At 36.8% G+C, this 141119-nt stretch overlaps 16 protein-coding genes, 1 non-coding gene and 1 pseudogene across 19 annotated transcripts; 7 read left to right on the top strand and 11 right to left on the bottom strand.

The window, feature by feature from the left end:
• Positions 1-1222: 1222 nt before the first annotated feature.
• Positions 1223-3855, top strand: LOC109006707 (DEAD-box ATP-dependent RNA helicase 21). The gene has a single exon (XM_018986075.2). It carries the CDS (start codon positions 1432-1434, stop codon positions 3580-3582), a length of 2151 nt encoding a protein of 716 aa, XP_018841620.1. The 5' UTR covers positions 1223-1431; the 3' UTR covers positions 3583-3855.
• Positions 3856-6522: 2667 nt separating this feature from the next.
• LOC109006708 (ethylene-responsive transcription factor LEP-like) lies at positions 6523-7857 on the bottom strand. The gene has a single exon (XM_018986076.2). The coding sequence runs from the start codon at positions 7706-7708 to the stop codon at positions 6818-6820; it is 891 nt and encodes a 296-aa protein (XP_018841621.1). The 5' UTR covers positions 7709-7857; the 3' UTR covers positions 6523-6817.
• Positions 7858-14865: 7008 nt separating this feature from the next.
• Positions 14866-17703, bottom strand: LOC109006709 (nudix hydrolase 13, mitochondrial-like). 2 transcript variants are annotated; one of them, XM_018986078.2, is made up of 6 exons: positions 17297-17625; positions 17123-17216; positions 16495-16609; positions 16282-16365; positions 15597-15746; positions 14866-15426 (listed from the first exon to the last, which is right to left on the bottom strand). In XM_018986078.2, the coding sequence occupies exons 2-6, from the start codon at positions 17191-17193 to the stop codon at positions 15178-15180; spliced, it is 669 nt and encodes a 222-aa protein (XP_018841623.1). In that variant the 5' UTR covers positions 17194-17216; positions 17297-17625; the 3' UTR covers positions 14866-15177. The 2 variants fall into 2 exon arrangements, with proteins under 2 accessions (XP_018841623.1, XP_018841622.1); XM_018986077.2 differs by having other exon boundaries at positions 14867-15426; positions 17123-17201; positions 17297-17703.
• A 6605-nt stretch (positions 17704-24308) lies between these two features.
• On the bottom strand, positions 24309-25291 carry LOC109006710 (40S ribosomal protein S27-2-like). Its single transcript, XM_018986079.2, has 4 exons — positions 25159-25291; positions 24934-25035; positions 24826-24854; positions 24309-24648 (listed from the first exon to the last, which is right to left on the bottom strand). The coding sequence occupies exons 1-4, from the start codon at positions 25159-25161 to the stop codon at positions 24522-24524; spliced, it is 261 nt and encodes an 86-aa protein (XP_018841624.1). The 5' UTR covers positions 25162-25291; the 3' UTR covers positions 24309-24521.
• Positions 25292-25517: 226 nt separating this feature from the next.
• TRNAL-AAG lies at positions 25518-25598 on the bottom strand. The gene has a single exon. It is a non-coding gene; the product is annotated as a tRNA-Leu (tRNA).
• A 9779-nt stretch (positions 25599-35377) lies between these two features.
• On the top strand, positions 35378-37690 carry LOC109006711 (indole-3-acetic acid-amido synthetase GH3.17-like). Its single transcript, XM_018986080.2, has 4 exons — positions 35378-35667; positions 35760-35861; positions 35972-36822; positions 37007-37690. Exons 1-4 carry the CDS (start codon positions 35378-35380, stop codon positions 37582-37584), a joined length of 1821 nt encoding a protein of 606 aa, XP_018841625.1. The 3' UTR covers positions 37585-37690.
• Positions 37691-44752: 7062 nt separating this feature from the next.
• Positions 44753-51718, top strand: LOC109006713. Its single transcript, XM_018986081.2, has 4 exons — positions 44753-46078; positions 48593-49164; positions 49266-49485; positions 50111-51718. The coding sequence occupies exons 1-4, from the start codon at positions 44825-44827 to the stop codon at positions 51458-51460; spliced, it is 3396 nt and encodes a 1131-aa protein (XP_018841626.1). The 5' UTR covers positions 44753-44824; the 3' UTR covers positions 51461-51718.
• A 771-nt stretch (positions 51719-52489) lies between these two features.
• LOC109006714 (uncharacterized protein At4g14100-like) lies at positions 52490-54005 on the top strand. Of its 2 annotated transcripts, XM_018986082.2 has the most exons (3): positions 52490-53077; positions 53200-53388; positions 53708-54005. In XM_018986082.2, exons 1-2 carry the CDS (start codon positions 52603-52605, stop codon positions 53385-53387), a joined length of 663 nt encoding a protein of 220 aa, XP_018841627.1. In that variant the 5' UTR covers positions 52490-52602; the 3' UTR covers position 53388; positions 53708-54005. The 2 variants fall into 2 exon arrangements, with proteins under 2 accessions (XP_018841627.1, XP_018841628.1); XM_018986083.2 differs by lacking the exon at positions 53708-54005 and having other exon boundaries at positions 53200-53634.
• A 230-nt stretch (positions 54006-54235) lies between these two features.
• LOC118344826 lies at positions 54236-60722 on the bottom strand (annotated as a pseudogene).
• A 4286-nt stretch (positions 60723-65008) lies between these two features.
• Positions 65009-67990, top strand: LOC109006716 (sterol 14-demethylase-like). Its single transcript, XM_018986085.2, has 3 exons — positions 65009-65142; positions 65418-65919; positions 66754-67990. The coding sequence occupies exons 2-3, from the start codon at positions 65446-65448 to the stop codon at positions 67750-67752; spliced, it is 1473 nt and encodes a 490-aa protein (XP_018841630.1). The 5' UTR covers positions 65009-65142; positions 65418-65445; the 3' UTR covers positions 67753-67990.
• A 2648-nt stretch (positions 67991-70638) lies between these two features.
• LOC109006717 (transaldolase) lies at positions 70639-74348 on the bottom strand. Its single transcript, XM_018986087.2, has 7 exons — positions 73908-74348; positions 73086-73254; positions 72855-72904; positions 72076-72376; positions 71492-71680; positions 71215-71397; positions 70639-71057 (listed from the first exon to the last, which is right to left on the bottom strand). The coding sequence occupies exons 1-7, from the start codon at positions 74087-74089 to the stop codon at positions 70812-70814; spliced, it is 1320 nt and encodes a 439-aa protein (XP_018841632.2). The 5' UTR covers positions 74090-74348; the 3' UTR covers positions 70639-70811.
• A 1522-nt stretch (positions 74349-75870) lies between these two features.
• LOC109006718 (probable beta-1,4-xylosyltransferase IRX10) lies at positions 75871-80671 on the bottom strand. Its single transcript, XM_018986088.2, has 4 exons — positions 80175-80671; positions 78690-79078; positions 77650-77891; positions 75871-76609 (listed from the first exon to the last, which is right to left on the bottom strand). Exons 1-4 carry the CDS (start codon positions 80269-80271, stop codon positions 76096-76098), a joined length of 1242 nt encoding a protein of 413 aa, XP_018841633.1. The 5' UTR covers positions 80272-80671; the 3' UTR covers positions 75871-76095.
• Positions 80672-86511: 5840 nt separating this feature from the next.
• On the top strand, positions 86512-90167 carry LOC109006719 (phosphatidylinositol transfer protein 3). Its single transcript, XM_018986089.2, has 6 exons — positions 86512-87052; positions 87654-87906; positions 88002-88038; positions 88930-89035; positions 89327-89437; positions 89768-90167. The coding sequence occupies exons 1-6, from the start codon at positions 86918-86920 to the stop codon at positions 89882-89884; spliced, it is 759 nt and encodes a 252-aa protein (XP_018841634.1). The 5' UTR covers positions 86512-86917; the 3' UTR covers positions 89885-90167.
• Positions 90168-109746: 19579 nt separating this feature from the next.
• Positions 109747-112342, bottom strand: LOC109006496 (geraniol 8-hydroxylase-like). The gene is made up of 4 exons (XM_035686236.1): positions 112300-112342; positions 110745-111637; positions 109950-110621; positions 109747-109755 (listed from the first exon to the last, which is right to left on the bottom strand). Exons 1-4 carry the CDS (start codon positions 112331-112333, stop codon positions 109747-109749), a joined length of 1608 nt encoding a protein of 535 aa, XP_035542129.1. The 5' UTR covers positions 112334-112342.
• LOC109006497 (cytochrome b-c1 complex subunit Rieske-4, mitochondrial-like) lies at positions 112174-114713 on the bottom strand. Its single transcript, XM_035686235.1, has 4 exons — positions 114460-114713; positions 114188-114290; positions 113686-113807; positions 112174-112996 (listed from the first exon to the last, which is right to left on the bottom strand). The coding sequence occupies exons 1-4, from the start codon at positions 114711-114713 to the stop codon at positions 112399-112401; spliced, it is 1077 nt and encodes a 358-aa protein (XP_035542128.1). The 3' UTR covers positions 112174-112398.
• Positions 114714-114950: 237 nt separating this feature from the next.
• On the bottom strand, positions 114951-120530 carry LOC109006720 (glycine--tRNA ligase, mitochondrial 1-like). Its single transcript, XM_018986091.2, has 9 exons — positions 119868-120530; positions 118004-118386; positions 117662-117779; positions 117365-117559; positions 117007-117231; positions 116634-116693; positions 116407-116487; positions 115906-116311; positions 114951-115621 (listed from the first exon to the last, which is right to left on the bottom strand). Exons 1-9 carry the CDS (start codon positions 120234-120236, stop codon positions 115383-115385), a joined length of 2076 nt encoding a protein of 691 aa, XP_018841636.1. The 5' UTR covers positions 120237-120530; the 3' UTR covers positions 114951-115382.
• Positions 120531-123667: 3137 nt separating this feature from the next.
• LOC109006723 (E3 ubiquitin-protein ligase ORTHRUS 2-like) lies at positions 123668-129357 on the top strand. The gene is made up of 9 exons (XM_018986094.2): positions 123668-124259; positions 124913-125445; positions 125823-125948; positions 126669-126768; positions 126905-126966; positions 127037-127139; positions 127392-127536; positions 127659-127876; positions 128490-129357. Exons 1-9 carry the CDS (start codon positions 123783-123785, stop codon positions 128991-128993), a joined length of 2268 nt encoding a protein of 755 aa, XP_018841639.2. The 5' UTR covers positions 123668-123782; the 3' UTR covers positions 128994-129357.
• A 6106-nt stretch (positions 129358-135463) lies between these two features.
• Positions 135464-138707, bottom strand: LOC109006724 (ethylene-responsive transcription factor ERF113-like). The gene is made up of 2 exons (XM_018986097.2): positions 138342-138707; positions 135464-136282 (listed from the first exon to the last, which is right to left on the bottom strand). The coding sequence occupies exons 1-2, from the start codon at positions 138490-138492 to the stop codon at positions 135753-135755; spliced, it is 681 nt and encodes a 226-aa protein (XP_018841642.1). The 5' UTR covers positions 138493-138707; the 3' UTR covers positions 135464-135752.
• Positions 138708-141119: the final 2412 nt, after the last annotated feature.

Below are 141119 nucleotides of genomic sequence, written 5' to 3'. Positions count from 1 at the left end.
TATAACTTGATCATTATCAACTTGTGGAGGAGCTTCCCTGCTACTGCATACATTTTCTTTTATGTCTTTACCACTTTTACTCATCTGAACATCAGTAGTAAGCCCACCCATAATTAGTGCCTCTTCTGGTCCAACCTGCAACCTTGATTGAGCTTGCTTCATTCCTTTTGGTCCCAACCTTTTTTCTCCCTCCCCATTAAAGTTGGTATTTGAGGCCCTCAACCATTAAACATATTGGATTGAACCTTTGCTTGTAAGATTTTTTCTACTTTTTTCCATATCACAATTTTTGTCAACATGTTTTATAGCACCACATAGAAAACAAAATAATGGTAATCTCTCATATTTACATTCTATCCACTTTTGTTTTCCTTCAATTCTAATCATTATATCTCTAGGCAAAGGTTTTGAGCTGTTCAACTTTACTCTAACTCATAGGTATTTTCCCCATCCCACTCATTCTTCATCAAAATCCATTGTTATCACCTCTCCAATTGATTTTCCAAATTTTCCCCCTTCTTAAGTCATAGCAGCAAAAGGCAGCCCATGAAGTTGAATCCAAAAAGTTTTTGAGTTAAAATTCATTTCATTTAGGGAGGCATAACTGTCAAATTCTTGAATACACATTAGGCTTCTATCAAAAGTCCAAGGTCTACCATTTAGTACCCTTTCCATATCTATGACTCTCTGAAATTCCACTATATATTTGTTATTCCCTACCTCTTTAAAACCTATCCATCCTTTTGGATTCCACAACTTGGTCATGGTTGCTTTGAATGCTCCATTGTTAATGTTTTTCTCCAATAGAACTAGCATAACTAAGCAATTATGACCTCGAGCTTCAGTTCTTTTTGTTTCTTCCTTTATCAAACTCACCTCATGTTGTTCTGTTTCTACCAATCTTAATCCTGCCCACATGATTTCCAGTTCATCTGTCATCTTGTTAAAACTTTAGAGAAACGCTTTATCTATATCCCAGATTGTCCTAACCCATCACCTCACATTTCATAGGAAAATAAAGGACGTTATCTCAACCTTCTAGAGAAGGAAAAGACAGTAAAAAGTATTGAAGTTAATTTGGATGGAAATGTCTATGCAACTTTCAAATTAATTTTAAAGACCAAATTTATATCTAAATAATGTAACTTATCTAAATAAAGTAAAATTAATGCTTGAAAATTATAGATATTTATCATATTATAGATATTTAGGGCTCCAAATAGCGTTGGGCCACGGATCACTCCGCCGTTGTGTTCCTAATCCAATCTCCAATGGCTTTATACAAGAACACAGGGTCTGCATCCAAGTTCCTCCACACCGCCTTCTAGGGACCAGGAACTAGGAAGTATATGATCTTTCTTTCCCCTCCTGCTCCGAACCAAGCGAGTTTAGTTTCCTCTACCTTCAAGAAGTTCAGTCTGGGGGATTACCATGAGCATGAAACGCCCGATCGAAGACGTTTCAGCCGTCAGTGTCGTCGCTAAGAAACCAGTCTTCTTGACTAAAGCCCAGCGCGAGGAATTAGCCCTCAAGCGTCGTCAGCAAGAAGCCGATCAACTCCAGAACCGACGTCAAGAGCTACTCTCCTCTCTCGGCCGTCCAGCTGACGCGTCCGGTAGCGACGTCAAGCCGTCCGATTCGGACCGCCATCGGGACCGGGACCGGGACCGTGACCGAGAACGAGACCGGGACCGTGATCGCGACCGCGATCGACGAGATCGAGAGCGTGACCGTGACCGTGACCGGGAACGTGATTCTGAGAGGCGGAACCACCGCGAGAGGGAGCGCGAAGAGGAGGCTAGGGCTCGTGAGCGTGCGCGCGAGGAGAAATTAGCTGAGCGAGAGCGTGGGAAAGAGCTCGAAGCCATCAAAGAGCAGTATCTCGGGTCCAAGAAGCCTAAGAAGCGGGTCATCAAACCCAGTGAGAAATTCAGATTTTCTTTCGATTGGGAGAACACCGAGGATACCTCTCGGGACATGAACTCTCTCTACCAGAACCCTCACGAGGCCCAGCTCTTGTTCGGACGAGGCTTCCGCGCCGGCGTGGACCGTCGCGAGCAGAAGAAGCTCGCCGCCAAGAACGAGAAGGAGATGAGGGAGGAGATTCGCCGGAAGGAGGGGATCGAGGAGAAGCCCGAGGAGGCCGCGGCGCAGAAGCTCAAGGAACAAGCTGCCGATTTGTACGACACCTTCGATATGAGGGTCGATCGCCATTGGAGCGAAAAGAAGCTCGAGGAAATGACTGAGAGAGATTGGAGGATTTTCAGGGAGGACTTCAACATTTCGTACAAGGGCTCTAAGATCCCTCGGCCGATGAGGGCTTGGGCCGAGAGTAAACTGAGTTCGGAGCTGTTGAAGGCGGTGGAGAAAGTAGGGTACAAGAAACCCTCGCCTATTCAAATGGCGGCCATTCCGCTCGGTATGCAACAGCGCGATGTGATCGGGATCGCTGAGACTGGTTCTGGCAAAACTGCTGCTTTTGTTCTTCCTATGTTGACTTACATTACGAGGCTCCCTCCAATAAGTGAAGAGAACGAGGCCGAAGGCCCTTACGCCGTTGTAATGGCTCCAACCCGTGAGCTTGCGCAGCAGATTGAGGAAGAAACTAATAAGTTTGCCAAGCATTTGGGGATCAAAGTGGTCTCCATTGTTGGTGGCCAGTCCATCGAGGAGCAAGGATTCAAGATTAGGCAAGGGTGTGAAGTTGTCATTGCTACGCCAGGACGTTTGATTGATTGCTTGGAGAGGCGCTATGCGGTTCTCAATCAGTGCAATTATGTTGTTCTCGATGAGGCCGATCGCATGATTGATATGGGATTCGAGCCTCAGGTTATGGGTGTCTTGGATGCAATGCCTTCAAGCAATTTAAAACCCGAGAATGAAGACGAAGAACTTGATGAGAAGAAGATTTACAGAACCACTTATATGTTTAGTGCCACCATGCCCCCTGCTGTGGAGCGCCTTGCCAGAAAGTATTTGAGAAATCCTGTCGTGGTAACTATAGGTACTGCTGGAAAGGCCACCGAGTTGATATCCCAGCATGTAACCATGGTGAAGGAATCAGAAAAGTTTTACAGGTTACAGAGATTGCTTGACGAACTTGGTGATAGGACTGCTATTGTGTTTGTGAACACTAAGAAGAATGCAGATACCGTTGCCAAGAACTTGGATAAGGCAGGGTACCGTGTGACAACTTTGCATGGTGGGAAGTCTCAGGAGCAAAGGGAGATCAGCCTTGAGGGTTTTAGGACCAAGAGATACAACGTTCTTGTTGCCACCGATGTTGCAGGGCGTGGTATTGACATTCCCGATGTGGCCCATGTGATCAATTACGATATGCCTGGGAATATTGAAATGTACACACACCGTATTGGACGAACAGGCCGGGCAGGCAAGACGGGTGTGGCCACTACATTCCTGACTTTTCACGACTCTGACGTCTTTTACGATCTCAAGCAGATGCTTATCCAGAATAATAGTCCTGTTCCTCCTGAACTTGCAAGACACGAGGCGTCCAAGTTCAAGCCCGGTTCAGTTCCTGATAGACCTCCAAGACGCAATGAAACTCTTTTTACTCACTGAGAAGTTGAAGTATTTGGAGGTTTCAAAGAAGTGGAGGCGCCATCTGTGTTGTATACCACAGTTTTTGGTAGCTTAAACTTAGTGCTCCAGGCAAGGAACTGTAATTGCTCTTTTTTTTATGAGAATAGGATCATTGGGACTCCAATTTTTAAAACCTCTGCTGCCGCCAAAGTGGTAATTGATGTTATTTGTATTTTCTGATGCACTATGGTTGCTCGCTTGCTGATTATTGATATTATGAATAGTTTCACGATGATCAGTTTAGAATGTCCATATTTAATCTCTAATTTTGATAATGTCTGCAGATCTTTAATTGGTTGGTTAATATTCATTGACTGGATTGAAGTTCGAATCTTATTTATTTGTCGTCATACTTTGCTTGCTGCTTGCTTGTTTGTGCGTATCTTTTGGTTTGTAAAATAATATGGTAAAGTGCGGGTTCTGTGACAAATGGATGGGTGATAGGTCTATCAATAAAACAGTGCCATACGTCGTGAAGGATATGTTTCATATTCCTGCTGGAGGGCTGCAAATACTTAATGATGTCAAATGGTTGAAGGTTGGTCAGAGAGGACAAGTGATGATATTGATTGGGAAAGATGCTGTTTCAGTTTGAACCAGTGATGGGGAGGGGAGGAAAAGGAAGTAAAAAAAAGTATGCTTCTTGAGTTTTGAAATGAATATTGAGTCTTAAGACTGAAGTTGAAGAAAGACAGGTTATGCCAAAATAAGTGGGAAAAATGAAATAGAATGAAACCATTGTTCTATTGGGTTCTTGAATTGACAAGCATGTATTGACAGCCATTTGTATTGTTTTGGCGACCTGGTATGTCTATACAACCACGTCTTTATAATTAGCTTGTTGGTACCATCCAAATATTATGATGAGAATATTTTCCAAACTATAATTTGAGAGTTACTTGGAATCTTATATTGGTAATGAACGAATATCTAGTACTGATTTCCAAACTCTAACCATGCCTTTCACTATTTAGCTTTGCTTCTCAGAGTATACGTAGACCCTTACCTACTGTGGAATATAGGGTCTTCTCTCTCTCTCTCTCTCTCTCTCTCCAAACTCTAGTCCCTTTGCTTACTGTTTGTAGTTTTAATGGACATTTTGCGATGTTGTGGTTTATTTTTAGGAGATTGTGGGGTTATCAAACCACTTTTGATTTGAAGGTGTGTGAACTTTGGGTGGAGTATGGTGTCTCTGTGTTACAAATCATTGAGAGAAGTGTAGGAGGGTTAGTAGAGAAATATCTCTGGGCAGAATCAGTGTGGGGTGGCTGCGGTGGCGGAGTGTGTTAAATAAGAGGGAAGGTCAGACTTTGTTAGAACCATCTTGCTGGAAACGATGTTTTGGGAATAACATGAGAAATCTGTGAATATGATTTGTGAATAGTAGTAATATAGTTTGAGTTAAGATGTTTTATTAGATTTGAGAAATGAGATATAAAATGTTGAATAAAAATATTATTAGAATATTATTTTTTAATATTATTTTTGTTTTGAGATTTGAAAAAATTGAATTGTTTTGTGTTTTGTTTGAAAGTTTGAAAAAATTATAATGATTAGGTAATGATTAGATGAAAAATTTGAATATTTGAAATTGAAAAGTGTTTGTGTTTAAATGATGCTTGGAAAAGTAATTATGAGAAATTTTGAGATGAAATGATTTGTATTCCCAAACAAACCTAGTCTATCTTGTACAATCATGCTCAATTGCACACAGTGGTTACCTAGTGTTGGTGAGTATGGTGGTCGTGGGTGACGCCATTTCATATAAAATATCGGAAGGATTAGAGGTGTCCAAGGTCTTTGTTTTGTTAACACTTTGACTGGCAATGGGCCCGAATAGTTAATCAAGGAAACTCAAAGAGAGTTTTGGCTGGGGTGGTCCTCGGTTGGAGCAATTGCCTATAACCAGGAAAGCAAGTCATATGCAGAGGTGGTTGTCTTTTTGGGAGGAGCTCCGCCGACAAAGCACTCATAACAATAAGTACAGGGGTATTTTGTGAAATAATGGGGAAGGAATTTGAAATGAAAATGCATAAAGGTGAGAAGAGTACAAATTCTGTGAGTTGCCTAGCTCCTAATGCCATGGCAGAGACCTCTGGCATTTGCCACTGGGAATGAGGTGGAAAGAAGGGACATATGCAGGGCTCTTTGTACGTTGAAGACCCAACTAGATATTTTGTCCAAGGACATGGCAAGTCAGTCTTGGGTTAGTCTGGGACACTTGTAGCATAGGGTCTCTACCCAAAATAGAAGCCTTGTGTCGTGAAAGGGAACTTTCTGGTGGGTAGAATCACTTGTATCTCTATCAGGATTAAATCTTATGTCCAGATTTCCTCTTTGCTTTTGTAATTGGTTTAAGTTACAGATGATGGCTTGTTCTGTAGAATGACGATAGGTCTCGAACCTTATTCATTCTATATGCTGCTTTTTTGTTTTAAGATAAATTCCCATTTGTAATTGGAAGGCATATATTGACTTCCCTTATTTATTATACAAGATACGATTAAATAGGTTGAGGTCCCTATGAGGTGCCCCACTTCTCATAGTACCCTCCCAAGAGGAAAAAGATACATCTACCCACTTTAGTTGGACTAGCCAGGTTTAACCAGAAATGCTATGTTTACACACTAAAGAGTTCTATATTGTGCGGAGTTGAGCATACGACAAATGTCTTGAGATTTTAACTCATCTTTCGGTAGAAAGATGACAAGTGGTCAAAGATTTTCCGAATATTCGGACAATGCAACTATAGGGAATAGGCCATAAGCATTAAGAAGCCTGGCTAATTAATGACTGCGTTTAACATGGCAACCTCGGGTACTGCTTCAAAAATTGATGCCATTTCAAGCAGTGAATGTGAATGCCTTGCTCCCGGAATATGACTCCTCCGGCCATATCTCACAATCGTACAAGTACCAAAAGAGTTCAACCTTGTCATTGACACCAGAGGGAGTAATATTTTGGTGGAAAGTGGGATGGTTGTGGACTCTAGCAAGATATTACAGGATTGCTTTACAGACTCTAGCAATCCGACCATTGCTCATCTATGGTCCAAAAAGGTTAAAATCTCGCATAAGCTTAACAAAAACCATACAATACACTATTCAGCATCTGCACATGTTCGCCCCCCAAAAGAAAACAAACAACCAAACAAGGAAAACATACCTCAATGTTGAACAGACGGTTTGAAAAATGGGTGGGGGGAGAGGCTTATTTAATGGTAGTAGGGAGATGAAGAACCCAAACCAAATGCATCGCTACCCGAGTCTGGAACAGGCGGCATCCTCCCAAACAGTGGGCTGTGCTGCACAAACTCATTGGAGTAAAAATCCATATACGGCCCACTAACAGCTGAGTCTAGCCCATTCTTCGTTTGTTCAGTGAGCTCGAAACAGTTGGTGTCACTCCAAACTTCTTGACCCATATTGGAGCCCATCACTCCAGCCCCGTAACAAGTAGATGCGTCAGGCGGCAAAGGCGGGAGCTCAGTAGTGTCATGGGACGAGCATGAGCTTGGGTGCGCGCGCGCCTGCCCACCATCCGTAATAGCTGTAATGGGCTGGTAACTGGACCCAAAATCCGTAGTTCCCTGAGCCCAGCCGTCCCCGCTGGAAAATGGACACGTAGTAGCATTGATGAAAGGGTCCTGACCGAAGAAGAGCTGGGTAGAGGAGTGAGTAGTATTCGCATCGTTTTTTTGTTGGTCGGGAGCGAAGAGGGCAGAGATATCGTGCTGCGATGACTCGTCGGGTGAGATAATAGAGGTTATGGATGAACCGCTCGGCATATCAGAGTATACGAAGTTGGTGCGGGCCTTGGAACCGCGCATGGAGCGAGCGGCGCGGTCGTAGGCCAAGGCGGCCTCCTCGGCAGTGTTGAAGGTGCCGAGCCAATGCCTCTCTTTGGTGGAAGGGTCTCTTATCTCCGCTGCGTATCTACCCCACGGCCTTCTTCTTACCCCGAGAAACCTCGCTTCTCCTTCTTGTTTCTGTTGCTGCTGGTTTTCTAGTAGTACTAGTTGTGGTTGTTGCTGTTGCTGTTGCTTCCTTTTGGACTTTGATGAGGAGGAGGAGGAGGAGGAGGAGGGCGAGTTGTTAAAGTTCATGATGTCTGATTCTATGAATTAAAGATAAGTCTTAGATTTCAACTGGCTAGGCTAGCTGAAAGTGAAAGACAAATTAGCTTGAATGTTTTTTTCAGCGACCTTAAAAATAACGAACAAAACACAAAGCGATTTTCTGCGGAGAGAGAGAGAGAGAGTCTTTAATTTCTCTTGTAGTTTGTTTATATAGATCACAAAGTGAAGTTTAGATCAGAGAGAATGATTGTAGGCCTTGTTTTCCGGCAGTTGCATGTAGGCTGGCTGTTTAAATAAAAACATTTTTGTGTCCATTTTTTTATACCTGCCTTGCCCTTCATAAAATCCCCCCCACATGGAACGATGATCATGATGAGTTTGATCAAGCTCTCACACTTGCCACTACGTACCCAATCATGTGATTGAGCCCATCAATCTATCTATCCATGGGTGGGTGCATGGTACCATTATCTCTGGCCTATATATATATTTATTAGTTTTAACTTTTCGCATATATATGCCCCATTAATCTTCCCTTGAATTTGTGAAGTATAGGGCAATTTTCCTCAAAAGGAGGATTACCTTAGTTTATACATCAAAATTTGTATATATCATTACTCGTTATTTCTTAGTTTTCTTGTTTCAAAGATGGTTGTTTTAGTTAATAAGAAACTGCATGGAACCCTTGTCTAGAGTACCTTACATTCTGATGATCATTATATTGGAAGATGAGATGATCATATCACTGTATTTGTTAATGTTGTGTTTCGCAATTCAAACAGTTTCGCAAAGTCCAAGCTTCCAAGTACCTGCAATTAAGAAGAAAATGAGGCTCCTGTAACCTCCGAGATCACTCCGATGCCTAAGTCAGTTGATTGCTCTTTGGATAAGAGAAAACACAGTACATAATAAGAGTTATCTAAATTGAATGAACCCCCTCCCGTAAGGAGGTCATCTCCTATTTATACATGAGTCAGGTATTTTCATTGAGGGAGATCGTAGCGTGTCAGATGCCAGGCTTGCCACCACCCCTTCTTTGTCGCCCCTAGTGGGGGCTAGTCTAGGACCTAACGAGGGATTACGCCATGTCTGCTTTCCTACGTTTGCGCGGCCACCACTTTTCCGTCATGCCAGGAGATGTCAGATTGCGGGCAAGCCGTCCTTGACTCGTGGGATGCTCTACTACTGTGCGCCGGATTTCCTGGCACCGATTCGGGTTGACTCGTGCCTGGGATTCAGGACTCTGGGGTCAGGAGCATGATGATGTGTTGCCCACCTGACCGGGTAATTCGATTTTGCAGACCTTGATCCTCCCGGGCCCTGAATGGACAGGCCCGAATAGTCCGGTCCCGTGTTGACCTGACTTCCCGACCCTCTCGTCCCAAACCCTTGGCTTCCCTACTCGAGATCGGGCTTCATGGTTCAACCTTCCTAGGCTTGGACCCTTCGGAGATGGGCCTTGATTTGCATGGGCCTTATGGGAGTGGGCCTTCCCTCACAATATTAATGTACTGGTATTAATTTGATATATTTTTGCTTGTCTGTATCCACCCTCCGATCGAATTAACTATAGGAAGGATAATCTCGTCCTTCAATTCCCAGCTGGGAAGAAACAAAATACCCCCGTTAATTAAATATAAAGAAGGCCGGGTGTTTGAATTTTTCCAGGCATGCAGCGAAGGATGATCTAACTAAGAAGCAGGGGCATGCCAAGCAATTTAATTAACAATAATCATGATATGACTCGCATGTTCTCTGCTCCACTTTTGATTGAATTCATGCAATTAAATTATATAAAGTTCTCACATCTGAATATATAGAAAGAGAATCGATCCCTTGAATCGGGTACCAATCACGGATTGTTCTAAATAATCCAATCATCATGAACAGTGCAGCAGGCCTTTGAACAACTTTTATCCATATTCCCAGAAAGGTTAGCAATCTGCACCATATCATTGCCAAATATACTTCACCACATATTCAATTATCATCCATACCCATGGAAGGGCTGTAATGATAAATTCGTTTGTTTTTATAGTAGAAATAAGATGAATATAGATTAAAATTAAAAATTAAATAAAATATTATTAAAATATATATTTTTAATATTAATTTTGTTTTAAAATTTAAAAAATTTGAATTATTTATTTTATTTGTGCAAGAATTTGAAAAATTGTAATGATTATTATATAAGATGAGTTGAAAATTTTTGTAAAAACAAACGAGGCCATACTGTTTTAAAGTATGCGAGGATCGTTTATTTCTTTTGAAAAAGTGAATAAGTTTGAAATCTACTTAAACAAATATATATTTTTTAATAGTAATTTTATTTTTTTTAAATAAAGTGCGCAAAACTTATACATTAAAATTGTATTTAGTATTAGTCATAATTATAATAGTATATCATTTTTTTGGAACACTTACTGATAGATCACAACAAGAAAAGTGTATTTTTACGGCAGCCTAAACTCGCCTCAACAAGCATGAAAATCGTCGCATATTAAGTTTTACCGCAACAAATCAATCGCAGGGATGCTGCTGGCAGTACAGCCTGACATATACGCTTTCTATTGCCGCTTGCATTCTTCGCAAATAATAGAGGCCAATAACGTCGATTTCGATGTCGGTAAAACCAGACAAATTTGCTACTGCAAATCCCATTCTTCCAATTGATTTTCTCGTCGCAAGACTAGCAAAGTTACCTGCGGGATTGGGTCGTCGCACAACTAGATCTTTATCGTTGGGAATGGTAGCTCCGATTTTTCAAATGCCAGGAAAAGCATAGGCCACTACCGTCGATTTCGACGCCGGGAACAGAAATGGAAAACCCATTGACCAATATCATCGATGCCGTTCTGCTGAGTTTATTTGCAAATCGCTGCTGGAAACCCAACTTATTCACAGCGATTTACTCTTCGCAAGCGGGCACATTTTGGGTTCATGTGGGATTGGTTCGTCGCATAGCTAGATTTAAATCAAAGGGATATTAACCTGTGATCCTTCAGATGCCGGGAAAAGATCAATTAAAGCTTCAGCTGCAAAACCCCATTTACGGCGTGGAAGACTTCGCCCCCAATTACGATTTCCCAAGGTTTTTCGGCGCAATAGGGGAAATCTCTTTCGACGGATTAGACGACAGAAATACAAAATTACCAATCATGTTCAATGCTTCTAGGCAGTAAAATTGGGGGTTGGTGCCGAATTTTTTTCCCAGAAATTGGTATAAGATATTTAGACACTCTCCAATCGACCCTGAAATTGGCAAATTTCAGCACTCTCCAAGTTGTCTCCATAAACTTTCAAGGTTTGACACTTAACAATTTCTGTTGTTCCCTTTTTTTCACTTCTAGATCTCCATTGGGTTTGCACATGATAGGGTTTTCACATAATCTTTATGTTATTAATTTGGTCTATAGATAGATTAATAGACCAACCATGCTGGACTGCAAATTAATACACATAATCTGTAGCTAGCAAATTATATATATAAACCAATCATGCTGGCCAGCATGATTTGGTCTAGCAAATTTGTTAAGTCCATGGACTTAATCTGTAGCTATCTGGCATGATTTGGCCAGCATCATTTGTAGCTAGAAAATTTGCAATCCATGGACTGCAAATTTGGTCCAGCAAGAATTATATACACACTCATCTTGTAATCATTATATTGGTATCATACACACAATCATTCAATGATCCATCCCTTCATCTTGTAATCATTATATTGGTATCAACATATATTTTAAAGAATTTAGTCTATATAAGATATAATACATAAGTTTTTGGCCTAATTAAAAAACTAATCGCCCAAAATTTATAATTTAAATTAACTCTTTTTTTCATCTCATTCTTATATATATAATTTATAATTTATAATTTATATATATATATATATATATAAATATATTATATACCTGCCTGCCTGCCTCTTTCATGCAGTACAAAGTATATATGCAAGATTGCAGCTAGCAGCTTGATTCATGTGTCCAAATATATATAGCAGGATCGAACACGATCACTTTCATTTTCTTTTTTCTGATCCACACGCGACATGTTTTCTTTTCTCACATGGTTCCATGCCTACATCTCTTACTTTTGACCTAATCCTTTATTAAAAAAAAAATTATATATCTGGTACGTACTGGGTTCGATTAAACTAATTTAGATTTCAACAACTAAATTGAGAGGCCAATTAAGTATATAGAAAAACGAGTGCATAAAGGTACTCATGTTACCCTAATATTATACGAATTGCCTAAGCCATCATGTGCATCCAATTTGAGCTAAATACAATGATATGTCCCACCAACCCTTCTCACCTTTTCAATCCCATGCAAATGGCCTTTTCTCTTTTATATAATATTTCATAGAGTTTGGACTGAGCATCCTTGGTTGCAACTTTAGCATGAACAACCAATATATATATATATATATATATATATATATATATATATATATATAAGCTCCAAATTATAAGGGAGAAATTAAAGGCGTTTTGGGGTGCATGTGATAATTAAGGACACAAAGGCATGCATGTTGTTTCGAAGAAAATAATCACTAGGAAGCCCTAGATCATTAATACGGCCAACTGATAATTAAGAGAAATTCTTAGAAGATGGATATATAATTAATTTTAACGTACTGATCATGAAGCGGACCTTGACTCAATGCATGGACCCCATGCATCATGCAGTATATATATGACCTTTGGTCATGAGTACAAAAGAGTATTAGTTATTGTTTACTAAAATAAATAATGGACAACCCTCTCGGTGATCGAATGGTCGTTTTAATTATTATTCTTCCTAGCTAGACGCGGGTGATATTATTATATAATTGTTTGAATCTGATGATTTTTTTTTTTTTTTTTGGCTTTTTGATGATGATGAAGAACTTGTAAAATTTATATTTAAGTTGCAATGACTTGACCTACACGTACTGGTGTGGTGTCTCTATTGACTGGGTGAAAATGTATATTTGTAATAAATAATTTTTTTTTTTGTCATTTATAAGGGATGATAAATGATAAAAAAAATTGTTTATTACAAGAGTAATACTGCATATAGTTATTAAATACGCAAGTGTTATGTAGTCACTTTGAAAAAGAGTAATATATTATTATAAAATTAATTTTTTTATATATATCTCATATTTATTTATTTTTTTAAAAGTGATTATACGACGTTTGTACATTCGTAACTATAATTTTTCTTTTCACTTTTAAAAATACTCAGTTCGACTCATTAATTAGTTTGTCTTGAGAGAGCGACTCATGTGACTCCCCATCGATCGTCAAGGCTCCTCTTGAAGGACTCCCCAAGAAGCATAACACACACATATATACACTATATACGATAGCTTGGATTTTATAGGTGTTTGAAAAGAGTCTACGACATACTGGATAAGTTGTGAACTTTGGTTCCAAGCGAGGTCTCTGAAGTCAAGAAAAGTATGCTACAAATTATTTAGGGGAGAAACAAAAGAATTCTTTGAGTAGAACGGTCAACGGGCAAGCAAGTTGATCAGAAAGTTGATAGAGGATTGATACATTATCTCCTTATCTAAACTTTATATTTGATCAGTTTTTGTCTTCAACAATTATTTGAGGCTTGATACACATGGCTTGGTTTGAATATACAAAACTTTTCATTTTATTTTATTTTATTTTATTATTATAATTTTTTATATAAAATGTAATAAATACTTTAATTTTTTTAAATTTTAAATTAAAAATATTATTAAAAAATTCTTATAATTCCGTAACAAAGTTACTCTGTATAATGGGAATTTTTTTTGCACCTGTGGAAATAATTTATGCCAATTTATGCAATATTGTGTAGGGTAAGGATTGACTTGTAACTTGGTAATAAAGCTACCCAAAAAAGAAGATGAAGGAGAGAGAGAGAGAGATGGGTAATAAAGACAAAAGTAACAAGTGTGAAAACTGAAATGGGGCATGCAAGTCTCTGTAATTTGTAAATCCCAAAGATCCCCATTTTTCAAAGAGCGGATAAAGACAGAGATTAGGTGTATAGGGTATAGTGTCGAATGGAGAAAGGTCTAAGTATCTTCTGCAAATCCCATGAATATCCAATCCCAAAGATACAAAATGAGAGAAGAGATGCCCGAGAAAAGGAAAGGGGAAAGAAAGTCAAAGGAAACATCCCCGCGCGTGTCACTGGAAAGCATGCAAAAGATTGTTATAATCAGCACACAAATTCATATTGCAGTGCCAAACTCCAAATGGGTAAAGAAAAAGTCAGAAAGTTCAAACCCACAATTCACAAACTTCAAAAGATTGACCCAATATTTGTCGTTTTATGTTAGTAGAACTGTGCAATGCTACTTTTTTATTTCACATTTTTACTGATCATGAAAGGATCAAGTTCTCGAGGAGGAAGGTCTGATCTGCACTTTTTAAAATGAAGGTTGGAGTTCGATATTCCTCTCTCAAATTAAAAAAATAAAAAAAATTCTCAAGGGAGAGGGAGGGAAAGCGTTCAGTTTGATGTTTTGTTGCGTTTGAAAATCATGCCCCCCGGAAACCAAGGCTGTCTTTGATCTTTTGCTTCGCATGCATTTTACTCACGGTGACAAAATGGTGGATGCAAGACGATCGTGGTGCCCTTACATCATTGTTAGTTCAGCCGATCATTGCGAGCAACATATACCCGTGGAAGGCATATGCTCGCCACATGCTCAAGCTGGGATACGTAATAACTTTTTATATATAGGTTGGAGGAAGTTTCTGTCCTATTTCGGTCACGATTTGAGACTGCATGAGATGAATAGTGATTTGACATGAGATTAGAGTAGAGGTCTTGAAATTGAATTATGACTACACACACCCACACAATGCATATAATGATGTACCACACTCAGCTCTACGTACGCCTGCACAGGAAAATCAAACCTCCTTCCACATTCCATTTTAGATGTTCAATCCACATCACATGATTACCGTCCAACACTAAAGACTGATTCAGATTAGGGCAGTTTTGGAGCTGCTGAAATAAAATGCCCAAAGTTTTAGAGGTTTTGTGGGCTTGGAACCACTCTGACTCTGCCATTCCTAATGCATGTTCGACCCTCTTCTAAGCTAGAAATGATGCATAAATTATGACTGTCAAACGACATCAATGGATTGAAGGTCAGTCACAAGTCAGGAGCCTAGAATTGGATCTTAATCAGTCATTCCAAACCAATTTAACACCACATGGCAGAGTGACAAAATGGTCGTTGAGGGAAACATCAACCAGAAAAAAATCAAACAGAAGACTGGTAGTTTCTTTGAGTCTAATTTAATTGAATTATGTACAAGATTTACCCTAGAGGGAAACAGTTTGAAAGTTATTTAGAATTGCAGAATCAAGGACATGGACAAATTCTACAAAATACAGTTGCTTGCTTCCGCTACAAAGATGTATTTGAGTCGTCAACCCCACTTTTTGTCTTTTTACACAAAAGAGGACGATACCCGAATTTTATTGAAGTTGTCAGCCCTGCACTTCACAATTGCAGCAAGAATTCTCGAGGTGTTGGACACCAGAAGGGTTACCAAAGTAGCCAGGTGATGATATCTGACGCACTTCACCTGCATCTGCAACTGGCCTTATAACAGGGGTTTCCTTTGATTCTCCAGCCATCTTGAGTGAACTTTCCTCTGAGAGAGTATTCAAAAATCTTCTAAGAGCATCCCGCATCCAATCATAACGGCAGAATTTGAATGCTTCCTCTGTGGTAAGCTGTGGAGGGTAACAAAAACCCAAGTCTTCAACTGAAGCCAAACTAGAATTTGTTGACATAGGATTTCTTAATTTGAGGCAACAGTCGTCAAGCCAAATCAATTACCAGTTGTCTTTCAATGAAACATTAGATATTATATAATTTTAATTAATTTTTATGGAATACTGACCCATTTCCTGTCATGGCTAGCCTGCTCTGGCCAAGAGTCGAGCTCCTCAGTCACATTTAATGCAAACATATAACCTCTACAACCTCCTTCCAGGCTGCTGCTGTTCTGTTTGCTCTTGCTTCTAAACTCCCAAACTCCTAGGGGATTTTCCTGAAAATATATGAGAAATCAGCTTGAATTCGATGAATCGATTGAATGATAATCATGTTCATGATTTCTTTGACTATAACAAGTTCCTACGCATACCCGAAAAGCAATCAAACCATAATTCAGCATAGTAAATGAAAGGAAAAAGACTCGAAGCAAGAGATTATGTCCTAATATTTCTGAACATTGTTTGAGATTATACACACATGATGTGCAATTATAGAACCCCACCTTCTTCTCCCCACAAAGAAAAAATCATCTAGATGTAGTCCTTAATAAACAGCTTTGACTAAGTTAATGGGGGAAGAAAAAGAAAGTTGTGTGTGTGAATAGTTCATACAATTCAAGGACAAAAACGAAATCAGATAGAAAATTCCCTCAGATATTACAAGAGTACAAGAGAAGTGCTAGTCTGGGGTTGGTTAAACCCTATGTTTTTGGCTGCATTCATGATTCATCATTGGTTGCGAACTTCCAATTATAAAGATAAATAGCAATAGCAAACGTGCCAATACAAAACAAGGAAAAAAAAACCTACACTGAGTATTCCTCTAACTCCTGCTTCCTCCAAGGCCTCACGTCGTGCGGCTTCATCTATAGTCTCATCATTCTCCCATCCACCCTGGCATTCCAATGAAGTCATTGACATTAATTCTCAACTTCTAATTATTATAGAAGGTAACATGACTAATTAAACGAAAAGAGTAGAGCATGATCATGTGCCCAACAAACAAAGGAGGATCATTAGTACCTTCGGAAACACAAGATCATCCCTATCTGGTGAAGAAATCATAAGAACAAGCAATTTTTTCTCTGGATTGTTATAGCAACAATTGAAATTCTTTCCAAGCCGGTAAGGAATACACCTAATCATGTTTGCACCAAAAAAGGTAAGCATATGTAGATCATGTGGTCTGCAGAAGAAATAAAAGCATTCCAATCTATGCAAGGGTAGAGCATTGGTAGTATATAGACAGGAAAGGAAAGAGGACAAAGTGGGGAATAGATGAAATTACTGTAAACCAGGTGGATTAACATTAACATTGCAAATTTTTTTTTTTTATCGTTTGGGGTTGATTGCCAAAATTAATAATTTGGGACAGATAATTACAAACTAAATTATAAAAATAACATTATTTGAGTTAAAGCAAAAGGATAGTTGTATAGCCTCAGAGTCATTTATCATGTAGAAGCACGAGGATACACTGCTATTATCAAAGAAAAAGGCACAATTTCCTCGAATGCGATACGTCGATATAACATGAAAAGCACGACAGATTTGAGTTAAAGCAAAAGGACTAGGAAAACTAAGATGAAAATTGACACGTGAATGAAAAAGAAAATAAATTTTGGATTTTTCAGTAGAAAAAGTGACTGACCCTGAGACAAGCCTAAGATGATCCTTGTAGCGTTGTCTGTATCTCCCAGTTCTCGCTGGCAAAGACGACATGACAAAATCTGCATTTACGTGGACTTAAACCCAAACTATTAGAAGATAAAGCGTAAAAAGGGACATGAAAAAGGAGAAGAAAATAAATGATAAGCAAAGCAACCTGGATAAAAAGCTAGCTTGGGACGTAGGAAGCTTCAACTGTAATACCCAGTACCAGATACTAGTTGCAGAGTGTTTCGCCGAAGTCGATTGAGAAGGGTCTCATCCCGACATGCTTTTGAAGAGGGACTCGGTTGATACAAAGCAAGAAAGAGTCAACAACGGCAACGACAAAGGCAAAGTCGGCAACACGGTTGAGCGAGTCTGTCGGTATTGGTACGGTGTGGTCGGCCGTGCTTGTCAGGACTTTGTACAGATTTTTACAGCAGAGTTTAAGCAAGTTGCAAGGCTCCTTCCACCAAAGTTCGAAACTGCAAATTGGTATCTTCTCTCTCTCTCTCTCTCTATAAATATATATATATATATATATATCCTCCAATAGCAAGAGACGATAGGGACTATAGCAGCGGGAGTAAACTAATCAGTGGCTTCGTTATATTTGAGGAAATTGACGGCATGTATAGATAAATCTAAACTGACGTGACTCATATAACTATTTTTATTAAAAGTAGTTTTACAACGTAAGGCACCATATAAAATACGTCAATTTATAAAGTTAGGACATTTATGTTGAGATAAATCAATCCCAACCACAGGTTTGGTAACTAAAATAAAACATAAAATTTTCATCTCATTTCATTTCATCATTACATTTTTTTAAATTTTTATATAAAATATAATAAATAATTCAACTTTTTCAAATCACAATGCACATTTTTCAAATTCTAAAATAATAATAATATTAAAACATAATATTTTAAACTTTAAAACAAAATACAAAATTCTCATCTCATTTCTCAAACCAGCCCTAACACTAACAAACCAAGTGAAAAAAGGGTTAATATTTGGTCCCATCTGACTTGATCCTGAAATTAACAGACCAGACATGACTCCATTTGGTCCCATCTTAAACAGTTTTTCAGTGTCTACCTGTATTGGCGTTACTATTGTGTGGTCATTAGATATGGTTGGTAATTACTTTGAAAAAGAAGAGTTAATATATTAATGGTGAATGAATAATAAGACATCAACACATGAGTACGATGAGAGTAGTAAATAGTATAACTTACGATCGAGCGATAAACTCTCTGCAAGTTAAGCTGTGATCTTTGTTGTGCAAATTAAAAGAGCGGCTAAAAGTGTTTTGACGGATAAGACACATATATACTTCATCGGTGACATTTACAAGAAAATTCAACAGAAAATCATACGTATCCAACTTTATCCTTACTAAGCATTGGAGATATGAATGAAATATTCTCATTTGATGGGTCAGCCAATGCTTAGCTTAATGTTCATATCCCTCGCCGAAAATGAAGAATAAGCGACATCTCTTGAGTTTCAATGGGACACTCAATGGCCACGACGGACAAGAACATAAGAAGACGAGAGAGAGATAGAGAGAGATGCAGGGTGCCATGTAATTCCGAATCTGAACTAATAGGCCCCACCATATTTAACAAAAGATGATCATAACTCTCTCATTTATATAAAAGACAAAAGCGTTGACTCTGAGTCAACGGTCCCTCCATGAGATTATAATTGTATTTGTACAACTTGTAACTCATGACTTGGATGGGTAAGATAAATAAAGCCATGTCCTGCGTGCCCTGGCCCAGTTACGAAAGCTTGATAAATTTTACTTATCGTCTTAACATTAATACGTGATTGAAAAATATTAATCTTTCTATTGGGGGCTACTATTGATTTTTTTTAAAAAAATTGATACTTAATAATTAAGAAAATATTTTTTTAATGATATGATTTTTTAAAAATATTTAAGTTTTAAAAAATACATGTGAAAAAAAATATAGATGAAATGTACTAATGTGTAAACACATACATATTAATGTGTAAATATGTGTTTATATAAAAAAAGAAAAATGACAAATTATATATTAGTGTGTGGTATAAAGATGATAAATAATATATTCTTATGAAGCTTATCCTTCTACGTGGAAGACTGATGTAGAATAATATCGATCTTTTATTTATTAAAAATAACGCACAACATTAAAGATTTTTTATCATATTTATGTTAGAAAAATGATATGCATAGTCTTTAAAATGTGCCAAATTTGCTTACTTTTTTTAAAAAAAAAAAAATAGATAAATCTTAGATCCAGATGAAAAAATATTTTTTCTTTTATAATTCATCAGATTTTCTTATAGAAAGAGTACGCAGAACTTGAAGATATACCTAATATTACTCTTATTTCAATTATTTTCATAATAATTGAAGAAATATTAAATAAAGAAAATAAGAGATAACTGATCATTTAAGGATGGTGAAACCATCTCAAGAGAAGTGGTTGGGATAGTGGACCACCCAGCCAAGCCAATGTCATGGGTGGTTGATCACTTTATTTCAACTTTGGGGTGATCTCGACTGTCCCAAGGATGAGAGCTATGATCTGTAGGCGTAGATCTCGTCACCTTGTTTGGATAGGTGAGAATCACCACCCCTAGGGGATTGATTGAGCCAATTTAGCCATCCTCGCTCAAGAGATGATCAACCACCTCTTTCCCCTATGTTTTCTAGTTACTCTCTTTTTTACTTTTATTAAATGTTGAAAAGATCCTTATCTATACCAGATCCTGATTCGAGATAGATGAAGATATGGGAGTACCTTAGCTTAGTATTATTCCTTGGGCTATCTGGACTGACCAGTGAACAAGGCTAAGATTAGCCTATGGCTTTTTGACTGAATGCCACCGCCCATGGTCCTTAAAAACAATTGGGTCTTATGGTCGGGTGTTGAAACCCCAAAACTACTAGGATGTCCCTCAAAAAAACTCCTAGCAGAATAAAATATGGGCCAACGTTAAGACCCCTTAACAAAACCGAGTGGTTGATAAACTATACAAATTACTCCTTTTTAATGTAATTGAACTAGCATAAATACGTGTTCCATTGTTGACATCCACAGACCAAAGTTAACGCTGAGATTTCTTTTTAAAAAAGAAATGGTAGCCACTAGAATGTAGTCCTGATAGGTAAGAAGCTGAGACGAATCTTTCTGGCCTCGAGGACCCGAAGAGGCTGGGTTTATTATTTATATTTTGTAGCCCAAGATGAGTTTGGGGCTTTTCTATCCGTCCCAGTCCCATTGGTCTGTTTATTTCTATTTTTGATCATATTAAATAACATATAATATATTTATCACAATTAAATAATAAAAAAATATGTAATAAATAATTATTTAATGATAATAAATATACATCTTATTTAATGGAATAAAAGTGAAATAATAATATGACGTATAAATTTTTTCTTATTTCTCTAATCTAATACATTCATGTCAATCAAGCCCAAACATCTCAATCAAAACCGAACCGAACCCACTTTCGTCTCTCCATTCGCATAAAAAGGATTGGAGTTTCGGATATGTTTGAAGACTGAAAAAGTAATTCCCAAAGTTCTTAATTTTTTTTTATAATTTCATTCTAAAAAATGGCTCAAAACCAAACTAGCTTCTCGATTTTTAGTTTTTTAACTTTTTTTTTATCTAATTATTATACAAACACAAAAATTAATATAACTTCTACAAACTTCAAAATAAAAATTATATTAAATAATGCGGAAAACTCTGGACAAGAACTTCCAACGAGTCGTCATAGCTTGAATTAGAAAGGAAACTAGTAACATACACGAAAATAAAATAGTAGTGTTCCAAAATCAAAATGCTCTCAAGCACCATGGAACAATACGAAAGCACCCCCACAAACCAATGGCACTAGTTTCTCTATTATTTCTCAACAACGGCGTCCTAAAGGATATAAGATGTGTTGGTAAATGAGAACCATGCAGATCCTGATCCAGTAACCGATGGCTCCCAATTCAATTTTACAATAACCCACCCCAAACTAAATGCCAGTAAGGAAAAAAAGGAGCAAAATCCAATTCCACGCATAAGGTTGTCACCCGTATCGAGTATGCAGCCAAAAAGTAATATTATCATGTCAGCCTAGAGTGTTATTTCTTCTACTCAAACAATTCATTAGGTTACAACATCAAGAAAACCACATAATGACACTGAAGGAACAACTCAGCAACAAGAGACTAAGGAAGCTCAGAGAGCATCCAACTCAACGACAGTCAATAAACTTCAAAGTTAGGTTATTATATATATTTGATAACCAACACACCCCACTAAGTTGAAGCTACGATCTTCCTTAGGAGAAGCGATGCATTAATAAATAAACGCAGGAATCACAAGCAACAATTGAATCAAAATCCAAAAGGTCACCCAAAATAAAGAGACAGGAAGAATGAAATCACTTAAAGGTCTAGTTGGTTGGCAAGCTTGGAATGAACTGCACACTCAACTATCTTGAACTCAATTTCTCACTATCCTTTATATGGTTTTGCCACGTGGAGTTTCTGTATCCAGGATTTACTTCCAATCGTGGGTCTGAAGGGCCTGCCTGATGAGGTCCCTCGTTGTCAAGAAAAACTTACTCCCTCGTGGTAAAACTACAAAATTGAACTGACAGACCCTATGGTTTCGGATATTAACCAATAATTAATTTCAAAGAACTATAACATGAACAGAAATAACTCAATTATTATCAAATGAGTCTAAGACCTTACAATGTAGAAAAATTGTGGTTTACAACAAACATTACTACAGTTGTTCTAGTCATTTTAACAAATACTCAATTTCTACTTGGACAAAAACACGTTTTTGATACGTCGCTTGAGCTAATGTTCAAGACAACTTAAAATTCAGGGTTTTGAGCGCCGTGATCAACAGGGACTATATACAAAACAACTTATTTCTATTCTTTAGTGTGGAGAAACAGAGCAAAAACCCTAGTTGCTTCAGAACCATAGAGAGAAACTTTTCCCTACATTGTGCATCTCTCTTGGAAAAACACATCTCCACTACACCACACCACACCATACTCAAGATCAAATCTTATTTAGAATCCATTGAAGTGGACGTGTTGATTGGCTGGAAGAGTCTGGAGCTGCTGCTGATGCAGAAATCAAGAGATTCTCGTAGGAAGCTATAGAAAGGTTAGAGTTTCGGCACTACATGCTTGTAGAGATTGAGTGGGTCACTCGTGGTGTTGCAAGCCAAGTTTAGAAACTACAAAAGTTGTGAGTGTCTCTGTATTGGTTGTAACAAACATTTTCTATAGTGGATTTTAGGTGGTGTCTTACACCTGAAGTGGTTTTAGAATTTGAAAGACGTTTTTCAAATAAGTTTCCACTTCGTGATCAAATCTCTGTGTTGATTATTTGTGTGATTTGTTTAATCTTTTAATTGCTTACATATCAATATATTTTATTAGATCAGAAAATTCGAACTGCACCTATTCACCCCCCCTAGTTGTTGTATTGGATGGAACCACTGTTTTTTCAATTGGTATCAGAGAGGGTTTACTCGATTAGGATTTAGTTCATGAGTGTGATCCTGCTGTAGTGCTTAAAATGGATAAGTCTCAATCACTCACATTACCACCATATTTTGATGGTAGCAATTATGCCTACTGGAAAGTTTGAATGAGTGTTCCTGAAATCCACAGATGAACGAGTGTAAGTTTCCATGGTAAGAGGTTGAAACAACCCGTTACAGTCGTTGAACCTAGTGTTGATGTGGATTGTGCTGAGCTAGGAGGCTTTGAGCTGGATGGCCAAGAGCTCGATAGCTGAGAGGAGAGTGCAGGAGGATGCTTAACACTCATAGGGTGAGAGGTAATGTGAACACGACTAGGCTGCATGGTCCTAATACCAATAGGAGCTTTAAGAGGAATTCTAAGCTCACGGGAAAGAAACACAACTAACTGAGAGAGGGATAACCGAGTGATGAGGCAAGCAAATGGCAATCCGGTCTGTACTTTGGGAGAATTAAAGACCTCAAGTAAGATCCAGAAAAGATGACTCCCTAGATCAATGTAGACATCATTGATCAGTGCATTAAGAAGAGTGGCGCGGTCAAGACCCACATCACTCTGATGACCAGTAGGATATAGATTTGTAAAGACAATCCTGCTAAAAATGAAATATTTATGTGAAAATCTTACCGTTAGAAGGGGTGATTTACCATCCCAACTACTAGACGTACCATACAAACATTCAACAATATGACTGGTGGACTAGGAGGAAATGTCCGTATAAAGGGATACACTGGATTGGACACATGCGGGGCGTTTAGCAAGTCTGCTAACATGCCCAGAGTCACCCGAAAGATGTTCGACATAGTACTCGAGCAGAACTCTTCCAGAGAAGTTTGCTCGATTTGCACTCGACGTGTCGCTCGAGCAGTTTTTGAAAGACAACATGCGCTCGACTTGTGCTCGACACGTCGCTCGAGCCAATGTTCAAGATAACTTAAAATTTAAGGTTTTGAGCGCCATGATCAACAGAGACTATATATAGAACAACTTATTGGTGTGGAAAAACAGAGCAAAAACCCTATTTGCTTCAGAGCCATAGAGAAAAACGTTTCTCATCATTGTGAATCTCTTTGGACAAACACATCTCCACCACACCACACCACACCACATTCAAGATCAAATCTTATTTAAAATCCATTGAAGTGGACGTGTTGATTGACCGGAAGAGTCTGGAGCTGCTGTTGATGCAGAAATCGAGAGGTTCTCGAGGGAAGCTATAGAAAGATCAGAGTTCCAACACTACATGCTTGTAGAGATCGAGTGGATGACTCGTGGTGTTGCAAGACAAGTTTAGGAACTACAAAAGTTTTGTAAATATCTCTATATTGGTTGTAACAAACATTTTCTATAGTGGATTTTAGGTGGTGTCTTACACCCGGAGTGGTTTTAGAATTTGAAGACGTTTTTCAAATAAGTTTCCACTTCGTAATCAAATCTCTGTGTTGATTATTTGTGTAATTTGTTTTATCTTTTAATTGCTTAATTGTCAATATATTTTATTAGACCAGAAAATTCAAACTGCACCTATTCACCCCCCTCTAGGTGTTATATTGGATAGAATCACTGCTTTTTCACCTTCAAACCCAAACAAGACAGGGCAACCTTCATGAGCAATAAAGATAATATAAGATTGATATATAATCAATAATGTCAAAGCCAATTCCATCGCACAGAACAAGATTAAAAGATAACAAAACTAATGTAGCAACAGATGTCGAAAACTTCTTCCTAAGAAATTCCATATTTTGGAAACCAAAACCACAAAAAAGGAAACCATGAGCGCTTCACTTGAACTCGATTATAAAATAACCAACATGGAATTAATCCCCCTTCCTCCTGAAAGAGCAACCTTCAGTTAGCCTAGCGCGCCCACCAGTCGGCTGGCACAGCACCGTCTGGCAGTTCCCACAAACTACCACTGTTTGCGAGTGACTGAATACCGTAGTTCTGCATATATTTGATTTGCGTTTTCAATTTTGGTTTAGTTTATAAAGATAAACATCAAGCAGGATTTTATTTATATATTGATAAAAAAAAAACCATAAAATCACAGCAAGGTCTGGCACCCCGAGTTTTATGACAGATAATTAATAGCGGTACTTAATAATTGATCGCAGAACTTACATGTTGAAACATCCTTGGCACTTCACGTCCTGAATAAATTTAAAAGAAATATCAATACCAGAATTCAAAAACAGATTCAAAAAATTCAAACAAGATACGGATAATTACCATGAAGAAGGAGTTCGGCGATTGAACGAGACGCTTGAGCTTATGCTTCTTCTTCTCCAGCTCGGCCGGAGGGTTGAGCAGATCGATGTCATTTTGAAGTACCTGAACAATCCAATATACAATGACGACATCAACGCAAGATCAAAGACAGCGAAAGAGTGAGAGAAGCGATTCGGATTAGAACACAGATATAAAGAAAAACTGGCTAAGAGGTATCGGCCTCACCATCTTGAACAGAGAGGGACTAACACTGAGAATCCGCAAACCCTAGAAGAAACCTGCCGAGAGCGCGAGAAAGCTAGTTTCTATTAAATGGCAAGAGGAGCTAGTGTGGCGGACTATAGGACGCATATAAATGGTAATCTAAAAGATGAGGACCGTTGGATCAGTAGATAATTATATCTGAGTGCTTGATTTGTGCTTTCTCGAGGTGTCTAGGGCAACACCGAGTTCCGGGGTATAAACGTCCATTAATATGTCATTCCAACGCTTGTCGTTTTGTCTCCTATATAAGAACTTCATATCCGCGTTTCATCCCGAGGCCGCAAAGAGGGAAAAGAAATAAAAAAGAATAAAAAGAACAATGTTGAGAGTGGGATTTGAACCCACGCCCTTTCGGACCAGAACCTTAATCTGGCGCCTTAGACCAACTCGGCCATCTCAACATTCATGCCAGGTGATCTATCTTACTGTTATTTATACTCATTTTTGAGTTCTGTTCACCTTCGTTCCGCTCTAGCTGGATGTTGACTGTTAAGGGCCTTAAGGCTTGGTTTATGTGTGCGTTGTAATGCTGCAAGGAAATCTCAGCGAGGTCCGTATGGACAAACTGACACCACATATTACAAGAAAAATTTTTATTTATATTTTATTAAAATGAGTTTATTCTCGTCACAAATAGTCATTTTCGTTACAAACAACTCATAATAAATATTTATTTTTATTTTATTGACACTAAAAAGAAATTTGTAACGATCCAACCTATCCCTTCATTAAGTACGTGTTCCATTTTTCATAGGAAGAAATCATGCCTTCGGAATGAAATGCAACCAATCACTTTAGAAGGTCTTTAGCAAATAGCTAACTGTCTCTACAGCTCTCTCCTAAATAAAGTATTGAATAATGCTACTTCTCCCAACGACAGTTATGATAAATTTTTTATTTTTTTTATTTAGTGATTAAAGAAATATTTTTTAATAATATTGTAATTTTTTTTATAATTTTTTAAGAATATAACAAAAATGTATGGAAAAAAAAAACATTTAACCTTCTCGGGACAATGTATGAAAAAAAATGTATGAATAAGTGTGCGGCACTTATTCGCTTGGGGAAGATCATGACACTGCATTATAATTTCTATATGCTTTCGAGGCTTGTCCTTGCGATGGTGTTCTTGCTAACATGGTCCGCGCAACACGGGTCAACAGCCAGAATGCGCCAGGCCCATGGCAGCGCTTCCATAAATGTGAACAAGCAGAAGTATCATGCATGAACAAATGTGCCGCAAGAGTGACATCTAATCCTGAAGCTTGTTTCAAACAATGTGAAAACAAACATGTTAAGTGCATCCCAATCATGCGGTGGCTCCTCAATACCCCATGTAGAGATGATGCCATAAATGATCCAAAATAACTCGTAACCCGAAGTTTAAGGTACGTTTAGGTAGTAAGAAGTGTTGAGAATGTTTGTGAATAGTAGTAAAAAAATAATGAAAAAGTAATAATAAAATATTGAATAGTAATAAAAAGTAAGTAAAAAGTAATTAATAATCAAAAAATAGGTAAAAAGTAATAATAAAGTAAAAAATAGTAGTGAGAGTACCTCAAGTACTTTCACTTGCCAAACATACCACACAGCTTAATATGTATGTTAATCTAGTACTAATAAATGGGTGTTCGTGCACTAGCTTTCATGGGAAAATAAATGAAGGTTGGTTACAAAACAAGCTGTCGATCTACTTTTACTTATAAGAATCAAATGGATTGATGTCTAAATGGGGGGTTTTTTAAGGGAGGAAATGGAACTCGCATGGAAGGTTGAACGTAGGAATCAGAGATTGATTTTCTCGAGTAAAATATTTTATGCCAATTGCGAATTGCGATAGCACAATCCGACATTTTCTTGGGGCTTTCGCGTAGACATGGTTTCAACTTGCAAAGCAATTTCAAACGTTCGGTGCTGTATACAGCCCAAAGACATAATCGTGGGCTTGGAATGTGAACTTTCAAAATGGAATCTTTCGGCCATTTTAATTGGTTTTCTCAGGCCATAGACCTTGCGTTCCTTCTTAGTCCTGTGATTATTACGGTAAATATTAAATGTGTATACCACCAATCACCCTCGCTCCCACCCCTGATCCACAACCCCACCTCCCTGCCTCAGTTACCCCCAATAGCTCTCCTTCTGCTCCACTTCCATGCACTTCGTCTACACTAAAGGCAGGTTTGGAAGGTGGAATGAGACACAAAATTCTCATATCATTATTACACTTTTTTTAAATCTCTATACAAAATATAATAAATAATTCATCTTTTTCAAATCTCAAGACAATAATAATATTAAAACACAATATTTTAAACTCTAAAACAAAATATAAAATTCTCATCTCACCCCCCAAACCTACCCTAACTCCAACTCCACCTCCTCAGCTAGCATACAATGATTACCTGATCACGTGCTGGTATTCATAAACCCAACCCTAAATATGCAAATCTTCACGATCTTAGCATCATACCCAAAGAACCCAAAACTATACGCTTGACCCTCAATCACTTACATGTTCATCTGATTAATATGGCAGCACTCTAGCTAATCAATAAGATTTAGACAGTTGACATACATGATTAAATTTGTGATTCAGCAAAAGTTTACCTAGATGGTGTATTGTGTAAAGTCTTTCCTGTTGTTTCTTAATAGATGGATGATAAGGCTTGGTTTATGTGTGCGTTGTAATGCTGCAAGGAAATCTCAGCGAGCTGGTACTAGTCCGTATGGACAAACTACCACCACACTAAAATTAGAAAATTAAGAAATTGTAACAGCCCAGCCAATCTCATCATTTTTTTTTTTTTTTTTTTTTTTTATAAAGAGGACGGTACCCCAATTTTATTAAAGAACCCTCACTTGTGGCGGAGGAAAACCGTGGTTACAAGCAAGAAGTCTGGGGGTTATACATAAGCAAAAAGCCCAGCCAATCTCATCGTTGAGTGTTACTTTTTTCATAAGAAATCATGCCTCCGGAATGAAATGCAACCAATCACTTCAAAATGTCTTTAGCAAACAGCTAACTGTACGTCTCTACAACTCTCTCTTATATAAAGTACTTCAAATTTGTTGGCACAATGTCGTAGATAGAGGCACGCGCGTACTCGTATCACATGGTATTGTGCGGCATTTAATTATGCTCTCAGGGAAGATGACTCTGCATTATAATTTCTCTATGCTTTTGAGGCTTGTCCTTGCGATGGTGTTCTTGCTAACATGGTCCGCAACACATGTCAACAGCCAGAATGCGCCAGGCCCATGGGAGTGCTTCTATAAATGTGGCGAATCAGAAGTATCATGCATGAACAATTGCGCCGCAAGAGCACTGGCGCTGGCACCGGATCCTGAAGCTTGTTTCGCACAATGCGAAGACTCATTCATGACGTGCATTCAACCATGCATGGGCGCCTCCTCGATACCCCATCGATCCGGAGATGATGATGCCATAAATGATCTAGAATAACTCGTAACCCGAAGTTTAGAAGTCCAGCTCAATATAATGTATGTTCTAGTACTAATAAATGCGTGTATCGTGCACTGGCTTTCATGGGAAAATAAATGAAGGTTGGTTAACAAAACAAAGCTGTCGATCTACTTTTACTTATTAGAATCAAATGGATTGATGTCTAAATGGGGATTTTTTATACGGGAGGAAATGGAAATCGCATGCACGGTACTTGAACTTAGGAATTAGAGATTGATTTTCACGATCGAGTAAAATATTCTAACGAATCACGTAAAATCATATCATTTATAGACTTATTTTTATGTAATCTTTTGTATATATAGTACTTCCCAAATATTTTATGCCAATTGCGATAGCACCGTGCGGCTAAATCCAACATTTTCTTTGAATGGTTGCAACTTGCAAAGCAATTTCAAACGTTTGGTGCTACATATATATACAGCCCAAAGACATAATCGTGGGCTTGGAATGTGAAAAAGTGGAATCTTTGGGCCATTTTAATTGTTCTTCTCAGGTCTTAGAACTTGTGTTCCTTCTTAGTTCTGCGATTATTGGGGTAATATTAAATGGTGGGAAAGCTCCATACTTTATTAATCGATGACCCTTCCCTTTAATGAAAGGTCTTTAAAGCAGCGCACGCATATATATATATATATATATATATATATATATATATATATATATATATATATATGAGAAATGATACTTACAGTCGTGAGCGTGCAGTCGCCGTGCAGTCGCTTTGAAAAAAGTGAATAAATAAAGGACCCACCTGAAAAGAAATTAATTTTTTAATAGTGGACCCCACTCTTTTTCAAAGCGACTGCACGGCGTTTGCGCATTCCACGACTGTATGTAGCATTACTCTATATATATATATATATATGTATCTTCAAAATGCTGTTTCTTAATATCTCGGGGATGCGACAGTTTCCATGTGCATCCCTCCACGTTCTTGGTTAATAAATTACGAAGAATACAATATGTTCCTTAATCTGATCTTTTGTTGTTTATGGATTACATATTGAATGTATGCAATATTTTTGTTCAATTAATTGTGGGTAAATTAATTTTATTTCAATCGATTAAGTACTCGACTGACTGTGCAAGAGAACATGCACAGTGCTAGCTTTTTTTAAATAGCTAGCCGGCCTATTGGCAAGACTTATCCATATATAGGGCCATGATTAAACGAACATCTTATTAATTTTTGGTCAATAGTCAATAGTAGTACTACTGTTAGGCTGTTTCACGATCCCAAACCATATGCCTCTTGCATATCACACTCCTCCTGTTTCTAGTCATTAATTAGCAAATTAAAAGAACATAAACTGTCCATATTTTATCTATTTTTAAGTGAAATAAAAAATATTTTATCGTTATATATCTAAGATACTGCGCATGGAGTACTCAACCCACTACCAGTCTACCATATATTAATCAAGTGTGTGTATATATATTTAGTTGATACAGTTATTATATTTACGTACTGGTGTTTTTCGCTAAATATTATAAGAAAAATGTTTATTTCTAATCGGATATTTACGACAAAAACGACAATTTATTACAAGGATGTGGAAGTGGATATATAGTTTAAGAGGCAGTGTACATGCATGGTACTTTCTTATCCAATGGTGCCATTTGGATAATGAGTTTAAATGAGATGAGTTTAAATAAAAGTTAAAAGTTGAATAATATATTGTTAGAAGAATAATGCTAGAGAGAAGCCACTATAGCAGTTCACACTTTGCACTCACTGCGTAGCTGTTTCTAGTTGATTGTTTCTAATACTCACTTGGGGAGATGTGTGGTCTACATGATATCACATCATGTGTGCAAAATAGATGCTCCCAATAGTGACTTCTATATATATTTATTCTTGTTAGAATATTATTTTTTAATATTATTATTATCTTTTAGATTTTAAAAAATTGAATTGTTTATTATATTTTATGTGAGGATTTGAGAAAATTGTAATAATGAGATGAGATGAAACATTTTTTATATCAAAACGGGGCTCTAGCTATATCTCAGTATATACTTAGTCTCGTTTAGATACTTAGAATATCTTAATATATTTGTGAAAATAGTAATGCTAGTTATAAGTCCCAAATAAGCAAGCCTTGCACATGTCTTTTGTAAAAAAGTGAGTTCCACTAAAAAAGAATAAGATTTTTTTTTTACAATTTTTTAATGTGGAGTCTACTTTTTTACAAAGAGATTGTGCAGGGTTTGTCTATTGGGATTTGTACGTACAAATAATTTTTCTTGTAGATGATAGTGAAATAGTTTAAGTTAATATATTTTATTTGGTTATGAAAAATGAGAGAGAAAAATTAAATAAAAAAATAATAAAGTTAAAAAATTATTTAAATATGATTTTTTAATATTACTTTTGTTTTAAAATTTGAAAAAATTATATTGTTTTTTATGTTTTGTTTAAGAGTTTGGATAAGTTGTACTTATTAGACGAAAAAGTTAAAAATTTAAAATTTAAAATTGTTTATATTTAAATAATATTTGAAAAGAAAATATATGAAAATTTTACTTGTGATTCCAAACGAGCCATAAGTCATGTACTTGCAATAAAGAAGTTTCCTATATATCTTTATCTGTATCACCGTCCATTCCCATTAGATAATATATGATAAACATGCAATGGGCCAACCGAACGCCATGTGATCCATATTTTTTAAGGATTGATTTGATTTTTTAAAGTACAGATGTTGCATGGCGCCATACATTTATACACATAAATCTACTTCCCAACCCGAAACTTCTAAATTTTGGGGCACTACAAGTACAAGTTGTTCTTGGATCTGGTGATCATGATCACTCTCGATCGTCAACCTCTTGTGCTCAAGATATTCAAAGTAAAAGTACGTATGTCAACCAATATATATATATATTCATTGATGCTAACAATGAAAAAAACAAAAAATAACGTTTGTAGTGTAGGAGGAACTTGCATGAGGCCGGCTCTCTAGCATGCCATGCACCTTCCGGCATAGGTTTGTGTGAAATTAGTGATAATATATATAAAGTAAAAACATGGATTAGATTTATATGTTCATAGATCTGATTAATATGGTAGTGTTCTAACTAATCAATAAGATTTAGACAGTCGACATACATGATTAAATTTGTAATTCAGCACCTTTACCATATGTTGCCAATGATCTTATTAATTTATGGAGTAATGCTACATACAGTCGTAGAGTGCGCAAGTGTCGTGCAGTATTTTTAAAAAAGAGTAAAGTTTATTATTAAAAAATTAATTTTCTTTTCATATGAATCTCGTATTTATTTACTTTTTTCAAAGTGATTATGTAGTATTCGTACACTCGCGACTACAACTATCATTTTTTTAATTTATAGTGCTTGCCAAATCACAATGCCTGTATCCGTTTCGACCCAATTAGTAGCTTTGCGGTAAATAATAGTTGCTCACTTTGAAAAATAAGTAGACTTCTACATTAATTTTGTATCCGTATCCATATCGACCAGCATCTGGCGGACGGGGTCCGCCCCTCCTATGGGGTGCGGCCCTGCTGCCCACCCCTAATTGTTTTTATTGGTGGGTTTAGAACGTGCAATATGCAGCAGAGACCCTTGATTTGAACTTCCATGGCATAAAATTTCTTCTAGGTCAACAAGATATAATATTATTGGCGCCCATAGCGAGCGGGAGATCCCACGTAACCTTCCTCATGAATCTTTCCCTCCCTTGTTTTGCTCCTCTTCCCCTGCCCATTTCAAGGGCGGTCTGTACCCTCCATTATAAGACTCCTCCTTTTGTCTTTTCCTTGAACATGAAAAACCTTCCAAACCAAATCTAGCAAATCCCGTTTTCTCCGTCCTAACATGCTGATTAATTATTATATATATATATATATATATATATCTTCCTCTTCAATGTGTTTTACAAATTAATAATAATAATAATAATAGAGAGCTGCATGCGCTTAGACGATGCATTATAAGAAAATTGATTATTTGTGATCAATTATTTCTAATAAAAATTATTATTTCTTATCAAAATTAGTCTATTTTTATCGTAAATAGTTATTATCGTTACAAATAATCTATCACAAATATTTGTTTTTCTTATAGTGACGGCCAGGACTTCTTCTTGAAGTTGCTGAGATATATCGCAGAAACAGCTCAAAGTCCATGCTTGACGTACACATTCATCGAGCACCTTCTACAGTGCACTTGACCCGATGAGATCTGATGCCACAGATCGAGTACCGTTTACATATATATAATGCAGCAAGCAAAATTGGCACTTTTCCATCAACTCTGGATGATCCAAACCCCATCTTGCTTACCATGCATTCTACTTCCTTTTACGATTCTACTCTTCCTTTTATGATAGTAGAGACGTGCAATGTTGTTAGACGATATTCTAAACGAAGGCCTTTAATAATAATGGAGCACTCGGGTGGACTGATTCACACGCTAGCTAGTTATCGTATTTTGTTACCAATTGAGGACTCATTGCCATTTCTGGTTCGACTTTTTTTTCTAACAATTAACAAGCTGACTTATGCTGCGTGCATGCCTCTTTTTTTGGCCTTGGACATTGCAGCATGAGTTCATTCACTGCTGGGGCCTCTTTGCAATCGGTATAAATAGAATCATTTCTTACAAAGCTGTTATATTTTCAACCCTTACAGATCATATTTTCCTTTGAATGAAAGTTTTTCTCCTGGTGTGAAGAACAAACCAAACAAAGACTATGCGTCTGCTGTTTATAAAATATACACAGCTTTCTTAACTATTAGGGTTCCTCTTTTTTTTCTTTTAGAAAATGATTCACAAGATCATCAGGAAAACTAAAAATAAAAAGAGCTTTGGGTTTTGGCTCTTCTTGGGAGACGAGTTTGAGCCTAGAAACTCGAGCTTTTAGCACGCGGCATAAGTTTGTATAATTGGTTGATAAGTTTCTCAGAATAGTGCTTTCTTTGTCCCCAGGTCGATCTTCCGATGACCAGGTGGTTCGGATGCATGCAAACAAACACTATCTTGACTCTTTAGGCCTGAGATGCATAATCTAGCATGGCTCTACTATAATCGATCCCGACAAATTTTGGTTGCATTGGCCGGTCTCCAATCATAATTTTGATGATTCCAGTACTGTAGGGCCCTTGAGATGACACATGATTCACCAGCATGGCAAGTTGACAACCCTTGTCTGGAAACTACTTTCTTTGTTAAAATATTTGTACTGGATTATAATTCTTTTTTCTTTTCATATTGTGTCATGTGTTAGCTCATATGATCAAATCCATGTCCTCAGTGCAAAAGCAGAACTAATCCTGTGAAATAGTACTGAGCTGAAAGTTGCCATTGTTATGTCCTTGAATATTGCATTAATGTAAGATGGCACTCTTAACTTGAATTAATCTGATTAAATACACATTCCTTCTAACTTGAGTAAGATATATTTTTTTATCAGGATTGCATAATACAGTTAAAATTTCTTAAAGTTGCTTTGGGAGTTCAAACGAGTAGGAAACAAGAAAGTGTTATTAGATAAAAAAAAAATATTCCATTTTCTTAGAGCCACAGAAATCTCTCTGTGCGTCTACACTCCTGGTGGTGGAAACTTCGATCTCAGATCAGAAGACAGTCTTTTGTCTTGAAATTAGCAAGACTGTCAGCCAAGCAGAACCCCTATTTTTGGAGATAGTTTGGCCGAAAATGTGACAAGCAGCTGCTTAATGAGTTCATGGGATCAGCTGCATCCTACTGTGGTGTCATGCATATCCCCATGTGCAATGCCACCTAGAACATCGACTAAAAACTAGCAAACCTTACCTAAATTTATCGTCTATCTTAGAAAAAAAAAGTTTAGAGGCCCCCCCACCCTTTTTGAACTGATGTTCTCTGCTTACATATTTTATTGGTTCAGCACTAAAGCTGTAGAGCGAGCCTCTCTTTGATTGGCAGTTTGATATCATTCTCCTGTTCTGTCATGGATACTTGAATTTCTTGCATGACTTTGTTGTTCTTAAGTTATTTTCCCTCAGTCTAAATATTTGGTAGTGTTCTAAGAGCTTGAGTCTGAGCAACACCAACATTTATTGTTGAATACTTAATTGATTGCCAAGCTTATCTTAAGCAAAGAGAGCTATTGATTGGGTTTGGAATCCTACACGATTTTTTTATTTGATTCTAAAGTGGCTGATTTGGAATGGAAGAATGGGTACTCGTAGGTACCTTTGACCAATAATTTATAATTGATTCACAGCTTACAGGACAAGGCCACGTGTGTAGGACCTCCATAGCCTCTACTTCCATTGCATTTCCTTGTTTTTAATTTCTAGTTTTTGGAATATACATCATTAACTAAAATCCCCTACAGAAGCTGTTATTTAAACATTTCCCATCCTCCCCTCATTAGCAGTTGCACAAAAACAAATTTACTATTCAGAAAGAGAGGCCTTTTTAAATATGAGAGTTATGTAACAGTTTCTGTTGAACATCCTCATTGTTCTGACTTCTGCTGATGCAGGATTGTGAAATTCAGTTCAGCAGGAAGAGAAGCTGCAGATTTGACTGCTTTTGGGGTCTTTTCTGATCCATCACCTACACAATTCAATTATATGATCAAATAAACCCACAATACAATTCATTCTTTCCAAGTTATTCATGTCATCAGCAGTTGGTATCAAGTTTTAGTGCTACCAAAAGCACTCATTGCTAAGGATGTTGCCCGCGTATGATCCAAATGATTGGGAAGCTGGCATGAAGCTTTTAGAGGACCTGACCACAAATGCGTATAAAGTGCAACAACAGGTATTAGAGGAGATTCTAACACAAAATGTTCACACAGAATATCTTAGGAGCTTTCTCAGTGGCCATTCTGACAAGAAACCTTTCAAGGAGAAAGTTCCTGTTGTGAATTATGAAGACGTTAAGCCTTACATCGAGCGGATAGCCAATGGAGAGCCATCAGAGATAATTTCGGCTCAACCAATCACTGAGCTCCTCACAAGGCATTGACATTGTTCAGTCTTTCTTTCTCTTTTTCCTTCTAACTTACTTTACATCTTTCCGTTCGCTCTAAAAGGTTTGGCATCTCATGCAGCTCGGGAACTTCAGAAGGGCAGCCAAAGTTGATGCCTTCAACTGCTGAAGACTTGGATAGAAAGACATTCTTCTATAACCTCCTTGTGCCAGTGATGAACAAGTGAGAAACCTTTCTCCTAAAATTATTCTTTTACGTTTCGGTAATTGATAAAAAAAAAAAAAAAAAAGGAAAGGAAAGGACACTAAAGAAGCGTGTAAATACAAATTCAGGTATGTGGATGGCTTGGATCAAGGAAAAGGAATGTACCTTTTGTTTATCAAATCCGAAATTATTACTCCTTCAGGTTTGATAGCAAGACCTGTCCTAACAAGCTATTACAAGAGTAAAAACTTTAGAAATCGGCCTTTAAATCGGTTCAACGTTTACACAAGCCCGGACGAGGCTATCTTGTGTCCAGACAGCAAGCAGAGCATGTACTGCCAATTACTTTGTGGCTTAGTACACAGGGACCATGTTCTAAGGGTTGGTGCTGTTTTCGCATCTGCCTTTCTTCGGGCTATCAAATTCTTGGAGGATTACTGGAGAGAGCTGTGTTCTAACATTAGAACTGGTCGTGTCAGTGACTGGATCACAGAACCCAGTTGCAGAAAGGCTGTATCTTTAATTATTAGCAAACCCAATTCAGATTTGGCTGATTTGATTGAGTATGAGTGTGGCAGTAAATCATGGGAAGGGATAATTAAAAAGCTTTGGCCTAGAACAAAGTATATTGAAGTAATTGTTACAGGTTCTATGGCCCAATACATCCCTACACTGGAATTTTACAGCGGTGGACTCCCTCTAGTTTCAACTATGTATGCTTCTTCTGAATGCTACCTTGGTATCAATCTCAAACCGCTAAGCAAGCCTTCTGATGTTTCTTACACTCTCCTCCCTAACATGGCCTACTTTGAGTTCATACCGGTGGAGAAAAACCATGAAGAGTCTGAGGAGATCCAATGCAACAGTGTTTCTGATGAGAATTGCACACAGGAGACTAGAAAGGCAAGAATGGAAACAGTCGACCTAGTGGACGTGAAGCTTGGTCACTATTACGAACTTGTTGTCACTACTTTTACAGGTGAGCTTTTAGTTTACTTATCCAGATCAATGTTTACAACTCTATACTGGAAGGTCAAATTGTTAGAGCTGCTCCTCTTATAGGCTATATTGATTGATTATTTTGAATTAAGCTTTAACAAGTCTATACTGGAAGGTCCATGTGATACACAGTTAATTTTCTCAATGTCTGTCATCTTTTTCAGGGCTATACAGATACAGAGTAGGAGACATTCTCATGGTTACTGGTTTCCACAACAATGCTCCCCAGTTCCGGTTTGTTCACCGCAGAAATGTGGTCTTGAGCATTGACACTGACAAAACAAATGAAGAAGACCTGTTAAATGCAGTGACACAAGCGAAGCGCCTGCTCGAGCCCCTCGGCTTTCTCCTGACTGAGTACACTAGCTATGCCGACACTTCATCAATCCCAGGTCATTATGTACTATATTGGGAGCTTAAAATGAAAGGGAATAACGATTTACCCGAGCTTGATCAGAATAAAATGGAACAATGTTGCTCCATAATGGAAGATTCACTGGATTTTGTCTATAGGAGATGCAGGAAAAATGACAAATCAATTGGACCCTTGGAGATAAGGGTGGTGATGCACGGGGCATTTGATGCACTAATGGATTTTTGTGTTTCTCAAGGGTCTTCTGTCAACCAATACAAAACGCCCAGATGCATTAAATCAGAGGAAGCCATCAAGATTTTGGACGCAAGGGTGATGGGAAGGTTTTTCAGTAAAAAAATTCCTTTTTGGGAGCCCTTTAGGATGTAGACTAAATGAAATGACAATGACATGGGTTGGGGAAGTGATCTTCCTATTTGCTTTTTCCAGATTCTGCCATGTGGGAATATCATGGGGTTAATTTTCTGTCTCTGTTGCCTGGAATCCTTTAAAACTTGGTCTGTAGAAGTTGTTGTCTTGTTCACTGATTTTTTTCCACAATGTGTATGCTTGATGTTTGTGAAATTTGATAATCCTGCATGAAAGTTCTCTCTCAATTTCTGCAACTAATAATCACCCTTGTTCTCCAAAGAATTGGGTAATTTTCCCACAAGCTGCATGGATGAATTCCCATATGATACATATTAACACCTTCCTTACTATAAAGAGATGATGCCCCGGCACCAGCGGGAAAAGTGATGAAACATGTTGGGTTGTGTATAAGGGGAAAGGGAAAGACTAATAATCAATGACTCGCAAGGCCAGTTTTGGTGCCTAAAAAGTGGTCATTTGAAAAGGGCAAGATACAGATTTCCATTCATTGGATCTGATGGCCGAAGTAGAAATGTGCTACGAAGTTCGAAGTGTCATTTAGCATCACTACCAAAAGGCTATCGTTTTCTCTTGAATTACGACGAAAATCATGCAAAGTTAAAAGTGATATGCTGAACTTTTTCCGACATATAAATGAGGATAAAAATTGAAATGCGCATTAAAAAAAGGCCTCTGGCCAATATCATAAAGCTGGTTCAAGTTTCTTAAGCCTATTTGACTCCTATTTGAGTCAAGAAAACTAGAAGTTGTGAATCTGAAGGTGATGCAGTACATATCCATGAACATTGGATAAGAACCAGACATCCGTGGAGCTCAATCATGGTGTTCTGAAGCCGTGCTATTCATGTCTTGAGAATGCTAAGGATTTGTGGACATCAACAGCAATCTGTCACAGCATTCATTTTCTGATCTGAGGGTAGAAAGGACCTTCATTTGCCAACTCTGGTTGTTGTCAGAAATAGAAACACTCGCAGTGGTGGCACGAGCGCAATAAATCAGAGTGACGCCAACATATTCAACAGTTTAAAAAAAGGCATAGGCTAAAATGCTGCCACGACTATGGGCGGAAATCCATGAACCACCAGAGACATATACAGTAAGGAGACACTGAGAGCAACCCAAGGAGACAGAAAAACCTGTACAAGGGAAGGGGGAGAAGTGCATAAAGCCAAGTCCCCTGGCTTTTTCCCCTTGCATTAATGGGGAACATGTGGCCTATAATCACTTCTACCCCATCAGAACAAAGGCTGGACATTCCTCATTTGCTGGCTACCTCCTCCTTTCATCATGCAGCAAAATATCTGGCTCCATTGCACTTCTTCTCCGAGATTTTTTGTGAATCAGAATGCTTAAAAACTCGTTATTTAAGATAAAAGTTAGACCATCTGATGTAAGGACTTGATCTTTTAGACAAGTGGTTGCATGAGTTTGCTTTTTCCTCACATGTTGAATGGTGATTGGACAGTTTCTAAAAGGTTCCCTGCTTGCAAAGTCATTGGGAAAATGTTGGGGGAGTGCATCAATCACTCTCAAAGTGCATGGAGATGGATAGATCTCATTCTCATCCCCAAATATTCGTGAGATAGTGGTTGGCATTTTGGCCATTAGTTGGTATTGAGTAATATATGTCTGTACTGACGAGAGCCACACGTGTGATGGATTGATGTTGGGAGAGTTAAGTTGAGGAGAAAAAGACGAGCTTTTTGTAGCTGTCTTTTGACTCGAAATCCCGGATGGTTGTGCGTCCTTTTTAAAACCCTACAACCCCACCCCCATTCCCCCTCACTGCAAGTGCAGCATACAAAATAGAGTTGAGAATGGGACTTTTCCTGGTTGCTTTCTTCAGGATAAGCTCATGTCACTGTGCTTTGTTTTGAAAGTGAAAAGACTTCGAGGGTGGGCCATTCTTGCTCCTCCCGATTAGGAACTTGGTATGCCCTAGTATAGTAACCCGTGCGTTTGAATTACCCTACCAATCATCCCCAAGATAAGGTGGCTTTCGCCTAGGGTTTTTTTTATTCCTCGAAGCAAACAAATTCATAAATAAAATAAGTGATTATATGATACAAAGTTTAATTAGGTGAGAGTCCCAATAATTATCTTAAAATAAACAAATGCAATACTACTTAAATAAATAAAAGGAGAGATCTGGAGTAAAAAATTAGCTCCCACCCATTTCCTACTAAGAGGAATCCGCTTGAAATGATTTTTGTATAGTTTGATAAATAGACTATTAGACTACGACTAAAAAGTCGTAATGAAACGATGTATGTTGTAGCTTGTTTGTCTGAACTGGTTATATGAGTCTTCCATGACTATTTTGTCTTGATCATCGGCTAGGGAAAGCAGGGACAAAGGAATGTAGCAATTGGAAGATGTGTCGATACGCCGGCATAGGATCTTCATTGTTTGTAGCCATTCTAAGAAATAAGACAGTGGTCAGATCTGAGAGATCTGAAGCCATTGATCCCAATGGTGCCACACATGATGGCGACTGGCTCTCTTTGGCGTGGCGGTGCATGAAAAGTCTCACACGCCGCTCTTTTGAGCAGTTTTCTTCGACCGTCTGACAGATCGACGGTTGGAGGATCTGCTGGCGAGGCGCGTGGTGGTCGTCGGTGGTCCTTAGGCAGTAGATCAGCGCATCTTGATGCTACGGATGGAAAATGACGAAAAAATAGGAAAACAAAAACTCTATAGACAGCTCCGACGTTGGCCAGACATGAGGAGGAAGGGAGGAGTCGAAGCTCCAACCCCCCTCTGGGCGGCAGAAATGGAATGATGTCGACGATTGGGTAGAGAGAAAAAGACCTCTGGAGAGAGATCAGAGAAAAAGCAATATCCTTTAAATCTTAACGTGCATGGTGTTAAAATGATTCGAGAAATTTGTAAATATTATTAAAATTAAGATATTTTATTGGATTTTAAAAAATAAGAGAGAAAAAAATTAAATACAAATATTATAAAGTTAAAATATTATTAAAATTTAATTTTTTAATATTATTTTTATTTTAAAATTTGAAAAAATTCTATTGTTTTATTTGTAAGTTTTTTGGAAAGTTGTAATGATTATATGAAAAAACTGAATATTTGAAATTGAAAAATGTTTATGTTTGAGTGATGTTTGAGAAATAAATTATGAGAAATTTGAGATTAGATGAGATGATTTGTATTCCTAAATAAGGGCTAAATGCAATATCTTTATCCAGAATACTTGTCTAAAAATATATCTTATAAAAATAATTTTATAAATTGACATAATTTATTACTGTAAATTAGATTATGAATTTTCTTATTATATGAAAAATATAATGCATTAGATTTAGCCAAATTGTAAAAACTTTTTATGACCCGACACTTTTCTATTTTTATGGAGTAATACTTTATGTTATATTTTACACTTTCATCTTACTATATAAATATGTCACTTTTCATTACCTTTGGGTCATCTCTTATTTTTTAAAACAAAATATTTAAATGTGAACAGTGACACTTTTTTATAACGGGATAAGAGTGAAATGAGAGAATAGTAAGTATCATTTTTCAAAAGTTATTCAACCAACATGTAATAAGAAATTTGTGACTTTGAAGTTTTTAGTCATTTGAATTTTTTAGATAATTTTTTAAAAAGCCAGAGAGGAAGTATTTTATTTATTTATTTAGATAAAATGGATTTTCTTTTAAAAAACAAATCCTATATACCTATGGGAGAAGTACTGAGCCCGAAACTCAAACACCAACCCAATCTCTAACCAAGTGGTCTTGCAAAGGTGTCTGGGCGCAAAACTTCCCAGCCCAAAAAGAAGGCTCTGTTAGAGTGACAATGATTTTGATAAAAGAACCCCACAGGGATGCAAAAGAAAAAACAGAGAAAAAACAATAAATAAATAAATAAAGATTTGGTTGAATTATGTTGGAGTGTTGTCTGAGCTGTGAAAGTAGCGGAATTGGCTCAACGATTCCGTCACTCTCCTTTGGATATTAAGGATATATAGAATATTTATAAATAATAATAAAATAATTTTACAACATCTAAAAATAATTGTATTCCTAAATATGCCTCAACAAATTTAGATTAGGAGCATAACCAGAGGGTTAATTGGACCCTTTAGTTGATGGGTTGTGAGCTTGGTTCCGCCCCTTATTTTTGGGCCTTCTTGTTGTATAATGTTGTGCAAAACACACGCATACATTAACGATGACAAATAAAGTAAAAACAACACAATCAATCACACGAGATACAATATACGTGATTCGGCAAATTGTCTACGTCTACAGAGCTGCAGAAATCTTATTAACCAGATAATATTACAATCACTCAATCTCAACTCATACTCTCTAAGGTTTTTTACTCTCTCACACAATATGCACTCACTAGACAATTATTCTCTCTCAAAATATGCTTAAGGTCGTAGATAACAAGTCTAATATGATATATTTATAGCAAACGGTGCTGGAAACTCTAATCTGGCAAAATTTGCATACTTCGCTCGAGCGGCGTGTCGAGCGCGCCTCAAGCGATCAGTCAAATCAACATTGGCTCGAGCGAGGTGTTGAGTGAACACTAGGGTTTGTGTCTCGCTTGAACTCACTGTCAAGTGGGACTCGAGCGAATTCTCGGACTTGAGTTTCACTCGAGCCCAGTGTCGAGCGCATGTCGGTGAACTTTGCTCGAGCGCACTGTCGAATGTACTTTCAGTAAACACATTTTTTAGCTCTGAAACCAGTCTCTACATATACCCCAACACTTCCAAGTTCCAACTTACAAGAGAAGGTAGGATTCTTTGGCACGATAGACGACTAGACATGATATTTTATGATAAAATATAAGAATCATTCTATTTTTAAATTGGTTATGTAAAACACACCATCTACATCATTTAAATGACAATATTTAATTTGTAATATTTAAATTGTAAAATCTATGTTCCAAATCAAATTATACACGTAAGTAGTGCGTGGTGTAAAAACCTTAAAACAACATTACTCTAAATATAAATATCATATCTTAATCTTATCAACTCTAAAAATACATAATAGTTATGGGAAAAACTCATAATCGGTCGGGTGTCATACACATATTTACACTAGCCAATAGAATTTCAACAAATATGATATTTATTTGTCTTACAGTGGGTCCTCGTTTATAGAATCAACTCTATTCCTTTCTCTCTGCTCTCTCCCCCGCGCCATCTCCCCTCTTCTTTTGCTCTCCCCTTTTTCCCTTTCTCTTTTTTCCCTAGAACCCCTCTCGAAAAGATCCACATACAAAATCATGTTGTTCATTGGTTCCAGCACTGTTCATTGAGAAGTATTTCGAGATGAAATAAGTCTCCGATCATTTGTCCAAGGACAACATTCCTCATGAAGTTGGGTAGATAAAAATCGTCATCAGGAGTTGGGTAAATTAGTTCAAGTAAGATTATCCTAAGGCTGTATATATTAGTCTCTTTGCTCGCATCTTTCATTTTGATTAGCTCTGGAGCCTTGTAACCCTCAGTTGCTAAAGCTTCAAGTATTTCTTGGCTAGCAGTAGCATTCAATAGAAGATGAAGACTGAAGTCAAAGATGTACAGATGGTAATTGTGATCCAAAAGTATGTTTTTTTACTCGAGGTTTCCATAGATTACAGCTTCTGAAATCCTATATGGAGATGTTCCAATCCCTTGGATATATCAATTGAGATGTTATAAATGATGGCCCATTTTTGAGATTCATCATTTCCATCTGCCAATACGAAAGAGAGGTGGGTTTGTTCAAAATGTTTGAATTTCAAATTAAAATATACATCACATAAAAATTAACTCAAAAAATGATTGAGACTATTTATGCAAGGAAAATGCATTGTCCAACAAGGGAGGGAGGGAAAAATAAATCTCATATATAGTTGAGGGGCCAACAATCAGGGGAGACGGAGGGATAAATGGGGTTTTCGAAGGGACAAAAGTGGAGATAATACCGCAAACCGACGGGAGAGTAGGTCGACGAGGGTGGGGAGAGGAGAAGATAATGCTTTATTTTACACAAAGAGATATGGGAAAGGAAGCCGACGAGGGGTCGGGGGAGGGGAGAGATGCATGCAAGCATATTCTGTACTTTTTTTTAAATCTATATGTGGCAGCACCCCATTTCCCGGTGTAAAAATGGATATACACCCGATCGGCCCAAGCGTCTCCCAATAGTTATACTTTAACGGGATTGTGCTCGGCCTTACATTATTGTGATAAAGTACTACATTAAGGCCCAGCCCAATTAAGCTTATAGATTGCTAACAATTAATAAGTTTATGTGAAAAAAATAAATTTTTAATTATAAACCTCAAAAAGAGTGTACAATATTTAAAACGTCGTGTATCTAATATTACTTAAAAATTTGTAATTTAATAGAAACTATTTGATCTGATTCCAAATATATGGCATTTATGTACAGACGGGAAAGTTCCACGATCAAAATGACATTTTCTGGACTTTTTGAAGACAGAAACATGGAGAGCATACAAAATCTGCAGAGGTGTCAACATTATTAAGCACATATTGCCAAATGGGCCATTTCCAACAGAACCATAGAAAGCAACTGTTCCATTAATTCTATATCGTTATCGTTGTTAGACCCAAAGTTTGTGTTTAACGCACCTGAATTCCTGTTCTGTCCCCCTTTATCTTCTTCTAATGTTTTCTTGTAGGTTTCCTCGTTAAATAAAAATAAAAAAAAAATTAATTAAGAGGTTGTTAGGAAAATAAAAATAACAGCAATAAGGTTTATGTCAATAATAAACGTATAAATTTAATTAAGATATAATATAAATGTACTTTTCAGTAGTTTCAAAAAATGAAAAATCTACTTTTCACTATTATGTCCGGTAAGTGGTCCGAAAAAATCTATTTAAAAATATTTTTTTTAACACTCCAAACACACCGTTTTGCGAAGAATTTCCGAAAAATTTCTATATTAAAAAATTATTAATATTTTAATTTGTTTTTTAAAATTATATTAGATCTCACTTTATCTGTATAGCAATACTCTCTGCTCCATATGATTAGTAATCCGACGGCCCAAAGTTGTACAAACATGTCACACCGTTTGTAACCCCCCTGGGCCTGGATCCATCCCATACCTACCGAGTGGGCAAACGAAGCAGCCCGTGCCCGTGACGACTTCTACGGTACTAAATTAGTTATCTTCCCAGAATGGACAACACTCCCAATCTGCCCGCAACTTGTTCAATACAGCGGCGAAAATGATGCCGCCGGAGCTCCAACCGCGGTCATTCCGACCCTACATCTCATCCTCCGTCAGCGCTCCTTCTTTCTCCTCCTCCACCTCCTCTTCTTCCTTCGGAAATGGCTCCCCTTACTCTAACCCAAACCCTAACCCTAGTTCTAACCCTATCTTCAGCTCATCTTCCTCACCCCCACCCTCCTCTAGATCCCTCAAGAATTCTCGATTCTCCCCTTCTGCCTTCGTTTTCAATGCTCGAATCGCCATCGCGCTGGTTCCCTGCGCCGTCATCATCCTCGACCTCGGCGGGACCTCAATTGTTCTCGCCACACTAACACTCGGTCTCATGGTCTCCTACATCCTCGATTCCCTCAACTTTAAGCCTGGTGCCTTCTTCGCCGTCTGGTTCTCCCTCCTCTTCGCTCAGATTGCCTTCTTCTTCTCCGCCTCACTCCGCCTCTCCGCCGCCTCGATCCCCCTTGCCCTCCTCTGTGCCGAGACGAATTTCCTCATCGGTGTTTGGGCTTCGCTTCAGTTCAAATGGATCCAAATCGAGAACCCTTCCATCGTACTCGCGCTCGAGCGTCTTCTTTTCGCGTGCGTCCCACTCGCCGCCTCCTCTCTCTTTACTTGGGCTACTGTCTCCGCCGTCGGTATGCATAACGCCTCTTTTTATCTGGTCGCCTTCAATTGCATCTTTTACTGGCTCTACTCCATTCCTCGAGTTTCCTCCTTCAAGACCAAGCACGAGGTCAAGTACCATGGCGGAGAGGTCCCCGACGATAACTTAATTCTCGGTCCGCTTGAGAGCTGCGTCCATACTCTAAACCTGCTCTTCTTTCCTCTGGTCTTTCACGTCGCCTCTCACCACTCTGTGATATTTTCCTCCGCCGCTTCAGTGTCCGATTTGTTCCTTCTCTTCTTTGTTCCCTTCCTGTTCCAACTCTACGCTTCGACGAGGGACGCGCTTTGGTGGGTCACGAAGAATCCCCGCCAGCTGCATAGCATCCGTGTGGTGAATGGCGCTATTGCTTTGGTTGTTGTGGTTATCTGTTTGGAGATTAGGGTGGTTTTCCATTCGTTCGGGCGATACATTCAGGTTCCGCCGCCGTTGAATTACCTACTCGTGACTGTTACTATGCTTGGAGGTGCAGCCGGAGCAGCAGCATATGCCTTGGGGATGGTTTCCGATGCTTTCAGTTCGCTGGCTTTTACCACCATGGCTGTGATTGTTAGCGCCGCCAGTGCAATCGTTGTGGGCTTTCCCATCTTGGTATGAAAATTTAATCGTTAAATATTTATGTACAAAATAGAACTAAATCAATGAGAATGTGCCATCGATTAGATTTTTAATTTTATGGATAGTAACTGTGATTTTCGTTTTCGCCACTCGCAATACATAGATTGATTTGAACGAATGACACGTCTTCCTCTACATTGGATTTGATAATTGGCGTGGAGCAAAAGATGGTTATGGAAAAGTATTTATTCTATGTCAATAACCGCCTATCTCATATTAATGTACAATTTAGCACTAAATTGTCTACGAACGAATGTCTTTTTATTATTTTAAATCGTGCAAGTTTCATCCTTTCAACGTTTGACATAACTTCAAAATCTGTGTTAGCTGGGGCTGTCGAATGGGAAGTATCATGTCAGTTAGTTACGAGTTAACCTGAGCCTGACACAATTAACCAATTGGGTCAATTGACATGACCCAAACCCAACACTCTTATATTTCAGGTTGACTCGACACGACCTGTTTATCCAAGTTAGGTGGGTTGACTCGACCCCGTGGGCCGTGGATAAAAAATATATACGGAAGTAAAAGACTAGAATATACATGTAATGTGCACACTTAAGATTATTAATTGTGGCATGATGGGAGGTCCTATTATGTGCGAATTTGCTAAAATCTTGCCTGTTGTGCTATCACTGCCATCCCTAGCTTTAGCACACCAAAAGCAGTGACTTTTGCTAGTCAAGGTGGGACCATGAATATTTATTGCCTTCAATCGGGATCTTACTTCGTAGGTGTAAGTAATGCTTAGAGACAAGTCAATTGCGGTGTCTCTCTCTTAGTATGGTCATCTGCATTAGAGCTGTTTGGGATCATTCATTTGGTTGAGTACCATTCCTTACATATTTACTGTAACGCCTCAATGGAAGGCCCAAGTCGCATGATTTATACTCTAAAAAGACTAGTCAATGATACAATTGGAGCCCCATTGGAACCTTATAAAGAGCAAGAACTTCTCCTTCCCAAGTATCGTGAGATCCCATATACCACCTACCCTTATCCTTATCATATGAGATATCACATTTATATACCATTTTGGGAATATGGGCTTGCAGTGTATACGGTTAATTAGAGATGGCCATTTACCTAAAGCAATGTCATGAATGATTGATGTTGTATGTGCAAACAGAGTGGAAATTTTGTGGAGTACTTTTACTCCATTGTTAAGAGTGTTGGTGTCTTGAGGAATGACTTTTTTTATCGTGGTGAGTTAGCTTGAATTTGCCTAAAAGTTTAGTAAACCTTTTTGCCAATTGGAGTGGATTATATGCAGTGGCAGAACCAGAAATGTGACTTTGGGGGGTACCAAATTGATCTACACGATGACTACTATGTGTGATATTATACACTTGGTTGCTTGTAATTATAAAACAAAATATATTATAGATGCAATTTCATACTCTATTCCTTCAATTTATGACAAACATTTTTTTATATAACTCTATAATTGGCCATATTAAAACTCGTAATTTAAATGAAATAAGAGATCTTCCTGTTTTTTTGTTCATGTATTTTTCATGAAGTGAAAGATCAATTGAAGAAACTTTTTTTTGATAAGTTCAATTGAAGAAACTTAGGATAGAATATGCAATCCTTAAAGGTTTAGAAAAAGATACATTTTAATTTTTAAAAAATGAAAGGCTTTTTCTATAAAAAGAAAAATGAAAGACTTTAGAGTTATATTCTCCCAGATTGTTCTCACTTGATCCTTCATCTTTTGGATTAAATTTGGTCCGACTATCTTGCTCTCCTCAACTTTATCACAATATAGAGGTGACCTATACTTTCTTCCTTGCAAGTTTTTAAATTTACCGTGGTATATTTTTGGGTTTTATAATTTGAAGGAAAAATTTATGGACTTTAAAAAAGCTGTTTTTTTCATACTTTTAAGAAGACTCAAGAATTTTAGATGGATTTGTCCTTTGTTCCTTCCTAGATAGGTGTTATCTCTTGTATACCATCTTGTGTACTTGGGCTATGCCTATTATTATTAATACAATCGTTTACTTATTAAAAAAAAAAGAACTTTAGCTGTATTTAGAAGAAAATTTTCATACTTTTGAAGGATTTCAAGAAGTTTTTTTCTGATCAATATTATTTCTTACCAATTTTTAATTGAATTTAAATATTTTTTTTTTTGGGGGGGGGGGGGTCCCTATCTGTCTAGTGGTGCATTTGGAGGAAAATGAATGTTATAAATTTAGTATTATTTACCTATGAAAAATAAATAAATAAAGTATTGCGAGTGGACTGTGGAGGAGCTTTAAACTTTCTTCGTCCCTGCTCAGTTCCTTTGGTTAGCTTCTATATTTCAATGGGCTGAGTTTTCAGGATATTCCCTTCTCTTTTTCTATTTCTAGTTGGGTAATTCCTCCTATATACTTCCTTTGCATTTTGACCATGCCTTTTGCATTTTCTGATAAAATCTTGTGAGTATTAATTAAAAGAAAAGATCTTATGAGTTATTCCTTGTCCTTTCTTTTGCAGTTCCTTCCACTGCCTTCAGTGGCTGGCTTTTATCTGGCTCGATTTTTCACAAAGAAGAGCCTGTCATCATACTTTGCTTTTGTTGTGCTTGGGAGCTTAATGGTCACATGGTTTGTGATGCGTAATTACTGGGATCTTAATATTTGGTTGGCAGGCATGTCCCTGAAATCCTTCTGTAAGCTCATAATAGCAAATGTTGTCCTGGCCATGGCTATTCCTGGTTTAGCTATTCTACCCTCAAAATTTCATTTTTTGGGTGAGGTTGGTTTAATCAGCCATGCATTGCTGCTATGTCACATTGAGAATCGATTTTTCAATTACTCCAGCATTTACTATTATGGATTTGAGGAAGAGGTCATGTATCCAAGCTACATGGTTATTGTAACAACTTTAGTGGGTTTGGCTCTAGTGAGAAGATTATCTGTGGATCATCGTATCGGACAAATGGCAGTTTGGATTTTGACTTGCCTCTATTCTTCGAAACTGGCAATGCTGGTCATTACATCGAAGTCTGTTGTATGGATGTCAGCTATTCTTTTATTGGCCGTGTCTCCCCCATTGCTTCTTTACAAGTAATTATTCAGTTGCACTCTTCAACAATTTTATTGTTTCTCAAAACTTTGTAGGCTTAACAACATTGATGTTGTAATTATTCAATTTATGGACTTTGCAGGGATAAATCAAAAACAGCCGCAAAGATGAAAGCTTGGCAAGGTTATGCACATGCAGGTGTGGTTGCTTTTTCGGTCTGGTTTTGCCGGGAGACAATTTTTGAAGCCCTTCAATGGTGGAATGGGAGGCCTCCATCCGAGGGTCTACTTCTGGGATTTTGTATTCTCTCTACTGGATTGGCTTGCATACCAATCGTGGCTATCCACTTCTCTCATGTTCTGGTAGGCTTGCCTTTTCTTTTGCAATTGTTGTTTTGTTTGTTCTTCTTTCATAAATACCATTAACTGCCGGAGCTCGAAAAGAAGGGGGAAAGGTTAATAATCTGTTACTTGGGTCTCACATAGTTGGTGTAGCTAAACTTGTCTCGATCCCCATATAGATTCATATTGGATTTATATTGTGATTCTTTAAATTCATCTTCTATATCTTAATACAAGGCTTAAATACATTTCTGTTGATATGGGTTAAGAATTATGTGAAATTTTGCTGTGCCCTTTTATCCTATTCAGTCTTCTGCTTTTATTGCTTGCGATTGCTCTCTTCTTTCGTGTTATCTACTGCTTAGCCTCTTTGGTGCTTCTTAACACCCTGTATCTCTAGTTAATAGCCAACATGATGTTACATCTGCAGCTCCAATTCCCTTTTCTTGTAGAATGAGGCCAATCATTTTCACAAACTAAGTTACAAATTTATGAGTCACTTCGAAACTTTTTGAAGATTTGGCATTGTGAACAGAAAAAACATAGCAATTCATCATGGTGTTCATTCTTATGCAGACAGTTGGATCCTTAAAAAGTGGGGAAAAAAAAAAGAACTAACCAAACTCTCTTTCTCATCCCTGTGCAGTCTGCTAAGAGATGCCTAGTTGTGGTGGTGGCAATGGGCCTTCTGTTTATCATAATGCAGCCACCCATCCCATTATCATGGGCTTACCGGTCTGAACTAAACAAAGATGCTCGTCAATCTCCTGATGACTTGTCCATCTATGGCTTCATGGCCCCAAAGCCAACATGGCCATCTTGGCTTCTTATTTTGGCACTTCTGCTTACTCTCGCAGCTGTTATGTCCATCATACCGATTAAGTATGTTGTTGAGTTGAGATCATTTTACTCGATAGCTATGGGGATTTCTCTGGGTATCTACATATCTGCTGAATATTTCCTTCAGACACCTCTTCTGCATGCCCTGATTGTTGTTACTATGGTCTGTGCTTCTGTGTTTGTGGTCTTTACCCATTTCCCATCAGCCTCAAGCACAAGGGTGCTACCTTGGGTATTTGCTCTTCTGGTGGCTCTCTTTCCTGTGACATATCTATTGGAGGGCCAAGTGAGAATCAAAAACTTCCTTGGAGGGAGTAGATTTGGAGACATGGAGGAGGAAGAGAAGAAGCTCACGACTCTGCTGGCTGTTGAGGGGGCAAGAACGTCTCTCCTTGGTCTATATGCAGCTATCTTTATGCTGATTGCTTTGGAGATAAAGTTTGAACTTACCTCACTTATGAGGGAAAAGGCTTTGGAAAGGGTTGGAATTAGACACAATCAATCTAGTCAAAGCAGCTCTGGTAGTTTTCCTCCAAGAATGAGATTCATGCAGCAGCGGCGGGTCTCTACTGTGCCAGCCTTCACAATCAAGAGGATGTCTGCTGAGGGAGCATGGATGCCAGCTGTCGGCAATGTGGCTACTGTGATGTGCTTTGCTATCTGCCTTATCTTGAACATCAACCTCACAGGTGGATCTAATCGTGCTATATTCTTCCTGGCACCTATTTTACTGCTGCTCAACCAGGACTCTGATTTTGTTGCTGGGTTCGGGGACAAGCAAAGGTATTTCCCTGTTACGGTGGTCATATCAGCTTACTTGGTCTTGACTGCTATATATAGCATATGGGAAGATGTCTGGCATGGGAATGCAGGGTGGGGCCTCCAAATTGGTGGGCCGGATTGGTTCTTCGTGGTAAAGAACTTGGCCCTCCTTATTCTTACATTCCCCAGCCATATCCTTTTCAACAGGTTTGTGTGGAGTTACAAGAAGCAGCCTGATTGGATGCCATTGCTCACGTTGCCCCTTAATCTGCCATCTGTTATAATTACAGATGTGCTTAAGATTAGGATTTTGGGGCTTTTAGGAATTATTTATTCCCTGGCACAGACTCTAATCTCTAGACAACAATACATCTCCGGATTGAAGTATATTTAGACAAGTTCATACTCTGTACGATATGCTATGGCAATTTTCAACTGAGGTATTAAAGTTCATGTTTGTCTTGTACTTCTTTAATTGGACATTTGTCTGCCCAGAATGCCTGAGAATGAACTGTCTTTTGAGCTTACCTTGACGGGGTTGTTGTCTGCCCCAAATACGTGAATTATGAACTGTCATTTGAGTTATCATCAGGTGGCCAGTTACAAATGCTATTGAGAGAATATGACTAACCTTCCAAGCAAATTAAATGTTTTTTGGTAGCTCCCCCCCACCCTGTTTGGCCTTTTGGTGCAACATCTAATTTCCGACCAATTATTGGCAAGATACGGAGAATCAACCGGTGAGTTTGTGAGCCAATTGAAGTGTTTGTTATAGTTGTGCAGTGCCGATGATATTGTGAACCTGTATTATTCAGTTAATGAGATTGAAATGTCTGCAAATTTTGTAACAGATGTTATCAAATTAGGTATAAATTGATTTTAGTTGTCTCGAGTTTGGCATTTTGGAATGTTTATTTTTCTTTCGATCTGGGGATTAATAGTTTGAGGATATCACATTTACGTCCATCGTATCTTGCTTGTGATCATTGGCCGCGTCGAGCTTTTTTGGGCTGGACTTTTTGGATCCCTTTTGCGAAGAGTGGCGAACCCATTGTTTTTATCATAAAAATGACTGTTTTGGACTGATTCAAAAATAGTCGAGTGGTGATCTTTTCTTGGTTTCAGACCAACAAATATGGAACGACGAGTCATTCCCTGATTCATGTATTTGGCACGATTTTCATTCGGCAAATGATGGGTGTAAAAGTAATATTAGATACAATGTGATTTCTTTTTTTTAAATGAATTATAGAAAAGAGTCAAAAGACTGAGAAGTAGCGCGAAATTACTTGCCATTTTCTACTAATAAAAAAAAAATTACTTGCCATTTGGGGCTTTTTCATCTTGAAAATTGAATTCGCATCGGTACCATTGCGCTCTGTTTGTTTGTAAGTGAACCAGAAAATAATCGAATGCCTCGTGTGCATATTCTATACCAAGCACTCGGATATTGAAAAGAAATCCACATACCAACCACGCGTCCTTTTCTCCGATGCTCTCTGTCTCGTAAGGTGTTCTTCGAGGAGGGCAACGACAATGGCCTCTGTAGCCAAACCCATCAGCATATCCATCCTCCTCCTCTTCTTCTTCTTCCTTTCCATTTCTCTCTGCAAATCCAGAGAGGAATATCCAACACCAGCCCCATGGCCGCACCAATTCCACTCCATACTCTTCATGAACAACAGCGGCTCCCTTCAGATAGTCGATCTCTGGTACGATTGGCCCAATGGCCGGAACTTCAACATCATACAGAACCAGCTGGGCAAGCTTCTCTACGACCTTGAATGGAACAATGGTACTTCCTTCTTCTACACATTGGACTCGAACAAAGAGTGCAGGACCATGCACTTTGAGGTGGGTATTCTTCGCCCAAATTGGCTCGACGGCGCCAACTATCTGGGTCAGCAGCGAGTCGATGGCTTCCTCTGCAATGTTTGGGAGAAGGTGGACTTCATTTGGTACTATGAGGATGTCGTCTCCAAGAGGCCCGTTCGTTGGATTTTTTACACGGGTACGTATTCATATATATTAAAAACCAAACACAACATGCTGCTAAAGAAATCTTCCGTTTCAGTCAGAGTACTGTTCGGAAACGAAACTTGTCTCTTAACATGAATTGTAAAAGATGTGCAGGGATGGATGCACATGTCATGACGTTTGAAGTGGGAGCCGTGCTCGAGGATGCCCAGTGGCAAGCCCCTCTGTACTGTTTCGACAGGAGGGGTATTGGATCCGACCCAACTGCACAATTTGCCATCACCGGCGCTTCTCGGGAGCATTTTATGGGTGGAGTACTTCGAGGCTCCAGTAATAAACTCTGAAGTATGTAATGTGCATGTTTGTATTTACTCGTTAGAATAAATTTGGAATGTGTTATGTGCACTTCAGAAAATGGCAGCCTCTCCACAACAGCAGCAGACAATTTGCTGTTTTGTTGCACAAAAATCAAAATGACACATCCTTTCTTTCTATCCATCCCGCACTTCACTCTAACCATGCCCAATGTCGCTCTAAGCCAGAATGCATCTTCAAATGCTAAAGAAATATCAAGATCTTCCACGGTTCATTTCATTTTGTGATGTTCGTGTTTACATTTTATTTGAACGTCACTCCTAGAAACAAGAATTTCCCACTTTTGCAGGATGAAAGGATGACATGCCCTTGTCTCAATCGAACTTGATTCGGGAAGTTGGAAAATTCCAGGGTGCTCGAAGTATACAATGAAACGGAAAAAGAAGTGCTTTTTATATTTTTACTGTTCTTAAAAAAAAAAAAAAAAAAAAACAAAACAAAAATCTCTTTATTGTCTTCAAGCATACGATGGGAAGCAATTATGTTCAAATATAGAGAGGACTGTCAAATTCTCTGTTACAATTCTGTGGCTGCCTAGCAAAGGGTTGCATGGTAAAAAAAACTTTGTTGTAGAAGCCAGTATAATCTAAAGCACGATACTTACTTTCTGCTGCTGAGTTCGTCCAGGTATTTAGAGAGAAGGCCACAAAAACACTACAAATATTTTTTTTTTCTTCTGACCAAATCTTTACCATAACGTTGAATCTGTCAGTTTAGTTTCTCCTAAGAGAGCTTATATCTGTTGCTTCCTCAAACTCCAACATGGGGATGGTTTTATATGGATTTCAAGTTGAAAGAACTCAGGAAAATTCCTTGATCAAAGATGCGTGAGTGATATCAATAAGCTGCAGTCATTGGAATGTGGTACATCTGCTTTTACACATCCAGTGGATTGTTGAAGTTCTCCTAGCAACCCCTTAATCGTTCCAACCTGACGGTTTCGTATCCCACATGGGGAGTTTTTCTACTAATCAGCCATTGTTCATCAACAAACACCCCACACCTAACGGGACTATCCTTTTTTTTTTCCCTTCCTGCTAAAAAGCATTTGAGCACAGCGACCCCACATATTGAAACCATCCCGCTCCCATGCCCCCCTCCCTCCCTCCCGTACCTCTCATCGCCCAGCACCCTCATTTCACGGGGACTACTCGGCCCCCAGCACCAGCATCACCCTCCCTCCACCAGCGCCACCGTGCGACGCACCCTCAACTCGTCGGCCACCCTTTGCCAATCACTGCCCAGCACCCGCGACTTCTACCTCTGTTTCGCCGCCAATCTGCTCTGCAACAAGAGGTAACTCCTTTTTTGTTATGTTTCATTTTGTTTAGAAGAGTTATTTTAATGCATAGAGTTTCACATTGGCCAGCAAAAGCTTTTGTTACTTTCTGCCTAATGGAGGGTCCTTAGCTCTCTCTCCCCTCCCCTCTCTAAGCTTATTTTTTCTGCTAAACCAAACCCTGAAATCAATCTTTTTCGTCAGCCATTGATTCACAACTTTCTTCAGGTAAGCATTAAGCTCCATTTATTTTTTGGGATTTTTTCTTGGCTAACATTGAGCTCTTCGATGTTGCAAGCTTTGCTTCCAAGACTCGTTCTTTCTTTCCTTGGTTTTTGGCTGCTCTTCATTTTCTAGTGACTACTTTTTTATTGTTTCATCTTTGGCTTCCATTTTTGTGATGCCGAGGAATTGAAGGAATATAAGAAGGTGGTAATATAAGTTTGAGGTCATTGCGTTTTCTTCTTCTTGTTGCTGCTACTGCTGCCTTTCTTTCTCTTTCCGTACAATGAACATCACATTTGAATGCTGTGGTTAGTGGAGTTTTTGTTTCCAATCAAGAAACCATATGCTGATAACTTTAATTGCGACCTTGAGTAAGAATAGCAAATGGGTTTCACAACTGTTGAGAATGCGCGCAACTACAGTAATGTGAGCCCCAAGAAGACAAAACTCTTGTGATCTCACAAGTGTAGATGAAGGCTGGTATGAGCACGACAAAACGGTCAGAAAGCATGAATGATTTTTTTTACGAGTATGTCTATTCCGATACGACTTTGAAGGAATTCGTCGACCAATTTGATAATACTTTAAGAAAGAATATGGAGGTAGAGACAACGACTGATTTCAATTCTAACAACCAAACGATCCCTAGTGTGGGTTTTCAAATTCGAAAGGGGAGGGATTGAGGGCTTCGAGGAGTAAGGGGGGCTAAGGTCAGAACCGGTTCGTTGTTAGTAAACCCGGTCTGACACGTCAAGTGTGGGGTGTGTGTTTGGTGGACCGGCTGATCTATAGAATTTTTCTTTAGTCATTCCAAGGTGACAGAGGGATCATACATGTTTCTTTATTCTCTTTGTTGCCATATTCTCCACGAGCGGAACCTTTCTCTTAATTGGTGGTCTCCATTTCCCTCGGACGACGTGAGAGCTTGATATCTTCTTACCTTTATCCGCGACTACCTTTGTTCTGACCTTCATTGATTCGAATTTTAACCCAATTGTTAAACCTTCACACTTTGACTAAAACTCATCAACATAGCGTAGGAATGTATTGACATGCTCATCACTTGGGGATATACGCGTTGCTAATTTCAAACATTTTTTAACCACAACCTCATACCTTCGTGCGTCTTCACTGCCCTGCAAGTCATCATAACTATTTTTTATCAATGTGTATCTCCTATTTTCGTCCTTTCTCCAGCGATCCAAGAGATACATATCTGGCAACACATTAATCATCTTCAATTGACAAACTCTAAGTGCATGCCTACATAGAATCTCCCTTATCTCAAACAATGCACACGTGCATTTTAACTCGCACTCCTCTTCGTTATAGTAAATTCAGTAGTGGACTGTTTTGGTGCAGTCATCAGAACATATTTCATTCAAGACATCGAAGGTTGAAATGCACTCATGCGTGCTTATAAGTGTGCAATTACAACACATTAGGCCCATCAGCTCCCTTTGGACCTCTTTAAACTTTGCATTTGTATATAACTTTTGAAATTGCTTCTCAATGTTGTAAGGGGACAAGCAGGGGATCGTTTGGTTGTTAGAATTGAAATCAGTTGTTGTCTCTACCTCCATATTCTTTCTTAGAGTATTATCAAATTGGTCGACGAATTTCTTCAAAATTGTTCTGGAATGGACATACCCGTCAAAAAAATCATTCATGTTTTTCGACCGTTGTATGTGCTCCTGCCAGTCCAAAATACATTCTTTAAGTAAATCGTAACCCAAAACATCCTTTCGTCGTATAAGGACTGGAGCCAATTTCTAAGATCGTACTTCTCAAGTAGTTGACCCCACCTATCCTCAAACTCCATAGAAGTTTGTGAATCATACAATGCAGCTTGAATGAAGGTCTTTAACCCTGTGTTGAATTGGGAGTGAGACCCTAACTTCTTTGAAAATTTGCGCATTATATGTCATAGACAATATCTATGGCAGGTTTCCGGAAATACAATTGCAATAGTATTTTTCATTGTCCGATCTTTGTCGGTTATGATGGCTTTGGGCACCCGACCATTCATGCAATTTAACCACATTCGGAACAAACAAACAAATGTATCTGTGTCTTCGCTTGACAGTAACCTCGCCCCTAATAGTATAAACTACCCATAATGGTTAACACCAACAAAGGAGCAAAATGCATCTCGTACCTGTTTGTTAGGTATATTGTATCGAAGATTGTAACATCTTCGAAATACTCATATACCACTCGACTCCATGCATCAACTCAAAATATATTTTGAAACATTCCCTCATCATCCACGTCCATGAAAGAAACGAAGCCATCATTCATCTCTGTCATTCTCTGAACGTAGTCTAAGTGTTTCGCCATCTCATTTACCCAACTTTAAATGTCTAGCATTGTCAATGAAATTTTGACAATATTTCTCTTGAAAATCAAGATTTTCAAAACCCCCCGCGTCAATAACAAGAGAATAATAATTCTTGTTCATTCGAATATCAGCTCTATCATTTAGGTCGAGCATTCTTCGACTGTATTCATCTACACACTTGTGAGATCGCAAGAGTTTTATCTTCTTGGGGCTCACAGTACTGTGGTTGTGCACATTTTCAACAGTGGTGAAACCCATTTGCCATTCTTACTCCAGGTTCATTTACCTTCGCCTTATAATCTGTTTTAGTTGTTGGTCGTGGCCTCGAGATATTACTGTGCTTAGGTTGGTACTTTCTGCCACGGGCACAACCAATGGTCACATACACAATCCTATCATCATCATCTCTCTTCGTCCTCTGTGTCTTTATACCAAAACTCTCTTGCTTGGCATATCTCTTATAATATGCCGTAAACACTTTTTCACTATTGAATTTCATACCAGATTTTGGTGCTTCAACTCGTACATCATCATCTAAGACAACAGTGGTAACCTTCACCTCTTCATTTGCGTCATATAAAGTTTCTAAAAATGCATACATATAGATAGATTAGCATCAATTCAATATTGGCTTCATTAAAGTCAAAGCAGACAAAAGTTTAATACCACCAATAGCATTTGCGCATTGATCAATCATCTGTGATGTACTTTCAACATTTTGTTCAAATTCTACACTAGTTGGCACAATTGACGCAGGGGGTGTTTCTTGCCTCAAATCCTCTGGTTTACTCGACGAGAGGGACGACGACGAGTCGAAGGTGCATCGTGCAATGGCGCTAGTGGAGGGAGGGCGACGAGTGGTTCCCGTGAAATGAGGCTACTGGCGACGAGACGTACGGGAGGGAGGAAGGGAGGGGGCCGCGAGAGTGGGATGGGTGGCGATGGGCAGAGGCAGGCCGACGAGTTGCCGGTACTAGGCGACAACAAAGACGGCGTTGCTCAAGGGTCCTGGGCAACGACAGAGATGGCGATGCTCGAGGGTGCTGGGCAACGAGATGGAGAGAGGGGGGCGCGAGAGTAGGATGGGTTCAATACGTGGGGTCGTTGTGTTCAAATGCTTTTCAACAGGACTGGGGGGGAAAAAAACAAAAAGACAACCACGTCAAGTGTGAGGTGTTTATTGATGAATAGTAGCTGATTAGTAGAACAACTCTTGACTATAATGGGGTTAGATATGTGGTGGCATTTAGTGCTAAGCCGTGATATGTTATTCGTTGAGATGCTCGTATCCCAATGCTTGCCACTTGCTTGTCTCCTAAGGTGATATTGAACAAGCTAGAAAGATCAGGGTAATGAAAATAACTTAAAACACTCTGCATTTTATCCCCCCAAACAAATTAAATCTAGGACAAAAAGAGAATTGTTGAAGAAACTGACGAGTCAATAATTGCATGCTATTATCATTGAATTACCAGAACAAAAAATAAAGGAGAACAACATCATAGAAGTAGAGAGTATTAAGATCATTAACAGGAAGTCCAGGTCCTTAATTTAGCAGAAAATATAAAGTTAATGAAAATATTCAGGAGTTTATGGCATGGTTTTGGGAGTTGTTCCTTAAAAAATATACTGCTATGAGGTGCAACCTTAGTCTTACCATTAACTAAGGGGCCACAGAACCAATATGAAAGGGGAATTGACCTTGAATAACATTATAAACTATTCTAATTAATTACAGCATCTTAGAGTCAACTTTTACCAAGAAAATATAATTGCAAAAGTAGTATAAAAATTCATCCATAACCTCTAAAAAATTTAATTAATTACTCTTAATTCGGTAAGAGATGGCACAACCACATGAAACTTGACACGCCAATTAGTCTTTTACTTATTCAATACTCGCTCTTGATGCTTTGTAAGGGATTAAAAGAAATGAGAACAGTTTCAAGACATGTTGAGTTCAATTATATGTTGGAAAATACAGGCTATGCCTATTGCTTTCATCAATCAAATTCTTGCTTTACCTATAAAAAAATGACGAAAGATATTTACAACTGTGAATTGTATAATCGCTTTGAAAAAATTGAATAAAATATAAGATCTACATGAAAAAAAAATTAATTATTTTAATAGTAGACCTCACTCTTTTTCAAAAAAGATTATGCGACGTTTATGTACTTCACGATTGTATATAAAATTATTCAAAAAAATATATGTTAGAAAATACTAAGTACGGATCTTAACATAGTTTTTTCTTTTTTTCCCACAACTTCCAAATGGGACATAACAGAAGAGGTTACTCTATTTAAAAGCTACAGTTATGACAGTTTGTTTGGAAACACCGAACATGCACGGATTAGGACTATTAGGAACTCAGATAAAAATCAACGTCTTGCTTGATATAGAAGTTTTAAAGAACCCCAATGCAGATAGTCTTAAACTATGTAGTATTGCATAAAAAATGAGAACATAAATTATGCAAAAAACTAAAATAAAATGGAAGGATTATGAAACTTACCAACCCAAACGCTAGTGAAACCCTTTAGTCGAGATGCCTTGATAGAAAATGTTGTGGAAAGAACGCGGATGACCACCTCCTCAAGGGCCATGAGGTACCAATGAAGATCCATCCTATGATTTCGGAGATTGATAATTGGGTACATAACTAGCTACAGTCCAACACTCATACATTAAGACTTTGGAACAAAATACAAAAATAAAGAGAATGCCCTACAGATATGCTTAGTTAAAAATGAAAAACTTTTTTTTTCTACTGGCTGTCCCAAAAAAAGGTCTCGACTCGGAGGTGCACAAGCCATCTGAAAGGAGTTTTCTGCAAGTACACTTCAAATAATTCAAGAAGAAGTTATCCCAGTCCGATACTTGAACTTTCTTCCCCTGCCAAAATAAATTTTCTAACTTAATTGAAAATTATGCTATAAAATGAGGGATTGTTAGGTAGTCTCGGAGTGGACACATTGTGCATTCGTCTCATTATAAAATGCCATCATAAATAAAATTAGTATTTATATTTAATTAGATGACATGCAGTCATAAAATTGTGGTATGTGGTTCTTAATTTGTACCTGGCCAGGGCCATGATAGGTGACTTCGCCGCAACGCTCGATTCGGTAAATGTCGTGGGGAGCATTCTTGTTGATGTTGAAATTCAGATACTCACTGGAACTCCTAGTGCCCAATGTATACACAGGGTAATGTTGTAGAATGATTAGCATATCAAGACAATCTATTTTTCTTTCAATCTAGGTCATCTTGTCCCTAACAATTCTTCTTTGCCAAGACTATGCCTTCCCATAAGGAACCAGGTCTTTGTACAAGTTGAAACACTTGCATCTGCAAAATTGATTCTCAGACCAAGTGAGTATATATTATGTTGTGCATGCGAGGTGTTTGTGAAAAATGCAAAAGACGGAGAAACTCGCGTCCTTGGTTGGTCATTAGATATAGAGGTGGACTCGAAGGCTTTGGGATCTGAGAGTTGGTTCAATTTTGGCACGGTTGTGTGAGACCGAGGTCGGAATGTTTTATCAGTGTGCTTGCACTCTGCGCATGTCGTCGGGATAGGAATTTGAAAGTGTCGTGTTTTGCGGCCTGGACAACAATGGTTGACTGTGCTTGCGTGGTGCGGTTGTATAGTGGCGATTTGTACGTCCATGGCGATGAATGAAAAATAAATACAATGAAAATAAAGAGAGATAGACATCGAGATTTACGTGATTCGACACCAGGCCTACATCTACAGGCGTTTGGGGAGGGGAATCCACTATAATATATTTGTTTATAGTCTCACGAGTTTGCAGTAGGTTGAAGAAAAAGTTGAAGATATTATCTAGCTTGAGTGTGAGTCGATGTGAGAAGAAATAGTCCCCTTTAAAGTTGTCTGGACATCCCCTTTTATATGATCTTTTTTCTACAAGTGGTAGTTGTGTATCTAGTCCTTTATTGCACATGTCAACCTGCCATGAGGTGGCAGATCTCCCTTGCGTGAACTATTTCTCTTTTCTTCCTATTTTTCCTCTGACCCTTTACTGCACATGCCTCTCTTCCTATTTTCCTCTGACCCTTTATTGCACATGCTAGCTTGCATGCTCCATGTCCATTCCTGTCCCCCACTCTTATCACTTTATTTTGTTTGTCTCTTGCTTTAGTGGTGAGCTGGGCCCAATTATGGGCTATGATATTTTATCCCTCCACAATGATCTACCGTGAAAATCATATCTTGTTGTCTCTATGGTTGGTAGGAAGCAGAGCCCATTAACCTATGACAATCGGAACGAAGCTGCGAATGGGAGGTGGAGATTAGTGAATGGAAAAGGAAAACTCTCTTTGCAATGCAGCAACTGAAGAACGTGGCAACGAGACCCACCTCGATCGCATTTGCACCTTTTATTTGACAATGGGTAAAAGTATTAGAAGTGTACTCAATAAAGTTTGACCAAATTTTAGTTAAAAATTCATTTTTATAAATTTAGCTAGTCATCTTTTAACAACACTAAATAATAGACTCTCCAAATCTATCACTATTTTATTAAAATATTGATTTTAAAATTTTAATTTATTTTAATTCTAATTGTAATTTAAATATTTATTCGTTATTAAAAATGTACACATTAATTTTTTTTTTATTGCTAAGCCAACAACACGTATGTTAAAAGTTAAAACCCTGCTTTTGTTGGACATCAAATCAAAGTTTTGAATACTATATCGGAGGCCGTATCAGTCAAGGCACGGAACGAAATATTTCGATACCGGTATAGTTTCGTGTACTATTTTAGAATGGGGTTTGCTATGCATCTGCCTACACCGGGCACACACTTCACATATTTTTTTTTCTTTTTTACACTCAATGCATTGAGTGTGTGCCGGTGTAGGCAGATGCAAAAATTTTTCCTTTTAGAATTATTTATAAGTAGATAAATTATATATATACAAGTATTAACTGTATTCTAAATAACAACAAAATAAGCCATAAACTCTATACTTCTCAATACAAGTTTTAAGTTTTAAGTTACAACTAACATAAGTTCTTAAGTTTTGAGTTACAACAAACATCATATCCAAAAAAAAAAAGTTACAACAAACATGTTTTTTCAGAAGAAATAGCCTCTAGACGTTTACTAAAATTGCGAAAATACCATCCAAACAGGCTGCAGAATGTGTACCAGGCGAAATATGTGTTTCAATCGGTACAGGCCAGTACACCCGGTATTTGGAGCGGTACGAAACAAATGTATAACCTCTATCAAACCAGTGGCCGGTATGGAATATACAGGCCGATACAGTACGGTATCAAAAACACTGCATCAAATACTTATAAAAAACAATTTATAAAATAGATATTAAAAGTTTGTGATCGTTAGCATCAAACAAAATAGTAATCATAACAGATTCAGGATATGTACTAAAAGCTTCATCCCAGACAGGAATTCGGCGTGAGATTGAAGCTCATATATTTGTGATTTTTCTTCATTTTTTCTTCTTGGGGGGAGAGTAGCAGATAGCAAGAAAGATGAATTATTTAGTCCAAAATAATATTTAGCCAGATTTGGCCAGGGATATAACCTTGGACAAGGATTACTATTCAACCGTTGAGTCTATTATTTTACTTTTATCGTGCATCTTAGCTAAATCTTGACCAAATTTTAACAAGTCTACTAATAATGCTCTAAGCCATTCCAAAGCCTTCCATTATTTATTATCCACCGTTAAACAACAGTTGAGAACCAAAACTACACCTTGAGTTGAAGTTAAAACAACTTAGAATTTGTCGAGAGTTGCATTCAAATCGACATTGTCTGGAGTCCGAGGTTATTCAACAAGGCTCATTGTGTTGTCATTGATTCAAAGGAGTGTCAGGTTTTGGACTGCCTATCATCGATCATTCCACTCTTATTTTGAGTAGGCAAATTAGAAATAAGATTAGCCATGATAACATGAGCCAAGATCCCTTACCATCCCATGTTACCAACTTTGTCTCAATCTAAGACTAATAATGTTATACATTACATTCATTTTAAGTCTCGTTTGGTGTTTAGATGGTGAAAGTGTTTCATCTCATCTTATTTCATCATTACAATTTTTTTAAATTTTTACACAAAATATAATAAACAATTCAACTTTTTTAAATCTCAAAATAATAATAATATTAAAAAATAATATTCTAAAAATATTTTATTTAACTTTCAATTTTCATCTCTTCTCTTCTCATATCAACTCATTATCTTAAAAGCACCTTATTACCTAAAATGTATAATTCTTATATGATGTATTATTTTTTTTCAAATAAGAATTCAAAGATTAATGGATAAGATTGTCTTATTATAGCAAAATGAAAATAAAATAAGAATTTAATAAATAGAGTTTTTTTATCAACATTTTGTCCTTGGGATAGCCGACCGAGTCTTGAGAGGAGAGAACTCAAAATTAAAATTAAAATTTTAAAAGTATAACAATACACCTACAATTATTTTCGTAATTATATTTTAAAATAATAATATTTTTATAAATTATTTAATAATGTATTATGAAAATGCTGCGTTAGTATCATTTTCCAAACTTAAAAAAAAATCAATACAAGATGCCACAAGTATGATTTTCCAGACTAAAAAACCAAAACAAGATGCCAGACTGCCACTTGGTCCCACGTCCACTTCTTCCGTCTTTACTCTCTGCCTTGCCTTTGTTTTTGCTAGGGTGGCTACCCGCCCCTTCCGGGCAGGGCATTCCTTTCCTGCATCCCGTCTCACATGGAGTAGAGGGTGGAATTTTTACTCTCGTCCTCCATTCTTCATCCCCGGGATGCGGGGCAGAGTGCCGGACGGATTCTCAATCTTTCTCGCTTCTTTTCATTTAAAAAAATATTATATTTTATTTATTTTAAAAATTATTTTTTAAGTGTAAAAATAATTAAAAATATATTTTTAGATCTAAATTATAAATTTAAATTTTATAAATATGACTATAATTTAAAAATTATGTAATTTTTAAATTTGCTAGTATATATTTTGTGTAAATTATAATATATTAATTTTTAAACTACGTAGTTTTTAAATTTATCAATACATATTTTATAAATAAGTCTAACAAATTGTAATATATATTTATATATACACAATTTATAAAATATAAATATAAATATTTATGTTTATATATATGTATATAATGTATATATATATAATTGTAAGCGGGGGTGGGCAGGGTTGGGCCCTCCCCTCCACCCGCCCCCACTAGGGACCCTAGATGCGGGGGCGGAGTCCCGCTGTCCATCCCTAACTTTTACAGACGAAATAAAATGAATTTAGTTAAAAATTAAAAATTAAATAAAATATTATTAAATTATATTTTTTAATATTATTTTTATTTTAAATTTATAAAAATTAAATTTTTTATTTTATTTTATATAAAAATTAAAAAAAATTATAATAATTAGATGATAAAATGAGAATAATTGTAAAAATGAATAAGACTGTAATCGTCGAGTGTCTTGTCCTTCTCTCTCCCTTCAGTCCAAGTTGCCACGTGCTCCCCATCAACACAGCACACGTTCGAAACCTTTTCGCAGACCCACCGTTTTGCAGATCCTGCGGGCACAGCTAATCAAAAACAACTAAACAAAGTTAACCCGGGTTAGGTTACTGCGCTGACCGGGGCTCTCGACCCACGGCTCGGCTCGGCTCGGTTCGGTCACGCACTCTTTTGCTAACCCCTTTATAATTAATGACGATGCAAAGTAATTAGCCTACTCTAATCACACTCCCTCCTCTACTTCTCCGCCTCTCTTCTTGTCTGCCTGCCTGCCTTTCAAATCCCTCCCTCCCTCCCTCCCTCCCTCTCTCTGGCTACATTACTCTGAAATCAGGTACGCAAACCATAATTGCACCTTCTTCTTTTTTTTTTAGCGTAAAGTAGTTCTTGCCTTCTTTTATTCTCCGTTTGGTTACCGAGAAATGCGAGGGGAGAAGATAAAAAGATTTGAAGATTTTCAAATTCCGGATCAATGAAATACGAGATGATTCAAATCAAGAATTTCTTAAATCTGATCTTTTGTACTTTTACCACATGTTGCTATTACAGTTTTCATTAAGTTCATTGGTAAATATTCATGTTTATTTGTGTTTGGATTTGGATTTTCAGTCGAATCTCGTCGATATAATTCTGCCCAATGACGATCACGATGGATGCGGATAACAAATTTTTCAATATGGGGCTTCTCATTGTGGCCACTCTAGTGGTGGCGAAGCTAATTTCTGCGCTAATAGTGCCTAGATCGGGAAAACGTCTCCCTCCAGTTCTCAAGTCATGGCCCGTAATCGGTGGGCTCGTCCGCTTCATGAAAGGTCCGATCGTGATGCTCAGAGAGGAGTACCCGAAGCTTGGGAGTGTATTCACAGTGAATGTGGTCAACAAGAAGATTACTTTCTTGATTGGTCCCGAGGTTTCGGCACACTTCTTTAAAGCCTCCGAGTCTGATCTTAGCCAGCAGGAGGTGTACCAGTTCAATGTGCCAACTTTCGGCCCAGGAGTAGTATTTGATGTCGATTACTCGGTGCGGCAAGAGCAGTTTCGGTTCTTTACGGAGTCCTTGAGAGTAAACAGACTGAAGGGATATGTCGATCAGATGGTTGCAGAAGCAGAGGTAAGTGTCTGGGTTGAATATGATAGATTTGCTGTTACGTTGCTTCCTCATGTTAGTGGTTATTTATAAATTAAACAGGAAGATCCTAAGGGCTTGCTAGGTGAGATGTAATTTTCTTGAGACGTAGACTAGTCCTGAGGCAATTCTCTATGAAGCTGCCCGATTATTTACTTCTAGTGTTGATTGAAATAAAATCACAGAGGCGTTTTGGATTGTGGGGAAATGAACAAACTGAGAGGAGAAATCTTTACAAGTGCTTAGGAATTGATATGGTTTAGAAATCTTTACCATAACTTTGTTAAGACATCAGATTGCATACGTTTCATGCTGCTCGTGACGTTTCTCTCTCTCTCTTTAGTTTGGTAATTTAAAAGCCTTTTGAGGCATGCAGAATGGGGCATAGATCCATAAGAAAATGAAATGATTCACTCAAAGTGGTTAAGGATGTTTTCTGGTGAAGAGATGCGTATTTGTATGCAGGAAACAAATGCAAAATAAGTACCAGCGTAGGCGAGGAATGTGTGGAAGATAGAAAACTTCTGCATTATTTTGGGAGTAGTTAAGCTTTGTTAGTGTCTTTAATCTACAAAGTATTATTTACCTTTTTAAAGTGACCGGCTACACATTGAGGTCTTCTAATTTTTCCCCACTATCAGCTTAAGTCATGCAGTGCTTTTAATATTCTTTCATGCACTCTTGATGACAGTTGTATGACGTGGCATTTCAGCAGTTTATTGATTTGAGGTTCTTTTATTTCCTAGATTTTGCATTATACCTTGCTCCACAGGATTGATCATTCCATAAGCCTATTTTTTTTCATCTGGCAACGGACAGGACTACTTCTCGAAGTGGGGAGACAGTGGTGAAGTGGATATAAAGTATGAGCTGGAGCATCTAATCATCCTCACAGCCAGTAGATGTCTCTTGGGCCGAGAAGTTCGTGATAAGCTATTTGATGATGTTTCTGCCTTGTTCCATGACCTTGACAATGGAATGCTCCCTATTAGTGTTATCTTTCCATACCTGCCCATTCCTGCTCATCGACGACGTGACCAGGCCCGCAAGAAGCTTGCAAAAATCTTTGCAAACATTATCCACTCCCGTAAATATGGTGGAAATGCAGAGAATGACATGTTGCAATGCTTCATTGACTCAAAGTACAAAAATGGTCGCCCAACAACTGAGGCAGAGGTCACTGGCTTGCTTATTGCTGCTCTATTTGCTGGGCAGCACACAAGTTCCATCACCTCCACTTGGACTGGCGCCTATCTCCTGCGTCACAAGGAGTACCTATCTGCTGTGTTGGAGGAGCAGAAAAACCTGTTGGGAAAGCATGGGAGTAAGGTTGATCATGATATCTTGTCTGAGATGGATGTCCTGTATCGGTGTATTAAGGAAGCCTTGAGACTCCACCCACCACTGATTATGCTGCTACGTAGCTCGCATAGTGATTTTAGTGTGACAACCCGAGATGGAAAAGAATATGACATCCCAAAGGGCCACATAGTTGCTACATCACCAGCTTTTGCAAACCGCCTTCCTCATATATTTAAGAATCCAGACAGTTATGATCCTGACAGATTTGCCGTTGGGAGAGAAGAAGACAAGGTTGCAGGGGCATTCTCATATATTTCATTTGGAGGTGGCAGGCATGGTTGCCTTGGTGAGCCCTTTGCATACCTGCAGATAAAGGCAATATGGAGCCATTTGCTGAGGAACTTTGAGTTGGAGCTTGTGTCACCTTTTCCTGAGATTGATTGGAATGCCATGGTTGTGGGTGTGAAAGGAAAGGTGATGGTGCGGTACAAGCGGCGGGAGCTTTCTGTTAATTAATCTAGGGATTTTATCACTCTGTGCTTTGTGCATCTAATCCTTCCTTTCATCCTTTTAACTCATCTGTGTTTCCAGAATGGTTTTGCTCTCTTTTGTTGGATTGATATACCTTTGTTAATTTTCTTAAAATTTATGGTGATTATTGTAGCTTGTGATTTTGTTTTAGTTCCAACTGCCAAAAATTGGGGCTCTTTGCATGAATTTGTATTTCTTTATCATTAGAGAATTGGGTTTGGAACATGAAATCTCTCACCAGATGGCTTCATTTATAAAGTTCCCGATTCTTGGAAGGGTTGGGTCACTGGTTTAGTGACAGCTATTTCACCGGGACCCCCATTGAATCCGAGTCTGGTTTATTCAATATCACTTCTAGGTAAGACCATCAACATGATAAGCACTTTGTCCAGCAGCAACACGACCGCCCTTTACCATTTTAAGAAGTTAATGATACAATGAGCACCAGGGGTCATATTTTGTGCGTTACAAATTGAGGTCAGAAACCGGAGCCTGGCACAGACCATTCAGCTGCCAACTGCACATGTGGTATGTTGGTTAGGATGGCTTTTCAACAAGTGACTGCCAATTTTGGTTGGCTGGAAACGTAAATTGCTAGCCAAGAACAGAGATCGAAGCTTTGATTTTGACTATTGGTTAGCTTTTAAGCACTTGGGAAGGAAATATGCTCATGCTCTTTGAATAACCCTCGAGTCCAATTTAATTAGATTCTCAATAACAAACTCACTGATCCACAATTGAATGCACCATGTATTAAACCGTAACTCAAATACAACAAAGCTATAGACCTTTTTCCAAAGTTAAAAGAAGACAACAGTACAAAAACTAACCTGAGTGTTCAGATCATAGTGTCCGTGATGCATGATGACCCGACTTTTAGGAGTTCAATATCAAACAAAAGAGTCTTGTCTATCAGCCCTTGGTTCCTCTGTACAAAATCCAAAGCTCGTTGGCCCTTTCAAACAAATTGGTATTGCATCTTCGTAAGGATTCACATAAGTTCAATACAAGTATCAGCAAAAGGATCCAATATCACTGAAAATGTTGTTGGTCTGGATTGTTAAAACCATTCTCAGGATAAACCAGTTCCGGTGGCACTATGATCCTGCAGGCTGCAACACTGTCGAATATAATGTGAGGTTGATACAATCTTCATTTTAACCTCCCCCTTTTTTTGCTAGACACCATAATTGTTTATACATTGTGCCAATCCAGCCATCCTAGTTTAGTGATCAAGGTCAAGTGAAAGTTGCATTTGCATTAACAGTATTCAGGAGTGGAACTATGGAAAGTTGCATTAATTTAGAAAAGTTGTAATGATAGATGAGATAAGTTGGGGAGACTTTTGTATCCAAACCGGGGACTTTTGTATCCAAACCGGGCGTTAATTAACTACTTGAAAATACGTACCACTCAAAAATGTCATTGCTAATACATTAGCCTATTTTATTTCAGAAAAACCAGATGCAGCACCTTGCTGTATCCGCTAGTGTTTCATGATTATCTGTCCTGATTTTCCAAATTATGGTATGAACATATCCCTAGTCACACACACACACAGAGATTCTCTTTGGGGTTCAATTCACTTATGATTCAGGGCAATGCATGGACAAAGTTAATGGCTTACCAGTACAGTCTCTCCCATCTTTGGTATGGACCCATTTCCTATCCGCAGGTCCTGCATTCTTATTTGAATATATAATTAGAACAGATAATTAAATTACGATGTTGAACTTAAACATGCAAAAGTCCTTGTAATGTACTTTTCAACAGGTAACCTTATACTGAAGACCTGATTCTGTGATCTCTTTGTAGTCTGGATACCTCATTGATCATGTAAAAGGGATGGAGGAGGAGAAGGTGGTATCCTAAGAGATGGCCAAGCTAAATTGACATATAACAAAACATCATCTACGGAAAATATTATTCTTCGTTTTCTTTATTTTATTATTTTTTGATGTGATATTAAATATTTAGTAAAAAATTTAAATATAATAATTAACTTTTTAATTATTTAATATCACATATAAAAGAAAATTAACTTCTAAAATATGATTCTCTCTATCTATATGATTATTTATAGATTAAAAGTCAGCATTAGTGTGGAAAGCCTCCCCCAAATTGTGAATATAATTATTTTTTTCGTTCAGGATTTTTCATATTGTTTTGAATTATTATATTGTATGTTGATATGTTGAGATCCTTCCCAATCTTATTTACAATATCCTAGAGGTATTTCTAGGATACCTCTAGGATATGTTGATAGTTTTTACTCGGCCTAATCCTTCAATAAGTAGGCTCTCAATCCCTCATAGAAGTTGCTTTAAAATGGATGAAAAAAAAAAAAAAAAAACACACATTTTATTGATCATTATGAACATGATGTGAGCCTGATTTGTTTGTGTGTCGGCCTGATTTGATGACCCGACCCGACAAGGCTGCGTTATGATTTTTTGATAGATTTTCAAAGAAGCTTTTGGCACCGTTTGCGACTTGGGAAGTGTCTGGTAGAAAGTTCACGCGAATAGGTGGCTTGAGCGAAACATAGGTAGAGAGTTCACTCGAAACTTGCTCGAGTGAACATCAGACAGAGAGTTTGCTCAAGGCGTGCTCAACACTCCTCTCAAGCAAATAACGCAGAAAAGTGAAAATTAAAATTTCGTACTTAATGAACAATAAAGTAGGTTTTGAGTATTATGAACATTGAGATTTCGCCCCAAAGTATATTTTGTAATCCCTCAGTACAATAAAATCCTATGCAGCTCTATAGATGTAGGCATATTGCTGGACTACGTTAATTTTGTATCGTGTGATTGATTTACTTGTGTTTGATTTTGCTTCATCTGTCATCGTTTTCAAAACATATGATCGACAATTAATCCTTCAAACCTCACATCCCAACGAAGCATAGTCATACATGAATACATCATAGTCGTCTTACAATTCAGTCCCCTCAACTACATTTACGGCAGGTTACAGCACCCACCAGTTTTATTAACTTAAAAGATCAGATAATAAACATGTCATAAGCAAAACCACAAGGCTCACAGGCTCACTAATTTAAGAGAGTTTGCCTTCTCTTGCAGGGTATCCAGCAGGCTGTCAAAGCTTTTCTTGAAAGAATCCACACCTTCAAGTTCGAGCTGGGAGCCAACATTGCTCCAGTCGATGCCCAATTTCTCGAGTGCACTGTAAACGCCTTCAGCTTCGGATACATTTGAATCAATTGTTCTAGAAACGAGACCATGATCGATAAATGCTTGAAGTGCTTGGTCGGGCATGGTTGAAACCTGCAAAAGAAAAATGCCAAAGAATATAAACGGGCTGAAATCTGAATTTAACAAAATCAAGCTTGAAAATCATTAGCTTTGACTCTGATTTTCATCCAGGGACACAGTTATACAATATATATTCACTACTTGACGTATAAGAGATTAGTTGGCTTACCGTATCAGGTCCAATGAGAGGAGCCACATATAAGGTGTCAGGGTAGGCAGGATTCTTAACACTGGTTGAGGCCCACAGCAGCCTCTGCTTCTTGGCACCTTTTTTCACCAGAGCTTCCCATCTTGGACCAGAAAATTTCTTCTGGTAGAGCTTGTATGCCAAGGCCGCTTGAGCAACTGCAGCCTAAAAAACAGTAATTTTCCATGAAATTAGCAAATCCTATCTTCTAGATTCTAATTCCTCTACAGAATGATCAAGTATTTGCAATATAGTTTACCTTTCCAAGAAGATCAAGGGCCTCTGGGGTTCCGATCTTGTCAAGCTTTTTGTCAATGAGGGTGTCCACTCGACTGACAAAGAAGGAAGCAACACTAGTAACTCGGGAGAGGTCACTTAGCCCCGAAGATTCAAGGCCATCCAAGTAAGCATCGATGACTGCTTCATATCTAGAAAGAGAGAATATGAGCTGTGCATACACAACAGGAGATGGTTAGAATGGTACCAAAGAAAATTGAAACGCAACTAAGAAAATCTTGATACATGTAAATAAGACTACAACTGTTATCTGTTGCTTAAATTAAAATAACCAATTACTACTGATACTTCATTTCAAATAGTACCACACTTGTTAAGGGCCAAATGAGCCCTGTTTACTAGAATCACTTTACCATCATAAACTCTTAAGAAATGGTATAAGTTATAACAGTGAGTCATGGACTATAGATATTGACAAGTCAATATGATGGTAAAACACAACCCAAGACAGCATTAAAGCAAAACCAAGAAAATCTACTGTGTGACAATTTTATGGATTATTTATTTTAAGCTAAGCAATGATGAGTAGAATAAACAACTACTTACTGTCACGTTGACACTTATGCCAAGTGAAATAACTTCCTTAATTGAAGGAACGCAGGCAGCTGTAGCAGGAATCTTTATGTAAACATTGGAGCGATCAACCACTTTGTGGAGCCATTTTGCAGCCTCTACAGTCCCCTTAGTATCATCAGCAAGTCTGGGGGAAACTTCAACAGAAACATATCCATCACCACCATCTGTTTGATCATAGATTGGCTCAAAAAGTTTGCACGCATCTTGAATATCCTTCACTACCAACTCCCAGTATGCAGATTCTATGTCTTTACCCGATCGAACAAGTTCCCTAAAGATACCAATAACTTAAGGTTAGATAGACTTGCTCTGGAAGGAGAAGCTAGAATTACAATATCAAAGAACAGCACGTGTCATTTCTCGATATCGAGAGCCAGCAGCAACTAGCCGACCACATGAGTTATGTATACATCAGGCCACAAAAAGGGGGAAAAGGCATATTGTACTGTAATTTTCTACCTCCTTCACCTCAAACATTAGTTTAAGACATTTTGGTAACACAACCAAAAGTTAAAACCTCATTCACTCCATCGTGATCGCTCAAGTATCGACGTGGCTATAGCGCATAAGTTCTTTTAAACTCGATTTAGCTGTTTAAAGTTAATATCAGCAACTGTTTTAAAAATCAATTTACCTGAACTGATCATTGTAAGCATTTAGTATCAGCGTGGCTATAGGGCATAAGTTCTTTTAAACTCGATTTAGCCGTTTAAAGTTAATCTCAGCAACTGTTTTAAAAATCAATTTACCTGAATTGATCATTGTAAGCATTTGAAGATGATATTGCTTTCTGGAAGATCTGCAATCATGAATACTCAACATTTAGTTACATGGAAAAAAAACCACGTAAGAAGCATCTGAATATACAATCTGAGTACAAACGATCTTTTTTATTTCAACCCCCTCCCTTCACCAGGGTGTCATTTGATTTAAAAATTTCTTCTATGCAGTAGAAAATTGATAATATTATGCATAATTACCGCTGGGTTGCTAGTTACACCTCTAACACCACTTGCAATCAGAGGAAGCAGATCTGTAACAGGTCGGCAAAGGTTATCATACCACGGACTCTGCCCTTCCTTCTCGTAGAGATCATGAAGAACTGTTCTCTTTGCTGGACTTCCACTTTCAACTTGGGAACATCTGACACTGTAAGAAAAACTTAATATGAGAATGCAAAGTTTCTTCTTTTCTGAACTTGACAAACTGTTCTCTTTGACGAGTCATTTGGTGGAAACGCACCAATCTTTAAGAACTTGAGAAGAATTCAACATGCACGGCCGTTTTAGTCAAACATGTAACCAGATCATAAATAAAGTGTACTGGGTAAAAACATCGAGATCAAGCAACCACCGTAAGTTTATAGTTTAACGCGGGATACAAAATAGCGGAGATCTTCACTCTTACTATGTTTCAGAGCCTCTGAGGACAGTAACACAGAAATCAATTGTGCTTGTCTTGAATGAGGAACAAAACAAATAAAGGTGAATGCCACATTACAAAATATGGAATTTATAAAAAAGTTATAATAATAATCCAGGACCTAGAGATGGCTATTGAGCAGATCAATGAAACATAGAATAGTGATATCAAATACCAAAAAAATGAAGATCCCACATAATCCATAGATCACAAGGAAAAAAATAAATCACAAACAAAAACATAAACATAAATTAACAGCAGGCAACCATGCACCACGGAGAGACATACAAAGACCAAGACAACAACATTGCCATTACAAAAATTGCAAAAAAAAAAAAAAAAAACTAATCAATAAAAGTGAACCAAAAAAAAAAACATACACCAAAGGGCCCCTGATAGCAGGGTTACTCCGAACGGCCAACTTGGAAGATGAAACTTTGGCGTTGAAAGTGCTTCCGCTGTAGAAGCCGATCAAAATCTTAGGCTGAGAAGATCTGGGTCTCAGCGTGGACGATGCAGAAGCCGCAGGGCTCGGTGTGGGGAGCCTGGAAATGGTTGCCATGGTAGATCAAAGAAAAAAACAGATAGAGACTGGAATAGGCAGAAACCCAGAGAGACGTGGTAGCTGAGACGGAGAGTGAGATGTTTTTATAATGGAAAATCACGCTACGCCGCGGACGATGAAAATATGTATTGGACTGTGTATGGAAAGAAACGGTATTGTAATTTATTTTTATATAATTTATATATCTATATATATAGATCATTCGGTGGGATTATTTTATTCTTCTCCAATTTTTCCAGATTAATAAGTGCCTGTTAATATGTTTACAATCTTTCAGTTCTATGTATTAGAATGATGAAAAGTTTAATTTGATGACTAGCCGTAGGTAAAACATGCAAAGTTTCACTCTTTTTTATTTATATTTTAGAAAGAAAATATAAAATAAGATGAAAAAATATATATTTTCTCCTTTTATTTATGTTCTCAACTTTTGAGGTTGTAACCGTAATAACGAAATATTGCCTATATAATATGTAATATCATGAAATATATAACAGTAATGTTAAATATTATTTTTTGGGTGTAAACTTCTTGCAATATTTTTAAAATGAAAAATGATTTATACGAGTTTTTATAAAACAATGAAATTCACCTTAAAAAAATGTAAAAAAATTATTTTTTATTAGTAAGATCTATGATTTTATAAAATATTTATACGAGATTTGCTTATTTGAGATTTATATCTAGTATTATTCTTTTAAAAATAAAAGTTTTTTATAAAATAATTTTTTTTTTTATAATTGTCGTATTTATATATTATTTTTGTGCCGTGTATTAAGATTGTATGAATTATTTTTTGACATATAATATATAATATGATTATGGTGGCTTTGAATCTAACTAGTTTTATAATAAAAAAATCTTTACCGGTCGTATTTAACATGGAGATCCGCGCACGTATCGTTGCAATTCCACCTAATAAACACCTTCAGTTTATTAGGTGGAAGTTAAATACTAGTTTGATATCTTATTTTATCTTTTTATTTTGACTGTTTGTATATTTAAATTTTTTTTAATTTTTTTATTTAACAATTAAAGAAGTAATTTTTAATATATTAATATATTTATATTTTTTATTTTTTAAATATATTAAAAAATATATAAAAAATAAAATAAAATTTAGATTTATACTAGCCGCACGCACAACGGCGATTGCTAGCGGCAGCCTAGCATGACCCTTAGCTGGAATAGCCATCAAAAGGGGGACCCAGCAATCTGAAAGTCGTCGAAAGTTTGGAGGAAAGAAGCACTGTTAGAACACATTCTATGTTGTAAAAATATTTAATTGAATTCTAACAACTAGAGCTCAATTTGGCAACCTTTTTTGGGTCAGACCAACCAACCTTCTTACATCCAAACGCAGCAGGAGCACTGCTTGGATCTACATTCTGTAATCTTGTTGTCATGATCTTATCATCCCTTGGCTTTTGCCAAGAACATGAACCCAAAACACAAACCAACTTTAGTTTTTAGACTGTCTTGCACATAGTGCTTGAAATTACTACTTCTGGCTCTGGGTGTGACTCAAGAAATTTAAACATGAGGTCAATGTTTCAGTTCTGATTGTTTGAGATGTAAAGTTTAAAACCCACGATGGTTTAAAGAAGAAAATATATTTATCAGAATTTTAATTTAGAGCAGAGGATATGGCATTTTGCAAAAGAGTATTCTCTTGACGCTTGCCATCATAGAATTGCTAGGATACCTACAATCCAAACGGCATGATCAAGAACTCGTTTATAAACTCATCGTGTTTTTAGTCCACCAATCTTTCATAATTGCACTCATGAAAAATGGAGATTGAAACTTATACCAAAAACCAAATGTAAGAAATTATGAATTAGCCGATGCATAGGGTAAAATATGCATCTCCTATTCCAATTTCCTGAAAGGATGTGTAATGCATCCATATCTACAAAAATCATAAGTTCCAGAAAAAGAGAAAATTACATCTCTGCTACAGGTCGAGGCCTTTGTCGGGAATATACAAATCAATGCCTTGATTACCAAGGTTTGAGGTCCCCAACAGGTCCTGCAGTCCAATTCAAGATCCTTTCACCAGGCTTCAAGTAAATGTTCTTGTCATGCGGCAACTTGCGAGCCAGCCCGTTCAGTATCTGATGAAAAGCGTCCCCTGGTTGTGCGGGTTGTGGGAACATCATTGCCCATTTCATTGATGGATTTGCAAGCAGCCTTTGTTTCCTTAGGACTACATCTGGAGGTATAGATGTAAGAATGGTATCTAGGTCAGGGACATCTTCCTCCGCCACAAACACTCCGATTTCCTCCCATGGGATGGCATCGGCAAAGGGTAAAACGATATCATCTGCTATGATCACAGGAATACAACCAAATACCACTGCTTCAACAAGCCTAGGACTCCATGGGGCCCACCCCAGAGGGCACAAACAGAATATAGCTCGTTGCATGTCCTCATAATATGTGGTTGGGTGATCAGTGGAGATGTCAAAAAGTGGATTGTCCTTAAAGTTCTCCCAAACTGCTGCCCTTGCACCTCTGCAATTAGATGAAAGCATTAAAAAGGTCTAAAATGTTACATGGCCTTTTCATTTTGAGGTTGAGGATGACCTTTTTATTAAAAAGGTCTAAACTGCTGCCCTTGCACCTCTGCAATTAAAAAGGTCTAAAATGTTGCAAGAACACCATGTCATTTGGTAGCACACAAGAAGTGTTCCATCATATTAAAGGAATACAAAAATTATTCTATAAAATTATTGTCAGAAACATTAACTATGGTTCACACAGAGGAACCTATGTAGAAAGATCCCAGGCACTGTTTTAAATACCGTACCGGCCAGTACGGCCGAAATATACCGTACCGGCCACTGGTCCGATATAGGTATCACATATATTTCGTACCGGCCCAAATACCGGCCGGTACCGGCCATACTAGCTTATATTTCGGCCTATACCGGCTTGTATTTCAGCCCGTACCGGCCGATATTTCGGCCTTTGATTTTTTTTTTTTCAAACTACAAGCTCATTATTTTACCTCCAATTCAGACTAGGCTATTTATAATTTATATATATATTTATATATAATTTATTTATATATTGACTATTATTTTGGAATATAATTTATATATATATTTATATATATAATTTATTCATATATCGACTATCCTGAAACGGTATACGAAACGGTATCAGTATTGAAATATTTCGTTTTAGTGCCTTGACCGATACAGCGTCTGGTACAGTATTCAAAACTTTGATCCCAGAGGCATTATTCTTCAAAAAATATTATCAGAAAAATCAACCGGTACATATTTCCTACTTCTATGTAAAACCTTTTCTGTATTAGTTGAACTACATTAGGCGTTATCCTATTCATTAAAGCTAGCACAGTCCTCAGAGATCAGGCAGCTACTTCGTTATTGCCATCAAAGAAGCGTGACTTTGCATCTAATGAAAGCTTATATTTTTACATAATATCTAGGCAGCTTTGAATGGTTAGATTGGGTACGAAAGTGCACCTAACCGAAGTCTTAATTAAAAAAAAAAAAACTACCTGTATAAGTTCAGTTTGAACATACCTTGCATAATAACCACCTTCTGGATCATTATTAACATCATAGAACAGACCACGGAAGTAGACAAAGATGGACCGTGGAGTGTCTTGGGGAATCAGGTGGGTCTGCATTTTCTGAGGGGGAGCATATGGAGGAATAGTGATTGAACCCTCATTGAGGCACACATGGTTACGTTGTCCAAAAGTCTGAACCAAGGTAGCACGCTGAAGTAATGGAAGAATGCCCCGGTCAATAGCTTTCTCTTCCTACACAGTACACACAGAAAACCTTAAGTTTAGTCATGACCAGTATGTTAGATCCTCAAATAAAGATGTGGCCATGATTTCACTTGCAAATGAAGTGAACCCAAGATAAAGAGGGTGGGGAGAAGAGAATTCTTCGTGGCCTTAAATATAACAACAGTTTTCTTTTTTCTGTTTCTTTCACTACAATTGTTAAGACAAAGCTCTTGTGTACCCACACCAAAACCTGATATCATGTTAGCAACACCATACTAGTCCAAATATGAGAGAGGCAAGAGAATTGATCCAGCTAGGGCCATGGCTTAAAAAGTTGAAAGCATCCATGATTTCACATTTACAATATTAGCCCATTCTTAAATGAGTGCAAATATCAACTTTCTTATTCCTCACTAAGATGAACGTTTTAAGTTTCCTCATGCTACATTACACCATTCCAATCCAGAGTTCAAAGAAAATGTCCATTTCAATGTTTTGCCAAGAAAAATCCAAGGGTTATCTGGACACCTTCCTGCGGTGAAATGACAGGCTAGACCGATACCAATGTTGACACTTGACACAACACAACTGAAGCTGCCACATATAAGTTGAATATATTCTTCAATCAAATAAACTTTTGAATAAATTTCACACTTGACTAGCTAAACAAGAGGTGTCTACTTTCCATGTTCATTATGCACTTGGAGAGGATTGCCAACACAAATACCATCCATACATCCAGCCACAGCTTCAATCCCCAGTCCCCACCCCCTCCACTAAAAAGGAACGATGGTTTTCAGAAGTTACGAAAATAAAGTTTCTTACCTGATAATGAAAGCAGGCTCCAAAGTCATGGGGCACAACAAAGAAATGATCAGCCCCTTCTGTTCGATTCCAATAGGGCCAATTTGAAGAGATGAGCTGTATTGCACTTCTCATCATCCGTGGAGACTTGAAGGGCAATGGCAAGCCAGTTGGTGTGAGGTCACAAGTGATGTATATTGGGGTGTAAAACCAATCTGCTTCTTCAGGCTTAAGGGTTCGAACAGGGCTGGATAAGAGGAACCTATGCATAAAGATCTCGGCGGCAAACATATGGGTCAGACATCTAGGGTCCTTCTGAAGAAGCTTCTTGTTGTATTTGCTTGGAAGCTCATATACATAAACTTTCAGCCTTCCTACTGGATCATCTTCCAAGACATCACCCGCACTTCCTGCATCATTTAAACTAACCACAGCTAAGATTCATGCCTCAAAGTCCAAGTAAGTCAATCAGGTCCAGTAAACCTAGACTCATTTAAAATCTCCATGCTTTAAGAAATAAGCCCAGGTGATGCAGAAAGGAGATAGATAGATACAGATCCACAATACTTGAAATCACATCATGCCAATATTTCAGCAATCAAAACCAACAAAAAAGAAGCTACATATTTTCACAATGTTAACATTCAGCAGTAATCGGAATCTTGGATTTATCAAGCATCATAACCACAGGATGATGAGCATGAAAACGAACAAATAAAAGTTGGCATGCCCTTATAAAATCAACAAAAACAACAATCAACTGATTTTGAGAATGTGCCTAAATATAAACAGTATCTAGCAACTAGAATTCAAATCTAATTTCTCCATCATTTCTCTTAATTATTAATCAGTTTAGTCCATACAATTTAGAACTGGTTCACAAATTGAAGCAACAGATCACTTACATATTGCCAGTGAATAGAGGATAGAAGCAACAATGCGGGGTCACATATGATATCATAGCAAAATCTTTTGAGGAAATTCAAACTTCGGTCCTCTCAAAGTAAGCAATTTCAATCGTGTATACACGTATAATCACTATTATCATGACCTTATAAGATACAATACACACGTGTCATAACATGGAGTTCTCCGCAGTACACATTCAGTGAAGACAATAACATGCACTTTTGTGCAATAACCTTAGTCCAAATCACCCTAAAAATACATAGCTGAGTGGAGTCCAATTTGTATAACCATCGTGACATTTGAAGCTGATATGAAGCAAGATCTAGAAAACGATATTCTTTCACAAATTCTTTCCAATTTGTATAACCTCGTTTAGAATGGAAGTATAAATTACAAATGCCAAATGGGAGAAATTAAAAAAAATAAAAACGTAATACTCAATTCCCTGTGAAGCAGAAGGGCATAATTACTAGTTTCTATATTTCTACCAACAGTAGCAACCTCAAAGTTAGAATATAAACAGTTTGAGCGTAAAATGAGCAAAAAAAGGGCTTAAAATTCCAGTAAGTAATTAAGAAAACCACCGCAAGAAATCACCTGAAATTCTCTCTGTACGCACATTCCGGTCCGCACCAATCCTCCAAACAAAACCAAAGACGATAAGAACAGCAAAAACCCACCCACCAGTCCTCATTTTTCTACCTGCAAACGCAATGCCCAAGACCGAAAACAACTGAAAATGTAAATGGGTCTTCCGGGTTTGGTTTCAAATAGAAGGAAAAAAAACGCTGTATATATGAAGGCTTATATCAGAGTCATATGGTTGGAACGTCGTATGGGTGGTAGTTCGTGGGTTCCTTAGAGTTTAGGCTTCAGGATAGTGAAAAAAAAAAGCAAATGGAGGATTTGAGGTAGGAATTGATAGAGAATACGGAGAGGCATTGCTTGAAGAAACAGAGAAGACGCATTCTTTCGTAATGGAGTTACAGCAAACACGTACAAATCTATCGGGTTCTGAAAGCTGTGTTTTCTTTGCCGGTTTGATGACAAGTCCATCTCATATAAAATGATCTAAACTGTTCGTCAAAAATAATAATAATAATAATAAAATAATAAGTAAAAATAAATGTTCAAGTTGCTTGTTGTTTTTTTGGCGAAGTTGCTGTGAGTACAATCATCGGTTGTTCACCCTCCTTCATCCAAAGAATTTACTAGGGTGCGCATGGCGGGGCAGGTGCCAGGTAATCCCTGCGCGGGCCCCGCCCCGCATTTGGCCCCTCTGGAGGGGGCCGGGAGGGCCCAATCCCGCTCCATATTTCTTCCATCCTATAATTATATATTTTATTATATTAATACATATTTATAAATATTTATTATTTATATTATATATAAATATAATAATATATATTAAATATAACTTTAACTTAATATTTTATGTAAGTTAAAATATAGTAAGGTGATCCTTTTATAGATTATCAAGACAATACAAGAGTCTCACATTGCTTAAGTGTGAGATTTGTATTGTGACAATAATCTATAAAATGATCAATCTACTACACTACAAGTTATACAAAATATGCACTATCAAATTTAAAAACTATATAATTTTTAAATTATAGTCGTATTTACAAATTTAAATTTACAATTTGAGCCCAAAAATATGTTTTTGATCTTTTTTGACCCATGAATAAATTTTAGGCCTAGTGGACTGTAGTTCATTATTATTGTGGGGGAGGGCGAGGCGGATTGGGAGTTTGCTCCGTCCCTTGGATGCAGGGGAGGGGGTGAAAACCCCACCCCCAACCCATGCAGGGGCGAGGAGGGGACTACCCCACACCATATGGTGTGAGTAGCACATCTAGAATTGACAATCGTTTGTAAAATTAATGGCTTCTAAGTTTAATGTATGGTTGGCAAATTGTGTTTTCGGATCGTGTTCGTGTCGTGTCAACTCATGAATATTCGACTATATAGGTCAATCCGAACCCAACCCATTAAGCTAAACATGTCAAACTTCAAAATCCTAACTCAACCCATTTAGATAACGGATCGAGTTGTGTTAACCATTTTAACCCGTTTAATAATTAATTAAAAATATGTTAACATGACACAACTCATTTAAACTCGTTTGTTTCATGTAAATAGATTGAACTAAAACGCATAATTCATTTGATATGATTAACATAATTTTATATAAAAGTTAAAATCTATATTTATTAATAACCACAATATTTCAAAAAATATATATCAATATTTTCAAATTTTAACATATAATAAAACCAATATTACAAACCATACAATAACAAATGTGAGCAAAGGTCTAAAATTACAATTCCAATAATAAAAATAATAAAAACATAAGCATACTAAGAAATATCAATATTACAACTTAACAATAATAAAATTTTAATTTTGAAATAAATTATAAATGGGTCAAAACAAGTTGGTTCCATGTTAAAAAGGTTAACTCGTTATCAACCTATTTTAAATCGTGTATTAAATGGTCAACCCGTTTTGACCCAAATCTGTTAACATCAAAGTCAAACTCGCTAATTTCGTATCGTGTTGAGTTTACGGATCGTGTCACATATTACCATTCTTAATTTAAGGGCATCTTTCACACACTTGGAGTATTTCAAAATTTTATGAATAATAATAAAATGAGATGTACTCCTCCTAAAGAAGATGTTGTATCGAATGGGGATTGAATAATGTAATTTTTTTCTTTTTCTTTTTTCAACTATTTTTTAAATCACTTTAAATATTTTTAAAAATAAGATAAAATTTACAAACTAATTAAAAAAATACTTCTTTAATCATTAAGTAAATAAATAATAATAATAAATTAGTACAAAATAGGTGTACAAAAATTCGATGGCTCTATTATTTCTCTAATGAAATAGTTTAAGTGAACATTTTTATTGAAATTTGAGTTTTAGAAAACGAGAGAAAAAATTGAATAAAAATATTATAAAGTTAAAGATTTATTTAAATTTAATCTTTTAACATTATCTTTAATTCGAAGTCACTAGAGTTGTATGGAAAATCCTAGTCCAATTGAGAATACCCACCGAGAGTGGGTACCAATCGTACTTAATTTTACTTAATGTTTAAAGAAATATTTTTTTATGACTTTGTAATTTTTTTTTATTTTTTTAAACTATTTAAGGTGTTTAAAATATGTTTGAAAAATTAATAAACAAATTTTTACATGATCAGTGAGATTCTCGATAAGAATCTTCGATAGATGTAGCATCACTCAAAGTTGTATTGATTTTTATATTTGAATAATTATTAGATAAAAAATTTAAAAATTTAAAATAGAAAAAATATTTTATAGTTGAATGATGTTTAAAAATGAAATTTTGAGAAATTTTGTATTTGTCCAAATAAGTCTTAAGAGTTAGCTCGTACACCCAAAAGGGACAGAAATTATTAAATTATCTCATTTGACTGACTAACCATACATAGCCTAAATCTGACCATCCATGCTCCTCCATCATTCATTCATGTTTCCAATTGAATTTGGATCCATTTAACACTCCCCACCTGTTTGTCGTCCTACTTTGTGTAAATAATAATGTTAAATATAGTCATAAAATATATAAATATCATAAAAAAAGTTTTAAAAAAAATATAATCTATTATTAAAAAATTAATTTTTTATCACGTAGATCTTATATTTACTATTTATTTTAAAATGAATATGCAGCACTTATATATTCTATAACTGTAAATATTATTTCTCTTATAAAAAAACTTGGATCGATCAAATGTAACATAATAGTTAACTGCGAAACATTGACCAAGTTTACCATCACAAGATTCACAACTCTTCGTAAAATAAATAAATAAATTGGCCAAGTAATTTGGGTCCGAAACTAAGTCAATGTCCATTTTTTTGTTCTCATTAGAGAGTGTCCCCAACCCTCCTCACGTGTATTTTATTTTAGTTTTAAAATGAAGTTGCTTAGAAAACGATATTTACACGTATTAAAAACAAAAAATCAAAAACATTTTTGGGATGGAAAATGCTTCTTCCACTTAGAAAAATTACAGATTCTTTTTTAATTAATGATTAAAGAAGTATTTTTTATATATTTATAATTTTTTTAAAATAAAGATATAATTTACAACACAATCCAATAGTAACTTTCTCGGTGGCCGCATTGTCCTTTTGGAGGCTGCAGTACCACCACAAGGCAAAACGTTCGAGTCTTCGACTCTCTGCCAGACTGCCGCGCTCGGTCACTCCCGCTTTTCTGGGCTGACTCGTACGTATAAATCCGAATCCGGGCTAGGATTGGGGCTAAATACTGTGTCAAAAATTGGTTGAAACAGAACCCAAGCACCACCTATCTTAGAGTATTGACAATTGTTAAGTCTAAAATTTAGTTAGAGTATTAATTTTTAGTTATAGTATTAATTTTTGATTAAATAAATTTATATTGGACTAGCTATCTTAAAGTTAAAATAATAATATAATATTATTATTTTTTTAATTTTTTTTAATTTTTTTTTTACAAATACAATTCATATATTTCATAAATCTTCATGCTTTGTAAAAATAATATATCTACTTTATCAATATTCGCAATCATTAGAATAAATAATGTGCATGACATGCATGTTTTATCATTCAAAGAGAGAGGGAAGTAAAGAAATAATAAAATATTACTTTTCATTGTGAATAGTAACTAGTCATGTTTAGAGAGGACTTAAGATTTAATGTAGCTCAAATCTTAAATTTTAGATTTTTGGCTAGTATAATATGGAAGCTTTTTCTCACATCTAACTAAAATTTAGACTTATATTGACATTTAACTCGTCTATTACCAATATTCTTACACTTGGAAACTATGGAGGTTTCCGAGCCCGTACTTAATACTCCCTCGAGCTGAGAAAAATTTATAAATCATATTTAATAAAATATTTATATGATATAATTTAATTTATAAAATAAATTTTAAATTTTAAATCTTATAAATAAAATCTTATTATTTAAATAAAATAAATAATATACTCTACACTCTACACAGTGACGGAGCCAAGTTATAGGTAGGAGTGGCCATGGCCCCTCAAAAATTTGTTATAATTGAAAACCTTGCCCTTTTTTTTCCCTCAAAATTCTATATATATAGAAATTCCCCGGCCGCGAAAAAAATATATATATTCATGTAATTTCCAAGATTTTTTAAAATCTGCATATACATAGAAAAGTTTCTCTCCAATTTTCTCTTATATGGCCCAAAATTTTATTTAATTTTTATATATCATGTATTTACTAAGATGTAGTCTTTTAAATTTCATTAAGCAAGAAAATATTTGTTTGAGTATTATATATTTAATGTGTCACCAAATATTTAGATTTTTATATGAAACTTGTATAAACTAGCTTATATACTAGAATGAAAGATAAATTTATGAGAAATCACCTATTAGATTTTATTGAGAGCAAAATATCTAAAAATCTCATAAAAAAGTGATACTGTATGAATATTATTTAATGAAATACTATCATAAGAAATCTAAATGGATGCTAAGTTATGTTTTTTAAAATTTTATTTTTATATCTATATGATAAATTATAAATATTTTTTTTCGAAATAAAAGCTTTCTATAAATTAGATAATTTTAATTTTTAACAATGTGTAACTTTAATGTAGAGTTATAATCTTATAATTTACAATGGAATTAAAGTACTTAAGATTTTTTTTTTATTTTACATAAATGTTGCATGTTAGAAAAGTTGGCCTTCCACATAAAAAATATATGATTCCACCATTGAGAGTCTACACACTGATTTGAGAATAGAATAATTATTTTTTCAATCATCAAAACATATTAATATAAATAATAATGTCATGATAATTAAAATTAAAATTTATGTTAATTATTTTAATTACATTCCACTCGATTATAGGTTGAGACTACCATATATGTTATATATACTCTAGAATACCTAATAATTTTCTCTAAATTCTCTGCAGGGACCCGTGACTTTAGCACTTTTTTGTTTCAAAGTCCCAAGTCGCAAAATTTGAATCAAAAAAAAAAAAAAATCTCTAGAATATGTTATAAATTAGCGTAAAATAGTAAAAATACAAGTTTAAAAGTATCTTCGTCTCTATCCATTTGTGGCATCAGCTGTAGTCTTCCATTTGTGGTGTTAATTTAACTGTACTTATCAGCCGGTACTGATTGTGGATGGCTTTCCGTTGTCTCCATTCTAAGCATAGAGGAAACTGAGAGGACTATACAATATACATGGCAGCTAGCGCTTGACTTCACTCCACATCTCTATCGAATTTGGAGAAATAAAAAATGAGTAATGGTATACAATTACACATAATTTATTTTTCACAACATATTTTATAATAATATTATAAGATAAGCGTATTTTTATAAAATGATGTTATTTTTATAAGATGTGTTACAATAATACCTCTCATTTAAAATATAATTGTGTAAAGTGTTGTGAAAAATATTATGTGTAAATTATTTTCTAAAGAAATATATATATTCTTTTTCAAGTTTAAACTATTATTTAATTTACAATCATCCTCCAAACATACCCGATAAATAAGTTAATTATTAAGACAAATTGAAAGCACAAAATATTTCAAAATATTTTCCTAAATAAGTATAACAATTCAAAGTCATTTTTTTTAAAAAAAAAAAAGATTCTATTTAAAAAAAAAATAGAAAGCATATATATTTTCTGGAAAAATAGTTTTTTATTCTAAAATAATTATTGTTGCTTAAAATAAGTTATTTTTACTCTTTTTTGTATATTTACGTTTTTTTTTTAAACTTAACGAAATATTATTTTCTATTTTTGAATTTTTAAAAAAATATGTTTTCATTTTATTTAAAGAAAAAAGGAAGCTACGTTTCAATTTCTTTGATAGGCCGCAGTATGAAGTGAGAAACTCATTGGGAGAGAAATTGCTCCGCTCGTAGAGGAGCCAAAAGTAAAGCTGGCCGTCTTTTCAACATCTACTATTGCAATTTGCCAATTTCAGAGTCAATATTGGAGTCCTGTTTTAACATTGAAATTATCGACAATTCTTACAGTGGACTTTCCAGCCCGCGACTCGCGACCCTCTCGAAATACCGAAATTTCAATGGGAACTCTTAATTCCGTTAGATCCCGCAAGCCCGAATCAGCTCAGCTATATGCATTCATTCTTCAATGTCCTCTCTCTCTCTAGTTTCTTAATGAGAGAGAGAGAGAGAGAGAGAGAGAGTGAGTGAGAGAGAGAGAGGTAGACGTCTGTGTTGCGTTTGGTTGAGGGAAGAGTGTGTGTGTTTGGTAAGGGAGATATAAATAGAGAATAATGGAGTTGTTAGAAAACGGGGTGGAAGCAAATGAGCTGCAAGATAGCATCTTGAAAATGGAAAGCAATGAGATTGAGCAAAGTAAAGTGGGCATCATGAGGGCGCTCGTCGAAGCAGAAGATCCCTCTGCCAAGGTCCCACCCTTTTCTTTTCGATCTTTCTTTGCGTTTTCTTTAGCATCGGAGAGTTTGTTTTTTGAATTATTATCACTGTTCTTGTTTTGAAGCTAGATGATTTATGGGTTTAGCGGTGCTGTGTCAATTGTGATGAAAAACAGGCACATTAAGAGTTATTACGTTGTACCAGTACAACTGAAGGAACTCGTATGTTTAAATTAAGGAATGATATGCTTAGAATGAGGTTGCGTGCGTGGGGTTAAACCTGAAGGTTGAAACTAGCTTTTTTCTTTTACCATGTTTTTCCAGAAACCTGTTTGAATTAAGATGTGACAGTCTCATAAACTGAAAAAAAAAATAGCAATATAATGCTCACAATTGGACTTTAAACTCGCATGGTTAGAAAAATATCCTTGTAGGTATGAATCTCAGCTCAAGGAAAACAACGAGGCCAATGCGATGCTTTATTTAGATTCAATAACCTTGTTTGTTAGTAGAATTGACTTGTACCTTAAAGCTCGTATATTTATTCATGTTACAATTTGTGTTTAGTATTTATTTGTACATAATTTATTTTCCTGGATTATATGTATTGTTTTTGTCTTGCTTTGTTTTGCAGGAAGTGGACAATTTCATGATCAGGAGATTTCTGCGAGCTCGTGATCTAGACATTGAAAAGGCTTCTAACCTTTTCCTGAAGTACCTGAGGTGGAGGCAGACATTCGTTCCTAATGGCTCCATAGGGGCATCGGAGATTCCAAATGAACTTGTCCATAACAAGGTTTTTATGCAAGGCCTGGATAAGAATGGACGCCCCATAGTGGTAATCTTTGGCGGCAGGCATAAGCAAAACAACATAGAGGAGTTGAAGCGTATGTTATGACTTTGAAACTCTAGCAAATTGGATTTGACTCAAATCATTTGAAATTCTCCAAATTGAAAATAGGACTTGATGAATCTTCTGCAGGTTTTGTGGTCTACACTCTAGACAAAATATGTTCCAGGTAACTTTCTCTTCCATCCCTATCAAGACGTTAAACATCTATTTCACCATTTATGGGTGAAAGATATTCCTACAGAGGGGGTATCATTGTCTTTGAAGAATTATTTTATCTTTAAAGTTGAGATGGTATGTTTTTCAACTTGTATGGGTCAAAGATTTCCCTGGAGAGGGGATATCTTTGTCTGTGAAGAATCGTTTAATCTCTAAGTCGATATGCCGTGTCATTTGAGGCTCTATCATCAGAAGAGATGGATAAGACAAGATGGATAAGATTTGTATGTTGCCAACCTATCTATCTCCTAGAAACCAGCTTCCTTTGATGTAATCTAAAAAATGTAAGAAAGACTAAAGAAAGAAAGCAGCTTCCCTGCATTTGGAGAATGGTTTACAAGATAATTTCAAACAATAATTGTCGTGGTTTAAACAAGAAGGTGCTGTGAACTCTAGACATATTTCCTCAATCCTCTTCTTTCTAAACCAAATAGACCCTGGAGTTAGGGATGTTCTACTGATTCAATTTGGTCAGATGTCACCCCTTCCATCTGCTGATCCATAGATCAGAGACTATTGATCTGAGCTGAATTGGGAATTGTCGGATTGGGTCTGAGTTGACCAGTTGAAATTTTGACTTTTTTGGCTCGGCTTTGGTGGGGCAGAAATTTGAACATCCCCAAACCCAGAGTTGTCTTTAATATGTTTTACCAAACCACATGAAGTTGTGCTATTGGGCTAGCTAACCTCTTTTTAAGTTATGGTTTGGTTCTGAGTGCAAGAGCTTTGAATCACTGATAGTAGACCAGGGTAGACTCTCTGGCATCATCATAATCCATTTATTTTGTGAGCATCAATCCTTCATGGACTGTGACTTATGCATGTGGTCCTGGTCTTTCAGAATGCCAGGAGGGCAGGAGAAGTTTATGTGCATTGCAGATCTTAAAGGATGGGGATACTCTAACAGTGACATACGAGGATATCTGGCAGCTCTCTCAATCTTGCAGGTTTGATCCTCCCACTTCTAAGATGCCATGTTATTGCTACAACATATAAATGAGCAAATACACTTGGCGTCAATGATTCATTGATTCCACCATTCCATTAGTGGGACTTTGATTTCAGCTGTGCATGATTAACCATATATATATAAATATATTTTTTTATTTTTTTATAAGTATTTATATATATATATATATAGGCAATGATTAAAAAAAGAATTGCTGTAATAGGATAGTCATAAAAGTAGAGTTGCACCAGAAAAGCTTAATTTTAGCAACTTGGTTTTTTAATGACAGGATTGTTACCCAGAGAGGCTTGGCAAGTTATTCATAGTCCATGTACCTTACTTATTCATGACGGCATGGAAAGCGGTTTACCCATTCATTGACAGCAAAACTAAAAAGAAGGTAAAGCATGAGATGTCCTTCCTTGCAAGAAAATGCAAATTAACCACTGGACAGTTAAACTATTATGTTACACAGTCAGCAATCGAAAAAAATCATATGATTCTGATAGAAAAGAAAGTTATCACCCTGAATGATCGGTCAAAGTATCAAAACTTTCAGCATTGATCTATATTATCAGAAAGCCAAAAGGATATTTTTGTAGTCTTTTAAATGGTTAAAAGCATGGGTTATCGAGAGGAAGCCCACTGGTGTTGATGTATGTTTGGTAAAGTTTTGGGGTGTGTATCATCAACTAATCTGACTCTATGCATCTAAAATGTGTGTTTACAGATAATTTTTGTTGAGAACAAAAGTCTGAGATCTACTCTGCTGAATGACATTGATGAGAGCCAGCTGCCAGATGCATACGCAGGCCAACTACCATTAGTCCCTATCCAAGATGCCTAAATTATTCAACTATCGGGGTTTCTCTCTCTCTATTACTGGTAGGCTTAGCTGTTTCAGCAGACACAACATAGATCTGGAAAATCTGCTTTCTTTGCAAAATTCCTACGCCAGCGAATCCCGTCACGCCAATATTTGAGATTATACACTTTACCCTTCAGCATTGTAATGCCCCGGTCTCGGAAGAGTCAGAGAGTTAGCTCATGTAATTTAAAATCATCTCCAATAATACATTTATAAATAACCCGAGACTCCATAAAATATTAATTTATTTATTCAACACAAATATTTATGTTCCTTCATATGGACACAAAAGAAATACCTAAATAAAATAAATTAAAAGTCTCCATAAAAACTTGGAAATATCCATGACTCTAAATACCAAAGCAACATAAAATAATAACACTACTAAATAAAATTCTCCAATTAAGTCATTGTATCCTATGACACTTATTCTTCTACGATCATCAAAACTTACTAGTACTCCTTATTCTTGACTTCCAGTTGATGCATAAAAAATTATCCGAATAATATTGTAGAGATAAGAGGTGAGTTATTAACAACTCAGTAAGCAAATAACATATATTAGTATGTAAACATGAGTATTTTCAGAATTTAAAATGCAAAACAAAATATTTACTTTCAGAATGTAGAATCAGAAACATTTGTTTTCAGAATGCAAAATCAAAACATGTTATCAAAAATATCAGAGCGGAACTTTCAAAAAACATTTTTATTTAAAAATCATTTGGCATATCAAAATCTGAGACCTCATCTTCATCATATCAGAGCATCACATTGAGACATATATCATGTTTAACTCTCGTGGTAAGGTTATAAATCACAATTATAACCCGTAGAAGGGTCGTATGCCATTATTATCACCCGTGGTTGGGCTGTATATTTAACCCACATGGTAAGGTTATAAACCACAATTATAACTCATTGAAGGGTTGTATGCCACTATCATCATCCGTGACTGGGTCATATGCCACTATTATCACTCGTGATTGGGTCGTATGCCACTATTATCACTCGTGGCTGGGTTATATGTCACTATTATCACCCATGATTGGGCCGTATGCCACTATTATCACTTATGATTGGGCTGTATGCCATTATTATTACCAATGGCATGGCCGTATGCCACTATTATCACTTGTGGCATGGCCTTATTGGAGCATAACATAAACATCATAATCAGACTTTAATCAAAATACAGCTTCAGAAAATCATGCCAAGGTTTTCAGATGCCACAACATATCAAAACAGAGTACTGAACAAATTCAAATCATTTCATATCTTGAAAAAAATCGATTCAGAACATTTTCACGTCACATGCAAAAATTATCAAGTTTTCATATTCACTCATTTTTCTCAGTTCAAAAAACAGAATGCACAACATTAGCTCATGTTTACACCAGTCATGATAAAAATACTCTTCTCTTTCATACGGATTTCATGAGTAATGCAGAACAAATAACTAAGGTTATTTTCACATTTATTTTCAAAAACATATCATGCACATTTTCATAAACCAACCCCAGTTGATTTTCTTTTATACAAAGTCTAACATAGGAACCCTACTTACCTGGACTTCTTAGCCTTTTAGAAATTTTTGTCAACCATGTCGAACAATTATTAATCATCACCTATAGAATAGTCTCATAACTCTCGTAAATTTTCAATCAACCAAGTATTTTCAATATTTAAACCTGAAATGCTAAATTGGCCTATTTTAAATCCTCAAAACCTAAAATTTTCGTAATTCTAAAATATCATTACTTCCCACAATTCATCGATATCCACTTAATTTTTTCGACTAAGACATTAAATTCTAACTTATTTACCATTGACGTATAACTATAAAATCTAATACTAGATAATATAATTATAATAAAATCTATTAAGGTAGAAAGGTAACATTTCTTTTTTAAAAAAAAATGGACTTAATATAAACCCACCTAAAGGCAGGGTATTTTAGGAAAACCCATAAAATGCAATGAGCTGAAGTTGAACTTTACAAATACAATTTCTGAAACTAAAATCATAAGAGGAACATATCACTAGATTAGCAACTTAAGAAAAGAGCATGCAGCGTGAGTCGTGGGTTCGACTGTGGACCTCTGGCATGGGTGAGCGGCAGTGGATGTTCTGGTCGAGAGAGAGAGCGAGAGAGAGATGGAGGAACGAAGAAGTGAGCGTGGCTTACCGAGAGGGCGATGGTCGTGGTTATGGGTGGAGCACTCGCTGTGTTCTTCTAGCGAGAAAGCATTGTGAGGGGTGGCCTGTGGAGTTGGGTGTCGTGGCTGGCGAGGCTTGGCGTTGGACGAAGGACCCTGTGCCACAAGATCTCTGACACATTTGTAGTGTAACTAGCGGCTAACAGATGAGGGCATTGACAGTGGTGAAATCTCAGTAGTGTTATCGTTTGCAGTTGATTAATATATTATAAGAGTTATAACATTATAACATAATATATGTATAATAGTATAGTATTAATATCACTATAACTATATATACCTAATAGGCTAATACAATGATTCATTAATCATATACCTAATACAATGATTTTTTTAATCATATTACATATACAAAATATAAAAACTTAAAAGTTTAATATATTGAAAAATTGAAAATTATTATAGATTCATAGAATCATAAATTATAATACATTGAGTCATAAATATAATTATCATTAATTATTTTTTTAATATGTTAATTAAATTATCCACATTAAATAGTTTATTTAATCATTAATTTTGTCAGGGTTCTTCTTGATCCTTTCTACAAGATGCAATATCTTGATTTTGGATCTAGACAAATATATGCACATGATCATACAAAAAAAATTGATTTCAATTGGAAGGTGAAAAATGTATTTATCCGCATGTATGAGACATACAGGGAAAATGAAGAAGAGAGTTATCCTTGGCGCGCAAGTTTCCCACATGAAGATGTGGGTCCTTCAGTTGACAAGATTGCGAGTAGAAAGACACATTTGATGACCCAATTTAAGTAACAGTTACAGTCAGAAATTGATAGATATCTAGATGAAAGATGTGAGGATCAAGATGATAGTTTTGACCTTCTAATTTGATGAAAGGTGAATTTAGTTAGATATCGTGTATTTTCAAAAGTTGCACGCGATATACTTGCAATACCGATATCTATTATGACCTCTAAATCTACATTTAGCACTGCGGATTGTGTACTTGACCTTTTTTCGAAATAGTTTAAATCATATGAGTGTTGAGGGTATCATATGTGCACAAATCTGGCTTCATTCTTCTTCTACTCCAATAAGCCATGAGATTTTAATGGATGAAGTGAAGGAATTTGAGAAACAGTTGGATATGTGTATGTAATGCATTTATTTTTGATATCTTTTGTGATTTTTTTTTTTTTTTTTTTTATCTTCTATGTTATGTAACTTTATTTAACTTGTTTTGTTTTAAATTTTTATTGATAAAACTTATTAGGGACTTTGCTGATTCTGTGAAGGCGTCAAATTCAATTCCTATTGGTCCTACACTCAATACTGATTAAAGACTAAAGATGTGAGAAGATGACATGAATATCAGTTCTGTGAGACTTTCAGAAGGCCTGGCCACCTATTGTTTCATTTTATATTTAAGGACATCATAGGCACATGTTTCTGCGTGGTTTCTCTTTTTATATTCAGATTTGCCTATATATGTTACTCTGATCATAAATACAACATGAAGATCACCACCAAGGATATATATGATTATGTGGACTGTGTCTCTGGTGGTTGTCATTTATTATAGATAATACTACAAATTATAAGTTGGTAGGGAAAATGTTAGAAGGAAAAAGAAAGAATTTATTTTAGATACCTTGTGCAGCACGCTATATTGATCTCATGCTTTAAAATATGATGAAGATCAAAAGTGTGAGTTATGTTGTTGATAAAAATTTTAATGTCAAATTTTCCTTTGATGCAATTTTATCTGATAGTAATATGTTGCCCTCGAATAGTTGAGGAAGCATTGACATGTGCAGATTGCAATGCATGGAACAACAAGCAACATTGGAACAACAAGCAACTTTGTGGCCCTGATTTCATTATGTGAAGTGTATAACGATATAGGAAATAGAGGGGTTATCTAGGAAACTATTTCCTAAAATTCCTTATGGATGGCTCTGATTCTCTTATTTGGGTGTGGATGTTAACAATGTTTGCTATATGGCATCTACATACTGCGGTAAATTGTAATAGTAGTAGGAGGAGAGGAACTTCTTTTGGTTGCTAGTCTATTCGGTTTATATATATTTGTGTTTTGTATTGATGCAAATATGAGAGGCTAAGATAGTGAGAGTTGTGTATTTATGTAATTGTGTTTTGTATTTTTTTTTTCTTTTTTTATTTGGAGTTTGAAATTTGGATAAATTGGATGATTACTTTTTAGTTATAACTTATTACTTATTAGGGATTTTACTGATTAGGGATTGTTTAAAATTTCTTTATTTTAATTTTTTTTTATTTTCTTACTATAATTGATAATCTTGTTTCAGTTGTTTGGATGGATATAGAAAATTTATATTCTTTTATAGTAAATCATTTTATTCTAATTTAATGTATATAGACAATTTTATTTTTATGATTATTATTATTATTATTTTTTACTTAAAATTGGATAAAATGTTAGTGAGCCGAAAAAATTAAACATGGATATAGGGATTGGGCAATTGGCCCAGTTTGGTATAGGGGTGGACCGACTAGACCGGCTCATCCCGTCCCAAATGGGATCGAAAGACCGATCGGACTAGTCCGTCCCGAATGGGACCGGACCTGACCGGTCCTTAGGCTATTCAGTTCGATCCAGGGTGGGAGAACCTTGGACCGAATAGGTCCGGTCCAATCCGTAAAACCTCATCAGGACCGATCAGACCGGACCGAAATCACCCATAGGGCTAGTGTTTTCTGTCATCCAGGGGGGCTTGTTGTGTGGGGTCGTGGCATGGAAAAGCTTGGTAGTGGGACTGCTCTTCGGTAGGGGTGCTACCCGCCCCCTACGGGGCAGGGCCACCCTTTCCCTGCACCCCACCCCGCATGAGGCAGGGGTGGGGTTTTCACCCCCGTCCCCCGCCCCGGTGAGCGGGGTGCATTTTAAAAAAAAATACTACATTTTATTTGATTTAAAAATTATTTCTAAGTGTAAAAGTAATTAAAAATACATTTTTAGACCCAAATTATAAATTTAAATTTTGTAAATATTACTATAATTTAAAAACTATGTAATTTTTAAATTTGCTAGTGCATATTTTGTGTAAATTGTAGTGTATTAATTTTTAAAGTATGTAATTTTTAAATTTACCAATACATATTTTGTGAACAAGTCTAACAAATTGTAATATATATTTATATATACACAATTTGTAAAATATAAATATATATTTATGTTTATATATATGTATAATATATATATATATATAAATGGGAGCGGGGGTGGGGCGGGGTTGGGCCCTCCCCGCCACCTGCTCCTGCTAGGGGCCCTAGATGCGGGGCGGGGGGCCCCATTGCCCACCCCTACTCTTCGGTGGTGGTTGTGCGAAGATGGCTGGTGGTGGCAATGTATGTGAAGAAATAGTTACTTGTTGTTGTGGTTGCTGCATTTATTGGATGTGGAGGGCAACAGTCCAATCATGTGGCTTGTGTCGGTAGCTACGAGGAGGTGTTGCTTCATTGCAACTTAGGCAGTGGCAACCCTAGTTTAGTTGAAGATGATTTACGTGAAGTGTGTGCCGCGTGTGAGTGCTAGAGTCGTGCGTGGTGGGGGTAAATAAAAAAAAAAATTGAATATTGGTTGGTTCCCACGGGATTGGATTTCAAGGGCGTAGAAAGTTTGATTTTTTTTTTTTTTTTTTTTGAGTTACCAGCCTTGACTCAACCTCTAAAAAATAATCTAATTTGTCTAACAAAATTTTCGGCCCATAAAAGATTTTTTAACCTAATTATCAAGCTCAAGAAAAGTTCATATTTAATCATAATAAACTTTAGGCTCGAAGTCTAATCTTAAAATCACTCGATGAATTCCAAGTTTTACGGGAACCATGAGTTTAAACTGTAAAACTATGCATCGCTTGGCCATTAATTGCACCGCTTCGTACAGATAATAGGCTAACCATTAAGCTTCGTATAGATAATAGGCTAACCATTAATTGCACCGCTTCGTACAGATAATAGGCTAACCATTAAGCTTCGTATAGATAATAGGCTAACCATTAATTGCACCGCTTCGTACAGATAATAGGCTAATATGAATAATATTCAAATGGTTGAATATTCAACTATGAGTTTAAACTGTTGCATAAGTTCGGATTAGTCCCAACTTTTCCAGAAAATTTCTGTAATTTTTAAAAACCACTGCAAGTAGTGGTGAGAATCGGGTGGCCGGACCGGAAAAACCAACCGGATCGGATCAGAAAAACTGACCAGACCAGATTGGATCGACAGTGATTCCTGTCCGGTCCAGTCCAATCCAAAATTCAAAAGACAGAATGAATTCGGTCCAGTCCATGGTCCGGTGGTTTTCCAGATCGGACCGAATTAAATATATATAATTTAATAATTTATATACATTAAGTATATCATTTTCATTGGACCAATTAACCTAATCCTATTACTAACTCACCATTAAGTAATTATTAACTAATACTAATATTTAAAATTTTATACTAATAATAATATTTATAATTTTATAGTAATAGTAATATTTATACTAATACAAGTATTATATTAAATTATTAATAGTCTAGACTCTACTTCTAGACTCTAATATGGTATTAAAAAATATATACTAATAGTAATAGTCTAATATAGACTAAGACTATAGTTTTTTTTTTTTTTTTGAAACAAAGAACCTCATCTCATTTATAAAGTCAAGAAACTACAATTTCTGTCGTATACAATTTTCTGTATAACTTCCTGTAGACTTTCCTCAATCCAACATAACTCAGTATCTGTAAGTAAAGCCTTCTTTGCTAGACTATGTGCAACACTATTTCCTTCTCTATGTATAAAACTCAAAGACCAATGAATACCTTGTGCGAAAGCTCTCTTGGTGTCCTCGATCAGTTGTCCATACTCAGACTCGTCTGCCTCCTTGGCTAGCACTGTCTCTATCATTCCCTTTGCATCTCCCTCCATCATAACAGTCCCGCCTAGCACTCGGCAATAAAGGGGAAATAACATGATCCTTCCTGGAGCATACCGTGACCATTACCTCTCCATTGTTGTCCCTAATAACAATTCCTATGCCTATCCTCCTATTCTTTAGATCAACCGCAGCATCAAAATTCAACTTGTATATTCCTGGCATAGGTCTCTTCCATTTACTGTCCATCCTATTCCCTTCCCTGTTTTCCTGCCCTGCCTCCCTTCTATTGTTAGCCTCCTGGTGCTCCTCTAAGGACAGCAATGCCAATCTCACCACTTTACCAGGGCTTCCAAAAACCTTTTCAAAGATAAAAGCATTTCTGCTCCCCCAAATACCCCTCATGATGGCAACAACTCTTTCCAAACAATCCTTTGAGAGCTTTTTATCAATTCCATCCACAAACTTGTGAAGTCTTGCACCTGATTCCTCCACTTCCTCACCGGGCTTTCAGCTTCAGCCCACACATCAGCAGCCGCAGGGCAGCACCACAGAACATGCTTAACATCTTCCTCTTCTCTTCTACATATCGGGCAAAGTGGATCCTCAATCACTTTTCTTTTGAACAGATTAAAGCTTGTAGGTAAGGCATTATTCAAGGCATTCCAGACAAAGTGTTTAAAACTTCCCGGCACCTCCAAAGACCAAACCTTCTTCCACTGCTCAGCATCTCTATTCCCTCCCGAAGAAACCCCTTTCCTTTCTAACTTCCATTGGACATCAGCATGGTAAGCACTTCTTACAGTGAATTTACCTGACTTTGAGAAGCCCCAAAACATTCTATCATCTGCCCCAAAACTGCTAATGGGTAAGGCACAAATCATATCAGCTTCTTCCTTTTTAAAAACCCTTGAGATTAAATCCACTTTCCATTCCTTCCTCTCTTCATCAATTAAATCTGCCACCCTTGCATCTGCTGCTAGACCTTGTACAAGAGATTGAACACAATGAGAAATAGGAGAAGGAAGCCATTTCTGACCCCATATCTGAATTTTTCTTCCATTTCCCACCCTCCACCTCAGGCCCCTTTCAACCACATCCTTTACTTCCCATAAACTACGCCAAATTAAAGAGGGGGATCTCCCTAATTTTGCTGCAGTATAAAACTGCCCCTTCAGATATTTTTCATTAAAGATCTTTGCCACCAGTGAATCTTGCGTCTAGACCAATCTCCATCCTTGTTTTGCCAACATTGCTCTATTAAAGCCCTCCATACTTCTAAAGCCGAGGCCACCACCATCTTTTGAAGTCCCCAACAACTCCCAAGATTTCCAATGAATACCAGCATCTGTCCTATTATTTTTCCACCAAAACCTTGAGATCAAAGCCTCTAAGTCACTACACAACTTCTTTGGCAGCTTAAAAACACTCATAGAGTAAGTAGGGATGGCTTGCAGAACAGCCTTCACCATCACTTCCTTTCCAGCCCTAGACAAGAAATTAGTCTTCCAATTTTGAATTTTCTGCCACACCCTATCTTTGATACTTCGAAAAGTATTGTATTTTGCCCTTCCTACCACTGCTGGCAGCCCCAGATATCTTTCAAAATTATCAAAAAGAACAGCCCCAGCCTCTCTTTGGATCCCCACCCGAATTGAGAAGCTAGTATTGGAGCTAAACATTAAGGATGTCTTTTGTTTATTCAAAGTCTGCCCAGAAGCTTCTTCATAACATTTCAAAATAGCCTGAATATTTCTCTACTCCTCGGCTTTTGCCCTACTGAAAATGATACAATCATCAGCAAACATAAGGTGATTCACTCTAGTACCACCCCTAGCTACTGCCATTCCACATATATCACCCCTTACTTCTGCCTTTTTCAGCAATTGGCTTAGGCCCTCTGCACAGATAATGAACAAATAAGGGGACAAAGGGTCCCCTTGCCTCAACCCCCTCGAAGGTTTTATAATATCCCCTGGCTTTCCATTAAGTAGCACTGAATAGGTCACAGAACAAACACACTCCATGATCAGCTTTATAATTCTATCCCCAAACCCCATTTGCACGAGTAAAGCCTGCAAAAAAGTCCATTCCACCCTATCGTAGGCTTTGACCATATCTAGCTTAATGGCCATGGTACCCTCTTTCCCTTTTTGTTTTGCTTTCATAGAATGTAAAAGCTCATAGGCTATCATGATATTATCAGTTATGAGTCTCCCCAAGATGAAAGCACTCTGGTTTGCTGAAATAATGAATTGCAAAACCCCCTTAATTTTGTTTGCTATCACCTTAGAGACCAGCTTATACAGCACGTTACACAAGCTAATAGGCCTATAATCTTTTGCTGATAAAGGGGATGTCACCTTAGGAATTAAGGCTAGAAAAGTATAGTTAAGCTTCTTATCCAAGGGACCTCCATTCAGCACCTCAAGAACAGCTTCCTTAACTTTTGCTCCAATCACACCCCAATGATTCTTATAAAAACCAGCACCAAAACCATCAGGCCCCGGAGATTTTAAAGGAGACATTTCTTTTAAGGCCCTCTCCACTTCCTCCTCAGTAAAATCTCGTTCCATATTCAGTTTCATTTCCTCGGAAACATTAGTTTCTACACAGCTAAGGCAAGCATCAATTTTCTCATTAGTAGGGAAAGTGGAAGAGTAAATACCTTTGTAATATGCTTTGAATTTTTCTGCAATCATCTCCGGTTCTGTCACAACCTCCCCTTGCTCATCTTTTATTTTACTAATGAAATTTCTCTTCCTCCTTTGATTAGCACATGCATGAAAGAATTTTGTGTTCCTATCCCCCTTTTGCAACCAATGCCTTTTAGCCCTTTGCTTCCAAGCTAAATTTTCCTGATCAAGTAATTTCTCCACTTCTTTTCTTCTCCTCTTTATTTCCTCCAGCCTATCTTGCCCGCCCCTTCCCGTCTCTTGTAGCACCCTTAGTTGCTCAGTTTGCAAAGTGATCTCTCTACCTCTTTCTTTAACTAAGTTTCTGCTCCAGTTTTTAAGGGAACCTCTACAACCATCTAATAATCTCAACAAACCTGCCATACCATCCCTTAGATCCTTTTTTCTCCCCCACTCATGTTCAATAACCCTAGTACATCCCACTTCCAGATCCCAAGACAGCTCGTATTTAAAACTATGTCCCCTTCTAATTTCCCTTCTATCCCCACTACTAGAGCAGACCAATAAGGGGCAGTGATCAGAGCATACTGTGACCAGCACCTCCACCTTAACTTCAGTATTCAAAGCCAGCCAATGATAGTTTGCTACCCCCCGATCTAGTCTCTCCATTACAAAAGTATCATCCACATGCCCATTCCACCATGTAAATCGATCACCCTTCCATCCCAAATCTGATAAATTGCCCTTTTCTAAAGCCTTTCTGAATAGATCCATTTGTTCCTCACTTCTTAATCTCCCCCCTTGTTTTTCATCCTGACTCACAATCTCATTAAAATCCCCCACCACACACCAACCAATTCCAGCCTCTGGTTCAAGGGAATTCAATAAATTCCATCATTCTCTTCTTTTGTGCACTATCGGATCCCCATAAAAACCAGTCAATACCCATCTCTTCCTACCTCCCCCCTCATCCACCCATGCATTAATGTGTCTATGAGAAAAATTGATCAATTCGATCATCTCCTCCCTTTTCCAAAAAAGAATTAGTCCCCCACTCAAACCAATGGGCTCCACTACAAAACAGCCCTCAAAACCTAACCTCCTCTGAATACCAATCACTTTACACTGTTTCAGACGTGACTCCATAATGAAAATCATCTCCGGCCTCTTCTCCTTTACCATCTGGCAAAGGAACTGAACTGTTCGGGGGTTGCCAAGCCCCCGACAGTTCCAACTAAGGGTTTTCATGGCCCCTAGCGGGGCTGCTGAACAGCCTCCGCCAAACATATTTCTAGGCCACTTCCTAGAACCACCCCTTTTCCTTCCCATTCTTTTTTAATTTTCTTTGAAACCCCCTTATTCCAATTTTCTTTTTCCTCTTCTCTGTCCACTCTTTTCTTCCCAGTATCTCGGCCTACATTAGCCTGTAAATCATTTTTTGCCCTTGCCCTACGCTTCCATCTACCCTTAATAGAAAGCTGGTTTCCCCCCTCATCACTACTCACAACCCTTACTCCTAATAAATCTGTCTCGTTAATCCCTTCCTGACTCATAAAACTACCCTGCCCCCCAGCTACCTCACTAGCCACTTCCATAACAGCCCTCCCCAAAATAGCATTCCCAACCCCCTCCACTCGAGCAGTAGCCAATGCCTTCTCCTTCTCCCCAACCCCCCCCCCTTATCAATTGTAGTAACTTCTTCCGTACTCGCTTCTCCCCCTTCCCTCCCCTCATTCTCTCCTCCTTCTCTCTCCTTACCTCCATACTGGGGTCCAGGCTCATAGTCTCTTGCAGTGCTGTAATCCCATCTTGATTTCTGTTTTACACCTCTTGTTATGAAATTCTTCTCTGCTCTAAGCCATGCGCCAAATTGGGGCTCCATAGCTTCCATACTCCCTCCTCCCTTACACCCATCTTCCCCATGAACCACCCATCCACACGTAAAACACATTCTCGGTAGCTTCTCATACTTGAAGCCCACCCACACCTTCTTCCCATTTACAGTAATCAACCGACCCCTAGCAATTGGTTTTCTCAACGGAACCTCAACTCTTACCTTCAGAAATCTCCCCCACCCAACCCCATCGGGAGGCACATCTATCGCCCAAACTCTCCCTACAGATCCACCTATTTGATAGCCCCTAGACTCGTCCATGAACCCCATAGGAAGATTATGGAGTTGGATCCAGAAAACTTCCTCCTCGAATTTCATAGCGCCCGGTTGAGCCCCCGCATCAAACATCCGGAGTGCAAGAAGATGATTGTCAAAGAGCCAAGGTCGTCCTTCCCAAACTTTTTCCAAATCGATAATAGTATGGAAAGTAATAATAAAAATGTTTGTACCTACCTCCTGGAACACTGTCGCTTTGCTATTCTTCCAGATCTTAGCCATCATTGAAGACAGGATCTCCTTCCCGATCACTCTATCCAAGCAAACATTCCCTACCAGACTTCGGTCTCCTTTATCCTTCATCGCGTCTTCCACTTCATTCACTTCTAGGTCTAGACTTTCCTCCTCCGACAGCCGAAAGTTCTCCCAAAGCACCTCTAACCTATCAACTCCTCCCCTCGCCATCGCCGTCCTCGACGGAGAAAACAGTTATGTTCTTCTGAGTGAACCCTAACTGACTACCTCACTCCACCTCTGCTCCCGTAACAGACACAGAGAGGATACTTTTTTCTATACAAGCCTCCTTGAAATAAAAGTTAGATATTTTTATTTTGGATGGGGACTAAGACTATAGTTAATAGTCATAGTTATAGTAATATAGTTATAAATTATACTAAATCACTATAACTAATATTAGTATATTACTAACATATAGCTATACTATATTTCTAATAGTCTAATACTAATACTATTACTATTAGTCTATTATATAGTTATAAGTTATATTAATCATGATTCATAATAACTAATCATTATAAGTCTATAGTATTAATGTATTATTATATAATATATAGTATTAGTATCACTATATCATTATAATATATATTATATACACATACTATAAATCTATATGCAGTAGTAACAGTAACACTATAATAGTATAATATATAGTATTAGTATATAACTGAGTGACTCACTAATCACTATTAAGTACTTATTAACTAATACTAATATTTATAATTTTATACTAATAGTAATATATATACTAATACAAGTATTATATTAAATTATTAATAGTCTAAACTCTACTTTTAGACTCTAATATGGTATTAAAAATATATATATATACTAATAGTCTAATATAGACTAAGACTATAGTTAATAGTTATAGTTATACTAATATAGTTATAACTTATACTAAATCACTATAACTAATATTAGTATATTACTAACATATAGCTATACTATATTACTAATAGTCTAATACTAATACTATTAGTCTATTATATGGTTATAAACTTATAAGTTATATTAATCATGATTCATAATAACTAATCACTATAAGTCTATAGTATTAATGTATTATTATATAATATATAGTATTAGTATCACTATATCATTATAATATATATATATATATATTATACACACACACTATAAGTCTATATAGTATTAGTATACTAATAGACTCTAATATGGTATTAAAAAAAAATATACTAGTAGTCTAATACTAATACAATTAATCTGTTATATAGTTATAACTTATATCAATCATGATTGATAATAACTAATCACTATAAGTCTGTAGTATTAAATTATTAATGTATTATTAATATTAATGTATAAGTCTATAGTATTAAATTAGTATTATTAATATTAATGTATTAAATTATTAATGAGGGGGAGATACCTCATCTGCCAAGAAGCCAAAACGATGACGTTTAGTATAAAACAGGACCTAAACGGTGCCATTTAAGTCCAGGAGGGGCAGAATTTTTTTTTTAATAAACTGTATGTTGAAACGGCTAATTTCAATCCAAACTACACTGTTTCAACATTAGTTCCCCCCCCCCCTCACTTCCCCAGTTCGCCCCCCTCTCCCCTGAAAAGCGATTTTGCAAAACGGAAACCCTAGCCCAGTAGCCCCTCTCTGTCGCATCCCCCCTCCTCCAGCCTCTCGAACGCCTCCCTCCGTCGCGTATTTTGGTACTCTCTCTCTCTGGTATTTAATCTTTTCAATTTTGATGGTGTTCACTCTCGTTAAGTGTTGATTTTGGTATTTATCGCGGGACGCCGATTGTCAATTTGTCAATGACTAAGTTTGTGGTTACTAACTTAGTTACTTACTAATTTCTAATGTATTTTGGAACTTGATGGTGTTGACTCTCGTTGAGTCTTGACTCTTGTTGACTATTGTGAACTTGTTTGGCAAAAAATAAATTTACAGAAGTAGTTTTTTTTTTTTATAAGTAATTTACAAAAGTAGTATTAGAAATTTAGAAGCACAATGGAAGTAGTATTAGAAGCACAATGGAAGACCAACAACATCCCTGTAGAAAACTTACGGGTCAGGGTCACCTACATTTTTTTTTTGTTGGTTGGAGCACAATTTTTTTTTTTTTTTTTTTGGTCGAAGCACAATGGAAGTAGTGGGAGATTTTTGGCACTCTTGGATTTTAGGCTTTCTTGGAATGAATTTGAGTATCTGACAAAATCTTAATTTGAATTGGTTTATCTAAGCACTCTGCCACTCACCCAAAATTAAGGGATATTTACACAAACACACGGTATATTTTTTACACACAGAAAATATAACTCATATATATAAATATATAGTTGAGAATCTGAGATGCATTAATTTGTAGAAAAATAAAAAAAACCCAGATTAATTTGTCTAGTCATTAATCATTATGGTCTTGCTGTGAATTTACAAGTTTTTAAAACTATATTATATTAATGTTTGTTTTCTAATTCTTTTGTTCTTTTATCTTTTTATCTTGTTTGTCCTGACTCTTTTTTATAGATGGAGTCTTCTACAAATGATGTACAAGAGTCAACACCAAACATGCCCTCCACTCCCACCCCCACCCCCACCCTCATCTAATGTAAGTGATCAATCAGTTGGTGGGTCACAAAGAGGTAGAGTTAGGTCTTTTGTTTGGGATCACTTTACAAAAATTTCAAAAGGTGATCCAAGTAAACCTAGGGCTGCATGTAATTATTGTAGTGCTTTGTATGCATGTGATACAAAGACCAATGGTATGAAAAACATGAAGTATCACATTGAGCACCAATGTAAGAAATGTCCGTTTAAGAAGACAGATAAATCTCATACAACTCTAAGTTGGAAGGTGGAGGGAGGAAGTGGTAATGGTAGTGGGAGACTTGTGCCTATTGCATTTAGTGTTAAGGCTTGCCGACAAGCCTTAGCAGAGATGATTATTCTTGATGAGTTGCCCTTTAGGCATGCTGAAGGGGAGGGTTTCAGGAAGTTTATGCTTGTGGTTTGCCATAAGTGGGTAAAGATTTCATCCCGTATGACGGTTGCCAATGATTGCTTTAATTTATTTTTAATAGAAAAATAAAAGTTGAGAAATGCTCTTCGAGGGCAGCGAGTTTCTCTCACCACAGATACATGGACATCCGTGCAAAATCTAAACTATATGTGTCTCACATCACACTTTATTGATGATGGTTGGAAGTTACACAAGAGGATTCTTTTTTTTTGTTTGGTTGAAAATCACAAAGGTGATACCCTTGGTAAGGGCATGGAGATGTGTTTGCATGATTGGAGGCGACCAAAAATACTTGCACTCACACTTGATAATACAAGTTCTAATAATGAGGTTGTTTCTTATTTGAAAAAAAAATAAAGTATAGGAGAGACATGATCTTGGAACATGAATTATTGCATGTTCGATGTTGTGCCCACATTTTGAACTTAATTGTTCGTGAGAGGTTAAAAGAATATGATGAGTCTATTGCGAAGGTGAGGGGTGATCCTACTCTCAAAGGTGGAGTACATTTCATAAATGTGTGTGGTTGGAAGATATTCAATCTAAAAGTCAAGTTTGCCTAGATATATCGACTAGGTGGAACTCCACCTATTTTATGTTGGAAAGGGTTTCAAAATTTAAAAGGATTTTTGATCAGTTAGAGGAAGAAGATCCGTGCTTCCTTAGTAGTATTAGTGATGATGTAGATGATGAAAATGTAGACCATGTGGTGAATACGAGAAAATCAAAGAAGTTAGGGCTTCCCAATGCATCTGATTGGGCAAAGGTACAGTTGTTTGTGAGGTTCCTTGCATTATTTCATGATGCAACTTTAAAATTCTCGGGGGGTGAATATGTAACTTATAATGTTCTTTTTTCCGGAATTGGTTATTATTAAAGATGTCATTAATATGGAGTGTGAAGAACGAAACCCGTGGTGGGATTAATGACCACAAATATGAAGAGAAAGTTTGACAAGTATTGGGAGAACTTAGAAAATTAGAATATGTTGCTCTATGTTGGTGTTCTTCTTGATCCTCGTTATAAGATGCGATATCTTGATTTTGGGTTGGAAAAAATGTATGCACATGATCATGCAAAAAAACTTGATTTCAGTTGGAAGGTGAAAAATGCATTTATCCGCATATAGGATGCATACATGGAAAATGAAGAAGGACATTCTCCTCAGCACACAAGTTCCCAACATGAAGATGTAACTCCTTCAGCTGACAATGTGGCTAGTAGAAAGGCAAAAATGATGGCTAAATTTAAGCAAAAGTTACAGTCAGAAGATAGTTTAGAAAGTAAGTCAGAGGTTGATAGATATCTAACTTAAAGATGTGAGGATGAAGATAATAGTTTTGACCTTCTAATTTGGTAGAAGGTGAATTCAGTTAGATATCGCGTACTTTCAAAGGTTGCACGATGTTCTTGCAATACCGGTATCTACTGTGGCCTATAAATCTATATTTAGCACTGCGGGTCATGTACTTGACCATTTCTGAAGTAGTTTAAATTTAATGAGTGTTGAGGGTCTCATATGTGCACAAAACGGGTTTCGTTCTTCTTCTACTCCAATAAGCCTTAGGACTTTAATGAATGAAATGGAAGAATTTGAGAAGCAACTGGATATGGATATATAATAAAATTACCTTTGATATCTTTTATGGTTTATTTTATTTTATCTTCTATGTTATGTAACTTTATTTAACTTGTTTTGTTTTAAATTTTTATGGATAAAACTTGTTAGGGACCCGAACTTTGCTGATTCTATGGAGGGGTCAAATTCAATGCCTACTGGCTCTAACCCAATGATGATTAAAGACTAAAGAGGTAAGAAGATTATAATCTCTAAATTCTACCGATGTTATTGGTTATGCTAGTTTTGATGTAGCAGCTAGAATTTTGATCCCTACTTGATACTTTTTTTTTCTTTTTTTGTCGCAGCCCCACTTGATATACTGCAGTGTCTTAATTTCAGACAGAAATATGGGCCAGTCCTAAGTACTGAGTTAAAGATTAGTAAGTTGGATGTAGCAGCTATAATTTTGGTCTCGTTATATGTTAAGTACTTAAGTTGTTAAGTTTTGGATTATAATTTGTAATTTGTAATAACTTTTATATTATTATTTATTTTTATTTTTTATATAGATTAGTATTTTTTTATCATTGTATATTTCAAGATCAAGTTTTTTTAGTAGTTTTAGCTAAAAAAAATGTACAAAATTTGAAATTGGCCGAAAATATTTGAAATTGGGCAAAAAAAAAAAATCAGATTTAGATGGGATGAATGGCCCATCTTAGGCATGTCCAGACCGACTGGACCGACCTTAGACCGGACCGAACCAAAATGGATCGGACCAGACCGGACCTATATGTGACTCGGTCCGGTCCAGGGTGGAGAATTCTTGAACCAAATAGGTCAAATCCGGTCCACAAAATAGCCCAAGGTTAGATCAGACCGGACCGAGATCACCCCTAACTGAAAGTGCAAAGCTCTATTTTTTACCCATAGAGGATGAGTTTTGCACCTAGATATCCGGTAGTATATTCCGGTTGATTTTTTGGAGCTATCCAGACTTCTTTCTTGTGAGTAAAACAATTATTTTGGAGATTCAATAGCTCTGTTAGATTTAGAATTTTATTTTATTATTATTTTTATTTTTTATTTTTTTTTTGTTCTTTTAGAATTTAGTTTGTAGTTTGTGGAGTTTCTCCAGGGTCGACTTTCCTAGATTTTGTCTCCGAATAGTAAAAAGAGCATTGCCCATTTTAAGTATTCATGACTGATGAGATCGACGTGATTGTTTGTCTCATGCATTTTGAAAAGTTAACAGCGTAACTGAAATGGTATCTTTTGGGCATTACGGATGCCGTATATGTGGGTAACTTTAACACCAACTAATGCGGTATGAATGCCAACCGATCAAGGAAGTCAAAACTTTGGCTTTTATATAATTACTAACAGTAGAGTGACGTCTAAGGTAGGTTTGCCTAATTCAGTAAAATTTTATTTTTTATTTAATGATAAAAAATTAATATTTTATAAATTAAAATTAATTTTAAGTGTATCATATAATATTTATATTTTAATTATCTATTTTATTTTAATTTAAATCAATATTTAAACTTCTACTGTTAAATTAAATATAAAGATTCAAGATGTAGAGTTGATATTTAAAACTAAAAAACTAACATTTTCTTTCACTTTTCATTTCTCCCTCTCTCTCTTCGCACGTTTGCCTAATTTAGTTAATTAAGAATATTATTATATTTAAATTATGTTAAAACTCTAATTATTTATATGATTTTAATTTTTTAAAAATATTTAGTAAAATTTCATCATTTATTTAATGATGGAAGATTAATATTTTATAAATTAAATTTGATAGTCTATATATCATATGCTATTTATTTAGTTAATTAATGATATTATCATATTTAAATTATGTTAAAACTCAAATTATTTATATGGTTTTAATTTCTGAAAAATATTTAATAAGGACTTAAAATATTTATCTAAGGACTTAAAATGAAGGGTTGAGATTAATTTCTTAAAAATATTTAATAAAATTTCATCATTTATTTAATGATGAAATATTAGTATTTTATAAATTAAATCTAATAATTTATGTATGATATGTTATTTATTTTAATTTTAAATTAGTTTAAATCAATGTTTTAATAAGAGAAATTATTTATATATAAATTTTAACAAGAGAAATTATTTATTATAGTGATAAATATTACAGTCTTATAATTGTATCTCTAAATTTTAATAGAAATTATTTATATAATTTTAAAGTGTGTAAAATCTGCACAATATCTTTAAACAAATTTTAGATCTCAGACGTTGAGTTTTATAATAAAACCCCTGCCCCTCTCTCTTTCTCCCTCACTTTTCTCCCCCGGCTCTCTCTCTCTCTCCTCCCTCTCCTTCAGAGTACGTCGTACGCAGCTTTCCTCATGCCCAATTCCTCCACTGCCCAAGCCCGGACAGTCGTGCTCTGGTGAGCCTCACCGCCCCCACCCCGGCGAGTCTCCCCCACACCGGTCTCCCTCTCTCACGCTCTCTCTTCCTCTCTCTCGACAGTGCACAGCTCGAATGGGCTTGATGTTGCTGCGCCGCTGTGCGCCATCCTCTGGTGCCACCACCTCCACAGTAGCCTCCCCTCCCACCGGCCATCCTCCTCCAGCGAGCTCGACCTCCATCTCCCTGCCGTTTGCAACCACGAAGTCCACCTCTCTCTTGCATGGGTTGTCCACACCCACAGCGGAGCTCCACCTCCTCTGGCCACCGCACCACCACCGAGACTTCTTTTAGCCACCGACCACCTCTCGTAGCCATCCTCACATCCAGCCGAGCCACCATGCATGCTCACCTTCCCTCATGGACGCCCACTTCCACTTAGGCCACCTCCACCACCGTACGCCACTACCCACAGTGTGTGACCACCCTCTCCGGCATCCTTAGGCCACCACCGACCCATCCCAACCATCCATGGCCTCAATCTGCCACCTATGCTCCCTCACTCTCTCACGACATCTCTTCCTCTCACACACGGCCAATTTTTCTACCACCACCGTGATTTGTGATTTTGTGGTGATTTTACTGTTATTTTATAGTGATTTTACTGTGATTTTGTAATATTTTACTGTGAGGATGGGGATGCAGATGCACAGAGGGACGTATCACTGTTTATGTTACTGTTTATTGTTCACGTTATAGCACCTTTTAAATATAAGGAAAAATAGATTATAAAATCAATAAATATAATGTATCACGTAAAATTACGATAAATTTATTTTATTTCAAAAAAGACACTCTTAGAAGTTAGAACAATAGAGCAAGAAAAGTTTTCCTCGTGTACAAAGCACAAAGAAAATATATATTTTATTAGACAAAAATAAAACACGGTTCCCTACGAAGCTTTGGATTGCAAGGTAGGGGACTGTTCTTCGACTAAACCAAGAAAATTCTTCTGTGCAGCTATAGACTGGAATAGGAATGGCTCTTAGCGGATGAGCAATCTGTAAAGTTAAGGCAAACTTATCTTCCATACTCATATCCTCACTTTTTACCCCTTCCTCAAGCTTCCAATCGAAATTGTGGACAAGAGAACCTAACATCAAGTGCAACATTCTTATTGCCAATGGCAAACCAGGACATATTCTCCTTCCTCCACCAAAGGGTATAAGCTCAAAGTTCCGGCCTTTAACATCAATTTCCAAACCTAAGAACCTCTCTGGCATAAATGAATTTGCATTGTCCCATAAGCTTGGGTCTCGACCTATGGCCCACGCATTCACTAGGACTTGTGCACCCTTTGGGATTGTGTAACCATTAATTTCAGCGTCTGCTTTTGCTTTCCTGGGTAGTAAAAGTGGAACTACTGGGTGCAATCTAAACGTTTCTTTGACTATGGCTTGTAAGTAAGGTAATCGCGTAATATCCGATTCCTCTACAGGGTTGCCTCTGCCAATAACTTGTTCCAGCTCCGCTTGGGCTTTTGACAATGCCACTGGGTTGTGGAGTAGTTCTGCCATTGCCCATTCCAGTGTGGCTGAAGTTGTATCAGTGCCTGCAATAAATAGGTCCTAATCCAGCAGAAAGAGAATTTTAGAAGATTCATTGTAGATCACAAACCATATTGATCAAATACAAAGTAAATGTACGAGTATTTAAAAGAAATTTCAACCAGAATTGAGAGAAATAATTACCAAAAACAAACGTTTTATCTTAGTTTTGTCCATCTCCTCACTGTTCTCTTCGCTGATGTTGAGAAGGGTATCTAACATATCATTGCACTTAGCTGAACCAGCCACCTCTCTCTCTTGCAATCGTTGGCTAATCATGTGGTCAAAGAGATGCATTAGCTTCCCAAAGTAAACTGTCATGCGCTGCCTTGCCCGTTGAGGGTCGATCTTCTTAAGCAGAGGGAAATAATCTGCAAGGTTGGGTTTCCCTGCCTCTATCATGACATTCCAGACAATCTCCTTGAACTCTCTAGCTGTGTCAGAATTCAGATTGGCCAAATCCACTGAAAAAACAGTGTTCGATAACAGATTAAGCGTAGTCTTGAAAGCCGCCTTACCAATTTCTACTGCCTCTCCAGATAGGCTGCTTTGACGAGTCTCGGCAAGGAGCTCTTGCAGTTTCATGCCTCGGATATTTTGGTTGGCATCGAGTGCTTTCTTGGAGAATAGCTGGTCATTGCAGATTTTGCGAAGGTTCCTCCACTGGGTAGAAATTGGTATCCATGGCAAGCCAAACTCATCCTGTTTGTGGGCTCGAACTGCATCCGGGATTGTGCGGCTGGACAGCAGTTGATCATGCGTTTGAAGAACTTCTTTTGCCGTCTCTGCCGAGGAAATGATTATTGTTGTTACTTGGCCTAGCTTTAGGCTCACTATGGGGCCATGAATCTGGGCAAGCTTGGCTAGCGACTTGTGGGGTTTGTCACCCAAATCCAAGAGGTTTCCGATTATTGGAAATGGTTTTGGACCTGGTGGAAGCTTTTTCGAAATTGCAGTGCTTCGAGTTTTGCGGAAGGCTTGGAAGATGACCCAAGTGCAGCAAAGACATAGCAAAGTGCTATAGAAATCCATCTTTCCTAATTATGAGTACCCTGATCAGATTGGAAATAACAAAGATAGAGAAAACCAGACTAGTCTTCCTCCTTAGACAAGAAGGAAAACAGAACTCGAACAATGCTCCCAGTGTTTGCAGGAGTCAAGTTTCCCTGATATGTATTTAGGAGGACTTGACAAGTGGGGTGAGGGTGAGGGTGAGGGTGAGTCAACTATCTGCCTCGTAAGTCACTTATAATGTTGCCCCCAAAATATTCAAAGATCTTAGAATACCCAATTTTTATTTGGTGTTCAATTTTTAATTCAAAGCTCCAGTGCAGCATCATTGCTCATACATCTCTCTCGTGCAAAGATTCCACATTTTTCGTTTGGATACTTCACCAATACTGGATCCCCCACAACTACAATCACATGGCTTTAAGTCCTCTATATCTGCCCTCGAGTAAAAGCAAATGTAAAAACCAAAAAAATTGTCAAATCCACTGCTTAATGCTTCTATAAAAAGAGCAAGTTGCAGTGAGAAGGACTTTTTCTTTATAATTTAATCAAGAAATGCTTCAACAACAGTACTCAAACGTTTTGATTATTCAATAGAAATTAGAACAACATAAGTATAAAACAGCTACAAACATCGATATATAAAACCATATAACTGAACGAAAAAAAAAAAAAAAAATTATATCACTTTTACGGAGTAGAGGAGACCGGATTATCATCATGAGACCTTGCAGTAGCCAATAGCCATTCTACACTAGGAAAAGGGATCCCAAAAAAGCACCCCTCCTCATAAGGTCTCACCAACAAGTAACTTGTCATCGCTCAAGAAAGTGTAACTGGGTACCTCCAAATTGTATGGCGCTGGCCCCTTGCGAATCCTCCCAGAAGTATCATAGTGTGAGCCATGGCAGGGGCAAAACCAACCACCAAAATCACCAGCATTCGGCAGGGGAATGCAACCCAGATGAGTACAGACCCCAACAACAACAAGCCACTCTGGTTTCTTAACCCTCTCCCAGTCATCTTGTGGGTGACGAAGAGACCGAACATCTACAGCATTAGCCAACTTGATGTCCTCTTCAGTTCTATGCTTCACGAAAACTGGCTTCCCGCGCCACTTCACGGAAACAGTGGTCCCGGGCTCGATGCCGGATAAATCAACCTCGAGGGAGGCCAGGGCGAGGACATCTTTGCTGGCGGACATGCACAGAATAAACTTGATGATTAGCATCCGGATCAGGGAGGCGTACACGAACCTTCCGCCTGTCAATACCAAATAGGCAAATGCACGCTTGCTGGGCTCACCAGGCGGGTAGCGTTCGTGGTTGTGTTCATCGTATACGATTTTTTGAGTAGGGTTCTTCGCGGCTGCTTTGGGATGAGGGCTTCAGAAGAAAACCCTGGAAAAATAAATCCAACCGTTAAAGGGAAAACTTTCGGACCTCGAACATCCCGAACATATTTATAATCTTGGTTTATTTTCAGGATGCAAGACGTACCTATGCAAGTGAAATAGTAAGATCCCAAATTTGAGTACAAACCGATTGCATAATCTTAAGAATGGTGGACATAGGTGATAGATCCGTAAATGGACATGAAAATAAAAATCCAGCGTTTTCTTTCCATAGAAACACCAGTCGGTCGAAAAGTACAAAAAGACTTCATAAAAATATACTTACAAATTCATAGTTACATTAATTTATAAATTTATTTTTATAAAATCTTTTTACAACTAAAACATTCTTCAATCCTCCAACTTCAATACGTTATTCGTGGAATGAATAAACCAGGAGAACCGCAGCAAATCCGAAGATAATTGAATTGTAAACATCTTCATTGTTATTGCTGCGTCTTTTCTCAGTAACCAAAGAAAGGTTAAACAGAACACTAATTCAGAAGCAGAACAGAAATCTTGGTCAAACATACATGCATGCATACACACGTACGTATATTGTGAATACTTGAATGAAATAGATGTAAGTGATAGGAATAAACTAGGGCTGCAACCCGACCAAACCGTTTAATATTTGGGCCCGACCCATATAAACATGGATGAATATCGGTTCGGGTCAACCCGTTATCAGTTTTTCTTGTGCTGAAACTTCGGTGTTCGCATTCATGAGTCCCAAATGTGGTGAGCTTGCTGCTGAAATTGCCAAACCCAAGATCGTCGAGCCGCTTGAGAGTCCCAGAGGCCTATAGAGAAGCAAGAAAATGGAGGACAAGGAGAAGACGGAAGAAGAACAAGAGTCGAAGGAGAAAGACTCATCACACTAAGGAGCAAGAATCGAAGAAACCGCTTGAAGGATGCTCACCCACCTTCTTAACTTGGGAATAGCTTTCTCTTTTTCTCTAGGCTTAGGCTTTCACGGGAGCCAAAACAAGAATCGAACGAAATATAAGACACAATTCCATCATTTTCCAGCCAAAACCCTATACTTGTCCCTTCTAGTAAAGTTCGTGCACTCAAACCCTAGCGTAGCAGCCAAGATCCTTTGCACATAATTTACAACACCATGCGGACTTTTCCCAGAGGAACATGTCGCTTCTATTGGTAACTGGTTCAAGAACGTTACCTCATAGATAGGCCTAGGGTTCATGAAGAAGAAAATCGGGTCCAGTGTTTTCCATCCCCTAGCCATGATTTTCTCTGCATCCGTCTCCCGAATTCGTGTTAACCTAACAGTGGGTATTGGCGACAAGATCTCAGTTAATCAAAGGAGAAGATGGAAGAGGAGCAAGAATTAACAGAGGTAATGAAAGAGGCTGAGAGCTAGGGTGTGATTTGAGTGATTTTAGGCGGGTTGAAACCGGCATTTTACGGGTTCGACCCGAAAATACTTTTCACCCGTATTTACGGGTCGGCCTGCCTGCCTGGGCCGGGTCGCCTCCGGGCTCGCCGGGTCGGCCTGCAATTTTTCTGCACAGCCCTAGAATAAACAGGGAGTGACCTCTGATGAGGTACAGAAATCCAGAATGGCTGGAAGAGCCATCGGAGGATGTACCAGAGTCGGGGTTGTCTATAAAGAGATGGCGAGTGGGGAACACCAGGATTGCCCTCGGTCCTATAGACGAGAGTCTCCTCCCTGCAACTCTCAGCATCTTCTTCTCCTTCTTGTCCTTCTTGATCACAAATGTCGTTGTTGCCTACGCTTTCGCCGACCAGAAACACACAAAGAGAAGAGAGAGAGAGAGAGAGAGAGAGAGCCTGCGGAAGATAAGAACCCAGAATGCCGCCACGGAGGGACTCAACGTGTAGTATTGTGCCACCGCTCTCGCACCGACTAGAGTGACACGACAACGTTTTCACTTCTCTGATTCAAGGAAAAGGACAGGAAATTTCCAAGGCCGTGCACGGCTTAACTGAAAGAAATTTATTAGAACTGTCTAATACTGAAGTTAAGCGTATTACAACATTTTTATGGTATGTAATGTCATCAAGTTAATTCACTTTCCATCTCGCAGGTAAAATTCTTTTTCTGAAGTTCCCCCGTCGCCCAATATCCATCAAGTTGCATAGCAAGGAATGGCAGCATTGACTTGCATGCTACCCTGATTTCCACTGGACGGTACAAAGCACATTGCCAGGAGAAACACGAACATGCTGGAATCTGCTAGGTACATACCTATACTTTTCCATAAATCTTACGGTTGAGCATCACAATGCAAAAGGATTTGCCAGCAGTATGTATGAAGCAAAGGTCTGGCTGAACAATCTAAAAAATAGGTGTCACTCTTAACGGTTGTTTGCGTCGGCCTTACGATCCAACTTCACTCATCTGCCTCAACGGATCCAGAGGAATGATGGGGGAAAGTAGACCAAACATCTGTCCATGTTCTCCATCCATCGGTTACCTCCTTTACAACAGACGCTGCCTCTTCCACACTAACACGGACCTGATCCTTGCTGTCCCTCTCCCGGATTGTCACAGAGGATGTTGAATCAACAGTGATTGCAAATGGTACACCAAGTTCATCGGTTCTTGCATATCGTTTACCAATTGAAGTCCCTGTAAACATTATTCAAGAGCGTATATAATCAGTAAGAAGCACATACATATGTGCATCAGACAGCATTTTACATCTTGTAGTTTTTTTTTAGGCAAACTATCAGAGCTTTCTATGGTAACTGGAGTACTTGCAAAACAAAGACAAGACAGCTTGTACATAAACAAATGTGATCGAGACAGAAGGTTGAGCATACCGACACCAAGGCCCCAGTATTCACACATTTACCCTGTGACCCAATCATCCCTTATAACAGCCAAAGCAAATTAGTGAAAAGACTAAATACCTGTAATGTCAATCTTATGTGAGATTCCAGCCGTAGTCAATGATTGGGAGATGACTTTTGCCACCTCCTCATAATGTTGTTGCTGAACAAGTGGGAAAACCGTGCATTTAATAGGTGCTACAAGAGGCGGAAAACGGAACACATTTAATTGTTCATCCCCAGCTTTACTCAGCCTTGTATAGAAAGAGTGTTCAAAGAGGCAAAATATTATCCTCCCTATGCCAAAAGATGGCTCGATTACAGATGGTGTGAAAACTCTCTGGTGTTCTTTCTTTATCTCCTTTGAAATTGCAACCATGTTCTTCTTAATGGTAACGTTTTTTCCAAGAGTGCACACATTAAATTCACTCTCTCCTTTGGATTCTAAAGCAGCCTTCATTTCCAAAGCTTCTTTTTCATTCATTGCCTAACATGAAGAAAGCAAATGATATGTAAACCTACTGTAGGCATTACATTTTCTAGAAATCTTGCCAAGTCAAAAGATGGCTATTAAATATTTACCTCCAAAGCTTCGACCACCATTTTTTGGTTCCCCTTGAATGCAAGACCCAGCTCTTTTTTCACTGGATTGATTACTAGTTTCTGGAATTGTACACCATCATTCAAAGTAATGTTAGCCAACATCAAGCAAGTGAATTAAAAAAGTGTTGTCTTGCAAGATAGGTCATGCACTTGTGCTTATGGAATTGATAACAAAAGTGATTATGGCTAATTAACAAAAGAACTACCTCCACTTCTCTGGGTTCTGGGAATTTTTCCTGAGCCACAAGAGGGACACCACTTTTCTCCTGTCAAACATCAACTAATCAATACTCCACACGAATGTCGTTCTATGCCTTGAGACTATAGTAGATATCTTGTTAGCTGCTGGAAAACAAAAGTATTCTTACAAGCATTCTTACTTATTACAATAAAAATGGAGGAGGCTCATATCCCATTAGCAAGCTTTATCAATAACAATGTGCCAAAATGAAATTAAACTATCGATATTATTCTTAAATATTATTCCATCTCATCAAAATAGTGATTGGAGTGAACAAAACATCTTGTGTTACAGTCTAATTGTAAGAAACCTATAATAAGGATTAATCAAAGTCATACCGAGTGAGCACGCAAATCATAGGCAGACCTATCTGCAATGCCAACACATTCAATCCACCCATAGGAACACTCAATCTCAGCATCCCAACAGTCAGCGGCATAGTGGGCCATTTCATTTGCAAGATGCTGCCGGAACCGTAAACGGTCTTTGTCTATACCTAGACAAGTTAGGAAGAGATATACCCTCCCAATGAAGTAGCCAAGAGTTTCGTTGTTGACAATTCCCTGGAAGATATTTAACCACAGCATTGTCAAAAAAAGATCTACCATAGTTTGTCAAGCAAGCCATAGAGAAGAAGCTATAACCAAAAAAACAAAAAGAGAAGGTAAAGTAAAAGAAGATATTCTGCAAACCAACCCTTGAAACTGCTTCACCCAGTGGAATTTTCTTTGCAGAATGGCCGGACATTTGTTCTTCTCTTGGGAACATCAGAAACTCCAAGTTGACAACTTCTGAGAATTTTGGATGAAACTTGTTTTCAGGATCAACGAAGTGCTCAATCTCTGCTAGCGTAAACTCACGGACTCTCAAAAGGCCTTGGCGAGGAGATATCTGTCAAAATGAAAAAGTATTTTCATATTAGCTCTCTCACTAGTCTGAACTGCACAAAGACATGCACACGTGCAACTTCGAGCTTTCAAGGAGAAAATTGACCTCATTTCTAAAAGCCTGACCAATTTGAGCTGCGGCAAAGGGAAGCTTGTTCCCGTTGTAATAATACAAGTCCTTAAAATTAACAAATATGCCTTGCGCAGTTTCAGGACGCATATACCTGCAGATTGAGGTAATCAAAAACTCTACAACCAGAATTAAGTACAATAATATATTTTTTTTTTATAAGTAATTAAGTACAATAATATTTTATACAAATTCAAGAGATGAACAAAATTGACCAGCAGAGTCGGAAGAGCTTTATAACACATCAATTATACAAACTCTTTGAGCATTTTGACATTACCTATACCACCTATATTTGAACGTGTATCCAATACTCACCCAGGACTCAAGCCAGAAGGGCCTATTGAGGTTTGAAACATTAAGTTGAATGGATAAGGATCAGACAGTGGATTCTTTGTATCTGGAGCAGTAATGCCATACTCCTTGAGCTTTGCACCCAGCTCTTCAACTGAGAGATCATCCAATACTGCAAGTATATGTTTCAGTTCAGCTGCCTTCTCTGTACTTATACTAAGGTCTTTCTGAAGCTTCTCATTACAAAAATCCTTGAGCAAGTGGTCTGCACGGTAGCAGGTCCCAGTTTTCTCATCCTTCACCATAAGGTCAGTGAATTTGTCAACATGACCAGATGCCTTCAGGACCACCTCAGGTGTGACACATGGGCAGTCAACTTCCAACATGTTTTCCTCAAGCACAAAATGCTGCAAAAGCAAACAAGACGAATGACCTCAAGCTCAAAATGCTGCAAAAGCAAACAAGATGAATGATTTGATTTTTTATGGGAGGCTTTAGAATTACTGCACCTTTGAATTTTTTCATGACTCCCACTGGTTAGCTGGTGAATCTTAAGCAGGTCTAGCACAATTTAAGTTCTGTTTTGATATGATTTCTAGCAAAAACCGTTGCCTTTTGGTTTAAGTTCTAGTAAAATTGATACTGAGGTCATTTAAAACGAATCTGATTATGGATGATTTGAAGACTCGTGAGGATACTGGAAAAGGATGAGAACCGTGTGCTTTAACAATGCACCATGCATCGATCTGGCTCTTCACTAGAAAAATCTTGCAGGTCTAGAGCAAATTAGCTTTTGTTCATGGATAACTTCCACTAAAAAGAGTTACCTTTGGTTTAAGTTCCAGTAAACTTGATAATTGAGGTCATTTAAAATGCAACTGATTATACAAAACTTGAAGACCCGTGAAGACACCGGAATGATAGCACTTTGTGCAATAATGGATCGTGCTTCATTCTGACTGTTCCTTCTGTTTTTGGTAAGTAATCCGGTTGGCTCTTCTTCTATCCCCAAAAACACACTGACCCTTAACAACCACAGATTATACAAAACTTGAAGACCCGTGAAGACACCAGAATGATAGCACTTTGTGCAATAATGGATCGTGCTTCATTCTGACTCTTCCTTCTGTTTTTGGTAAGTAATCCGGTTGGCTCTTCTTCTATCCCCAAAAACACACTGACCCCAAAAAAAAACTTTCAGGACTAGATGAACCAAACCACAAAAAAAAAATTAATAAATAAAAATTCAGCACTCTTTTATTGAATTTAAAGGGTAACTACAAGCCACGTGAATAAGTACAGATATATTAATATCAATAGGCGTAACCAAGTATTTGGGTGTATACAACAACACCTAACCCATAATAGAGAGCCCCTAATGAACATCGCCCAAGAGGGAGAAATTAGAAACCTATCCGATGTTCACCAAACCCTATTGGGACAAAACACACCTCGGCAAGTCACTGTAACTACCCCAACCTCTTGTTTCCCAGATCCTACGAGGACGGAGGAAGGCTTTATGCCCTCCCTCTAGTCCTCCCTCAACTTGTACTATCTCCCTCTGCTTCGTAGTTGATTGTCCAAGTAGGACGCTTTTAACTCCCACCAACACAGACGCCAGAAGCACAGCACAATATAAACCGTAACATTGTCTTGCATTGTGTCTAAGAAATAAAAAATATCAATGAAAGGTGACGAATATTGTAAGCCAGCACATCAACGAAATGCATGTCTGCTGTGTACCTTAAAAACCCAAAATATATTGTCAATTATTATCTATCATTCTAATTAAACTAGTAAGAGCTGAAGCTCTTTTTATTGTACGTCTGTCGTATCGTTTCAAGCATTCGTGAACTTTAAGTCACTCTAGGCAAAGATTTTGGCTTACCTGTCGCCAGAAAGCCAGAACGTTAGACTTAACCGCACAGCCCGGCGGGCCATAATCATAAAGACCAGCAACGCCGCGATAGATTTTGAAGGACGGAATGTAGAACAAACGCCGTTCCAGAGTGTTCACCACCGCCTGACGGAACGCTTCCCTGTTGAGGGAGCTATCACCGCCGCCAATGGCAGCTTGGAGCTGCCTTTCGATCGATGTCTTCTCAAGCTTCAACCCATTAAGGGATTCAATGGCGGCGTCGATTTCAGGCTTGGCTGCTCCAGCTGCTTTCAGAGCCCGGACGGCGTTGCCATGGGCTTCGATGGCTGATTGCTTCTCTGCTAGCGTCTTGCGGAGAATCTCCTCAGAGGCGTCCATTGGAACCGAGCAGCACCCGAAGAATTAGTGGGCTAGGAGTCTCGAGGGGCGACGCGAACCAATCAGAGAGAATGAATGCTGTCCAGATGAAGCAGATGAGGATGTGAGAAGAAAGAACGATCGCATGCGGCCTGGGCTGAGCCGCTGAGTAAACTTGCTAGGGTTTTTCCCGAAAGGGATAGTGGATTGGATATCAGGGAACTGTTTGTGGACCGGGGCGATGCAAGTGCAATTCCGATTCGAGATCACCTCTTTAACCGATAGAGATTCGGCCTAGAACCATGTTGATCCAATAATGTGTTTGTAAGCATACTGTGGGATCATCTGTGAATATTAATAAAAAATATTAATAAAATATTAAATAATAATAATAAATAAGTATAAAATAATAAATAGCAATAGAGTGATATATTGTATAATTTCACCACTCGGACACAGCCTAATATTTTTTTTTTTACTCAGTGAACAGCTTTCTGCAAAATATATCGAGACTTGAATTTGAGCCTATAATATTCATAGATTTTTTTTTATTTTTATATAAATTCACTTTATCAATTATAAAAAAATACCCCTAAAAGTCAACAAACAACAATAAAGATTTTATAATTTTTTTTAGCATTTAATATAGATATTTTTCACTAAAATAAAAAGCCATATAAATTAATGTGTTGTATTTTAGAAAAAATCTAGAGAATAGCCACCATTTGGCAGCTGCTAGATCACACCTTACATGGCCTAGTAAAATGGTAAATTTCTCCTTATAACAAAACCCATGTTCCCTTCTCTCAAATTCTCTAATTTCAAATGCCCAACATAGCTCATCTCCCCCACCCCCACACTCACACCTGCGTGAAGTGTTGGGCATAGTGATGGTATCGAGATGGAATATGGCGAAGATACGATGGCTCGTGGAGGAGCTTGGGTCGTGGGTCTCAAACAGTGGAAATGGATAGGGGGAGCTAAGGGTGGCATGGTTGAGCTTGGAGGGTTGAAAGAGGTGCGGTATAACTGATGGTGGCGAGAGAGAGGCGGCACGGTGGCTAAAAGGCAAGAGATCTAGGCCAAATGGATGGAGAAACCTATGGTTGAGTGAGGGTGCGTGAGAGGCAATTTGAGATTATGGGTAGATGGGGTAGGTTGATGGTGGCCAGTGAAAGCTCTAGGTGGCAATGTACAGTGGGCTAAAATGGAGAACCTGTGTATGGGTGAAACCCATTTCGTAAAAGAGAGGGAGAGGGTTGCCGTGCTATGGAAGCTCAACGATGGCTAGGGGGAAGGTCAAGGGCTTGGTGGTGCTCAACGATGGGGTTAAAAGCTTACGACGACAATGGTAGCAGCAGTGAGAGGGAGTAACCGTGTAAGAGAACTCATTTCGGGTTGAGAGAGGGGCTGTCGTGGAGGCTTGAAGATGGCTAGAGGTGGACAACGTGAGGGGGAACCGATGGTGGTGGCTGATAGCACTATAGGGGCGCATGGCGAGGCTGGGTGAGCTGAGAAAGGAATAAGGGTCGCTGAGAGATGAAAATGACATTCTGTTTTTAAAAAAAAAAAAAAGTGTGCTACAAATCAATCGTGAATAGTAAACAGTGGTTGATATGTAGTAAAACTCTGTATTTTAAGTGATTTCTTATATTAACTGTTTAAACTAAAAATTAATTAAAATAAGCCAAATCAGCCAACATGATTGAACTTGAGAAATATTTCGATGGAAGGCCCACAATCTACGGTATGTACTTATCGCTCCTCACTAAAAATGACTTTGAATATTAAAATATGTAAATATATACATCAAATTTAATGAAATCTTAAATGATTAAGGTCTCACTTAGATATAAAAATACTCATTAACTTGTTTCATTTTATCATTACAAATAAAATTAATAATAATAATATTAAAAAATAAAATTATAATAATATTTTATTAAATTCATCTAAAACCATCTCATCTCATTATCCAAATAAATCCTAAGGCCTCATTTGTTTTCATAGTCATTCTCATCTTATCTTATTATTACAATATTTTTAAATTATCATATAAAATAAAATAAACAATTTAACTTTTTTAAATCTTAAATAAACTAATATTAAAAAAATATTATAACAATATTTTATTTAACTTTTAATTTTTATCTCATTTTATTTCATCTATAAAAACGAACGAGGCCTAATACTATTTGTTTAATGTGAATATATATTTTGATTCAAACCGATAAATACATGTTAAACCATATGAAAGTAACTCAATAGCCATTGAGCTACCACCATTAATAATTAATTACAGTTATTTCGTATTTAAGTAATTGATATAGAAAATACAATTGTGTTAAGGAGACGTTTGGATTCGAATATGACTTGAGATGAGTTGAGATAGATTGTAAATAGTAATGAGATGAGTTGTGAATAGTAATGAGATTTGTGAATTAAAGTTGTTGAATAGTAATGAATAATAGTGAGATGAGTTGAGATGAGCTGAAATGAGCTGCGAATACAAACGTCTAAATCTGGTGATGCAATTGAAAATAACAAATTTATAGTTAAAATAGTATTGTTATTCTCAAATAAGTTGATATTAAAATAATGGATAACATAAACTACAGTATTACTTATATTCAAAATCTTGATATGTTAGTCAAGTCATGCAACATATATATTTATATTTCTATATATTTATTACGTAGTTTTTAAAAGAATTTTGATCTTATAAAGCAAGGTTAAAAAAAAATTATATTCTTAAGTCAATATATAAAATATAAATAATAAAATATTTATATAACATAATTTAATTTAAAAAATAAATATTAAAGAATCATAAGTCTCTCCATCCTTCCAGTTATCGATGTGCCAAAATACAGTTGTGACATTAAATAATAGTCAGAAAATACATAAAGTGAAATACCTACCCCATGTGTTTTTTAAGCGGACTTTAGACGTAACAAAAAAATTTAAAATAACAGAGAAATGATTTGTATAAATTTTAAATAGATAAATATTATATAAATCCTTATAAAAAAAAGTAGATTATAACTTAAAAAAGTATGGAAAAAACTATTATTTATTAACAAAATCCATTATTTTATAAAAGATTTATATAAGATTTGAGACTTATATATAACATTATTTAAAATAAAATATTTGGGTAGGCTTCTATTGGAACTTGAATAAATATAGATAGAAGTCATTATTAAAAGTATCTATTTTACACACATGATGTAGTATCATCTAGACTACACATATTTTTAAATGAGTGTTGAAAATAATCAACTAAAAATAATCATACAGTGAATATAAAATATGTATTACTATACTAACTTCTCTTTAACATTACATTTTATTGATGTACATAGTCATGCCTGAAAAATAATTTACCATTTATGGAGTAAAAGTAGAAGAGGGAAAAAGTTGAAATTTCAAAATCAATTTCCGACGAAAATATACTCACTTGAAAAACCAGCTTCAGTCCAACTTCCTCGCTGCCCCCCCTCTCTCTCTCTCTGGACCTACTGCCCTCAATCCTCTTGTTGACTTCGTGGCGTATCCTTCACTCCCATGGAGCACGCCATTGAGCTTCCCTGCGACGGTGACGGCATTTGCATGGTATGCAAAAAGAAGCCCTCCTCGCTGGGCGACACTCTCACCTGCAAAACATGCGCCACGCCCTGGCACGTCGCTTGCATCTCCTCTTCCCGCCCCCAAACCCTCGTCGATGCCCTCCATTGGGACTGCCCGGACTGTTCGTTGATCTCCCCCAAAACATGCGCCGATGCCGGACCGTCGAGGAGTTCCGGAGACTTGATCGCGGAGATTCGGGCGATCGAGTCGAACGGGTCTCTTACCGAGCGGGAGAAGGCGAAGAGACGGCAGGAACTGATGTATAAGGGTGCGCGATCTTCAGATGGAAACGACGATGACGACGCGAATCCCAAGAAGAAGGGGATGATCACCAGCGATAACGAAGTTCTTGGTATTCTCGATAACAGTTTGAACTGTTCGTTTTGCATGCAGTTACCGGAAAGACCTGTGACGGTGTGTGATTTCGTTTTCTTTCGTTTGTTTCTATAATTTCTTGCTCTGTTTGGCCAAGTAACCTCACCAAATCACATTGTGCATGCTTTGCGTTTTATTTTAACTTCACAGTAGGGAAAACAGCTAAGCTGTTCAGAGTATACATTATCGTGTTTATAGCGTAGTGAATTATTATTTGTAGTAATAGGTTGTTTTCCACTGGGCATTGGATTCTTCATTGTAGATTTTGAATCTGTGCTGTTGCATATGGAGTATCTCTTTTTACAATCTTCTAGCTGTTTCGGTGGGCTTACTGGCAGGGGGAATGCAGTCGTTTCTTGGAGCCGCTATTTGAAATGGGAATTCAAAGCTGAGAGTTAATGGGTTTTTAGCTGTTTTGGAAGTATTTTGAAATGCCTGGGGCTTTTCTATGTTATACCAGATTAATTTAGTTCTGAAGCCGTCACAACGGCTACATGTGAATTTATAAGCATTTTCTTTAATTGTTTCATTTTAGTTCTTTCCTTCTGTGCTTTAACTGGTTAAACATGATGAATGATACGTCTACTGGTTAACTTAAAAGGCAAATGGATCGTGGTTGCGAGGTAGAGGGCGTGTGTGTTTCTTTAATTGGCAGCAGCTCGTGACCTTGTTATTTTTTCTTGTTGTTTCAGACTCCTTGCGGTCACAACTTTTGCTTAAAGTGCTTCCAGAAATGGATTGGGCAGGGCAAGCGCACTTGTGCGAATTGTCGCAATAAAATACCAGTCGGTATGGCAAGCCAACCTCGGATAAACTCTACACTTGTCATTGCCATTCGAATGGCAAGAATGTCAAAATCAAATGCTGTAGGGGGTCCCCCAAAGGTTTATCACTTCATACGCAACCAAGACCGCCCAGATAAAGCATACACCAGTGAACGAGCAAAGAAAGGTGGAAAGGCCAATGCTAGTAGTGGAAAGATATTTGTCACGGTCCCTCCTGATTATTTAGGGCCAATCCTAGCAGAAAATGACCCTGAGAGAAACCAGGGTGTGCTGGTTGGGGAGACCTGGGAAGATAGGCTGGAATGTAGGCAGTGGGGTGTGCACCTTCCTCTTGTTGCAGGAATTGCTGGGCAGTCAAAGTATGGTGCCCAGTCGGTGGCCCTATCTGGAGGCTATGAAGATGATGAGGACCATGGCGAATGGTTCCTCTACACAGGGAGGTATTTTCTTCTCAGTACTATTGACATTCATACTTGAGTTCTGGCTTTAGTGAGTAATTGGGTTGCTTTTACCAATTCTTTTAATGAGCTGCGGTATATTCATAATGGCTAATTTCATCTATTCAACAAGTTTTTTGCATCTGCTTGATGCTGTTCTTGTATGATTGTACGGAATAAAGGTTTTACATGATTATTTTGTCAAAGAAATGGTCGGTAATGGTCATATTAATTGAAATATAACTATTAAATTTGGATGGATGACATGCACTTACTTAGAATTTAGTTTTTCAATAGAAAAAGAAGACCCTGGTTTTTTTTTTGTAGTATGCTGCTCACATCTTAAACGAATGATCTTTTCTTGATTCCTTGCAATATAGCGGCGGAAGAGACCTTAGTGGCAATAAACGCACAAACAAGGAACATTCTTTTGATCAAAAGTTTGAAAAATTCAACGAGGCATTACGAGTAAGTTGCCGGAAGGGTTATCCTGTTCGTGTGGTGAGGTGAGTCATTTTAATGAAAGTTCATTATAATCTGGTAGCATGCAGCTGCATCTGGGTCTTTGACTGTTAAGGTCTTTATTGCAAATTTCTTATATGTGGAAAAAATAGATAGTGCTGTATTTGCATAACCAATCTCAGTTTTCAAACAATATAGAAATATAATGGCTCACTGTTCTGGTATCATTTATAGTAGTCATAGATTCTTCATAGCGTGCATGAAGCAAAGTCACTGGATAATTATAGTTTTCAACCTCTACAAATTTGGTGGCTTATAAAACAAACATTAGAAATTGAAAAGGTTAATGATCTTATCCACTCTGCAAACATTTTGTTTTCCTATGGAGGAACTTACAGTTAATGAGCTTGCATGTTAAAAGAAAACAGGGTGAGATGAACAAATGGAAGGTATCGTTTTTCCTAAACAGGCAGCCAATGCCATTCTCTTTGTGAAAAACTCCACAAAATGTTGGGCCTCGAAACCCTTATATTTTTCGGTACTTATATCACTGTTTCATTAACTATTCGGTAGAAATTCTGTTATTGGTCATCAGTTCCATCAAGGGGATCATTTCACTGTATAAGCTACTTTTTGTTTTCTTGAAAAAAAATACTTATAGCTTGAGACTAGCTTAGCTGCATGAGATTGTTTCTAAAGGTTCACACTTCTGTTTTGTATATTTATCTTTTTCTTAATTAAATTGTTTTGGGAGTGGGGGACAGGTCTAACAAGGAGAAGCGCTCTTCTTATGCCCCAGAGACAGGGTTACGTTATGATGGGATTTACAGAATTGAGAAATGCTGGCGGAAAAATGGGACTCAGGTAAGATGCTTATGACCGTTAAAAGAAAAACAATAAAATAGCCGCTTCTGCTGTGTTCTAGCTGAACTTGTTCAATGATAAATTGTATTATGTTTAGGGATATAGCTTCTTAACCGATGAATGCTTGTTTTGTTAGGGGTATAAGGTATGCAGATATCTTTTTGTTAGATGTGACAATGATCCTGCCCCCTGGACAAGGTCTGTTATTTCCACCCTGTCTCTCTCTAGGGATGTGTGTGAGACTAAATCTTTGGAGATGATTCTGTAGCGATGATCATGGAGACCGGCCAAGACCACTGCCTATCATTAATGAGTTAAAGGATGCAATTGACATGACCGAAAGGAAGGCAACTCCATCCTGGGACTATGATGTAAGCTAATGTCTATTACTTCCTGTATTCAAAGGGGGTTCCCTCTCTGTCTCTTTCTAATTTTTTCTTCCTATTGTTTCATTTCTTCTTTCCAAACCTCTTTGGTGTACACAATGTCTGCAAAAAGTATCTGGGTATAAAAGATTGTATCTAGGAGTCTCTAAACCTTTCTATTGGGCTCTTAGACTATTTAGCAAAGAGGGTAGATGTTGATTTTTTAAGTGTCCTAAACTGTTCCATATTGATTCTCAGGAGGAAAGAGGCTGCTGGAGGTGGAAGAGACCTCCACCATGTAGCAGAAAACCGGTCGATAACGGAGAATTGGAAGAAGGGAAGATCACAAGGAAAGTTACACAGCGAGCACAAAATATGCCTGTGAAAACTAAACTTCTAAAAGGTTTATAGTCCTGTATAATTCACATTTATAAAGTTCATTTTCATCACTCATTTTCATGCTTTACCATATTTCAACCCACTCTGATGCCTGAGAAGTCATGCTTATTTTAATTGACCATGCAGAGTTTAGCTGCCACATCTGTCGGAAGTTGATGGCTTTCCCGCTTACCACCCCTTGTGCTCATAACTTTTGCAAAGCTTGTCTTGAGGGTGCTTTTGCTGGTAAAAGTTTAATGAGACAGAGGACATGTGAAGGCAGACGAATGTTAAGAGCACAGAAGAACATCATGAAATGCCCTTCTTGTTCAACTGACATAGCTGACTTTCTTCAGAATCCACAGGTATGCTTGGTAGATCACACTCACTTGGGTTTTGACAGTTCATATAATGTCTGGACATGATTTATGCTGAATGGTTCTAGTGAAAACGTTTCAGCATCACACAAGCCTGCAATATGATCACGGGTTGATGGATCTTCTAATTAGTTGGTTGAGGCAAGTGTAGTCTACATTTGGTTACCTGGAGGAGAGGGGCTTGGGTTGGGTATGAGTTTTAGTTCCAATGGAAATTGAACTATTTTATTCTGTCCTATGTGCCATTTAGAATGAGTTGATTATGTTCATTGCAGTCGAACAAGTTGTTTGATTCTAAACTTGCGTATCACATGACTTGTTAGATGACAATTTTTTTTTACGTGCCATTTAGAATGAGTTGATTATGTTCATTGCACTTGAACAAGTTGTTTGCTTCTAAACTTGTATATCACAGGACTTGTTAGATGACAATTTTTTTTTTTATGAAAGCGATGACATTTTTTATTCAGCTGTTGTGTTTATGTATCTGTAGTGACCAGCCCTCATTCTCATTTTGCAACCATCTGTTTTGGTTGCAATGCTCATCAAAATAGTAAGGAGTGGCACAAACTTATTTGTGATATCTGAGTTTCTGTAACAGGTTAACAGAGAACTGATGGAGGTGATAGAATCACTACAACGCACAATTGAAGAGGCAGAAACTATTGACTCAAGTGAAGAAATTGATGGCACCCACCAGAAGCAGGATGGAGTTGCTGACAGTATAGAAATTTGTGATGCGAATAATGCAATTCTGAAGGAAGCAAAGGACAACAGTTTGAAAACTCAGATTGCAAGTGAAGTTTGGCAAACAGACCAGTTAAAAAAAGCAAGTGGTGACAAATGTAGATTAAATCCTGGTGGAAAGAAGGGGAGAACATTCTCTACGCAGCCTGATGCTGCTGAAGGCCAAAATGGTGTTGATGATAATGTTAAAGCTGAAAAGGCCTCCAGTAACATACTACTAGATCCTGCAGTAGAATGCAAAGTCAAACAGACTTGCAAAAGGAAACAGTTGGACAATGGAGGCAGCTTGTCAACATTGGATGTTGGAGTGAAGACTAGAAGCAAAAGGGCTAAAAATGCAAGTGGTCGAATGAACTGATTGACCATCAGTTCTGCTTCATCATAAACGAAAGCTGGAACTGTGGTATTGGTACCTCTCTCTCTCTCTCTCTCTCTCTGTGTTGCTTGGGGAAAGTGCGCACTCAAACTAGTTATAAAGCTGCTACGCTCCTTGTACATTATCTTTAGTTTGAGAACAATGAGGGGATGGTGGATGGTTCCATTTTCTGGGATCCATGTAACTTGATCATTGAACATGTTGGCGTCTTAATTTGATTTGTTTCTAATGATGATCGGGCATTTTCCATGGATATCTCTTTAATGTTTCCATGTTGAAAAATGACTTAACTCCGCGTATTAGCATCAAGATGTCATAAATAGAGCATGCAGTTGAATGTTGGCAAGGAACTTGACTCGTTATATCTTACTCCTTTTTTCTTAAGAAATGGTGCTGCGACAGCTGAATGTTTTTATGAGAATAACTAGTTGCAGATCATTTTAATTCACTGCCAAACAGTAAAAGAAAAATAGGAAAATTATTGCAGAGGTCTTTGGGATTTCATGGTAATGCATTGCCACGGGGGTGGATACTTGCCACACATAAATAATGTGCTAGAAAAGAGAATTATAGAAAGTACATGTTGTTCTGTGGTTCGCCGCAGAGTTCTTTTTTTCCTATTTGGTTCTTTAGGCCCGTTTCGATATAAAAATTATTTTATCTCATCGTATTATTATAATTTTTTTAAATTTTTACACAAAATATAATAAATAATTTAATTTTTTTAAATTTAAAATAATAATAATATTAAAAAATAATATTCTAATAATATTTTATTCAACTTTTATCTAAAATCATCTCATCTCATATCATCTCATCTTCCAAACGGACCTAATTGTAGGGGTGCACTTCATAGCTAACAACTTTGACATTGATTGGCTCAGCTTGATTTTGAACCATTTTTGTGATTCCCACTAGCCATTTTGTGAAAGGGTAGGCGTGAAACTTGTTCTCCGTCATAAATATTAAATGGAAACCTCATCACTTCGTAGCTGTATTGGACTTTGTTTTGATCCATAAGAGTTTCATAAGGCCCAAATTAATTCAGACTTTCTGGGCTTTGATTTGTATTGGCCCCAAAAAGAGGGATTGCCCAAAGATCATCTTTAGACTTGTTGGACTTTATTCTCTTCAGCTAGTTGATATAGACTCTGGCTACCTCAATTACGTCTCTTTATTTATTTATTTAAATTAGATGAATCACGCTTTTAAAGAGAGATAGACACAATGTTATATGCTCAATAGTCAATAATCGATATTATTTTAAAAATTTATAGGAACAATATTAAATTTTTGAAAACGTATATGATGTGATTATCATTATTTATACTTAAATAATCTAATGTGTGCATAAAGAGAGAATTTCTATTTGATTAACTTTTAATTAATTTTTAAAAAATTTTAAGCTTAGTTTGGTTATACAGTTCAGATGAGATGAGATGTTTGTTGAAAGTTGAATAAAATATTTTTATAATATAAAATTATTTTTATTTTAAAATTTAAAAAAATTAAATTATTTATTATATTTTATGCGAGAGTTAAAAAAATTATAATAATTATATAAGATAAGATAAGATAAAATAGTTTGATTTTGTATAACCAAACCCGTTCTTAAGATTTTATAAATTTAAACGTGATATTTCTTATATTAAAAGAATTTATGATCTAATTTTCTCACATTAAATCATATTTATTAATTGATAAACTTATTTTTATAAAATCCACGTTAATTTATTAAAAAATCCATTATTATGCATTGAGTGGTATTTCAAGATTTATCATCATGAAGCCTGAGAGCACAATTCACCGCTTCGAAAGGAGCCGCAAAAATTGACGTCCTGAGGGGAAGCCGAAAGCAAACAAAAAAGAAACAGAGAGAGAGAGAGAGAGAGAGAGAAATGGGCCACACACAGCCGGTCACGCAAAGTGCAGCCTCTTGTCTCTATCGTATCAATATATATACACATCAAATCGCCCCCCCCTAATCCCATGCCATGCTTTTCTTGGGAAGGGGACACTTCCCATGTCAGCCTTCACGCTTGGGCGGTTTTCAATAATTAATTATATACAAAAAAAAAAACAAAAGAAGCGAAAGCTCCAACTCGAACTCGAAGCTTCTTTTTTACCTCTTTGTCGGTTTCTGAGTGACTTCTTCTGCATCCAATCCTCAAAGCCACTTTTCTTGGGCTTTGGACGGTCTCAAATGGCCCACTGGCAGATTGCTTTTTTGGGCAAGTTGGCACGGCCCACTGCACCTTCTGCATGCGTAAACATCCCCCCTCTCTCTCTCTCTCTCTCCTCCCTTTCTCTTCAGCGTACTAGCTTTTTATCTTTGGGGGCTCGATTCCTGTCCCAAATCCCAAAAGCTAAGAGAGAAATCTTATTCTTCTTACGTTTATCAAATAAATAAGAATAGTTTTTTTTTAGAGATGTTACTGTTACTTCTAATTCATACCACTTAATTTTGTTTCTAATGTAATAATATAATGTGATGCCACCTAACTTATTAAAAAAAATAAAAACATAAACATAAAATATAGAAGAAATCTAATTTTTTTTTTTAATAAGATATGTGGCACTACAGTGTGATGCTACGTCAAGGAGGCAAAGACATGAGTGATATAAATTAGGGAGTATAATAACATTATTTTTTTTATCCATCTAATATCATGCAAGACTATTATATATAAAAGAATGATATTACAAACATGATAAATAATATTTTTCTTGTATGATAGCATTTTTTTTTTTTTTTGTAAAGTAGTACTAGATGCACTCGTAGGGTATGCAAGTCTCATGCACTTATTCTTTAAAAAGATGGAGTTCACGATTAAAAAATAAAAGAAAATGCTAAATATACTTAAGAAAAACTTACAAAAAATTTATTTATCCACATGTTAGTTATTAATACTGAAAATCATGAAATTTGAATTTCAAAAGAAAACTAATAAAATGAGTCTTGTAAGTAAAAGTATAAGTAAAATTATAAATACACTAAATCTTTAAAAAAATAATTTTTTCTTGGGAGTTTCATATTTACTCACTTTTTTTTTTTTTAAAAAAATGTATGAGACTTACACACCTTAAGATTATAAATATATTTTTTTTATTATTGTACATAATAAAGAAAATAGCACGTTTTTTTTCTTATTACTAAAAATGATGGGGGTGATCGGATGTAGCTTTTCTACATGGACAAGATTATGGTTGGACTTGCATTCCCTTTACTCAAAATATGAATTTAATTAATAAATCTTTAAAACAGTTAATACTAATTATCTAAATTAATGCGTCGACATTCAAATAATTAGATTTACATGTATGCATATCGGTCGTAATGGGTTGATTTAACAGCTTGGATGGAACTTTAATATTTATCAGCATGCATGCGGATATCTGAATACAAATAATAATTATTATGATGACATATTGTAATTATGTGAGAGATTGGTTATAATGGCATATTATATACATATATATATATATATACAGACACGTCAGTCAGTGGTGCAAAATATTAAGGTGGACCACAAGCCAGAATCTTAATCATTCCGAGCAGGACATATAAAAAAGTGATAGCTACATTTATATATATATGTAACTCAATCATTATGAGAGTAATGCTACATTAATTGCAGCTAGCCATGCTTTGAGCTTTAAAATTAATATTGCTAATCCGCTCCACACATGCACCTTAATTTACAAAATGGATCGATTCTGATGATCGAGATGAACTCATTTAATTAAGAATATTATTATTCATGTAATTTCACATTTCACGTTAATTAGATCCCCCATTTTAAGTGATAGCAAGTTAAACTTCAATAATGCATGTCCAGTACCCTAGAGCTAGATTGCCAAGTACATGCACAAGCTAGGGTCTCTCTTTTTTTTTTTTTTTTTTTTAAATAATTAATTCCAAATTAATTTTACGAACTTCTAGCAACTCCTTCCATCTGGCCTAGTCTCTCTAGGGAAAAAAATATAAACACAGATATTAATTAATTACATAGTAAAAAAAATTAGTTGTATAACTCTATAATATAATCTAATATTTTAAAAGTTTATTTTTATCAAATTTATTTTCTGCAAAAATATTTCTATAAAGAAAAAAGGACAAAAAACATGAGTAGTAGTAGTACTACCACTCACTCCTGCATGATGAAGATCTAGAGCGCATGCAGATATGGCTGGGGGATGTGTTTTCTAAGGATATGTAAATATATGGATCATGTGTGAAAGAGTTGCGTGATTTTGATAGGGCGGGCCGGAATCCCCATTCCATCAAATATTAAATTTATATTCCGCTTTAACTTTGAAGCGACCTCACTTTCACTTTTTGGAGTTTTTCATGATACGTACGTAGTAGTAGTACTACTACTGTTATATATATATATATATATAGCTGGTGTTAATATATATATAAGATCACTGACTCATCATGTCGTACGTGACCATATATGTTTTGACATTATATATATTGAACCCGGGCATGCGCTTACAATATTTAGAATAAGCCAACAAAGCATGCATGCAACAAGACTAGCTATGATCGATCTCCAAGTGATAAGATATTAATGTGAGATTCGATATATTGAAACATGATGTTTCGACGTTGTAATTTGACAGAAAAAAAAAAAATCGAAAGATCCCTTAGCTAGCTAATTGCCAAGCTAACTGATGATCTAGCTAATACCAGTCCAAAAAACAAATGATAACAAAATAAGAAAAAAGTAGGCTAATGCGTTTAATTTTGAACTACTCACATCATGATCATGATCACACCAATCACGTCCTATATATTATAGGCTACGCAGCTTGATCAGCTTGCAACGACAGAAAGAGCAAAAAAGTATACAACATATCCATTCCTCCAAATGGTTTAATTGTACGTATTCATGTTTGTATATATTAATGATGTTTAGGCTAGCTAGCAGCTAGCTAGTTTCATTCGTGTTCTTACCTTCATCTAGACATCATGATGATCATCATTTTCAAGCTTTTTCTTCCCCTCTTTCTAAACTTTTTTTTTTTTTGAAAAACCCTCTTTCTAAACTGGTGCAAGTACCCTTAATTAACGTTGGCAAGCATTACTAACCTGAGTCATGCAGGACGTAATTAAGAGTAATACATATAATAGCTTGTATATATATATATGTGTGTGTGTGTGTGTGTATATATATATATATATATATGCAAACACAATTAATGGACTAATTACTCTTCTGAGTAGGCCGCTACCTGGGGAGAGTAGAAATTAAGCAGCTCAAAATACCAATTAGAAGTAAATGGGAAGGAAAGAGATCAAGAAGATCTACAACAGTACTTGTAATATTATCCGTGATTTAATTTAAAACCAATTAAATCATTATATATCATGATCAAAGGACATATATATATATAATATCGGCCAAGTTATGATCAGGACATGACTTCAAGTTATTATCTGAACTCTTAATTAAGATATCTAGAATAAGAAAGCGACATATTGAAAATGCACTATGAGAAAATTATTTATCTGTAATCAGTCATTTCTTATAAAAATGATTATTTCTGTTAAAATGAATCTATTTTTATCATAAATAATCATTCTTATTGAAAATAATCAATTATATATGTTCTTTTTTTTTTGTAGTGAGGGTTTCACCGTCTGTTTATAAATTAGTTTTTTGTTGTTGTTTATATATAAATATATTAAGTATTTTTCTTGAATATTATATAGATATATATATTTTATATAGTCCATAAAATTCACGCAAACAATAATATATGACAAGACTCGCACAAGATTTGAGCTTCTTCCACTCTAAATCTTGGGATTGGGACAAAAAGTTGTCGAGAACCCAAATCCATATACAATTTTTGCATACAAAAGATAGTCAAATACCATTCATGCATATTGAGGAATGCTGCAAATTAAATCATGTCCGGCTTATGCATAAGTACAGTACGTTCGCTTTCCAGAAAGCGACAAGGAATCTCTTAATTAATTAATGGTACTTCAAAGTAGAAACTAACCGAAGCCAAATCTCTCATGCATAATATAGTACTTGCCAAGCTTAGGTACCCGCCCGGCCTGAAATCTATCAATCTATTAAGCAGATGATTATCGGGTGTTATTAATTATAAATCCATGTCCTCCCCATACAAATCAAACATCAACTAGAGCAGCTTCAAAAATGCCAAAGGCCCAAAACTGTTAAAATATATAAAATAAATAATAAAAATCTATATCTTTCCATCAGTTTAAACTTTTGAGATAAATGATAATTTCATGTAGTATCTATTGAAGATAATATCAAATCAACAATTATGAAAATCGAATTAAGATAATATCTTCAATATTATTAGAGCAGAGATACTGAGTTTGAATCCTGACTTTATACTTTATCTTATTTAATTAAATATTTCAATTATTGTGCCACCCATTGAAGGAGAGTCTAGCCAACACATAAGAGGAAGTGTTAAGATATAAAATAAATAATAAAAATCTACATCGTCTCATCAGTTTAAGCATTTAGATAAATAGTGATTTCACAAAACAATACAATATTAATCAAAAGCTAACTCCTCCTCATTAATTCCGTTACGTGGCCGGGGATGGATCTCCTGTTATTGAAACAATCGAAGGGAAGAGTTGCAAATGATGATACAAGCACTCACAAAGCTGGATGGATACAAATATATAACTAAAATCATATATATTACAGATATCACTCGCTTAATTAATTAATGGGATTGCTAGAATTGACGCCCTTTGTCATCCTCTTCCTCTTGTCTTTCTTGGTGGGGATGATGCGATGAGGCGGCGGAAGACGGGGATGAAAATGACGAGAATTGTGAAGCAAAAGATTCTTGATTAAAGAGACTCGAAGTGTAATAAGGGAATTCAACATCAGAACTGGAAAGAAGCTGTGCGTACTGATATAGGCCAGGGAAAGTACTCTCCTGTGACAAGGTAGACGGAGGGGGATTAACAACCGGCCCTGGATTTTGCACAGGTACTGCAGACTGGGAGACGCTCGTATTTCCAAAACCCGAGGGGTATCCAAATTCGGACGTCGTTCCCTGAACTCGTTCAGGAAAATTAAGCTTGGCCTTGGTGCCTTTAAACCTTAGAGCTGCTCTATCATATGCCAGGGCTGCATCTTCAGCGGTTTCGAATGTGCCGAGCCAGACTCGGGCAGCTTTTTTTGGGTCTCGAATTTCGGCTGCCCATTTTCCCCATGGTCTTTGTCTTACTCCTCTATAGTGTCGTCTTCTTGCATTCTCTTCACAAGTTTATGCATGCAAAAAAAAAAAAAGATGATCAAAAGGCCACAACACATGATAAAGAGGCATTAATATATACTTAAATATAATTAATAACTACGATATTTATGTGTGATCTGGAAGAAATAGGGTTAAGCAACAACTTAATAGTCTCGAATTCGATCTTCAGCAAATATATATAATCGGATAATGATGCTTATTGCACTCTCATTTTACTGGCCTATAGCTGGAGTTATTTTACTGCACAAGTACTCCTAGTAGATAGAGATCATATAATGCAGAATTATTAACATATCATATATACGGTTAATTAAGGAAAATACTTTAATTACAAAATAATTGCATAAAAGTAAATTATAAGTTGATGTGGCTTAATCATGATGTGATACGTCAGATTATAAAATAAATCTAACGGATCTCATAAAACTATTTCAATTTATAGATTTATTTTTATATAATCTCTTGTGTCTATAGCAGTTCTCTAGGGTTTATGTTTCGAGTCTGCTATTTGACGCATGCAATTATAAACATGCCGCTCCTCTAAGTTCCTAACATTTTCATGCATGCATGATGTGGAAAGCTCGAAGTGGGGCATTGCCCCAGCTGCACTTTCCCACAATAAAAAAAATTAGTGCCACTAGTACTATGACAAAATAAAAAAATTCTTAAAAGTGGTCTACAAATCCTGGCGGCCACATGCATCATGCAATTCTGCCTAATTCTTGAACTCTACCTAAGAAGTGAGAAGTACTACTACTGCACTTTGGTTTAAGGCGTACGTACGTTAATTTGTTTATATTACTTTGAGCTGGAGATCGAGGTGAGAAAATTCATTTCACAAGAGAATCATCATGTGAAAATCATTGTTTATTTTAACCTAAATGAAACAATAAATCTATTGAATACAAACTCATACATTTTTCCTTAAGTAGATCAAGATCAGAAGCATTATTATTATAATTACTAGTACTTGTTAGGGGCCCGGTGGTTTTAAGGTTAGAGCTAGCTAGGCAAAAGAAGTAGTGATTATATATTTTCACTGCATACATAGGAAGAGTGCGTAACTCCACCCAAACTTTTATCAGAAGCAAACAATGGGGTGGCTAGCAGAATTAGCTGACTTTTTCAAGTAAGTTAGGCAGACTTAAAGCAATGAATAACAATATTTAGAAATCTTAAGAACATGGCGTGACAGATATAGTATAATTATAGCAAGGATAAGGTTAAAGGTCACTTGGTCAAAGACGGAACATGAATATTGGAAGGATAGTAATCCACGGAACATATATCGATCGTGAACATAATGAGTACTTGTGGAATTTAAAGCTTTACTTGATGCAGGAAGATGCAGTGTGAAAGGATTTTCATTCAATCAAGAAAAAAGAAAAGAAAAAAAAAAAAGAAAAAGAAAGAAGAGACAATAAACATTAAAACTGTGAAATAGATGAAAAATCTGAGAAAGAAGTATGAAAATTAAGAATGCATGTCTCCATTTCCATGGTAGAGAGAGAAAGAGGAAGATCAGATATTTACGCAAAGTAGGATATATACATTGAACTTGACTGAATGAAAATCTATAAATAAAAACATGAAGAGATATTTTCTGATCCTTTAGAATCTTTTTTGTCCCATATGTATGATCTGGTTGGCGTTATTCTAAAGGTTGAGTTAGGAACCCAGATAAACTTATTTATCTACCGAGGACGAAGATTTTTAATCTTTTTTACAACAACAAACAAAAATAAAAAGAAAAAAGAGGATCCACAAGAAGTTATGATCGATAGAGATAGATCACGACATCTTTGACAATATAACTATTAATGTCAGAGCAATCGAAAGAAGCAAAATCAGAAAACTTTGACGGTTTATATTATATTAAAAAACATACGATATGAACAAGTACTTCCGCATCTCATGAACTCTAAAAGACCCACAAAATTCAGCAACTTTAAATCCATAAATTACAAAGGATCGTAAAAACACCGGCATAATAGTAGATCACTAGAACTAGAAAGTATTAGTGCTCAAGCTTGCAAGCCATATATATATGTTGGGTACCTTGATCTTGAACCGGTTGAGATGAATCAGGTACTTCTTCTTTCACCGGACCCGCCTGATGGATGGTTAATGGGGTTGATTGCACCAGCGAACTTTGCTGATCTTCGATCGTTCCCATAACCTGAGTGAGAGCAGAAACCATGGCAGACATGTCGTCAGTATCATGTGATGACCAAGAAGATGCATAAGCTGGGAACTGATCATGCTGATCTTTCTCTTTCTCCTCTGATGTTTCCGAAGGAAGTGGCCGCTTTCCATGCCTCCGATCCACTTTTCAAACTTGTTGCAAACTGATGAAATGCTGTTTTTACGATACTATTAGCACTAGGGCATCCGGAGCATGATCTGCTTTTGCAGATATATATATATATATAATTTTTTTTTTCCTTGCAATTTGTCCGTTTGGGGAATTTAAGGAATGGAGACAAAACCGCACCGAATAGGTGCTGATCTTGATTATGTTTAGAGAAAAACTACTATACCGCCTTACCGCTCCATTTGACCGCTCAATTTTGTTGGGAAAAATAATGGGTTTAGATATTATTACAGAAGTTTTTTTCATCTTTTTTCGGTTTTTAACTTTTTGTACTGAGTTTATTTTGTTATATTCGGTGGTGTACGAAACAAAAAAACGTGAGCTGTGCTAGGGTTACTCACATGTTTATGTACATTCTCAAGCACTTGATTCTCCGTTGAACAAGTGGCCGGTAAGGTGAGATTAATTTTAACTTTTGGAGTGTGATAAATTAAAATTAGTACCCATGGGAACACGATCATTAACTTTAAAGTCTTAATTAATCTGAAGTTTAAATAAATATATAAATTGCCTGCCTGCCCCTATAGAATATCTAGTTATGAGTACTACTTAACAATGTATGATAATCTTTCGCTATATACGTGTTATGTACGGAATTTAATTTAGTGAGAAAATGTTAAAAAACTACATTATTATCTTGTCATTATCTCAATCTATTATATGTTTATGTATCATTTTTTATTAATTAGCTTTTTAATTAATAGTTTTTCAAAGAAAAAATTAATAATTATTAAAGTGAAGTGCTAGATTCACAGACAAGTTATTCTATAATAATAAAAGTCACAAATAGATATAACTAGATGTAATGCATTATATGTACTGCTTTACTATAAAAATATAATTGAAGAATGTTATATATATATCAGCCACTATTCACCCTCACATCTGACAGCTTTTTTTTTCATAGGATGTATGGTGTTTTTCATAGGGTGTATGTGGAATGTGGGGTAGTAAATATATAATGGCTGATGAGAAGAATTTTTCAAAATAATTTGAGAGTTTCTAATTCTATTGTAGCTATACTACTTTCATATATATAGTCACGACGTCGTTTTTATTGTAAATGTTTGATTACGAATAAGTATTTTTCTTGTAGTTATATATTTAAACATAGACGGAGTATGCCATACTAAATATTTAGGCATCATTTATATGTTAACTTAATTTGATAATTTTATCTCCTTACATTGATTATTATGGTTTGATTAATATGGTTTCTATTAATTAAACATCAATATATTGGAAGAAAAAATATCTTATGTAGATGATCTCCAAAAGGTGAAGGTTATATCTTAAGTTATATATATATATATATCTTAAATGAATAATTATATACAAAAGTCTAAATCTTGCCTTTATATAAATATTATAAATATAGAGTAGTTAACCCTATATTATATTATAAATATAAACTTAAGATATTTTAAGCAACCCCATCACATTTACGTAAGAAATACATCTGCAATATTGAAGACTAAATTAATTAATTATGGGCTCGTTATTAAAATTGTAGATCAACTTAATTATATGCGTTGTGTTACTATAAGTACTACTGCCTTTAATTTTAGCCTTGAAACGTACGAGAATATTAAACGTACGATATCAAAACCGATAATTATATTGTAAGATCAAATGTTTCTTGGTCGTCTCAATCAAATCTACCCTTGTTTCCTAGGGTTTTTTCATTAACCACATATATAGTCGTTGACTCGATCGTAATTATATATATATTTATATAATATAGTTATGATAAAGTTATCGTTTTTTTTTTTTCTAATTTTTTATTACTCTATTTTAAAATAAAAGCTGGTATTTAGTTATGTAAAATTAAAATTTTTTTATTAAAATTTTATAAATATATAATTGGTTGCTTGTAAAATATATAAGTTATAAAATAATCTCAATAACATTATAAGTCTATCGTTATATATCCATTTTAGTAGTTATAAGTCTCAACTTATATCTGGGGTCACTACAACATAACATGGTTTTTGCGGCTGAATTTTTTCAGGCAAAATCGATTTTGGACGAAATTGTGTGATTTGGGCGATTTTTTTACCTCGACGGCCATATCCGCCTCACAATATGTTACTTATCGCATCAAATTTTATGTCGTTGTAATAAATGTTGCGGCTGAAACCATGTTACAACCAAATCCAAATAGAATATGTGGTGTACGTGAATTGGGAATAGAAACACATAACAAGAGTTTTTTTTTTTTTTTTTATATAATATAATATTTGTTGTTAAAAATTTACATGGTTTGTCTATTTCTACGAATTTAAAGAGGATCTTATTTTCTTGAAAGTCGAATATAGTGTGGCAAATACAATATATATGTGGCAGTATTGAATAGTACAATATGTGTGTGTGTGTGTGTGGCGAAAACCACCCTAATTAGGGTCATCAACGTGTAAACCTTAATTAGTGGTTGGGTTGGACTGGTTTAGGCTCTAAAATCT

The sequence above is a fragment of the Juglans regia genome, chromosome 16 (assembly GCF_001411555.2).
Source record: "Juglans regia cultivar Chandler chromosome 16, Walnut 2.0, whole genome shotgun sequence".
Lineage (NCBI taxonomy): Eukaryota > Viridiplantae > Streptophyta > Magnoliopsida > Fagales > Juglandaceae > Juglans > Juglans regia.
This window is presented reverse-complemented; position numbering and strand designations above follow the sequence as displayed.

What these genes read in the sequence shown, in the direction of transcription:
- LOC109006716 (XM_018986085.2), top strand. Translation starts at nt 65,446, where the DNA reads ATGACGATCACGATGGATGCGGATAACAAATTTTTCAATATGGGGCTT. An exon ending in AGATGGTTGCAGAAGCAGAG is followed by an intron (nt 65,920 to 66,753) that starts GTAAGTGTCTGG and finishes GGCAACGGACAG; the next exon opens with GACTACTTCTCGAAGTGGGG.
- LOC109006713 (XM_018986081.2), top strand. Translation starts at nt 44,825, where the DNA reads ATGATGCCGCCGGAGCTCCAACCGCGGTCATTCCGACCCTACATCTCA. An exon ending in TTGTGGGCTTTCCCATCTTG is followed by an intron (nt 46,079 to 48,592) that starts GTATGAAAATTT and finishes TTTCTTTTGCAG; the next exon opens with TTCCTTCCACTGCCTTCAGT. An exon ending in TCCACTTCTCTCATGTTCTG is followed by an intron (nt 49,486 to 50,110) that starts GTAGGCTTGCCT and finishes ATCCCTGTGCAG; the next exon opens with TCTGCTAAGAGATGCCTAGT.
- LOC109006709 (XM_018986077.2), bottom strand. Translation starts at nt 17,193, where the DNA reads ATGTCGTCTTTGCCAGCGAGAACTGGGAGATACAGACAACGCTACAAG. An exon ending in CATCTTAGGCTTGTCTCAGG is followed by an intron (nt 16,610 to 17,122) that starts GTCAGTCACTTT and finishes AAACATGATTAG; the next exon opens with GTGTATTCCTTACCGGCTTG. An exon ending in CTAGCCATGACAGGAAATGG is followed by an intron (nt 15,427 to 15,596) that starts GTCAGTATTCCA and finishes TACCCTCCACAG; the next exon opens with CTTACCACAGAGGAAGCATT.
- LOC109006707 (XM_018986075.2), top strand. Translation starts at nt 1,432, where the DNA reads ATGAGCATGAAACGCCCGATCGAAGACGTTTCAGCCGTCAGTGTCGTC.
- LOC109006710 (XM_018986079.2), bottom strand. An exon ending in CGCCGAACTCCTTCTTCATG is followed by an intron (nt 24,855 to 24,933) that starts GTAATTATCCGT and finishes AAATTTATTCAG; the next exon opens with GACGTGAAGTGCCAAGGATG. An exon ending in TGCCAAGGATGTTTCAACAT is followed by an intron (nt 24,649 to 24,825) that starts GTAAGTTCTGCG and finishes AAATATATGCAG; the next exon opens with AACTACGGTATTCAGTCACT.
- LOC109006717 (XM_018986087.2), bottom strand. Translation starts at nt 74,089, where the DNA reads ATGGCAACCATTTCCAGGCTCCCCACACCGAGCCCTGCGGCTTCTGCA. An exon ending in GCTTACAATGATCAATTCAG is followed by an intron (nt 72,377 to 72,854) that starts GTAAATTGATTT and finishes TGGTATCTTTAG; the next exon opens with GGAACTTGTTCGATCGGGTA. An exon ending in CCCTTGATCTTCTTGGAAAG is followed by an intron (nt 71,398 to 71,491) that starts GTAAACTATATT and finishes ACTGTTTTTTAG; the next exon opens with GCTGCAGTTGCTCAAGCGGC.
- LOC109006496 (XM_035686236.1), bottom strand. Translation starts at nt 112,333, where the DNA reads ATGATGATAATCCGGTCTCCTCTACTCCGTAAAA. An exon ending in GTCTCCTCTACTCCGTAAAA is followed by an intron (nt 111,638 to 112,299) that starts GTGATATAATTT and finishes ACTCATAATTAG; the next exon opens with GAAAGATGGATTTCTATAGC. An exon ending in AGATAAAACGTTTGTTTTTG is followed by an intron (nt 110,622 to 110,744) that starts GTAATTATTTCT and finishes CTGCTGGATTAG; the next exon opens with GACCTATTTATTGCAGGCAC.
- LOC109006714 (XM_018986082.2), top strand. Translation starts at nt 52,603, where the DNA reads ATGGCCTCTGTAGCCAAACCCATCAGCATATCCATCCTCCTCCTCTTC. An exon ending in TCGTTGGATTTTTTACACGG is followed by an intron (nt 53,078 to 53,199) that starts GTACGTATTCAT and finishes AAAGATGTGCAG; the next exon opens with GGATGGATGCACATGTCATG.
- LOC109006711 (XM_018986080.2), top strand. Translation starts at nt 35,378, where the DNA reads ATGTTGCCCGCGTATGATCCAAATGATTGGGAAGCTGGCATGAAGCTT. An exon ending in ATCACTGAGCTCCTCACAAG is followed by an intron (nt 35,668 to 35,759) that starts GCATTGACATTG and finishes CATCTCATGCAG; the next exon opens with CTCGGGAACTTCAGAAGGGC. An exon ending in CTTGTGCCAGTGATGAACAA is followed by an intron (nt 35,862 to 35,971) that starts GTGAGAAACCTT and finishes ATACAAATTCAG; the next exon opens with GTATGTGGATGGCTTGGATC.
- LOC109006724 (XM_018986097.2), bottom strand. Translation starts at nt 138,492, where the DNA reads ATGTCTGCCATGGTTTCTGCTCTCACTCAGGTTATGGGAACGATCGAA. An exon ending in TCAACCGGTTCAAGATCAAG is followed by an intron (nt 136,283 to 138,341) that starts GTACCCAACATA and finishes AAACTTGTGAAG; the next exon opens with AGAATGCAAGAAGACGACAC.
- LOC109006719 (XM_018986089.2), top strand. Translation starts at nt 86,918, where the DNA reads ATGGAGTTGTTAGAAAACGGGGTGGAAGCAAATGAGCTGCAAGATAGC. An exon ending in CAACATAGAGGAGTTGAAGC is followed by an intron (nt 87,907 to 88,001) that starts GTATGTTATGAC and finishes AATCTTCTGCAG; the next exon opens with GTTTTGTGGTCTACACTCTA. An exon ending in CAGCTCTCTCAATCTTGCAG is followed by an intron (nt 89,036 to 89,326) that starts GTTTGATCCTCC and finishes TTTTAATGACAG; the next exon opens with GATTGTTACCCAGAGAGGCT.
- LOC109006497 (XM_035686235.1), bottom strand. Translation starts at nt 114,713, where the DNA reads ATGCTGAGAGTTGCAGGGAGGAGACTCTCGTCTATAGGACCGAGGGCA. An exon ending in AGGCCGACCCGTAAATACGG is followed by an intron (nt 114,291 to 114,459) that starts GTGAAAAGTATT and finishes ACCCACTGTTAG; the next exon opens with GTTAACACGAATTCGGGAGA. An exon ending in ACAAGAAAAACTGATAACGG is followed by an intron (nt 112,997 to 113,685) that starts GTTGACCCGAAC and finishes TTTCTTCTGAAG; the next exon opens with CCCTCATCCCAAAGCAGCCG.
- LOC109006723 (XM_018986094.2), top strand. Translation starts at nt 123,783, where the DNA reads ATGGAGCACGCCATTGAGCTTCCCTGCGACGGTGACGGCATTTGCATG. An exon ending in TACCGGAAAGACCTGTGACG is followed by an intron (nt 124,260 to 124,912) that starts GTGTGTGATTTC and finishes TTGTTGTTTCAG; the next exon opens with ACTCCTTGCGGTCACAACTT. An exon ending in TATCCTGTTCGTGTGGTGAG is followed by an intron (nt 125,949 to 126,668) that starts GTGAGTCATTTT and finishes AGTGGGGGACAG; the next exon opens with GTCTAACAAGGAGAAGCGCT.
- LOC109006718 (XM_018986088.2), bottom strand. Translation starts at nt 80,271, where the DNA reads ATGAGGACTGGTGGGTGGGTTTTTGCTGTTCTTATCGTCTTTGGTTTT. An exon ending in GCGTACAGAGAGAATTTCAG is followed by an intron (nt 79,079 to 80,174) that starts GTGATTTCTTGC and finishes TAAATGATGCAG; the next exon opens with GAAGTGCGGGTGATGTCTTG. An exon ending in GAGCCTGCTTTCATTATCAG is followed by an intron (nt 77,892 to 78,689) that starts GTAAGAAACTTT and finishes TGTACTGTGTAG; the next exon opens with GAAGAGAAAGCTATTGACCG.
- LOC109006708 (XM_018986076.2), bottom strand. Translation starts at nt 7,708, where the DNA reads ATGAACTTTAACAACTCGCCCTCCTCCTCCTCCTCCTCCTCCTCATCA.
- LOC109006720 (XM_018986091.2), bottom strand. Translation starts at nt 120,236, where the DNA reads ATGGACGCCTCTGAGGAGATTCTCCGCAAGACGCTAGCAGAGAAGCAA. An exon ending in CCTTCTGGCTTGAGTCCTGG is followed by an intron (nt 117,780 to 118,003) that starts GTGAGTATTGGA and finishes CTCAATCTGCAG; the next exon opens with GTATATGCGTCCTGAAACTG. An exon ending in TGGTGGTCGAAGCTTTGGAG is followed by an intron (nt 116,312 to 116,406) that starts GTAAATATTTAA and finishes TCTTCATGTTAG; the next exon opens with GCAATGAATGAAAAAGAAGC.